The 128,435-nt window shown below is 43.4% G+C and overlaps 2 protein-coding genes across 3 annotated transcripts; one reads left to right on the top strand and one right to left on the bottom strand.

The window, feature by feature from the left end:
• The first annotated feature begins 13,938 nt into the window (after positions 1-13,938).
• Positions 13,939-98,337, top strand: LOC128701551 (sodium- and chloride-dependent creatine transporter 1). The gene is made up of 12 exons (XM_053795293.2): positions 13,939-14,348; positions 62,421-62,552; positions 71,286-71,415; positions 72,367-72,477; positions 72,727-72,875; positions 73,111-73,229; positions 74,864-75,092; positions 75,678-75,799; positions 77,198-77,326; positions 84,210-84,413; positions 90,339-90,509; positions 91,960-98,337. The coding sequence occupies exons 1-12, from the start codon at positions 14,201-14,203 to the stop codon at positions 92,083-92,085; spliced, it is 1,770 nt and encodes a 589-aa protein (XP_053651268.1). The 5' UTR covers positions 13,939-14,200; the 3' UTR covers positions 92,086-98,337.
• mrn (general transcription factor IIH subunit 4 marionette) lies at positions 98,327-117,815 on the bottom strand. Of its 2 annotated transcripts, none has more exons than XM_053795294.2 (10): positions 117,608-117,815; positions 115,695-115,802; positions 114,650-114,802; positions 114,299-114,487; positions 114,000-114,180; positions 112,720-112,866; positions 110,750-110,871; positions 106,044-106,203; positions 102,946-103,157; positions 98,327-99,573 (listed from the first exon to the last, which is right to left on the bottom strand). In XM_053795294.2, the coding sequence occupies exons 1-10, from the start codon at positions 117,727-117,729 to the stop codon at positions 99,366-99,368; spliced, it is 1,602 nt and encodes a 533-aa protein (XP_053651269.2). In that variant the 5' UTR covers positions 117,730-117,815; the 3' UTR covers positions 98,327-99,365. The 2 variants fall into 2 exon arrangements, with proteins under 2 accessions (XP_053651269.2, XP_053651271.2); XM_053795296.2 differs by having other exon boundaries at positions 114,000-114,177.
• Positions 117,816-128,435: the final 10,620 nt, after the last annotated feature.

Raw genomic sequence — 128,435 nt, 5'->3', positions numbered from 1 at the left:
AAATGATGGAATATGTAGCAACAAAATGCAAGGAGGCAGTGGAAAGGTTCATTCCCAAGGGCAACAGTAACAACGGGAAGACCAGAACAAGCCCCTGGTTTACCCGACGGTGTAAGGAGGCAAAAACAAAGTGCAATAGAGAATGGAAAAAGTACAGAAGGCAGAGAACACACGAAAATAAGGAGATCAGTCGCAGAGCCAGGAATGAGTACGCACAGGTAAGGAGGGAGGCCCAGCGACAGTATGAAAATGACATAGCATCGAGAATCAAGACTGACCCGAAACTGTTGTATAGCCACATCAGGAGGAAGACAACAGTCAAAGACCAGGTGATCAGATTAAGGACAGAAGGTGGAGAACTCACAAGAAATGATCAGGAGGTATGTGAGGAGCTAAACAGGAGATTTAAGGAAGTTTTTACAGTAGAGACAGGAAGGGCTGTGGGAAGACAGCACAGAAGGGAACATCAAGAGGGAATATACCAACAAGTGTTGGATGACATACGAACAACTGAGGAGGAGGTGAAGAAGCTCTTAAGTGACCTTGACACCTCAAAGGCGATGGGACCGGACAACATCTCCCCATGGGTCCTTAGAGAAGGAGCAGAGATGCTGTGTGTGCCTCTAACCACAATCTTCAACACATCCCTTGAAACTGGGCAACTACCTGAGAAATGGAAGACAACTAATGTAGTCCCCATATTTAAGAAAGGAAACAGAAACGAGGCACTAAACTACAGACCTGTGTCTCTGACATGTATTGTGTGCAAAGTCATGGAGAAGATTATCAGGAGGAGAGTGGTCGAACACCTGGAAAGGAACAAGATTATAAATGAAAACCAGCATGGGTTCATGGAAGGCAAATCTTGTATCACAAACCTCCTGGAGTTTTATGACAAGGTAACAGAAGTAAGACACGAGAGAGAGGGTTGGGTAGATTGCGTTTTCCTAGACTGCAGGAAGGCCTTTGACACAGTTCCCCACAAGAGATTAGCGCAGAAGCTGGAGGATCAGGCACACGTAAAAGGAAGGGCACTGCAATGGATAAGGGAATACCTGACAGGGAGGCAGCAACGAGTCATGGTACGTGAAGAGGTATCACAGTGGGCGCCTGTTACGAGCAGGGTCCCACAGGGGTCAGTTCTAGGACAAGTGCTATTTTTGATATATGTGAACGACATGATGGAAGGAATAGACTCTGTTGATGAGAAGAATTAAATCGGACGAGGATGAGGCAGGACTGCAAAGAGACCTGGAGAGGCTGGACATGTGGTCCAGTAACTGGCTTCTCGAATTCAATCCAGCCAAATGCAAAGTCATGAAGATTGGGGAGGGGCAAAGAAGACCGCAGACAGAGTATAGGCTAGGTGGACAAAGACTACAGACCTCACTCAGGGAGAAAGACCTTTGGGTGACCATAACACCGAGCACATCACCGGAGGCACACATCAACCAAATAACCGCTGCAGCATACGGGCGCCTGGCAAACCTGAGAATAGCGTTCCGATACCTTAATAAGGAATCGTTCAAGACACTGTACACTGTGTATGTTAGGCCCATACTGGAGTATGCAGCACCAGTCTGGAACCCACACCTGGTCAAGCACGTCAAGAAGTTAGAGAAAGTACAAAGGTTTGCAACAAGGCTATATCGTAAGGGTTCTTAAATGGAGATATCGTAGGTTGAAAGTAGACACACTTGTAGGATGGTAAATATATTGTCAGACTGAGATGAGAGATGGAGCCCGGTGCCAAGCCTGTTCACGTCTTGTAGGTCTGCCGCCGAGTGAGGACGGGACAGGGGGATCACTGCCCATGTGTATCCCTATGACGTCACACAAAGCCAAAGGCCTACGAGGGATCTCGTGTCTAAAGCACAGGGATGATACTAATATGCTATGCTATATAATACTGGGAATACAGGGATCAGCAACTATGCTGACAGCTCGGTCATGTTACGTATGTCGTCCCGACATACACTACTATACTATAGGCTGAACAGGCAGGCGGATCTGGGCTGATTCTATACAATAACAAATGCATATATAACTTAGAACTAATGGATGGTACAACATGATTTTGACGTAATGGGTGTTAACGTAATCATTACAAACTATAAGAACAAATCATTATACAATATGGATGGAATTGATCGATCGATCTGTATTCATGCACTCTACGGATTCTGAGGAAGAATAAATATATACAAAGAAGTGTTTAACAGAAAGGCAGATTCGGTGCACACAAATCTAGACTGTTAATTCTCAGAATACGGAGGGAACGTGAACACGAAAATTTCTGACAAACTGATCAGCTAATAATAAACACACAGTTGACAATTTCATTCATCTCGGACATCTAATTATACAAACTATGTACATTTAAACCCAATTCTGCGAGGGTAAGGTTTACGTATGCAGAATGGTTATCATCTCTGGGAGGATTGAATTCCTCTGCAATGGCTAACACATGCCTTGACTGAGAGAGATCTGAAGGAATATCTACAAAAGATACTTGCGGGTTTCTCATTACTTGTCGGGTACGCAAGGAGTAACGACATTCAGGTTGAGTATCTGACTGAGTATCTGAGGTAGAGAGTACAGGATCAGGAGGATTGTCAGAGTCTGTCTCATTAGTCTGGGTAGCAATATCCTCAACATCGCATACTAATTTCATATGATCTAAATGCGATTCTTTGTATTTGCCAGTACTAACTTCTCTAACCTTATACTTATTTCCAGAGATATGTTCTACAACTCGATAAGGTCCGACAAACTTTTGATCAAGCTTTGGCATTGCAGACGTTTTGTTTAAAGTTAATCAGCATGACTCTCGAAACCTACTTTGATTTTGGATGGCTTAGCACGGCTATTAGTTACTCTAGTAAATTCTGCTGTTGCTTTATGAAGTGTTTCACGGATTCTTCTAAAAACACTTTGAGCTAAGCTGGTACGAGTTGCTACGAAATCATCAGGGTTGTAATTAGGTTTCGGAGTGGAATATAACAACTCATAGGGTAAACGCTTGTCTACACCATACAATGCATAATGTGGAGTATCACCTATGGAAGCATTGTAAGCAGAATTTATGGCACACTGGACATCTGGTATAACTTCATCCCAAGTTTCACTATTGGGGTTGATAGTGGCTCTCAGAACATCAAGTACTTTCTTATTTGTTCTTTCGGCTAACCCATTGCTGGCAGGATGATGAGGAACAATGGTGGATTTAGAGATCTTGTATAAAGTACACAAATTTTCAAGAATCTCATTACAGAATTCACCTCCATTATCTGTTACTAAGGACTTTGGGGTGGTATGCCTGCAGATAATGCGTTCTTTAAACGCTCTAGCTACTGTCTCTGCAGTCTTATCTGCAATAGGAACTAACTCACAATATCTGGTGAAATGGTCTACCATAACACACAGATGTTTGTTGCCTTGGAGGGAACATTTAAAATTAGTTAACAAGTCAAGGGCAACTCTTTCCCACGGTTCGCTAGTGGTTGGGTACACTTGGATTGGATTAGGACCATTGACATTTCCTTTATGCTGCATACAGACACTACATTTCTTAACATACTCGGAAATGTCAGTTGCCATACGTGGCCAAAAGTATTTCATTCTGGCTTGTTTCACAGCTAGTCCCAGAGCTCAAGGGAATGTCGTACGAGGAAAGGTTAAGGGAAATCGGACTGACGACACTGGAGGACAGAAGGGTCAGGGGAGACATGATAACGACATACAAGATACTGCGGGGAACAGACAAGGTGGACAGAGATAGGATGTTCCAGAGAGGGGACACAGGGACAAGGGGTCACAACTGGAAGCTGAAGACTCAGACGAGTCACAGGGACGTTAGGAAGTATTTCTTCAGTCATAGAGTTGTCAGCAAGTGGAATAGCCTAGCAAGTGAAGTAGTGGAGGCAGGAACCATACATAGTTTGAAGAAGAGGTATGACAAAGCTCAGGAAGCAGAGAGAGAGAGGATCCAGTAGCGATCAGTGAAGAGGCGGGGCCAGGAGCTGAGTTTCGACCCCTGCAACCACAATTAGGTGAATTAGGTGAGTACACACACACATGGAACCCACACCTGATCAAGCACGTCGAGAAGTTAGAGAAAGTACAAAGGTTTGCAACAAGGCTAGTCCCAGAGCTCAGGGGAATGTCGTAAGAAGAAAGGTTGAGGGAAATCGGACTGAGGACACTGGAGGACAGAAGGGTCAGGGGAGACATGATAACGACATACAAGATACTGCGGGGAATAGACAAGATGGACAGAGATAGGATGTTCCAGAGAGGGGACACAGGGACAAGGGGTCACAACTGGAAGCTGAAGACTCAGACGAGTCACAGGGACGTTAGGAAGTATTTCTTCAGTCAAAGAGTCGTCAGGAAGTGGAATAGCCTAGCAAGTGAAGTAGTGGAGGCAGGAACCATACATAGTTTTAAGAAGAGGTATGACAAAGCTCAGGAAGCAGAGAGGGAGAGGACCTAGTAGCGATCAGTGAAGAGGCGGGGCCAGGAGCTGAGTCTCGACCCCTGCAACCACAGTTAGGTGAGTACAATTAGGTGAGTACACACACACACACACACACACACATACACACACACATACACACACACACATACACGCACACACACGTACACACAAGAGGTATGTGAGGAGCTCAACACGAGATTTAAGGAAGTATTTACAGTAGAGACAGGAAGGACTCTGGGGGGACAGACCAGATGGGGACACCAGCAAGGAATACACCAACAAGTGTTGGACGACATACATACAGATGAGGAGGAGGTGAAGAAACTGCTAAGGGACATCGATACCTCAAAGGCAATGGGACCGGACAACATCTCCCCGTGGGTCCTTAGAGAGGGAGCAGATATGTTGTGTGTGCCACTTACCACAATCTTCAACACGTCCCTGGAAACTGGGCAACTACCTGAGGTATGGAAGACGGCAAATGTAGTTCCCATTTTTAAAAAAGGAGACAGAAAAGAGGCACTAAACTATAGACCTGTGTCATTGACGTGTATAGTATGCAAAATTATGGAGAAGATTATCAGGAGGAGAGTGGTGGAGCACCTGGAACTGAACAAGAGTATAAATGCCAACCAGCACGGATTCACGGAAGGCAAATCCTGTGTCACAAACCTTCTGGAGTTTTATGATAAAATAACAGAAGTAAGACACGAGAGAGAGGGGTGGGTTGATTGCATCTTCTTGGACTGCAAGAAGGCCTTTGACACAGTTCCTCACAAGAGATTAGTGCAGAAGCTAGAGCATCAGGCGCATATAACAGGAAGGGCACTGCAATGGATCAGAGAATACCTGACAGGGAGGCAACAACGAGTCATGGTACGTAATGATGTATCACAGTGGGCACCTGTGACGAGCGGGGTCCCACAGGGGTCGGTCCTAGGACCAGTGCTATTTTTGGTATATGTGAACGACATGATGGAAGGGTTAGACTCAGAAGTGTCCCTGTTTGCAGATGATGTGAAGTTAATGAGGAGAATTAAATCTGATGAGGACCAGGCAGGACTTCAAAGAGACCTGGACAGACTGGACACCTGGTCCAGCAAATGGCTTCTCGAATTTAATCCTGCCAAATGCAAAGTCATGAAGATAGGGGAAGGGCACAGAAGACCACAGACAGAGTATAGGCTAGGTGGCCAAAGACTGCAAACCTCACTCAAGGAGAAAGATCTTGGGGTGAGTATAACACCGAGCATGTCTCCGGAAGCACACATCAATCAGATAACTGCTGCAGCATATGGGCGCCTGGCAAACCTGAGAACAGCTTTCCGATACCTTAGTAAGGAATCGTTCAAGACACTGTACACCGTGTATGTCAGGCCCATACTGGAGTATGCAGCACCTGTTTGGAACCCGCACTTGATAAAGCACGTCAAGAAACTAGAGAAAGTACAAAGGTTTGCCACAAGGTTAGTTCCAGAGCTAAGGGGAATGTCCTATGAAGAAAGATTAAGGGAAATCGGCCTGACGACACTGCAGGACAGGAGGGTCAGGGGAGACATGATAACGACATATAAAATACTGCGTGGAATAGACAAGGTGGACAAAGACAGGATGTTCCAGGGAGGGGACACAGAAACAAGAGGCCACAATTGGAAGTTGAAGACACAAATGAGTCAGAGAGATATTAGGAAGTATTTCTTCAGTCATAGAGTTGTAAGGCAGTGGAATAGCCTAGAAAATGACGTAGTGGAGGCAGGAACCATACACAGTTGTAAGACGACGTTTGATAAAGCTCATGGAGCGGGGAGAGAGAGGGCCCAGTAGCAACCGGTGAAGAGGCGGGGCCAGGAGCTAAGACTCGACCCCTGCAACCACAAATAGGTGAGTACAAATAGGTGAGTACACACACACACACACACACACACACACACACACACACACACACACACACACACACACACACAAACACACACACACACACACACACACACACACACACACACACACACACACACACACACACACACACACACACACAACACACAACCACAAATAGGTGAGTACACACACACACACACACACATACACATACACACACTACACACACACAAACATACACACACACACACACACAAACACACACACACACACACACACACACACACACACACACACACACACACACACACACACACACACACACACACACACACGTTAGACCCATATTGGAGTATGCGGCACCAGTGTCGAACCCACACCTAGCCAAGCACGTGAAGAAACTAGAGAAAGTGCAAAGGTTTGCAACAAGACTAGTCCCAGAGTTAAGAGGTATGTCCTATGAGGAGAGGTTAAGGGAAATCAACCTGACGACACTGGAGGACACGAGAGATAGGGGGGGACATGATAACGACATACAAAATACTGAGAGGAATTGACAAGGTGGACAAAGACAGGATGTTCCAGAGATTGGACACAGTAACAAGGGGACACAGTTGGAAGCTGAAGACACAGATGAATCAAAGGGATGTTAGGAAGTATTTCTTCAGCCACAGAGTAGTCAGGAAGTGGAATAGTTTGGGAAGCGATGTAGTGGAGGCAGGATCCATACATAGCTTTAAGCAGAGGTACGATAAAGCTCATGGTTCAGGGAGAGTGACCTAGTAGCGACCAGTGAAGAGGCGGGGGCCAGGAGCTTGGACTCGACCCCTGCAACCTCAACTAGGTGAGTACAACTAGGTGAGTGCGCACACACACACACACACACACACACACACACACACACACAGGGAAGGCACTACAATGGATCAGGGAATACTTGTCAGGAAGACAGCAGCGAGTCATGGTACGTGGCGAGGTGTCAGAGTGGGCACCTGTGACCAGCGGGGTCCCACAGGGGTCAGTCCTAGGACCAGTGCTGTTTCTGGTATTTGTGAACGACATGACGGAAGGAATAGACTCTGAGGTGTCCCTGTTTGCAGATGACGTGAAGTTGATGAGAAGAATTCACTCGATCGAAGACCAGGCAGAACTACAAAGGGATCTGGACAGGCTGCAGACCTGGTCCAGCAATTGGCTCCTGGAGTTCAATCCCACCAAGTGCAAAGTCATGAAGATTCGGGAAGGGCAAAGAAGACCGCAGACGGAGTACAGTCTAGGGGGCCAGAGACTACAAACCTCACTCAAGGAAAAAGATCTTGGGGTGAGTATAACACCAGGCACATCTCCTGAAGCGCACATCAACCAAATAATTGCTGCAGCATATGGGCGCCTGGCAAACCTCAGAACAGCATTCCGACATCTTAATAAGGAATCGTTAAGGACCCTGTACACCGTGTACGTTAGGCCCATATTGGAGTATGCGGCACCAGTTTGGAACCCACACCTAGCCAAGCACGTAAAGAAACTAGAGAAAGTGCAAAGGTTTGCAACAAGACTAGTCCCAGAGCTAAGAGGTATGTCCTACGAGGAGAGGTTAAAGGAAATCAACCTGACGACACTGGAGGACAGGAGAGATAGGGGGACATGATAACGACATACAAAATACTGAGAGGAATTGACAAGGTGGACAAAGACAGGATGTTCCAGAGATTGGACACAGTAACAAGGGGACACAGTTGGAAGTTGAAGACACAGATGAATCACAGGGATGTTAGGAAGTATTTCTTCAGCCACAGAGTAGTCAGTAAGTGGAATAGTTTGGGAAGCGATGTAGTGGAGGCAGGATCCATACATAGCTTTAAGCAGAGGTATGATAAAGCTCACGGTTCAGGGAGAGTGACCTAGTAGCGATCAGTGAAGAGGCGGGGCCAGGAGCTTGGACTCGACCCCCGCAACCTCAACTAGGTGAGTACAACTAGGTGAGTACACACACACACACACACACCTACACACACACACACACACACACACACACACACACACACACACCTACACACACACACACACACACACACACACACACACACACACACACACACACACACACACACACACACACACACACACACACACACACACACACACACACACACACATGACCATTCTGTCTACATTGTATATATGACCAGTACATGTGTGTATAAGACCAGCCTTGACATGGACTGGGCCGCGGGGGGCGCTGACCCCCGGAATACCCTCCATGTATACTGTCAGATAGACTCTCTCAGGCCGACAGTTGGAGCACAACCCACTCTCACCGCTGTTTCTTCCTCATAATAAATCTTGAATTGCAGCCCCTCTCTCTCTCTCTCTCTCTCTCTCTCTCTCTCTCTCTCTCTCTCTCTCTCTCTCTCTCTCTCTCTCATTACTTTTTATTCCATTAATGAAAAATTCTTTGAGTATTTAGCACAACCTAATTAATAATTAACAATCTAATTAATAATTAATAATCTAAATAATAATTAATAATCTAAATAATTAATAATCTAACTAATAATTAATAATCTAATCAATAATTAATTACTCTAATAATTAATGCAGTTGGTTGAATAATTCACAGTTAGCAATAGCCTGGTTGATCGGACACTGAGTCGTGACTGGTGGACGAAGGGTCGCCAGACACCCACATGAGTTTAGCGCTTCAAGAAATACTGAGTGTTAAGTCAGCAGTGTTGAGGTGACCCGGGAATGTGAGCTCTATGTCAGGGGGAGTTATGACTCAGAATGACTCCGCTCTGTACCAGTCATGTTGTGCCTGTCATATTGTACCAGTCATGTTGTACCTGTCATATTGTACCAGTCATGTTGTACCTGTCATATTGTACCAGTCATGTTGTACCTGTCATATTGTACCAGTCATGTTGTACCTGTCATATTGTAGCAGTCATGTTGTACCTGTCATATTGTACCAGTCATGTTGTACCTGTCATATTGTACTAATCATGATGTACCTGTCATATTGTACCAACCATGTATACCACTCACATTGTATCAGCCATGTTGTACCTGTCATATTGTACCAGTCATGTTGTACCTGTCACATTGTACCAGCCATGTTATACCTGTCACATTGTACCAGTCATGTTGTACCTGTCATATTGTACCAGCCATGTTATACCTGTCATGTTGTACCAGTCATGTTGCACCTGTCATATTGTACCAGTCATGTTGTACCTGTCATATTGTACCAGTCATGTTGTACCTGTCATATTGTACTAGTCATGTTGTACCTGTCATATTGTACCAGCCATGTTATACCATTCATATTGTACCAGCCATGTTGTACCTGTCATATTGTACCAGTCATGTTGTACCTGTCATATTGTACCAGCCATGTTATACCTGTCATATTGTACCAGTCATGTTGTACCTGTCATATTGTACCAGCCATGTTATACCTGTCATGTTGTACCAGTCATGTTGTACCTGTCATATTGTACCAGTCATGTTGTACCTGTCATATTGTACCAGCCATGTTATACCTGTCATATTGTACCAGTCATGTTGTACCTGTCATATTGTACCAGCCATGTTATACCTGTCATGTTGTACCAGTCATGTTGTACCTGTCATATTGTACCAGCCATGTTATACCTGTCATATTGTACCAGTCATGTTGTACCTGTCATATTGTACCAGCCATGTTATACCTGTCATGTTGTACCAGTCATGTTGTACCTGTCATATTGTACCAGTTATATTGTACCTGTCATATTGTACCAGTCATGTTATACCACTCATATTGTACCAGTCATGTTGTACCTGTCATATTGTACCAGCCATGTTATACCTGTCATGTTGTACCTGTCATATTGTACCAGTCATGTTATACCACTCATATTGTACCAGTCATGTTGTACCTGTCATATTGTACCAGCCATGTTATGCCTGTCATGTTGTACCTGTCATATTGTACCAGTCATGTTGTACCTGTCATATTGTACCAGTCATGTTGTACCTGTCATATTGTACCAGCCATGTTATACCTGTCATGTTGTACCTGTCATATTGTACCAGTCATGTTGTACCTGTCATATTGTACCAGTCATGTTGTACCACTCATATTGTACCAGTCATGTTGTACCTGTCATATTGTACCAGCCATGTTATACCTGTCATGTTGTACCTGTCATATTGTACCAGTCATGTTGTACCACTCATATTGTACCAGTCATATTGTACCAGTCATGTTATACCTGTCATATTGTACCTGTCATATTGTACCAGTCATGTTGTACAACTCATATTGTACCAGTCGTGTTGTACCACTCATATTGTACCAGTCATGTTGTATCACTCATATTGTACCAGTCATGTTGTACCAGTCATATTGTACCAGTCATGTTGTACCACTCATATTGTACCAGTCATGTTGTACCACTCATATTGTACCAGTCATGTTGTACCACTCATATTGTACCAGTCATGTTGTACCACTCATATTGTACCAGTCATGTTATACCTGTCATGTTGTACCTGTCATATTGTACCAGTCATGTTGTACCACTCATATTGTACCAGTCATGTTGTACCACTCATATTGTACCAATTACGTTGTACTACTCATATTGTACCAGTCATGTTGTACCACTCATATTGTACCAGTCATGTTGTATCTCTCATATTGTACCAGTCATGTTGTACCACTCATATTGTACCAACCATGTTGTAGCACTCATATTGTACCAGTCATGTTATACCTGTCATGTTGTACCTGTCATATTGTACCAGTCATGTTGTACCAGTCATATTGTACCAGTCATGTTGTACCACTCATATTGTACCAGTCATGTTGTACCACTCATATTGTACCAGTCATGTTGTGCCACTCATATTGTACCAGTCATGTTATACCTGTCATGTTGTACCTGTCATATTGTACCAGTCATGTTGTACCACTCATATTGTACCAGTCATGTTGTACCACTCATATTGTACCAGTCATGTTATACCTGTCATGTTGTACCTGTCATATTGTACCAGTCATGTTGTACCACTCATATTGTACCAGTCATGTTGTATCTCTCATATTGTACCAGTCATGTTGTACCACTCATATTGTACCAACCATGTTGTAGCACTCATATTGTACCAGTCATGTTATACCTGTCATGTTGTACCTGTCATATTGTACCAGTCATGTTGTACCAGTCATATTGTACCAGTCATGTTGTACCACTCATATTGTACCAGTCATGTTGTACCACTCATATTGTACCAGTCATGTTGTACCACTTACATTGTACCAGTCATGTTATACCTGTCATGTTGTACCTGTCATATTGTACCAGTCATGTTGTACCACTCATATTGTACCAGTCATGTTGTACCACTCATATTGTACCAATTATGTTGTACCACTCATATTGTACCAGTCATGTTGTACCACTCATATTGTACCAGTCATGTTGTATCTCTCATATTGTACCAGTCATGTTGTACCACTCATATTGTACCAGCCATGTGGTACCACTCATATTGTACCAGTCATGTTATACCTGTCATGTTGTACCTGTCATATTGTACCAGTCATGTTGTACCACTCATATTGTACCAGTCATGTTGTACCACTCATATTGTACCAATTATGTTGTACCACTCATATTTTACCAGTCATGTTGTACCACTCATATTGTACCAGTCATGTTGTATCTCGCATATTGTACCAGTCATGTTGTACCACTCATATTGTACCAGCCATGTTGTACCACTCATATTGTACCAGTCATGTTGTACCTGTCATGTTGTACCAGTCATGTTATACCTGTCATGCTGTACCACTTATATTGTACCAGTCATGTTGTACCACTCATATTGTACCAGTTATGTTGTACCTGCCATGTTGTACCAGTCATGTTATACCTGTCATGTTGTACCAGTCATGTTATACCTGTCATGTTGTACCAGTCATGTTATACCTGCCATGTTGTACCAGTCATGTTATACCTGTCATGTTGTACCACTTATATTGTACCAGTCATGTTGTACCACTCATATTGTACCACTCATGTGAGGGAAGAGAGAGCTTACACGAATCACTAGGTTACTTCTGTTAATGTTATGACGGATTGTAAAGGCAGCTGGTATGTGACGGATTGTAAAGGCAGCTGGTATGTGACGGATTGTAAAGGCAGCTGGTATGTGACGGATTGTAAAGGCAGCTGGTATGTGACGGATTGTAAAGGCAGCTGGTATGTGACGGATTGTAAAGGCAGCTGGTATGTGACGGATTGTAAAGGCAGCTGGTATGTGACGGATTGTAAAGGCAGCTGGTATGTGACGGATTGTAAAGGCAGCTGGTATGTGACGGATTGTAAAGGCAGCTGGTATGTGACGGATTGTAAAGGCAGCTGGTATGTGACGGATTGTAAAGGCAGCTGGTATGTGACGGATTGTAAAGGCAGCTGGTATGTGACGGATTGTAAAGGCAGCTGGTATGTGACGGATTGTAAAGGCAGCTGGTATGTGACGGATTGTAAAGGCAGCTGGTATGTGACGGATTGTAAAGGCAGCTGGTATGTGACGGATTGTAAAGGCAGCTGGTATGTGACGGATTGTAAAGGCAGCTGGTATGTGACGGATTGTAAAGGTAGCTGGTATGTGACGGATTGTAAAGGCAGCTGGTATGTGACGGATTGTAAAGGCAGCTGGTATGTGACGGATTGTAAAGGCAGCTGGTATGTGACGGATTGTAAAGGCAGCTGGTATGTGACGGATTGTAAAGGCAGCTGGTATGTGACGGATTGTAAAGGCAGCTGGTATGTGACGGATTGTAAAGGCAGCTGGTATAGAACGGAGTGTAAAGGCAGCTGGTATAGAACGGAGTGTAAAGGCAGCTGGTATAGAACGGAAAATAAAGGCAGCTGGTATAGGACACTCCACCTTGTAACTAACTAACCCACCTGAATGAGGTGGTAGCTGGAAGTTCATGCAGCTACTACCATTCATAACTACAGTTACATAAACTATCATATATAGCAGCATATGTGGTATATGTTACGTAGGATAATCCAGAAATGTCTGACCAAGTTATTTGTTTCCATTAGGGTCCTTGTTAGGTGCGATGAGGGACGGTGTAAACCCTGGGGACTAGACTCTGGTTTACTGGGGCTGTGAGATACAAGGTACCCCAGTGGAAATACGAGGACCCCAGTGGAAATACGAGGACCCCCAGTGGAAATACGAGGACCCCCAGTGGAAATACGAGGACCCCAGTGGAAATACGAGGACCCCAGTGGAAATACAAGGACCTCCAGTGGAAATACAAGGACCTCCAGTGGAAATACAAGGACCCCAGTGGAAATACAAGGACCTTCAGTGGAAATACGAGGACCCCAGTGGAAATAAGTCACTTTGACTTGTTTTTGGGTTATCCTGGGTAATTTACATTATGTATGATAATTGTACCTGTGCTAAATCAACTTGCTAACTCACCAACACATGACGGTGAGGTGCGGCAACCGCAGCTCCCAAGCCGCACCTCTACTATATAAGCAGCGGTGCTGAGCCGGAGGCTCCACTGTCAGCTCGGCCGTCGACACGTGAAGTAGGTATTTGTTCATGAACGTTAACGAAGACGTGTACACACTGTTCCATCACCCTTACAGTACCAGAGATGTGCTGTAGAGTGAACTCAACCATCGTTACCAGCTGTACCTTCATTCCCCTGCGTCAACAGTGAAGATCTCTTGACCAAACGAACGTTTTTGGATTTCGGTGCTGATTTAAAGTCTCCAGACGGGAATTATCTGGTTGTTGGGTGCCAAGAAGACGGGAGAGACGATGAACGACAAGATCAAAATGAAGGGAGAAACGAAAGAGAGAGAACAGTGGAGTAACAAGCTAGACTTCCTTCTCTCAGTCATAGGATTCTGTGTTGGTCTGGGCAACGTGTGGAGGTTCCCATACCTCTGTTATAAGAATGGTGGAGGTTAGTACATAACATTTAATAATAATATATTTCTTTACTACAAGTACGTGTACAAGGTATACAAGTACATGTACAAGGTATACAAGTACAGGTACAAGGTATACAAGTACACGTACATGGTATACAAGTACATGTACAAGGTATACAAGTACATGTACAAGGTATACAAATACATGTACAAGTTATACAAGTACATGTACAAGGTATACAAGTACATGTACAAGGTATACAAGTACATGTACAAGGTATACAAGTACATGTACAAGTTATACAAGTACATGTACAAGGTATACAGACCATAGCTGACATCAGTGACATACTACTATATAGAAAGCCGCTTGTTATGCAGAGCATTCGGCCATATTAGGTCAGTTTTGTCCAGGATGCGACCCACACCAGTCCACTAACACCCAGGTACCCATTTTACTGATGGGAAATATAGACAACCGGTGTAAGGAAACACGCCCAATGTTTCTACCCTCGCCGGGAATCGAACCCGGACTCTCCCCGTGTGAATCGAGAGCTTTAGCCACCAAGCCACGGGGTATCGTAACGTAATACACCCTCTTACAATACGTAGTTACAATATACAGGTTTGTTATTGGAAATAAGTTACTATGAGTTTTGGGGGAATATTCTAGGTAATTTATACATATGTTGCTATGTATGATAATTTATGTAACTATTTATGTGTATCTGTTCGTGGATAAACATAATTATTCTTCGGGATTCGAACTGGACTCAGTAAACCTCAGGTTAGGTTAGGTTAGGTTAGGTTAGGTTAGGTTAGATAACGTTAAGTTAGGTTAGGTAACGTTAAGTTAGGTTAGGTTAGGTTAAGTAAGGTTAGGTTAGGTTAGGTTATGTTAGGTAACGTTAAGTTAGGTTAGGTTAGGTTAGGTTAGGTTAGGTTAGGTTAGGTAAGGTTAAGTTAGGTCAGGTTAGGTTAGGTTAGGTTAGGTAATGTTAAGTTAGGTTAGGTTAGGTTAGGTAAGGTTAAGTTAGGTCAGGTTAGGTTAGGTTAGGTAATGTTAAGTTAGGTTAGGTTAGGTTAGGTAACGTTAAGTTAGGTTAGGTTAGGTTAGATTAGGTTAGGTTAGGTTAGGTTAGGTAACGTTAAGTTAGGTTAGGTTAGGTTAGGTAAGGTTAGGTAAGGTTAGGTTAGGTTAGGTTAGGTCAGGTTAGGTTAGGTTAGGTTAGGTAAGGTTAAGTTAGGTTAGGTTAGGTTAGGTTAGGTAATGTTAAGTTAGGTTAGGTAACGTTAAGTTACGTTAGGTTAGGTTAGGTAAGGTTAGGTTAGGTTAGGTAAGGTTAGGTTAGGTTAGGTTAGGTTAGGTTAGGTTAGGTTAGGTAAGGTTAGGTTAGGTTAGGTTAGGTTAGGTTAGGTTAGGTTAGGTTAGGTAACGTTAAGTTAGGTTAGGTTAGGTTAGGTAACGTTAAGTTAGGTTAGGTTAGGTTAGGTAACGTTAAGTTAGGTTAGGTTAGGTTAGGCAAGGTTAGGTTAGGTTAGGTTAGGTAACGTTACGTTAGGTTAGGTTAGGTTAGGTTAGGTTAGGTTAGGTAACGTTAAGTTAGGTTAGGCTAGGTTAGGTTAGGTTAGGTTAGGTTAGGTTAGGTTAGGTAAGGTTAGGTTAGGTTAGGTAACATTAAGTTAGGTTAGGTTAGGTTAGGTTAGGTAACGTTAAGTTAGGTTAGGTTAGGTTAGGTTAGGTAACGTTAAGTTAGGTTAGGTTAGGTTAGGTTAGGTAACGTTAAGTTAGGTTAGGTTAGGTAACGTTAAGTTAGGTTAGGTTAGGTTAGGTTAGGTTAGGTAACGTTAAGTTAGGTTAGGTTCGGTTAGGTTAGGTAAGATTTGTCAGGAAACAGGACAAGTGTTTCCTGACGCGGGTCTTAGTTATATGATGACCCACAGCCGGAGCTTTTGGTCATCTGACCGAGGCCTTCTACTGGCTTACCGGTCCACCCCTTTAAAAATAACGCTTATGATTATAACCCCTTGTGTGTTTATACAGGTACAGGTACAGGTACACATAATTACAGTTACAAAGATTATCACACATAGTAAAATATACAAAACAACCCAGGGGGAGTTGAATATTAGCTCGAGGCCTCTCATGTTGCAATCAACACATCATCAGGAGCTTGCAATGTTACAGAAACCCAGGAAAGTCCATCAAGACTGATAGACTGAAGTGAGGGACTGATCACCTTAAACTCCTCCTCTTTTTCCACTTCTCTTTGCATTTGACTGATGAAGCCACGAGCTGACGAAACGTTTTCTCAACAAAGGTTCCAAAACGTTTCACAAGTGTCTCATTCCTCAGTAGGAAGTATACAGTTGCATATTTGCCAGTGCTAAAGACAATGATGGGAAGTGTAGCAACAAACGTAACTTGCTTGTCAACTGAATAATAATAATAATAATAATAATAATGATAATAATAATAATAATAATAATAATAATAATAATAATAATAATAATAATAATAATAATAATAATAATCTTTATTGCTACCAGTACATGATACAACTTATACAGACCATAGCTGACATCAATGACATACTATATAGAAAGTCCCTGGTTATGTTGAGCATTTCTCGCAACTTAGATCAATTTTGTCCCCAGGATGCCACCCACACCTGTCTACTAGCACTTGGAAGCCGGTGATCAGCACCTCAGTCCTGATGAAGGACTCAGGTACTATATAATGATAAATGTTACATCATTTATCCCAGGTGTCAGTACCTGTCAAGTTACAAACTCTATTCTTGGCAACATATTACGTTCATTGTAAGAATGATTCCCTGCCCCGTCCCGTAGCTGGGTTGGTAGCGCACTCACCTCACACGCTGAGGTCCGTGGTTCGATGCCCGGTACGGGTGGAAACATTAGGACGTGTGTCCTTAAGATACCTGCTGTCTCTGTTCACTTAGCAGTAAAATAGGTACCTGGGTGGTAGGCGACTTGTGTGGTGCGGGAAATGCTCTACATAACAAGCGGCTTTCTATATAGTAGTATGTCACTGATGTCAACTATGGTCTGTATAAGTTATATCATGTACTTATGGAAATAAAAATTATTATTATTATTATTATTATTATTATTATTATTATTATTAGTAGTAGTAGTAGTAGTAGTAGTAGTAGTAGTAGTATTCTGCGAGTCACTCAGTAGGGGACTGATTATCTTATCTTCCACTGTCTTCGTATATCATCTGTGTATCTATTGATAAAGCCGCTGGATGTCGTAGCGTCTTCAAATAAAGACAACCTAACCTTATCTAACCTAACCTTGCCTATTCTCTCTAGGCTGGAATACTGCTGTACATTAACATCCCCATTCAAGGCAGGTGAAATTGCAGAGCTAGAGAGTGTACAGAGATCCTTTACTGCACGTGTAAGTTCCATTAAACACTTTAACTACTGGGAGAGCCTGGAAGCACTTGACTTGTACTCACTAGAGCGCAGGCGAGAGAGATATATCATAATCTACACCTGGAAGATATTGGGGGGACTGATCCCTAATATGCACACAGCAATCACTCCATATGAAAGCAAAAGACTTGGCAGGCGATGCAACATACTTCCAGTGAAAAATAGGGGTGTCACTGGTACACTAAGAGAAAATGCAATAAGTGTCCGGGGCCCAAGACTGTTCAACAGCCTCCCACCAGCAATAAGGGGCATTACCAGTAGACCCCTGGTTGTCTTCAAGAGGGAGCTGGACAGATACGTCAAGTCAGTGTCGGAGCAGTCGGGCTGCGGTTCGTACGTTGGATTGCGCGCGGCCAGCAGTAACGGCCTCGTTGATCAGGCCCTGATCCACCGGGAGGCCTGGTCGTGGACCGGACCGCGGGGGCGTTGATCCCCGGACTGCCCTCCAGGTAGGTTAGGTTAGGTTAGGTAAGGATTGTCAGGAAACAGGACAAGTGTTTCCTGACCCGGTCATATGATGACCCACAGCTGGAGCTTCTGGTCATCTGACCGAGGCCTTCCGCTGGCTTACCCCTCCACCCCTTTAAAAATTATGATTATAATTATAACAATTAGAGATGGTACCATATCTAATTGTTATAATATCTAACAGTCACCAGTCCTTGATGCTGGTGAAGGGCTCTTGATCCAAGGCAGTGGATCACTGCTCCAGTTCCTTGAATAGAGTCTTGAACGTATTCCGTTCCCTCGGGAGCTCTGTGATCCCTACAGGTTTAACGCTTCCCACGAGAGTATTAATAACCTGCCTAGCATGGGCCAGTAGGCCTGCCGCAGTGCTCCTTCTTTCTCATCCTCTTAATAATAACATGGGACAAGAAAGTCTCCCACCAAGGCAGGGTGACCCGAGTGATTCACCATCACTGTGTCGCCAGAGGTGCGCCCACACTGCGGTTCAGACGTTCCTCCAAACAGCAAATATCCCCAACCATCCTTCAGAGTGCAGGCACTGTACTTCCCACCTCCAGGATTCGAGTCTGCCTAACCGGTTTCCCTGAATCCTAGGAATAACCAACGATAGCCAGGCAAGTGGCTTGTTCCCAGTGTTCTTAAGAACCCTTGCCCAGGATGCCACCCACAACAGTCTATTAACAACCAGAACGAGTGTCCTACACAGTATAACATCACAGCAGGTACTGGAGTAACTTACACAGGTATCTTGATGATGTTAAAGGGCTCTTGATCCAGTGACGTGGAGGTATCTTCTCCCCCCTACACCTGATGTATGTTAGTGCTTCCCCCAGGATAACCTTGACTAACATCCACACCCCGTCCTCAGCTCCTCCCCACCCCTCCCCAACCCCTCCCCGCCCCTCCCCGACCCCTCCCCAACCCCTCCCCGCCCCTCCCCGACCCCTCCCCATCCCCTCCCCAACCCCTCCCCAACCCCTCCCCGCCCCTCCTTAGCCTCAGCTAGTCTACTCATCTCATCTGGTGCCAAGAATTTTCCTGATGCTCATACTAACACTGGTAGGTGGTAGTTGTAGTTGTTGCAGATGGTGGTAGTGCTTGTTGTTGATGTTGTAGATAGTTGTAATTATTAGTAAGTCTATCCAGCTACAGGTACACATAAATACAGCTACATAAATTATCATACATAGCGAAATATGTGTAAATTATCCAGGATAACCCAAAAAGGTCAATCAGTGCGACTTATTATCATTAGGGGACCTTGTAATACCTAATTATTTAAACAATAAATTCATTAGGTGCCTTTCTGTAGCTTCATTCATTAGGTGCCTTTCTGTAGCTTCATTTATTAGGTGCCTTTCTGTAGCTTCATTCATTAGGTGCCTTTCTGTAGCTTCATTTATTAGGTGCCTTTCTGTAGCTTCATTTATTAGGTGCCTTTCTGTAGCTTCATTCATTAGGTGCCTTTCTGTAGCTTCATTCATTAGGTGCCTTTCTGTAGCTTCATTTATTAGGTGCCTTTCTGTAGCTTCATTCATTAGGTGCCTTTCTGTAGCTTCATTTATTAGGTGCCTTTCTGTAGCTTCATTTATTAGGTGCCTTTCTGTAGCTTCATTCATTAGGTGCCTTTCTGTAGCTTCATTCATTAGGTACCTTTCTGTAGCTTCATTCATTAGGTGCCTTTCTGTAGCTTCCTTCATTAGGTACCTTTCTGTAGCTTCATTCATTAGGTACCTTTCTGTAGCTTCATTTATTAGATGCCTTTCTGTAGCTTCATTCATTAGGTGCTTCATTTATTAGGTGCTTTTCATTCATTAGGTGCCTTTCTGTAGCTTCATTTATTAGGTGCCTTTCTGTAGCTTCATTCATTAGGTGCCTTTCTGTAGCTTCATTCATTAGGTGCCTTTCTGTAGCTTCATTCATTAGGTACCTTTCTGTAGCTTCATTCATTAGGTGCCTTTCTGTAGCTTCATTCATTAGGTACCTTTCTGTAGCTTCCTTCATTAGGTACCTTTCTGTAGCTTCATTCATTAGGTACCTTTCTGTAGCTTCATTCATTAGGTGCCTTTCTGTAGCTTCATTCATTAGGTACCTTTCTGTAGCTTCATTCATTAGGTGCCTTTCTGTAGCTTCATTCATTAGGTACCTTTCTGTAGCTTCCTTCATTAGGCACCTTTCTGTAGCTTCATTCATTAGGTACCTTTCTGTAGCTTCATTCATTAGGTACCTTTCTGTAGCTTCATTCATTAGGCACCTTTCTGTAGCTTCATTCATTAGGTACCTTTCTGTAGCTTCATTCATTAGGTACCTTTCTGTAGCTTCATTCATTAGGTACCTTTCTGTAGCTTCATTCATTAGGTACAGGCAGTACATTCCACTCCATTACATAAGAACGTAAGAAAGAACACTGCAGCAGGCCTACTGGCCCATGCGAGGCACGTCCAAGTCTCCCACCGGTTTAAGCCAATACCCCAACCGAGTCAGGTCAGGTCACATTCACTGGACAATAAAATGCATTTGAAACCTGACAAGCAAATACTCCCTTCCCCTAGTACCATAACTGCTCCCTTCCCCTAGTACCATAACTGCTCCCTTCCCCTAGTACCATAACTGCTCCCTTCCCCTAGTACCATAACTGCTCCCTTCCCCTAGTACCATAACTGCTCCCTTCCCCTAGCACCATAACTGCTCCCTTCCCCTAGTACCATAACTGCTCCCTTCCCCTAGCACCATAACTGCTCCCTTTCCCCTAACTGCTCCCTTCCCCTAGTACCATAACTGCTCCCTTCCCCTAGCACCATAACTGCTCCCTTCCCCTAGTACCATAACTGCTCCCTTCCCCTAGCACCATAACTGCTCCCTTCCCCTAGCACCATAACTGCTCCCTTTCCCTAGTACCATAACTGCTCCCTTCCCCTAGCACCATAACTGCTCCCTTCCCCTAGTACCATAACTGCTCCCTTCCCCTAGCACCATAACTGCTCCCTTCCCCTAGTACCATAACTGCTCCCTTCCCCTAGTACCATAACTGCTCCCTTCCCCTAGCACCATAACTGCTCCCTTCCCCTAGTACCATAACTGCTCCCTTCCCCTAGTACCATAACTGCTCCCTTCCCCTAGCACCATAACTGCTCCCTTCCCCTAGCACCATAACTGCTCCCTTCCCCTAGCACCATAACTGCTCCCTTCCCCTAGTACCATAACTACTCCCTTCCCCTAGTACCATAACTGCTCCCTTCCCCTAGTACCATAACTGCTCCCTTCCCCTAGCACCATAACTGCTCCCTTCCCCTAGCACCATAACTGCTCCCTTCCCCTAGTACCATAACTGCTCCCTTCCCCTAGCACCATAACTGCTCCCTTTCCCTAGTACCATAACTGCTCCCTTCCCCTAGCACCATAACTGCTCCCTTCCCCTAGTACCATAACTGCTCCCTTCCCCTAGTACCATAACTGCTCCCTTCCCCTAGCACCATAACTGCTCCCTTCCCCTAGCACCATAACTGCTCCCTTCCCCTAGTACCATAACTGCTCCCTTTCCCTAGTACCATAACTGCTCCCTTCCCGTAGCACCATAACTGCTCCCTTCCCCTAGAACCATAACTGCTCCCTTCCCCTAGCACCATAACTGCTCCCTTCCCCTAGTACCATAACTGCTCCCTTCCCCTAGTACCATAACTGCTCCCTTCCCCTAGCACCATAACTGCTCCCTTCCCCTAGTACCATAACTGCTCCCTTCCCCTAGCACCATAACTGCTCCCTTCCCCTAGCACCATAACTGCTCCCTTCCCCTAGCCATAACTGCTCCCTTCTCCTAGTACCATAACTGCTCCCTTCTCCTAACTGCTCCCTTCCCCTAGCACCATAACTGCTCCCTTCCCCTAGTACCATAACTGCTCCCTTCCCCTAGTACCATAACTGCTCCCTTCTCCTAGTACCATAACTGCTCCCTTCTCCTAGTACCATAACTGCTCCCTTCTCCTAGTACCATAACTGCTCCCTTCACCTAGAACCATAACCATAACTGCTCCCTTCCCCTAGCACCATAACTGCTCCCTTCTCCTAGTACCATAACTGCTCCCTTCTCCTAGTACCATAACTGCTCCCTTCTCCTAGTACCATAACTGCTCCCTTCTCCTAGTACCATAACTGCTCCCTTCCCCTAGCACCATAACTGCTCCCTTCTCCTAGTACCATAACTGCTCCCTTCTCCTAGTACCATAACTGCTCCCTTCTCCTAGTACCATAACTGCTCCCTTCCCCTAGCACCATAACTGCTCCCTTCTCCTAGCACCATAACTGCTCCCTTCTCCTAGTACCATAACTGCTCCCTTCTCCTAGTACCATAACTGCTCCCTTCTCCTAGTACCATAACTGCTCCCTTCTCCTAGTACCATAACTGCTCCCTTCTCCTAGTACCATAACTGCTCCCTTCCCCTAGCACCATAACTGCTCCCTTCCCCTAGCACCATAACTGCTCCCTTCCCCTAGCACCATAACTGCTCCCTTCCCCTAGCACCATAACTGCTCCCTTCTCCTAGTACCATAACTGCTCCCTTCTCCTAGTACCATAACTGCTCCCTTCTCCTAGTACCATAACTGCTCCCTTCCCCTAGCACCATAACTGCTCCCTTCCCCTAGCACCATAACTGCTCCCTTCCCCTAGCACCATAACTGCTCCCTTCCCCTAGCACCATAACTGCTCCCTTCTCCTAGTACCATAACTGCTCCCTTCTCCTAGCACCATAACTGCTCCCTTCTCCTAGTACCATAACTGCTCCCTTCTCCTAGCACCATAACTGCTCCCTTCTCCTAGTACCATAACTGCTCCCTTCTCCTAGTGCCATAACTGCTCCCTTCTCCTAGTACCATAACTGCTCCCTTCTCCTAGTACCATAACTGCTCCCTTCTCCTAGTACCATAACTGCTCCCTTCCCCTAGCACCATAACTGCTCCCTTCTCCTAGTACCATAACTGCTCCCTTCTCCTAGTACCATAACTGCTCCCTTCCCCTAGCACCATAACTGCTCCCTTCTCCTAGTACCATAACTGCTCCCTTCTCCTAGTACCATAACTGCTCCCTTCTCCTAGTACCATAACTGCTCCCTTCTCCTAGTACCATAACTGCTCCCTTCCCCTAGCACCATAACTGCTCCTTTCTCCTAGTACCATAACTGCTCCCTTCTCCTAGTACCATAACTGCTCCCTTCTCCTAGTACCATAACTGCTCCCTTCTCCTAGTACCATAACTGCTCCCTTCTCCTAGTACCATAACTGCTCCCTTCCCTAGCACCATAACTGCTCCCTTCTCCTAGTACCATAACTGCTCCCTTCTCCTAGTACCATAACTGCTCCCTTCCCCTAGCACCATAACTGCTCCCTTCTCCTAGTACCATAACTGCTCCCTTCTCCTAGTACCATAACTGCTCCCTTCTCCTAGTACCATAACTGCTCCCTTCTCCTAGTACCATAACTGCTCCCTTCTCCTAGTACCATAACTGCTCCCTTCCCCTAGCACCATAACTGCTCCCTTCTCCTAGTACCATAACTGCTCCCTTCTCCTAGTACCATAACTGCTCCCTTCTCCTAGTACCATAACTGCTCCCTTCTCCTAGTACCATAACTGCTCCCTTCTCCTAGTACCATAACTGCTCTGGTTCCTGACCTTGACAAATATGATATTTTGGTCGCTGTGAGCAGATTTAACTTTAGTTGTTTTACTCTGTCTTAAGAACATCAAGAAAGAGCACTGCAGCAGGCCTACTGGTCCATGTGAGGCATGTCCAAGTGGCCTACCGGCTTATGCCACTGACCCAAACTAGTCAGGTCCAGGTCACAACCTCAGACCCACTAGCACAAGCTAGTCAGGTCCAACTCACACCTACCCACACCCACTCAGTTCTGGTCACCGTATTACAATACAGAATGGATATAAATGCTCTGGAAAACGTACAAAGGAGGATTACAAAGTTGATCCCATGTATCAGAAATCTTCCCTATGAGGATAGACTGAGAGCCCTGAATCTGCACTCTCGAGAAAGGCGTAGATTGAGGTGTATAAATGGAAGACAGGAATAAATAAAGGGGATGTAAATAACGTGCTGAAAATATCTAGCCTAGACAGGACTCGCAGCAATGGTTTTAAGTTGGAAAAACTCAGATTCAGGAAGGATATAGGGAAGCACTGGTTTGGTAATGAAGTTGTGGATGAGTGGAACAAACTTCCGAGTACCGTTATTGAGGCTAAAACGTTGTGTTGTTTTAAAAATAAGTTGTGATGAATGGTTTGAAAAACCGACAAGTTGATAAATACAGCATGACTGGGTGTGGGTAGGTGTGAGTTGGACCTGACTAGCTTGTGCTGCTGGGTCTGATGGCGTGTTCCTTTCTTAAGTGGATGTAACCTGAACCTGACTAAGTTGAGTCAGTGGCTTAAGCCGGTAGGAGACTTGGACCTGCCTCGCATAGGCCAGTAGGCCTGATCCAGTGTTCCTTCTTTCTTATGTTCTTAGCCAGTAGGATTCAGTACCCGGCTTGGCACATGGGAGGTGATGAGGTTCGATCCAAGGAAGGGAAGAAATGCTCAAATTCATCGCATCAAGAGCCCCTTGGCGGATATCAAGGCGCCACCTTGAAGGGTTTCAAACCTGTGTCAGCAAGTTTATCCGATGCTCTTCGGCTGGCGGAATGTTTCCCGCGCTCTGATTGGCCAGAGCACGTGCCGCCTGGGGAAGTTTCCTGCGCGCTGATTGGCCAGAGCACGTGCATCCCTGGGAAGTTTCCGTGACGTCACAGTCAGACATGGCGCCTCCTCCACCCTCTACACATCACAATTATTTCCCTCCAGAAAGCAGCTGAGAGCCGCGCTGTGAGGGCGAGATACAGCATGTACATAACTACATCTTGTTCTAGTCTTTCTCAAGTGTTTTATAGCCCAGAGTAGCCACATAATGTGCCATATTAGCCTTGTTTTCCTTCCAGGAGAGGGAGTCATCCTGCCTGATGACCGTCTTAGGTCAATACGTCTTAAGAGATAATATTGTCAAAATTATAAACGTGAGGACATAGACGAATATAATTCATATCAGCATTGTCCATGAGTAAAAAAAAAAAAATGCAAACCATTTTACTTATTTTTATTTTGGACGTTGACTGACTTTGTATAAAGAGACAGACACGAAAATAAATAAAATAGCTTATACGGTTATTGTTACACACGGGGCCAGGAGCTGTGACTCGACCCCCTGTAACCACAACTAGGTGTGTTGTGAGGGAAGCGGAAGCAGCAGAGTGATCAATGGTTGAGTGGAGGCACCAGCACCACCGTACTTACACTAATTGTTCACTCTACTTGGCTGGCTGGTTGCTAACACGCACTCACGCACTCTACAGTTGTGCTCACTTGTGGTTGTAGGGGTCGAGTCTGAGCTCCTGGCCCCCCCCTCTGCTGGTTACTGCTAGTCTACACTTGTATAACACGCACTCTTATGTTTGTATAACACGCACTCTTATGTTTGTATAACACACACTCTTATGTTTGTATAACACGCGCTCTTATGTTTGTATAACACACACTCTTATGTTTGTATAACACGCACTCTTATGTTTGTATAACACGCGCTCTTATGTTTGTATAACACACACTCTTATGTTTGTATAACACGCACTCTTACGTTTGTATAACAAGCACTCTTACGTTTGTATAACATGCACTCTTATGTTTGTATAACACGCACTCTTACGTTTGTATAACGCACTCTTATGTTTGTATAACATGCACTCTTATGTTTGTATAACACGCACTCTTACGTTTGTATAGCAAGCACTCTTACGTTTGTATAGCAAGCACTCTTACGTTTGTATAACGCACTCTTATGTTTGTATAACATGCACTCTTATGTTTGTATAACACGCACTCTTACGTTTGTATAGCAAGCACTCTTACGTTTGTATAACATGCACTCTTACGTTTGTATAACACGCACTCTTACGTTTGTATAACATGCACTCTTACGTTTGTATAACATGCACTCTTACGTTTGTATAACATGCACTCTTACGTTTGTATAACACGCACTCTTACGTTTGTATAACATGCACTCTTACGTTTGTATAACACGCACTCTTACGTTTGTATAACATGCACTCTTACGTTTGTATAACATGCACACTTACGTTTGTATAACACGCACTCTTACGTTTGTATAACATGCACTCTTACGTTTGTATAACACGCACTCTTACGTTTGTATAACATGCACTCTTACGTTTGTATAACATGCACACTTACGTTTGTATAACATGCACTCTTACGTTTGTATAACACGCACTCTTACGTTTGTATAACATGCACTCTTACGTTTGTATAACATGCACTCTTACGTTTGTATAACATGCACTCTTACGTTTGTATAACACGCACTCTTACGTTTGTATAACATGCACTCTTACGTTTGTATAACATGCACTCTTACGTTTGTATAACACGCACTCTTACGTTTGTATAACACGCACTCTTACGTTTGTATAACATGCACTCTTACGTTTGTATAACATGCACTCTTACGTTTGTATAACACGCACTCTTACGTTTGTATAACACGCACTCTTACGTTTGTATAACATGCACTCTTACGTTTGTATAACATGCACTCTTACGTTTGTATAACACGCACTCTTACGTTTGTATAACATGCACTCTTACGTTTGTATAACATGCACTCTTACGTTTGTATAACATGCACTCTTACGTTTGTATAACACGCACTCTTACGTTTGTATAACACGCACTCTTACGTTTGTATAGCAAGCACTCTTACGTTTGTATAACATGCACTCTTATGTTTGTATAACACGCACTCTTATGTTTGTATAACACGCACTCTTACGTTTGTATAGCAAGCACTCTTACGTTTGTATAACATGCACTCTTACGTTTGTATAACATGCACTCTTACGTTTGTATAACACGCACTCTTACGTTTGTATAACATGCACTCTTATGTTTGTATAACAAGCACTCTTACGTTTGTATAACACGCACTCTTACGTTTGTATAGCAAGCACTCTTACGTTTGTATAACACGCACTCTTATGTTTGTATAACACGCACTCTTACGTTTGTATAACACGCACTCTTATGTTTGTATAACACGCACTCTTACGTTTGTATAACACGCACTCTTACGTTTGTATAACACGCACTCTTATGTTTGTATAACACGCACTCTTATGTTTGTATAACACGCACTCTTACGTTTGTATAACACGCACTCTTACGTTTGTATAACACGCACTCTTATGTTTGTATAACACGCACTCTTATGTTTGTATAACACGCACTCTTACGTTTGTATAACACGCACTCTTACGTTTGTATAACACGCACTCTTACGTTTGTATAACACGCACTCTTATGTTTGTATAACACGCACTCTTACGTTTGTATAACACGCACTCTTACGTTTGTATAACACGCACTCTTATGTTTGTATAACAAGCACTCTTACGTTTGTATAACACGCACTCTTACGTTTGTATAACACGCACTCTTATGTTTGTATAACAAGCACTCTTACGTTTGTATAACACGCACTCTTATGTTTGTATAACACGCACTCTTATGTTTGTATAACACGCACTCTTACGTTTGTATAACACGCACTCTTATGTTTGTATAACAAGCACTCTTACGTTTGTATAACACGCACTCTTATGTTTGTATAACACGCACTCTGGCGTTTGTATAACACGCACTCTTACGTTTGTATAACAAGCACTCTTACGTTTGTATAACACGCATTCTTACGTTTGTATAACACGCACTCTTACGTTTGTATAACACGCACTCTTACGTTTGTATAACACGCACTCTTACGTTTGTATAACATGCACTCTTACGTTTGTATAACACGCACTCTTACGTTTGTATAGCAAGCACTCTTACGTTTGTATAACACGCACTCTTACGTTTGTATAACACGCACTTTTACGTTTGTATAACACGCACTCTTACGTTTGTATAACACGCACTTACGTTTGTATAACACGCACTCTTATGTTTGTATAACAAGCACTTTTACGTTTGTATAACGCACTCTTACGTTTGTACAACACACACTTACGTTTGTATAACACGCACTCTTATGTTTGTATAACAAGCACTCTTACGTTTGTATAACACGCACTCTTACGTTTGTACAACACACACTTACGTTTGTATAACACGCACTCTTATGTTTGTATAACAAGCACTCTTACGTTTGTATAACACGCAATCTTACGTTTGTATAACAGCCACTCTTATGTTTGTATAACAAGCACTCTTACGTTTGTATAACACACACTCTTACGTTTGTATAACACGCACTCTTACGTTTGTATAAAACGCACTCTTATGTTTGTATAACAAGCACTCTTACGTTTGTATAACACGCACTCTTACGTTTGCATAACACGCACTCTTACGTTTGTATAACACGCACTCTTATGTTTGTATAACACGCACTCTTACGTTTGTATAACACGCACTCTTACGTTTGTATGACTACACATACAACACGCACTCTACACTCATACAACACGCACTCTACACTCATACAACACGCATTCTACACTCATACAACACGCACTCTACACTCACGCAACACGCACTCTACACTCATACAACACGCACTCTACACTCATACAACACGCACTCTACACATACAACACGCACTCTACACATACAACACGCACTCTACACTCATACAACACGCACTCTACACATACAACACGCACTCTACACATACAACACGCACTCTACACTCATACAACACGCACCCTACACTCATACAACACGCACCCTACACTCATACAACACGCACTCTACACTCATACAACACGCACTCTACACTCATACAACACGCACTCTACACTCATACAACACGCACTCTACACTCATACAACACGCACTCTACACTCATACAACAAGCACTCTACACATACAACACGCACTCTACACATACAACACGCACTCTACACTCATACAACACGCACTCTACACTCATACAACACGCACTCTACACTCATACAACAAGCACTCTACACTCATACAACACGCACTCTACACTCATACAACAAGCACTCTACACTCATACAACACGCAGTCTTCACTCATACAACAAGCACTCTACTCTCATACAACATGCACTCTACACATACAACACGCACTCGACACTCATACAACACGCACTCTACACATACAACACGCACTCTACACTCATACAACACGCACTCTACGCATACAACACGCACTCTACACTCATACAACACGCACTCGACACTCATACAACACGCACTCTACACTCATACAACACGCACTCTACACATACAACACGCACTCGACACTCATACAACACGCACTCTACACATACAACACGCACTCTACACTCATACAACACGCACTCTACACATACAACACGCACTCTACACTCATACAACACGCACTCGACACTCATACAACACGCACTCTACACTCATACAACACGCACTCTACACATACAACACGCACTCGACACTCATACAACACGCACTCTACACATACAACACGCACTCTACACTCATACAACACGCACTCTACACATACAACACGCACTCTACACTCATACAACACGCACTCTACACTCATACAACACGCACTCTACACTCATACAACACGCACTCGACACTCATGCAACACGCACTCTACACATACAACACGCACTCTACACTCATACAACATGCACTCTACACATACAACACGCACTCTACACTCATACAACACGCACTCGACACTCATACAACACGCACTCTACACTCATACAACACGCACTCGACACTCATACAACAAGCACTCTACACTCATACAACACGCACTCTACACATACAACACGCACTCGACACTCATACAACACGCACTCTACACATACAACACGCACTCTACACTCATACAACACGCACTCTACACATACAACACGCACTCTACACTCATACAACACGCACTCTACACTCATACAACACGCACTCTACACTCATACAACACGCACTCGACACTCATGCAACACGCACTCTACACATACAACACGCACTCTACACTCATACAACACGCACTCTACACATACAACACGCACTCTACACTCATACAACACGCACTCGACACTCATACAACACGCACTCTACACTCATACAACACGCACTCTACACATACAACACGCACTCGACACTCATACAACACGCACTCTACACATACAACACGCACTCTACACTCATACAACACGCACTCGACACTCATACAACACGCACTCTACACTCATACAACACGCACTCTACACTCATACAACACGCACTCTACACTCATACAACAGGCACTCTACACTCATACAACACGCACTCTACACTCATACAACACGCACTTTACACTCATACAACACGCACCCTACACTCATACAACACGCACTCTACACTCATACAACACGCACTTTACACTCATACAACACGCACTCTACACATACAACACGCACTCTACACTCATACAACACGCACTCTACACATACAACAAGCACTCTACACACATACAACACGCACTCTACACTCAAACAACAAGCACTCTACACTCATACAACAAGCACTCTACACTCATACAACAAGCACTCTACACTCATACAACACGCACTCTACACTCAAACAACAAGCACTCTACACTCAAACAACAAGCACTCTACACTCATACAACAAGCACTCTACACTCATACAACAAGCACTCTACACTCATACAACAAGCACTCTACACTCAAACAACAAGCACTCTACACTCAAACAACAAGCACTCTACACTCATACAACAAGCACTCTACACTCATACAACAAGCACTCTACACTCATACAACAAGCACTCTACACTCAAACAACAAGCACTCTACACTCATACAACAAGCACTCTACACTCATACAACACGCACTCTACACTCAAACAACAAGCACTCTACACTCAAACAACAAGCACTCTACACTTATACAACAAGCACTCTACACTCATACAACAAGCACTCTACACTCATACAACAAGCACTCTACACTCATACAACACGCACTCTACACTCAAACAACAAGCACTCTACACTCATACAACAAGCACTCTATATTCATACAACACGCACTCTATATTCATACAACACGCACTCTATATTCATACAACACGCACTCTACACATATAACACACTACACATATAACACACTACACATACAGCAGGCACTCTACACTCATACAACACGCACTCTACACATATAACACACTACACATACAGCACGCACTCTACACTCATACAACAAGCACTCTACACTCATACAACAAGCACTCTACACTCATACAACAAGCACTCTACACTCATACAACACGCACTCTACACTCAAACAACAAGCACTCTACACTCATACAACAAGCACTCTATATTCATACAACACGCACTCTACACATATAACACACTACACATACAGCAGGCACTCTACACTCATACAACACGCACTCAAGACAGCAGGTGTACGCACGACCGGTCCCTGACATGCACTGTGTGTCCACACACCAGGAACTTCTAGTATCAGCTATCGTCAGGACTCCTCGGTCACACTTTCTTTCATATTACATCCAATCGAATCCAGTAAAAGACTAAGTGAAAATCCCCTCCACCCCTTCCCCGAAGCCTTACACGCACTCTACACTCGTGTGACACGCACTCTACACTCGTGTGACACGCACTCTACACTCGTGTGACACGCACTCTACACTCGTGTGACACGCACTCTACACTCGTGTGACACGCACTCTACACTCGTGTGACACGCACTTTACACTCGTGTGACACGCACTTTACACTCGTGTGACACGCACTCTACACTCGTTTGACACGCACCCTACACTCATGTGACACCCACTTTACACTCGTGTGACACGCACTTTACACTCGTGTGACACGCACTCTACACTCATGTGACATGCACTCTACACTCGTGTGACACGCACTCTACACTCATGTGACGCACTTTACACTCGTGTGACACGCACTTTACACTCGTGTGACACACACTCTACGCTCATGTGACATGCACTCTACACTCGTGTGACACGCACTTTACACTCGTGTGACACGCACTCTACACTCATGTGACATGCACTTTACACTCGTGTGACACGCACTCTACGCTCATGTGACACGCACTCTACACTCATGTGACACGCACTCTACACTCATGTGACACGCACTCTACACTCATGTGACACGCACTCTACACTCGTGTGACACGCACTCTACACTCATGTGACACGCACTTTATACTCCTGTGACACGCACTCTACACTCGTGTGACACGCACTCTACACTCATGTGACACGTACTTTATACTCCTGTGACACGCACTCTACACTCGTGTGACACGCACTCTACACTCGTGTGACACGCACTCTACACTCGTGTGACACGCACTCTACACTCATGTGACACGCACTCTACACTCGTGTGACACGCACTCTACACTCGTGTGACACGCACTCTACACTCGCATAACACGCACTCCACAATCATATAACACGCACTCAACACTTATAACACGCACTCAACACTCGTATAACACGCACCCTACACTTGTACAACACGCACTCTACACTCGTATAACACGCACTCTACACTTGTATAACACGCACTCAACACTCGTACAACACACACTCTACACTCGTATAACACGCACTCTACACTTGTATAACACGCACTCAACACTCGTATAACACGCACTCAACACTCGTACAACACGCACTCAACACTCGTACAACACGCACTCAACACTCGTATAACACGCACTCAACACTCGTACAACACGCACTCTACATTCGTATAACTCGCACTCTACACTCGTATAACACGCACTCTACACTTGTATAACACGCACTCAACACTCGTATAACACGCACTCAACACTCGTACAAGAAGCACTCAACACTCGTATAACACGCACTCAACACTCGTACAAGAAGCACTCAACACTCGTATAACACGCACTCAACACTCGTATAACACGCACTCTACACTTGTATAACACGCACTCAACACTCGTATAACACGCACTCAACACTCGTACAAGAAGCACTCAACACTCGTATAACACGCACTCTACACTTGTATAACACGCACTCTACACTCGTATAACACGCACTCTACACTTGTATAACACGCACTCAACACTCGTATAACAAGCACTCAACACTCGTACAACAAGCACTCAACACTAGTATAACACGCACTCAACACTCGTGTAACACGCACTGTACACTCGTATACTACATACGTATGTATACACATGTATACCACACAAGTTGGCAACATTAACAGAACCTGTTAGACTGTCCTTGTCCGCAGATAACATGCTGAATGCATAAATATTTTGGTAAGCTTGCATGGTGAATGAATAATGAATACTTAAATTGTTTAGTAGCTTCGAGCAGGCAGCATACGCCGTCCTCGTAATGTTGTGTGATAAGTTCTCCCAAATACCTGTCAGAATCCGTATTCTCTTGACCTCCAGATCTCTCATGATGTTCCACACATCTTCACGACTGTATTGCCATCAGTCATTTCAATCGATAAAAAAATAAGGGACTTACAAAGAGGCTGGCACAGCCCTCTGCCTTTGCTCAACCTACAGCTTCCCTTCTTGTAATAGTTCCTAATTATGTGAAACATAGTAACACCGAGCTTCAGTGACACTTAATCCATAGATGTGTTAATTCGGCATTTGACTTTGTTTTCCCGTTCATATTCAGAGCAGGATTAAGATTTTGTAGGCCCCTGGGCTCCAAGTACCGTGAAGTCCCTGGGCTACAGGTACTGTGAGGCCCCTGGGCTACAGGTACTGTGAGGCCCCTCGGCTATAGGTACTGTGAGGCTCCTGGGCTGCAAGTACTGTGAGGCCCCTGGGCTACAGGTACTGTGAGGCCCCTGGGCTACAGGTACTGTGAGGCCCCTGGGCTACAAGTACTGTGAGGTCCCTGGGCTACAGGTACTGAGACCCTTGGGCTACAGGTACTGTGAGACCCCTGGACTACAGGTGCTGTGAGGCCCCTGGACTACAGGTACTGTGAGGCCCCTGGGATACAGCATCTGGAGGCCCTCCAGCCGGCAGAGGCCCCTGGGCTGCAGCACCTTGAGGCCCTACAGCTGGCGAGGCCCCTCGGCTGCAGCACCTGGAGCCCCTCCAGCTGGCGAGGCCCCTGGGCTGCAGCACCTGGAGGCCCTCCAGTTGGCGAGGCCCCTGGGCTGCAGCACCTGGAGGCCCTCCATCTGGCGGAGGTCCCAGTGCTGCAGCACCTGGAGACCGTCCAGCTGGCGGAGGCCCCGGGGCTGCAGCACCTGGAGGCCCTCCAGCTGGCAGAGGCCCCTGGGCTACAGCACCTGGAGGCCACCCAACTGGCAGAGGCCCCTGGGCTACAGCACCTGGAGGCCGCCCAGCTGGCGGAGGACCCTGGGCTGAAGCACCTGGAGGCCCTCCAGCTGGCAGAGGCCAATGGGCTGCAGCACCTGGAGGCCCTCCAGCTGGCGGAGGCCCCTGGGCTGCAGCACCTGGAGGCCGTCCAGCTGGCAGAGGCCCCTGGGCTGCAGCACCTGGAGGCCGTCCAGCTGGCAGAGGCCCCTGGGCTGCAGCACCTGGAGGCCCTCCAGCTGGCAGAGGCCCCTGGGCTGCAGCACCTGGAGGCCCTCCATCTGGCGGAGGTCCCAGTGCTGCAGCACCTGGAGGCCCTCCAGCTGGCGGAGGCCGCTGGGCTGCAGCACCTGGAGGCCGCCCAGCTGGCGGAGGCCCCTGGGCTGCAGCACCTGGAGGCCCTCCAGCTGGCGGAGGCCAATGGGCTGCAGCACCTGGAGGCCCTCCAGCTGGCGGAGGCCCCTGGGCTGCAGCACCTGGAGGCCCTCCAGGCCCTCCAGGCCCTGGGCTGGAGGCCGTCCAGCTGGCGGAAGCCCCTGGGCTGCAGCACCTGGAGGCCCTCCAGCTGGCGGAGGCCCCTGGGCTGCAGCACCTGGAGGCCGTCCAGCTGGCGGAGGCCCCTGGGCTGCAGCACCTGGAGGCCGTCCTGCTGGCAGGGGCCCCTGGGCTGCAGCACCTGGAGTCCCTCCAGGCCCTGGGCTGGAGGCCGTCCAGCTGGCGGAAGCCCCTGGGCTGCAGCACCTGGAGGCCCTCCAGCTGGCAGAGGCCCCTGGGCTGCAGCACCTGGAGGCCGTCCAGCTGGCAGAGGCCCCTGGGCTGCAGCACCTGGAGGCCGTCCAGCTGGCAGAGGCCCCTGGGCTGCAGTACCTGGAGGCCGTCCAGCTGACGGAGGCCCCTGGGCTGCAGCACCTGGAGGCCCTCCAGCTGGCGGAGGCCCCTGGGCTACAGCACCTGGAGGCCGCCCAGCTGGCGGAGGCCCCTGGGCTGCAACACCTGGAGGCCGCCCAGCTGGCGGAGGCCCCTGGGCTACAGCACCTGGAGGCCGCCCAGCTGGCGGAGGCCCCTGGGCTGAAGCACCTGGAGGCCCTCCAGCTGGCAGAGGCCAATGGGCTGCAGCACCTGGAGGCCCTCCAGCTGGCGGAGGCCCCTGGGGTGCATCACCTGGAGGCCGTCCAGCTGGCAGAGGCCCCTGGGCTGCAGCACCTGGAGGCCCTCCAGCTGGCAGAGGCCCCTGGGCTGCAGCACCTGGAGGCCCTCCATCTGGCGGAGGTCCCAGTGCTGCAGCACCTGGAGGCCCTCCAGCTGGCGGAGGCCCCTGGGCTGCAGCACCTGGAGGCCGCCCAGCTGGCAGAGGCCCCTGGGCTGCAGCATTTGGAGGCCCTCCTGCTGGCGGAGGCCAATGGGCTGCAGCACCTGGAGGCCGTCCAGCTGGCAGAGGCCCCTGGGCTGTAGCACCTGGAGGCCCTCCAGCTGACAGAGGCCCCTGGGCTGCAGCACCTGGAGGCCCTCCATCTGGCGGAGGTCCCAGTGCTGCAGCACCTGGAGGCCCTCCAGCTGGCAGAGGCCCCTGGGCTGCAGCACCTGGAGGCCGCCCAGCTGGCGGAGGCCCCTGGGCTGCAGCATTTGGAGGCCCTCCAGCTGGCGGAGGCCAATGGGCTGCAGCACCTGGAGGCCGTCCAGCTGGCGGAGGCCCCTGGCCTGCAGCACCTGGAGGTTCTCCAGCTGGCGGAGGCCCCTGGGCTGCAGCACCTGGAGGCCCTCCAGCTGGCGGAGGCCCCTGGGCTGCAGCACCTGGAGGCCCTCCAGCTGGCGGAGGCCCCTGGGCTGCAGCACCTGGAGGCCGTCCAGCTGGCGGAGGCCCCTGGCCTGCAGCACCTGGGGGCCCTCCAGGCCCTGGGCTGCAGCCACACTCTACTTTCTGTCCTGTCATAAAAGGCACTGTGGCCACAGGACACAACATGCACTCAACAATCACATCAATACAGTCTCTTCCTCCCCCTGTCATATGTGGAGGCTTCCCCTCTCCCCTCTCCTCATTGCCTTTCCCAACTCCCGTTTCTCACTCTCTCCCCCTTTCTGCCTTTTCTCCTCCCTCCTCTCTTCCCCTCCCTGTGTATTTCTGCACAGATGTACAGAAATACATAAAAAGTCATACATAGCATCATATGTATAGATTACCTAGGATCTCTCCTCACTACCCACACACTCACTCTCCTCACTGCCCCTACCCCGCCTCTCCTCACTGCCCCTCCCCCGCCTCTCCTCACTGCCCCTCCTCCATAATCTTCACTTAACCCAGTGTGGCAGCAGATGACACCGCCCAGGATGGGTTCCATCAGAGGGTATCAGTGCCCCTCAGAAGCGACTCTCAACCAGGTCAACCCAGCTCTATTTTTCCCTTCCCTCTTAGGAATCCCTAGCGACCACCTGCGAGTCCCACTTCTGGGTTAACCACCAGCTCATGGGCCACCTCTTACATCGAGGTCACCTGTTCAGTGTTTGTTAGTGCGCGTGTGTGAGCACGTGCATGCATGTGTGTGCATGCACATGCGTGTGTGTGTGTGTGCTCACCTATTTTTGGTTGCAGGGGTCGAGTCATAGCTCCTGGCCTCGCCTCTTCACTGATCGCTACTAGGTCCTCCCTCTCCCTGCTCCACGAGCTTTATCATACTTCCTCTTAATGCTATATATGGAGCCTGTCTCCACTACATCACTCTCCAGATTATTCCACTTCCTGACAACTCTATGATTGTGTGTGTGTGTACTCTCCTAATTGTACTTACCTAATTATGGTTGCAGGGGTCGAGACTCAGCTACGGCCCCACCTATTCACTGACTGCTACTGGGTCCTCCCTCTCCCTGCTCCATGAGCTTTATCATACCTCGTCTGTTAGTTACCATTTTGTCCTAGGCACATGTCGATTAGACACTAGGCCTGTTGTATGTGTGTGTGCATGTGTGTGTGTGTGTGTGTGTGTGTGTGTGTGTGTGTGTGTGTGTGTGTGTGTGTGTGTGTGTGTGCGCGTGTTGGTGTGTGTGTGTGTGTGTGTGTGTGTGTGTGTGTGTGTGTGTGTGTGTGTGTGTTTGTGTGTGTGTGTGTGTGTGTGTGTGTGTGTGTGTGTGTGTGTGTGTGTGTGTGTGTGTTACCATTTTGTCCTAGGCACATGTCGATTAGACACTAGGCCTGTAGTATATGCGTGCGTGTGTCCGTGTGTGTGTGTGTGTGTGTGTGTGTGTGTACTCACCTAGTTGTACTCACCTAGTTGAGGTTGCGGGGGTCGAGTCCGAGCTCCTGGCCCCGCCTCTTCACTGATCGCTACTAGGTCACTCTCCCTGAACCGTGAGCTTTATCATACCTCTGCTTAAATCTATGTATGGATCCTGCCTCCACTACATCGCTTCCCAAACTATTCCACTTACTGACTACTCTGTGGCTGAAGAAATACTTCCTAACATCCCTGTGATTCATCTGTGTCTTCAACTTCCAACTGTGTCCCCTTGTTACTGTGTCCAATCTCTGGAATATCCTGTCTTTGTCCACCTTGTCAATTCCTCTCAGTATTTTGTATGTCGTTATCATGTCCCCCCTATCTCTCCTGTCCTCCAGTGTCATCAGGTTGATTTCTCTTAATCTCTCCTCGTAGGACATACCTCTTAGCTCTGGGACTAGTCTTGTTGCAAACCTTTGCACTTTCTCTAGTTTCTTTACGTGCTTGGCTAGGTGTGGGTTCCAAACTGGTGCCGCATAATCCAATATGGGCCTAACGTACACGGTGTACAGGGTCCTGAACGATTCCTTATTAAGATGTCGGAATGCTGTTCTGAGGTTTGCTAGGCGCCCATATGCTGCAGCAGTTATTTGATTGATGTGCGCTTCAGGAGATGTGCCTGGTGTTATACTCACCCCAAGATCTTTTTCCTTGAGTGAGGTTTGTAGTCTCTGGCCCCCTAGACTGTACTCCGTCTGCGGTCTTCTTTGTCCTTCCCGAATCTTCATGACTTTGCACTTGGTGGGATTGAACTCCAGGAGCCAATTGCTGGACCAGGTCTGCAGCCTGTCCAGATCCCTTTGTAGTTCTGCCTGGTCTTCGATCGAGTGAATTCTTCTAATCAACTTCACGTCATCTGCAAACAGGGACACCTCAGAGTCTATTCCTTCCGTCATGTCGTTCACAAATACCAGAAACAGCACTGGTCCTAGGACTGACCCCTGTGGGACCCCGCTGGTCACAGGTGCCCACTCTGACACCTCGCCACGTACCATGACTCGCTGCTGTCTTCCCGACAAGTATTCCCTGATCCATTGTAGTGCCTTCCCTGTTATCCCTGCTTGGTCCTCCAGTTTTTGCACCAGTCTCTTGTGTGGAACTTTGTCAAACGCCTTCTTGCAGTCCAAGAATATGCAATCCATCCACCCCTCTCTCTCTTGTCTTACTGCTGTCACCATGTCATAGAACTCCAGTAGGTTTGTGACACAGGATTTCCCGTCCCTGAAACCATGTTGGCTGCTGTTGATGAGATCATTCCTTTCTAGGTGTTCCACCACTCTTCTCCTGATAATCTTCTCCATGATTTTGCATGCTATACATGTCAGTGACACTGGTCTGTAGTTTAATGCTTCATGTCTGTCTCCTTTTTTAAAGATTGGGACTACATTTGCTGTCTTCCATGCCTCAGGCAATCTCCCTGTTTCGATAGATGTATTGAATATTGTTGTTAGGGGTACACATAGCGCCTCTGCTCCCTCTCTCAATACCCATGGGGAGATGTTATCTCGCCCCATTGCCTTTGAGGTATCTAGCTCACTCAGAAGCCTCTTCACTTCTTCCTCGGTTGTGTGCACTGTGTCCAGCACATGGTGGTGTACCCCCACCTCTCCATCTTTCTGGAGCCCCTTCTGTCTCCTCTGTGAACACTTCTTTGAATCTCTTGTTGAGTTCCTCACATACTTCACGGTCATTTCTTGTTGTCTCTCCTCCTTCCTTCCTTAGCGTGATTACCTGGTCCTTGACTGTTGTTTTCCTCCTGATGTGGCTGTACAACAGTTTCGGGTCAGATTTGGCTTTCGCTGCTATGTCATTTTCATATTGTCTTTGGGCCTCCCTTCTCATCTGTGCATATTCGTTTCTGGCTCTACGACTGCTCTCCTTATTCTCCTGGGTCCTTTGCCTTCTATATTTCTTCCATTCCCTAGCACACTTGGTTTTCGCCTCCCTGCACCTTTGGGTAAACCATGGGCTCATCCTGGCTTTTTCATTATTCCTGTTACCCTTGGGTACAAACCTCTCCTCAGCCTCCTTGCATTTTGTTGCTACATATTCCATCATCTCATTAACTGGCTTCCCTGCCAGTTCTCTGTCCCACTGAACCCCGTTCAGGAAGTTCCTCATTCCTGTGTAGTCCCCTGTGTGCGTTTGTGTGTGTGTGTGTGTGTGTGTGTGTGTGTGTGTGTGTGTGTGTGTGTGTGTGTGTGTGTGTGTGTGTGTGTGTGTGTGTGTGTGTGTGTGAGGAGTCTCCTCCTTCCTCTACTGGGGAAAGTAGATGGAATCCAGGACGGGGTGGCCCTGGCTTGGATACTGAGGATTACAGTGCAGTCCCAGAACCTGCAGAAATTGACAACACACCTCCCAACAATTCTCAACCAAAGGTGAATTTGTGCAAATATTATGCTTGGGGCATCTGTAAGCATGGAAAAACAGGGGAAAAAAATGGGACATGCAACTTTGACCATCCCAAAAAATGTAGCGACCTCCTGTCTAAAGGAGTGTGTCGTTCTTCTTCCTGTACTTTCTTTCACCCAAAAATGTGCCACTCCTCGGTCCTCCAGAAGCAGTGTTACAACATCGAGTGCCCTGCATACCATCTAAAAGGGACCAGGAGGCACAGACCCCACAAGACAAACAATAGTAGCTACGACAACCCAACTCCAGGTGATATTTTAGTGGCAGGAAACGAAAAAAGAAAATGGAAGGAAATAACAAAAATAGTCCACCACCTTGGAGCCTTGTTGGACTGGAGGCGCAGCCAGTGGCCACCCATGGCCCTCCAGAATTATTACAACTACTGATGCCAATAACAAAATCCCCCCAACAAACACAGAATACAACCTCGTTCATATTTGCTAATATACAGGGCCTTAAGCCATCCACCAACAACAAAATACCTTTTATCAGTGGACTTCTAGTGGAGTCTAATGCAATGTTTGCAGCCTTCACAGAGACTCACACAAAAGATCACTTTGACAGTGAAATATGGATAAGTGGTTACAACCTTTTTAGATGCGACAGAAAAAACAGGCAACAAGGGGGGGTTGGCCTGTATGTCAAAGAGTCCCTTATCTGCACGGAGTTGCTGAACACCACAAATGAGGTAGTTGAAGTTCTATCAATAAAGATCGAGAACCAAAACCTAGTCATTGTGGTTGTATACAAGCCACCAGATGCAACCTCACAACAGTTCAAGGAACAGCTACTGAAAATTGATTACTGTTTGGAAAACCTTCCAGCTCCATCCCCAAACATCTTACTGCTTGGTGATTTCAACCTAAGGCATACAAAATGGAAGAATGTAGCAAATAATGTTATAGCTGAAACAATCCCCGGAGGTAGCGCAGATGAAAGGTCACACACACATGAGCTACTAAGTCTCTGCGAAAAACACACCTTAAGCCAGCAGATAGTGGAGCCAACAAGACTAGAAAACACACTTGACCTTATCTTCACAAATAATGAGGACCTGATAAGAGACATAAGAATATCAAAAACAACTAATTCCGATCACAATCTAATCGAAGTCCAGACGTACATGCATAGGGGTCCTGAACAGCAGAATGCATGTACCTGTGAAGGTGTCTTCACAAAATACAATTTCAACAACAAGAACATCAACTGGGACCAGGTAAACCATGTCCTAAACGAAACATGTTGGGAAGATGTCTTAAATGACATGGACCCAAACCAGTGCCTTGAAAGGATCAACTTCCTGGTAGCCGAAGCATGTTCTAGGCATATTCCCCTAAGAAAGAAGAAGAGCAGGAGTAAACTGGAGAGAAAAAGACTCTCCCTCTACAGAAGACGACGAAGAGTCACTGAGCTCCTCAGGAGTGCTAGAATATCTGATACACGAAGGGAGGCGCTGACCAGGGAAGTGGAAACTATCGAACTTAAGCTAAATGACTCTTACAGGAACCAGGAGAGGCAGGAGGAGCTTAAAGCTATTAGTGAAATTGAAAGAAATTCAAAATATTTCTTTTCATATGCCAAAAACAAGGCAAATACCACATCTAGTATCGGGCCCTTACTCAGACAGGATGGGACTTAAGATAAGATAAGATAAGATTTCGTTCGGATTTTTAACCCCGGGGGGTTAGCCACCCAGGATAACCCAAGAAAGTCAGTGCGTCATCGAGGACTGTCTAACTTATTTCCATTGGGGTCCTTAATCTTGTCCCCCAGGATGCGACCCACACCAGTCGACTAACACCCAGGTACCTATTTGCTGCTAGGTGAACAGGACAACAGGTGTAAGGAAACGTGTCGAAATGTTTCTACCCGCCGGGAATCGAACCCGGGCCCTCCGTGTGTGAAGCGGGAGCTTTAGCCACCAGGCCACCAGGCCACTTACACAGACGACAACAAGGAAATGAGTGAAATATTGAAATCCCAGTATGACTCTGTGTTTAGTGAACCACTAATCGGTCTGAGGATCGACGACCCAAATGATTTCTTCATGAATGAGCCTCAAAACTCCATAAATGTATGCCAGATTTCCGACATTACCCTAACTCCCATAGATTTCGAAAAAGCCATTGACAACATGCCTATGCACTCAGCCCCGGGCCCAGACTCGTGGAACTCTGTTTTCATTAAGAACTGCAAGAAACCCCTCTCGCGTGCCCTAAGTACACTATGGAGGAGGAGCTTGGACATGGGTGAAATTCCACAGTCACTTAAAACAACAGATATAGCCCCACTCCATAAAGGTGGCAGCAAAGCATTAGCTAAGAACTATAGACCAATAGCTCTGACATCCCACATCATAAAAATCTTTGAAAGAGTGCTAAGAAGCAGGATTGCAAATCACCTGGATTCCCAAAATCTGCACAATCCAGGGCAACATGGGTTCAGGGCAGGTCGCTCCTGCCTCTCACAACTACTGGATCACTATGACATGGCCTTGGATGCACTGGAAGAAAATCAGAATGCAGATGTAATATACACAGACTTTGCAAAAGCATTTGACAAATGCGATCATGGCGTAATAGCCCATAAAATACGTGCTAAAGGAATAACTGGGAAAGTGGGGAGATGGATCTTCAACTTCCTAACAAATCGAACACAAAGAGTAGTGGTCAACAGAGTTAAATCGGAGGCTGCCATAGTGAAGAGCTCTGTTCCACAAGGCACAGTACTCGCCCCCATCTTATTCCTTATCCTCATATCAGACATAAACAGAGATATACACCACAGCACCGTATCATCCTTTGCGGATGATACTAGGATCTGCATGAGGCTGTCATCTGCTGAGGACGCGGTTAACCTCCAAGAAGATATAAACAAAGTTTTCCAGTGGGCAACGGTAAACAATATGATGTTCAATGAGGACAAATTCCAGCTACTCCGTTATGGAAAACTGGAGGAGATAATAACTAGAACAGAGTATACTACTGACTCCGGCCATACAATAGAGCGGAAAAATAATGTAAGGGACCTGGGAGTAGTAATGTCTGAGGATCTCACTTTCAAGGATCACAACAGTGCCACGATCGCACGTGCAAAGAAAATGATAGGATGGATAATGAGAACTTTCAAAACGAGAGATGCCAAGCCCATGATGATCCTTTTCAAATCACTTGTTCTCTCTAGGCTGGAATACTGCTGTACATTAACATCTCCATACAAAGCAGGTGAAATCGCAGATCTAGAGAGTGTACAGAGATCCTTTACTGCACGTATAAGTTCTGTCAAGCACCTTAACTACTGGGAACGCTTGGAAGCACTTGACTTGTACTCGTTGGAACGCAGGAGGGAGAGATATATCATAATCTACACTTGGAAAATCTTGGAAGGAATGGTCCCAAATCTGCACACAGAAATCACTCCCTACGAAAGTAAAAGACTGGGCAGGCGATGCAAAATGCCGCCAATAAAAAGTAGGGGCGCCATTGGTACACTAAGAGAAAACACCATAAGTGTCCGGGGCCCAAAACTATTCAACAGCCTCCCATCAAGCATTAGGGGAATTGCCAATAAACCCCTGGCAGCCTTCAAGAGAGAGCTGGACAGATACCTAAAGTCAGTGCCGGATCAGCCGGGCTGTGGCTTGTACGTCGGACTGCGTGCGGCCAGCAGTAACAGCCTAGTTGATCAGGCCCTGATCCATCGGGAGGCCTGGTCATGGACCGGGCCGCGGGGGCGTTGATCCCCGGAATAACCTCCAGGTAACCTCCAGGTGTGTGTACTCACCTAATTGTACTCACCTAATTGTGGTTGCAGGGGTCGAGACTCAGCTCCTGGCCCCACCTCTTCACTGATCGCTACTGGATCCTCTCTCTCTCTGCTTCCTGAGCTTTGTCATACCTCTTCTTAAAACTATGTATGGTTCCTGCCTCCACTACTTCACTTGCTAGGCTATTCCACTTGCTGACAACTCTATGACTGAAGAAATACTTCCTAACGTCCCTGTGACTCGTCTGAGTCTTCAGCTTCCAGTTGTGACCCCTTGTCCCTGTGTCCCCTCTCTGGAACATCCTATCTCTGTCCACCTTGTCTGTTCCCCGCAGTATCTTGTATGTCGTTATCATGTCTCCCCTGGCCCTTCTGTCCTCCAGTGTCGTCAGTCCGATTTCCCTTAACCTTTCCTCGTACGACATTCCCTTGAGCTCTGGGACTAGCCTTGTTGCAAACCTTTGTACTTTCTCTAACTTCTTGACGTGCTTGACCAGGTGTGGGTTCCAGACTGGTGCTGCATACTCCAGTATGGGCCTAACATACACAGTGTACAGTGTCTTGAACGATTCCTTATTAAGGTATCGGAACGCTATTCTCAGGTTTGCCAGGCGCCCGTATGCTGCAGTGGTTATTTGGTTGATGTGTGCCTCCGGTGATGTGCTCGGTGTTATGGTCACCCCAAGGTCTTTCTCCCTGAGTGAGGTCTGTAGTCTTTGTCCACCTAGCCTATACTCTGTCTGCGGTCTTCTTTGCCCCTCCCCAATCTTCAAGACTTTGCATTTGGCTGGATTGAATTCGAGAAGCCAGTTGCTGGACCACATGTCCAGCCTGTCCAGGTCTCTTTGCAGTCCTGCCTCATCCTCGTCCGATTTAATTCTTCTCATCAACTTCACGTCATCTGCGAACAGGAACACTTCAGAGTCTATTCCTTCCATCATGTCGTTTACATATATAAAAAATAGCACTGGTCCTAGAACTGACCCCTGTGGGACCCCGCTCGTAACAGGCGCCCACTGTGATACCTCTTCACGTACCATGACTCGTTACTGCCTCCCTGTCAGGTATTCCCTGATCCATTGCAGTGCCCTCCCTTTTACGCACGCCTGATCCTCCAGCTTCTGCACTAATCTCTTGTGGGGAACTGTGTCAAAGGCCTTCCTGCAGTCTAGGAAAACGCAATCTACCCACCCCTCTCTCTCGTGTCTTACTTCTGTTACCTTGTGTGTGTGTGTGTGTGTGTGTGTGTGTGTGTGTGTGTGTGTGTGTGTGTGTGTGTGTGTGTGTGTGTTCATTCGCCAAGTTGTATTCATTGTATTGTTTGTGAGGGTTGATACTTAACTCATGGCCCTGTCTCTAAATAATTAAGGTTGGCAGCAGTGTATGCTAGGTGGCGTCCAGTGCTGTTAGGTAGACTCCTCACACCGTGTGGAGTCACCCTCCACTACCCGCTCATCCAGTTAATTCCACTTGTTTAGCACGCCGACTTAAGATATATTTCTTAACACCTCCCTGGTTCATTTGTATTCTTTGTTTCCACCTGTGACCATTGGCTGTCATGTCTCTCCTCGCATTTGAAACAGTCTCGTCGTGTCCGCTGTGTCCAGGTCTCTGAGCACAGACAGGCCCCGCTTATACAGCAGGTTAGGTTCCAGGCTAATGATGTTAAGTGACAGTCGCTCTAAAGTGAAACAACGTTTTTTCAAAGTCTAATAACTTGTGTACACTGTCATATATTAAGTGAACAATATAACTAGGGCTAAAAAATGCAAATACAGTAAGCACATTACTCACCTTAAAATGTTTTCGTCCTTAGCTTAATAATGTAAGTGAATATACTTACTAAAGAATGACTGTAATTGAACACTACCACATTACTGTGCTTCGCGTTACAACGTTTCACTAAAGCGGAGCCCACATGTATCTTTCATGCTGTTATTGTGTCTCCCTCTCTTCCATCTCTCTTATAACCGTAGTCTCTTATAACCGTAGTCTCTTATAACCGTAGTCTCTTATAACCATAGTCTCTTATAACCATAGTCTCTTATAACCGTTGTCTCTTATAACCGTAGTCTCTTATAACCGTAGTCTCTTATAACCGTAGTCTCTTATAACCATAGTCTCTTATAACCATAGTCTCTTATAACCGTAGTCTCTTATAACCGTAGTCTCTTATAACCGTAGTCTCTTATAACCGTAGTCTCTTATAACCATAGTCTCTTATAACCATAGTCTCTTATAACCGTTGTCTCTTATAATCGTAGTCTCTTATAACCGTAGTCTCTTATAACCATAGTCTCTCATAACCGTAGTCTCTTATAACCGTAGTCTCTTATAACCATAGTCTCTTATAACCGTAGTTTCTTAAAACCGTAGTCTCTTATAACCATAGTCTCTTATAACTGTAGTCTCTTATAACCGTAGTCTCTTATAACCGTAGTCTCTTATAACCGTAGTCTCTTATAACCATAGTCTCTTATAACCGTAGTCTCTTATAACCGTAGTCTCTTATAATCGTAGTCTCTTATAACCATAGTCTCTTATAACCGTAGTCTCTTATAACTGTAGTCTCTTATAATCGTAGTCTCTTATAACCGTAGTCTCTTATAACCGTAGTCTCTTATAACCGTAGTCTCTTATAACCATAGTCTCTTATAACCGTAGTCTCTTATAACCGTAGTCTCTTATAACCGTAGTCTCTTATAACCGTAGTCTCTTATAACCGTAGTCTCTTATAACCGTAGTCTCTTATAATCAATGGCTCTTATACCCGCAGTCAGCACCTGGGGGAGTGTGTACATGTGGGGGTGACTCAGCACCTGGGGAGTGTGTACATGTGGGGGTGACTCAGCACCTGTGGGAGTGTGTACATGTGGGGGTGACTCAGCACCTGGGGGAGTGTGTACATGTGGGGGTGACTCAGCACCTGGGGGAGTGTGTACATGTGGGGGTGACTCAGCACCTGGGGGAGTGTGTACATGTGGGGGTGATTCAGCACCTGGGGGAGTGTGTACATGTGGGGATGACTCAGCACCTGGGGAGTGTGTACATGTGGGGGTGACTCAGCACCTGAGGGAGTGTGTACATGTGGGGGTGACTCAGCACCTGGGGGAGTGTGTACATGTGGGGGTGATTCAGCACCTGGGGGAGTGTGTACATGCGGGGGTGACTCAGCACCTGGGGGAGTGTGTACATGTGGGGGTGACTCAGCACCTGGGGGAGTGTGTACATGTGGGGGTGACTCAGCACCTGGGGGAGTTTGTACATGTTTACCTGGAGTTTACCTGGAGAGAGTTCCGGGGGTCAACGCCCCAGCGGCCCGGTCTGTGACCAGGCCTCCTGGTGGATCAGAGCCTGATCAACCAGGCTGTTGCTGTTGGCTGCACGCAAACCAACGTACGAGCCACAGCCCGGCTGATCATGAACTGACTTTAGGTGCTTGTCCAGTGCCAGCTTGAAGACAGCTTGAAGACTGTGGGGATCACTCAGCACCTGGGGAGTGTGTACATGTGGGGATCACTCAGCACCTGGGGAAGTGTGTACATGTGGGGATCACTCAGCACCTGGGGGAGTGTGTACATGCGGGGATCACTCAGCACCTGGGGGAGTGTGTACATGTGGGGGTGACTCAGCACCTGGGGGAGTGTGTACATCTGGGGATCACTCAGCACCTGGGGGAGTGTGTACATGTGGGGATCACTCAGCACCTGGGGGAGTGTGTACATGTGGGGATCACTCAGCACCTGGGGCAGTGTGTACATGTGGGGATCACTCAGCACCTGGGGGAGTGTGTACATGTGGGGATCACTCAGCACCTGGGGAAGTGTGTACATGTGGGGGTGACTCAGCACCTGGGGGAGTGTGTACATGTGGGGATCACTCAGCACCTGGGGGAGTGTGTACATGTGGGGATCACTCAGCACCTGGGGGAGTATGTACATGTGGGGTTCACTCAGCACCTGGGGGAGTGTGTACATGTGGGGATCACTCAGCACCTGGGGCAGTGTGTGCATGTGGGGATCACTCAGCACCTGGGGCAGTGTGTACATGTGGGGATCACTCAGCACCTTGGGCAGTGTGTTCATGTGGGGATCACTCAGCACCTGGGGGAGTGTGTACATGTGGGGATCACTCAGCACCTGGGGGAGTGTGTACATGTGGGGATCACTCAGCACCTGGGGCAGTGTGTACATGTGGGGATCACTCAGCACCTGGGGCAGTGTGTACATGTGGGGATCACTCAGCACCTGGGGCAGTTTGTACATGTGGGGATCACTCAGCACCTGGGGGAGTGTGTACATGTGGGGATCACTCAACACCTGGGGGAGTGTGTACATGTGGGGATCACTCAGCACCTGGGGCAGTGTGTACATGTGGGAATCACTCAGCACCTGGGGGAGTGTGTACATGTGGGGATCACTCAGCACCTGGGGAAGTGTGTACATGTGGGGGTGACTCAGCACCTGGGGAAGTGTGTACATGAGGGGGTGACTCAGCACCTGGGGGAGTGTGTACATGTGGGGGTGACTCAGCACCTGGGGGAGTGTGTACATGTGGGGATCACTCAGCACCTGGGGGAGTGTGTACGTGTGGGGATCACTCAGCACCTGGAGAAGTGTGTACATGTGGGGATCACTCAGCACCTGGGGGAGTGTGTACATGTGGGGATCACTCAGCACCTGGGGAAGTGTGTACATGTGGGGATCACTCAGCACCTGGGGAAGTGTGTACATGTGGGGGTGACTCAGCACCTGGGGGAGTGTGTACATGTGTGGGGTGACTCAGCACCTGGGGAAGTGTGTACATGTGGGGATCACTCAGCACCTGGGGGAGTGTGTACATGTGGGGATCACTCAGCACCTGGGGGAGTGTGTACATGTGGGGATCACTCAGCACCTGGGGAGTGTGTACATGTGGGGATCACTCAACACCTGGGGAGTGTGTACATGTGGGGGTGACTCAGCACCTGGGGGAGTGTGTACATGTGTGGGGTGACTCAGCACCTGGGGAAGTGTGTACATGTGGGGATCACTCAGCACCTGGGGAAGTGTGTACATGTGGGGATCACTCAGCACCTGGGGAAGTGTGTACATGTGGGGATCTCTCAGCACCTGGGGCAGTGTGTACATGTGGGGATCACTCAGCACCTGGGGAAGTGTGTACATGTGGGGATCACTCAGCACCTGGGGAAGTGTGTACATGTGGGGATCACTCAGCTCCTGGGGAAGTGTGTACATGTGGGGATCACTCAGCACCTGGGGAAGTGTGTACATGTGGGGATCACTCAGCACCTGGGGAAGTGTGTACATGTGGGGATCACTCAGCACCTGGGGAAGTGTGTACATGTGGGGATCACTCAGCACCTGGGGTGTAGGAGATAACCAGCTGTGTTCCCAGGAATTCTATGGATCAGCAGCTCTACATGAGCATCCAGGATTTCCATTTCTCTTTTCTTACCGCTGGAAGCAGTTTTGCAGCTTACTTTTGGACTCTCTCTCTCTCTCTCTCTCTCTCTCTCTCTCTCTCTCTCTCTCTCTCTCTCTCTCTCTCTCTCTCTCTCTCTCTCTCTCTCTCTCTCTCTCTCTCTCTCTCTCTCTCTGGCTCTTTTTCTTTCTCTCTCTCACCTGCATCATGTTGCAGCTGCTAGCACCACACTACCTTGGTACACACCAGCTGTGGTCCAACACATATTTTGTACTGCTTTGTAAACTGCATGTAAGCGCATCTGGGTGTGTCAGGGTGTAAGTTTATTTAGGTACAGGTACACATAAGTACAGTTACCATATACGTATAGTGTAAATTACCTGGGATAACCCCCAAAAAGCCAGACAATGTGATTTATTTCCACTGGGGCCTTTGCAGGTGTCTCAAAGGGTGTGAAGGGGACGTAGGCAAGGGTCAGAGTAAGATTGGAGGAGAGTGGTGGTATGAGCCTCAAGGAAACTGACAGATACGGGAGAGATAGTATGTACACAGAGACTTAGAACGCTGGTGCCATGGAGAAGGAGGAGGAATGAGTCGAGATGAATCTCCCTGGCAGGTAGGAGTTCCCTCACCTTCCTTCCCCCACGAGTCTTTCCCTTCCCCCTTCCCCAACTGTCTCTACCCCCCTCCTGCATTCAGGAGGGGGAAGCCGGGATCGATATACAAAAGGTGGAAGCACTTGAGTGTGTGTGTGTGTTTTCCCCTGACTCCTCCCTGCCTCACCCTCCCTCCTGGCTTGTTAACGTCTGTCTGTGAGGACTAGACTCACGTGTTTACCTAGAGAGAGTTTCGGGGGTCAGCGCCCCCACGGCCCTGTCTGTGACAAGGCCTCATGGTGAATCAAGGCCTGATCAACCAGGCTGTTACTGCTGGCTGCACGCAATCCAACTTACGAACCACACCCCGGCTGGTCAGGTACCGACTTTAGGTGCTGTCCAGTGCCTGCTTGAAGACAGCCAGGGGTCTATTGGTAATCCCCTTTATGTATGCTGGGAGGCAGTTGAACAGTCTTGGGCCCCTGAAACTTATTGTGTTGTCTCTTAACGTGCTAGTGACACCCCTGCTTTTCATTGGGGGGATGTTGCATCGTCTGCCGAGTCTTTTGCTTTCGTTGGGAGTGATTTTCGTGTGCAAGTTTGGTACTAATCCCTCTAGGATTTTCCAGGTGGATATAATCATGTATCTCTCCCGCCTGCGTTCCAGGGAGTACAGGTTCAGGAACTTCAAGCGCTCCCAGTAATTGAAGTGTTTTATCTCAGTTATGCGTACCGTGAAGGTTCTCTGTACATTTTCTAGGTCAGCAATTTCACCTGCCTTGAAAGGTGCTGTTAGTGTGCAGCAATATTCCAGCCTAGATAGAACAAGCGCCATGAAGAGTGTCATCATGGGCTTGGCATCCCTAGTTTTAAAGGTTTTCATTATCCATTCTGTCATTTTTCTAGCAGATGCTATTGATACAATGTTATGGTCCTTGAAGGTGAGATCTTCCGACATGATCACTCCCAGGTCGTTGACGTTAGTTTTTCGCTCTGTTGTGTGGTTGTAATTTGTTTTATACTCTGATGAAGTTTTAATTTCCTCACGTTTACCATATCGGAGTAATTGAAATTTCTCATCGTTGAACTTCACATTGTTTTCTGCAGCCCACTGAAAGATTTGGTTGATGTCCGCCTGGAGCTTTGCAGTGTCTGCAATGAAAGACACTGTCATGCAGATTCGGGTGTCATCTGCAAAGGAAGAAGGAAGACACGGTGCTGTGGCTTACATCCCTGTCTATGTCAGATATGGGAATGAGGAACAAGATGGGAGCGAGTACTGTGCCTTGCGGAACAGAGCTTTTCACCGTAGCTGCCTCGGACTTTACTCTGTTGTCTACTACTCTTTGTGTTCTATTTGTCAGGAAATTATAGATCCATCTACCAACTTTTCCTGTTATTCCTTTAGCACGCATTTTGTGCACTATTAAGTCATGGTCACACTTGTCGAAGGCTTTTGCAAAATCTGTGTATATTACATCTGCATTCTTTTTGTCTTTTAGTGCATCAAGGACCTTGTCGTAGTGATCCAGTAGTTGGGACAGACAGGAGCGACCTGCTCTAAACCCATGCTGCTCTGGGTAGTGTAACTGATGGGTATCAAGATTAACCCTTTCAAAGATTAGGACCCTTTCAAAGTTTTTTATGATATGGGATGTTGGCGCTATCGGTCTGTAGTTCTTTGCTATTGCTTTACTGCCCCCTCTGTGGAGTGGGGCTATGTCTGTTGTTTTTAGTAACTGTGGGACGACCCCAGTGTACATGCTCCCTCTCCATATGATGTTAAAAGCACGTGATAGGGGCTTGAGTAGCTCACTCATTTCCTTGCTGTCATCTGTGTAGGACCCATCTTGTTTAAGTAGGGGCCCAATACTGGATGTTGTTCTCGACTTTGATTTGGCATAAGAAAATAAATACTTTGGGTTTCTTTCGATTTCATTTATGGCTTTTAGTTCTTCCCGCGATTCCTTACTCCTATAAGATTCCTTTAGCTTTAGTTCGATGTTTGCTATTTCTCTGACCAGTGTCTCCCTACGCATTGCAGATATATTGGCCTCTTTTAGCCGCTCTGTTATTCTTTTTCGTCGCCTGTAAAGGGAGCGCCTGTCTCTTTCTTTTTTACATCTACTCCTCCTTTTTCTTAAAGGAATAAGCCTTGCGCATACATTCAAATTCAAATTCAAAGTTTATTCTCTATAAGGATTACAATGCTGAGTTTACAGAATTTGGTTATTGTGTGGTTTACATGTAGTAAAGTACTAATTACAGAGGGTGCCACTAGAACACCTAGCATGGCTAGGCATTTCGGGCAGACTTAGATTAATTCTTAAATTTAAAAATATTACAAATTATGAGGTAAGTTGGTATTATGGCTAAGTGACTAAATACTAGTTTGTGAGTTTAGCAATGTGAATGCTTTTGTTTTGGCACAATACATAGTTTCAGTATTGGAGTATCACAGGCCAACTTATGACTAGTTAGGATTCATTATTTTAAGATTGAGATTGATATTTCTGTTTATGGTCAAATGGGTGAGTGAGTGTAAGTGTGAACCACCAGGTGGTATTCGTGTAATTAGTTGACGGGGTGTGTCAGGGAGATAAGATGTTTTCTAATGGTAGTTTTGAAGGTGATGAATGTGTCTGCAGTTCTAGAGTTTTCAGGTAGGGTGTTCCAGATTTTAGGGCCTTTGACATGCATTGAATTTTTGTAAAGGTTTAGTCGGACACGGGGAATGTCACAGAGATGTTTGTGTCTGGTGTTATGCCTGTGGGTTCTGTCACAACTATCAAGAAAGCGTTTTAGGTCAAGGTTAATATTGGAATTTAAGGTCCTGTAGATGTAGATTGCACAGTAGTAAGTGTGGATGTACTGAACAGGGAGTAAGTTTAGATCTATGAAGAGTGGGGGGATGTGTTGCCAGGGATGGGATTTAGTGATTATTCTTACTGCGGCTTTTTGTTGGGTTATTATTGGCTTTAGGTGTGTTGCTGCAGTTGATCCCCAAGCACAAATAGCATAGGTGAGGTATGGATAAATAAGTGAGTGGTATAGTGTGAGAAGGGCATTTTGCGGCACGTAGTATCGTATCTTGGAGAGGATCCCAACCGTTTTGGATACTTTTTTGGTTATGTGTTGGATATAACCAAAAAAATATCCAAAACGGTTGGGATCCTCTCCAAGATACATCGAGTGCCACAGAGTTAATCTGTTCTAGGCATAAGTTGGGGTCTGTGTTGCTTAGTCTATCTTCCCAGCTTATATCGTTTAGGACTTGATTTACTTGGTCCTACTTGATGTTCTTGTTATTAAAGTTGAATTTGGTGAATGCTCCCTTGTGACTGATCCTATTTTGTCGGTCTGGGGCTCCGCGCATACATGTCTGAACCTCGATTATGTTGTGATCTGAGTATATTGTTTTTGATATGGTGACATTTCGTATCAGATCATCATTGTTAGTGAAGATGAGGTCCAGTGTATTCTCCAATCAAGTAGGCTCTATTATTTGCTGGTTTAAGGTGAATTTTGTGCAGAGATTTAAAAGCTCGTGTGAGTTCTCATCTGAGCTGCCTCCTGGTGTTATTACTGCAACAACAATATTTGCTACATTCCTCCATTTTACAAACAGGTGTATTCACCTGTTTGTACTCACCTATTTGTGGTTGCAAGGTTGATTCACAGCTCCTGGCCTTGCCTCTTCGCTGATCACTATTAGGTCCACTCCCTGCTCTATGAGCATTATTGCATCTCTTCTTAAAGCTATGCATGAATCTTGCCTCCACTAAGTACTCCCCAGACAACTGTATGACTGAAGAAATACTTCCTAACATCCCTGTGACTCATCTGAGTTTTCAACTTACAATTGTGACCCCTTGTTGCTGTGTCCCATCTCTGGAAATCCTGTCTCTGTCCACCCTGTCAATTCCTCTCAGTATTTTATATGTCGTTATCATGTCTACCCTGTCCCTCCTCTCCTCCAGTGTCGTCAGGTAGATTTCCCTTAACCTCTCCTCGTAGGACATACCCCTTAGCTCCAGGACTAGTCTTCTTGCAAACCTTCGCACTTTCACTAATTTCTTGATGTGCTTGACCAGGTGTGGGTTCCATACTGGTGCTGCATACTCCAGTATGGGCCTGACGTACACGGTGTAGTGTCTTGAATGACTCCTTACTCAGGTGTCGAATCGCTATTCTTAGGTTGTGTGTGTGTGTGTGTGTGTGTGTGTGTGTGTGTGTGTGTGTGTGTGTGTGTGTGTGTACTCACCTAGTTGTACTCACCTAGTTGAGGTTGCAGGGGTCGAGTCCGAGCTCCTGGCCCCGCCTCTTCACTGATCACTACTAGGTCACTCTCCCTGAACCGTGAGCTTTATCATACCTCTGCTTAAAGCTATGTATGGATCCTGCCTCCACTACATCGCTGTGTACTCACCTAATTGTGGTTGCAGGGGTCGATACTCAGCTCCTGGCCCCGCCTCTTCACTGATCGCTACTGGGTCCTCTCTCTCTCTGCTTCCTGAGCTTTGTCATACCTCTTCTTAAAACTATGTATGGTTCCTGCCTCCACTACTTCACTTGCTAGGCTATTCCACTTGCTGACAACTCTATGACTGAAGTGTGTGTGTGTGTGTGTGTGTGTGTGTGTGTGTGTGTGTGTGTGTGTGTGTGTATGTGTGTGTCAAGTCCCTGTGTACTCACCTATTTGTGGTTGCAGGGGTCGAGTCCTAGCTCCTGGCCCCGCCTCTTCACCGGTTGCTACTGGGCCCTCTCTCTCCCCGCTCCATGAGCTTTATCAAACCTCGTCTTACAACTGTGTATGGTTCCTGCCTCCACTACGTCATTTTCTAGGCTATTCCACTGCCTTACAACTCTATGACTGAAGAAATACTTCCTACTATCTCTCTGACTCATTTGTGTCTTCAACTTCCAATTGTGGCCTCTTGTTTCTGTGTCCCCTCCCTGGAACATCCTGTCTTTGTCCACCTTGTCTATTCCACGCAGTATTTTATATGTCGTTATCATGTCTCCCCTGACCCTCCTGTCCTCCAGTGTCGTCAGGCCGATTTCCCTTAATCTTTCTTCATAGGACATTCCCCTTAGCTCTGGAACTAACCTTGTGGCAAACCTTTGTACTTTCTCTAGTTTCTTGACGTGCTTTATCAAGTGCGGGTTCCAAACAGGTGCTGCATACTCCAGTATGGGCCTGACATACACGGTGTACAGTGTCTTGAATGATTCCTTACTAAGGTATCGGAAAGCTGTTCTCAGGTTTGCCAGGCGCCCATATGCTGCAGCAGTTATCTGATTGATGTGTGCTTCCGGAGACATGCTCGGTGTTATACTCACCCCAAGATCTTTCTCCTTGAGTGAGGTTTGCAGTCTTTGGCCACCTAGCCTATACTCTGTCTGGGGTCTTCTGTGCCCTTCCCCTATCTTCATGACTTTGCATTTGGCAGGATTAAATTCGAGAAGCCATTTTCTGGACCAGGTGTCCAGTCTGTCCAGGTCTCTTTGAAGTCCTGCCTGGTCTTCATCAGATTTAATTCTCCTCATTAACTTCACATCATCTGCAAACAGGGACACTTCTGAATCCAACCCTTCCGTCATGTCGTTCACATATACCAAAAATAGCACTGGTCCTAGGACCGACCCCTGTGGGACCCCGCTCGTCACAGGTGCCCACTGTGATACATCATTACGTACCATGACTCGTTGTTGCCTCCCTGTCAGGTATTCTCTGATCCATTGCAGTGCCCTTCCTGTTATATACGCCTGATGCTCTAGCTTCTGCACTAATCTCTTGTGAGGAACTGTGTCAAAGGCCTTCTTGCAGTCCAAGAAGATGCAATCAACCCACCCCTCTCTCTCTTGTCTTACTTCTGTTATTTTATCGTAAAACTCCAGAAGGTTTGTGACACAGGATTTGCCTTCCGTGAATCCGTGCTGGTTGGCATTTATACTCCTGTTCCGTTCCAGGTGCTCCACCACTCTCCTCCTGACAATCTTCTCCATAATTTTGCATACTATACACGTCAATGACACAGGTCTATAGTTTAGTGCCTCTTTTCTGTCTCCTTTTTTAAAAATGGGAACTACATTTGCCGTCTTCCATACCTCAGGTAGTTGCCCAGTTTCCAGGGACGTGTTGAAGATTGTGGTAAGTGGCACACACAACATATCTGCTCCCTCTCTAAGGACCCACGGGGAGATGTTGTCCGGTCCCATTGCCTTTGAGGTATCGATGTCCCTTAGCAGTTTCTTCACCTCCTCCTCATCTGTATGTATGTCGTCCAACACTTGTTGGTGTATTCCTTGCTGGTGTCCCCATCTGGTCTGTCCCCCCAGAGTCCTTCCTGTCTCTACTGTAAATACTTCCTTAAATCTCGTGTTGAGCTCCTCACATACCTCTTGATCATTTCTTGTGAGTTCTCCACCTTCTTTCCTCAGCCTTATCACCTGGTCCTTGACTGTTGTCTTCCTCCTAATGTGGCTATACAACAGTTTCGGGTCAGATTTGACTTTCGATGCTATGTCGTTTTCATACTGTCGCTGGGCCTCCCTCCTTATCTGTGCATACTCGTTTCTGGCTCTTCTACTAATCTCCTTGTTTTCCTGGGTCCTATGCCTCCTGTACCTTTTCCATTCTCTGTTGCACTTAGTTTTTGCCTCCCTACACCTTCGGGTAAACCAAGGACTCGTTTTGGTCTTCCTATTATTTCTGTTTCCCTTGGGAACAAAACTTTCCTCTGCCTCCTTGCACTTTGTTGCCACATATTCCATCATCTCATTTACTGATTTTCCTACCATTTCTCTGTCCCACTGAACCTCCTGCAGGAAGTTTCTCATACCTGTGTAGTCCCCCCTTTTATAGTTTGGCCTGTCCCCTTCAGTTCCTGTTACCTTCTCCACTTGTAACTCTACTATATAGTCAAAACTCAGCACCACATGATCGCTAGCTCCAAGGGGCCTCTCGTAAGTGATGTCCTCAATGTCCGAACTGCTCAGGGTGAACACAAGATCCAATCTTGCTGGCTCATCCTCCCCTCTCTCTCTGGTTGTGTCCCTGACATGTTGATGCATGAGGTTTTCAAGTACCACATCCATCATCTTGGCTCTCCATGTTTCGGGACCCCCATGTGGCTCCAGGTTTTCCCAGTCGATCTCCCTGTGGTTGAAATCGCCCATTACCAGTAACTTTGCTCTGCTCGAGTGAGCTCTTCTTGCCACCTCAGCCAGTGTGTCCACCATCACCCTGTTGTTTTCTTCGTACTCCTCTCTTGGCCTCCTGCTTGGCCTCCTGCAGTTCTGTGGTGGGTTATACATCACTCCAATGACTACTTTATGTTCTCCGGACTGAATTGTACCTACAATGTAGTGTGTGTGTGTGTGTGTGTGTGTGTGTGTGTGTGTGTGTGTGTGTGTGTGTGTGTGTGTGCGTGTGTGCGTGCTTGTGTGTATGCATATATTTGTACGCTCGTGTGCATATGTCTGTGCGTGCACCCTCGTACTCACCTATTTGTACTCACCTATTTGTGGTTGCAGGGGTCGAGTCATAGCTCCTGGCCACGCCTCTTCACTGATTGCTACTAGGTCCTCTCTCTCCCTGCTCCATGAGCTTTATCATACCTCGTCTTAAAACTATGTATGGTTCCTGCCTCCACTACTTCACTTTCTAGACTATTCCACGACTTGACTCCTCTATGACTGAAGAAATACTTCCTAACATCCCTTTGATTCATCTGAGTCTTCAACTTCCAATTGTGACCTCTTGTGTCTGTGTCCCATCTCTGGAACATCCTGTCTTTGTCCACCTTGTCTATTCCGCGCAGTATTTTATATGTCGTTATCATGTCTCCCCTAACCCTCCTGGCCTCCAGTGTCGTCAGGCCGATTTCCCTCAACCTTTCTTCGTAGGACAATCCCCGTAGCTCTGGAACTAGTCTTGTTGCAAACCTTTGCACTTTCTCTAATTTCTTGACGTGCTTGACTAGGTGTGGATTCCAAACTGGTGCTGCATACTCCAGTATGGGCCTGACATAAATGGTATACAGTGTCTTGAACGACTCCTTACTGAGGTATCGGAACGCTATCCGTAGGTTTGCCAGGCGCCCGTATGCTGCAGCAGTTATCTGATTTGTGCGCGCCTCAGGAGATATGCTCGGTATTATACTCACCCCCAGATCTTTTTCCTTGAGTGAGGTTTGCAGTCTTTGGCCATCTAAACTATATTGTGTCTGCGGTCTTCTTTGCCCTTCCCCAATCTTCATGACTTTGCATTTGGCAGGGTTAAATTCAAGGAGCCAGTTGCTGGACCAGGCTTGTAGCCTGTCCAGGTCTCTTTGTAGTCCTGCCTGATCCTCATCCGATTTGATTCTTCTCATTAACTTCACATCATCTGCAAACAAGGACACTTCTGAGTCTATCCCTTCCGTTATGTCGTTCACATATACCAAGAACAGCACAGGTCCTAGGACTGACCCCTGTGGAACCCCGCTTGTCACAAGCGCCCACTCTGACACCTCGTCACGTACCATGACTCGTTGTTGCCTCCCTGTCAGGTATTCTCTGATCCATTGCAGTGCCTTTCCTGTTATGTGTGCCTGATCTTCTAGCTTTTTCAGTAACCTCTTGTGAGGAACTGTGTCGAAGGCCTTTTTGCAGTCCAAAAAAATGCAGTCGATCCACCCCTCTCTCTCTTGTCTTACTTCTGTCACCTTGTCATAAAACTCTAGTAGGTTTGTGACACAGGATTTTCCTTCCCTGAAACCATGCTGTGAAACCTCGTGTGTGTATGTGTGTGTGCGCGCGCGCTAGTGTGAGTGTATGATCCACTTAATATTTGTATTCGTAACTCATTACAATTGTGACCAGGTGTGGACGTATCAGTGGTTCATTACTTTGTAATTTGTTCATGACTGTAACCATGTATAGGAGTGAGGCTGATTCATTACCTCTGTAACTTGCCATGATTGTGACCAGATCTACCTGGAGTTCATTACCTTTGTAACTAGTTCAGCTATCATAACTTTGGGGTCCAGTCCCTGGACCCATTATGTACCTTTGTAATCTTTTGACTACCGCCCACAGGATGGGTATGGGGTGCATAATAAAGATATTAAACTAACTGAATACTTCTGTTTAATTTCCTTGGTTAGCTCAGTCGGTAGAGCATCGGACTATAAATATGAGTACGGCAGTTCGATCCCCGCCTGAACGTTTCTGTGTATTAATGGACAGTTATTAATTTCCTTGGTTAGCTCAGTCGGTAGAGCGTCAGACTGTAAATGTGAGGACGGCGGTTCGATCCCCGCCTGAACCTTTCTGTTTATTAATGGACAATTGTTAATTTAACTTAATTTGAGTAAATATACATAACTAAGTATGAGAGTGAGAGTCAGGATGACTTGGTCATGTGTGTGTGTGTGTACTCACCTATTTGTGGTTGCAGGGGTCGATTCACAGCTCCTGGCCCCGCCTCTTCGCTGTGTGTGTGTGTGTGTGTGTGTGTGTGTGTGGGTTGTGGGTGTGTGTGTATTTTTGTCTTCCTGTGTATTTATGTCTGCCAGTCTGTCTATCCTTGGAAATAAGACACCCAGCCTGCAGTTAATCTCTGCATTACTATTGGTCATAACTTGATGCTACAGCCGACACTGTGATGGGCTGGCAGTGTCTCTCAAAACTTCATGATTGGCCACAAGTGTGTGACTTAAGGCAGTAAACCCCCTGCAATTGGCCACAAGTGAGTGAATTAATGGGGTAAACTCATCGCGATTAGCTGGGAGCTGTGACGTAGCCTTGTTAAAGGCTAACCAGTGTTTAGTTTCAGGTCTTGATTGTACAATAAACATTCTCTGTATATGTATACATTTTTAAGCAATGTGTATCATTTGTGTATAATACACCAAGAGTTGTGTATATCAAATTAATTCCTCGCATAAGTGTTTAATATTGGGATAAAACATCGCTAATTTAGGACGTGGGTAGCACTGTGCTGCTCAGGACGTGGGTAGCAATGTGCTGCTCAGGACGTGGGTAGCACTGTGCTGCTCAGGACGTGGGTAGCAATGTGCTGCTCAGGACGTGGGTAGCACTGTGCTGCTCAGGACGTGGGTAGCAATGTGCTGCTCAGGACGTGGGTAGTACTGTGCTGCTCAGGACGTGGGTAGTACTGTGCTGCTCAGGACGTGGGTAGTACTGTGCTGCTCAGGACGTGGGTAGCACTGTGCTGCTCAGGACGTGGGTAGTACTGTGCTGCTCAGGACGTGGGTAGTACTGTGCTGCTCAGGACGTGGGTAGCAATGTGCTGCTCAGGACGTGGGTAGTACTGTGCTGCTCAGGACGTGGGTAGCAATGTGCTGCTCAGGACGTGGGTAGCACTGTGCTGCTCAGGACGTGGGTAGTACTGTGCTGCTCAGGACGTGGGTAGCACTGTGCTGCTCAGGACGTGGGTAGTACTGTGCTGCTCAGGACGTGGGTAGCAATGTGCTGCTCAGGACGTGGGTAGCACTGTGCTGCTAACCTAACCTGGCCTTACCCAACCTAACGTAATCTAACCTGACCTGACCTAAGATAAGGTTTCATTCGGATTTTTAACCCTGGAGGGTTAGCCACCCAGGATAACCCAAGAAAGTCAGTGCGTCATCGAGGACTGTCTAACTTATTTCCTTTGGGGTCCTTAATCTTGTCCCCCAGGATGCGACCCACACCAGTCGACTAACACCCAGGTACCTATTTGCTGCTAGGTGAACAGGACAACAGGTGTAAGGAAACGTGTCGAAATGTTTCCACCCGCCGGGAATCGAACCCGGGCCCTCCGTGTGTGAAGCGGGAGCTTTAGCTACCAGGCCACCTAACCTTACCTTACCTTACCTAACCTAACCTAAGCTGACCTGACCTAACCTAACCTTACCTTATCTGACCTGACCTGACCTAACTAACCACTGTTGGCCTCTTTTCATATATTATAACATATATTTTTAGTCCACTCCAGTGTTTTAGTTAATATAATTGTTGTACATAACTGTATTTAAAATATTTGTTAATGCCACACTTCTTTCTTGTTTTAAAAATATTTTATATTGTGACCTTCATTGCTTTTGTGTCTGCAATTTATAGGAATATATATATATATATATATATATATATATGTATATATATATATAAATATATATATGTATATATATATATAAATATATATATGTATATATATATATAAATATCTTCTTTCAACACACCGGCCGTATCCCACCGAGGCGGGGTGGCCCAAAAGGAAAAACGAAAGTTTCTCCTTTTACATTTAGTAATATAAACCATACCCCCGGCCGGGATTGAACCCACGGTCATAGAGTCTCAAAACTCCAGCCCGTCGCGTTAGCCACTAGTGGCTAACGCGACGGGCTGGAGTTTTGAGACTCTATGACCGCGGGTTCAATCCCGGCCGGGGGTATGGTTTATTTGCAATCGTGTCATTACGATTTCTTGAGTCATTTAGTAATATATACAGGAGAAGAGGTTACTAGCCCCTTGCTCCCGGCATTTTAGTCGCCTCTTACAACACGCATGGCTTACGGAGGAAGAATTCTGTTCCACTTCCCCATGGAGATAAGAGGAAATAAACAAGAATAAGAACTAGAAAGAAAATAGAAGAAAACCCAGAGGGGTGTGTATATATGTGCTTGTACATGTATGTGTAGTGTGACCTAAGTGTAAGTAGAAGTAGCAAGACGTACCTGAAATCTTGCATGTTCATGAGACAGAATAAAGGACACCAGCAATCCTACCATCATGTAAAACAATTACAGGCTTTCGTTTTACACTCACTTGGCAGGACGGTAGTACCTCCCTGGGTGGTTGCTGTCTACCAACCTATATATATTATATATATATATATATTATATATATATATATATTATATATATATATATATATATATTATATATATATATATATATATTATATATATATATATATATGAATGATAGCTCTAGGCCTTTCGTGTTGCAATCAGCATATCAAGAGCTTGCAATGTTGCAGATAAGAGGAGGTCCAAGGAAATATGTGGTGTGCATTTATGTGTGTGTGTGTGAGATAGAGAGAGAGAGAGAGAGCATGTTTTAAATATATCAATCATTGGGGTCTGTTGCACTTTTATATATGGATGATAGTGACTAATATGCTTCTTGACCAGCTAATATGACTAACATGTCTATATTCTGCTTCTGCAGGTGCCTTCCTGATCCCGTACTGCATATGTGCCCTGCTGGGAGGACTACCCATGTTCTTCCTGGAGGTGGGCATTGGGCAGTTCATGAGTGAGGGAGGTATATCAGTGTGGAAGATGTCCCCTCTCTTCCAAGGTTAGTCCTGAAGTATACCTGGAGAGAGTTTAGGGGGTCAGCGCCCCCGCTGCCCGGTCTGTGACCAGGCCTCATGGTGGATTAGGGCGTAATAAGTCACTTCGACATTTATTTTTGGGTTATCCTAGGTAATCTACACATATGCTGCTATATATCATAATTTATGTAACTGTATTTATGTGTACCTGTGCCCTGACCTACTTTTTGGGGCCTTGAACATCAGCTCTTATGGGGCCACCATGGCAACCAGTGATGGCTAGGCCTACATGAGACTTGAATAACTTTTTATTTGTTATAAGAACATAAGAACATAAGAACGAAGGAACACTGCAGAAGGCCCACTGGCCCATGCGAGGCAGGTCCAAGTCCCTACCGGCTTAAGCCAATGCACCCAACCTAGTCAGGTCAGGTCACACTGACTTAAGGGAGGAACACGGCAACCGACCTGTTAGCACAAGCTATCAGGTCTAACTCACACCCACCCACATCTACTCATGTATTTATCCAACCTATTTTTAAAGCTACACAACGTTCTGGCCTCTATAACGGTACTTGGGAGTTTGTTCCACTCATCCACAACTCTATTACCAAACCAGTACTTTCCTATATCCCTCCTGAATCTGAATTTTTCCAACTTAAAACCATTGCTGCGAGTCCTGTCTAGGCTAGATATTTTCAGCACACTATTTACATCCCCTTTATTTATTCCTGTCTTCCACTTATAAACCTCAATCATATCCCCCCTAATTCTACGTCTTTCTAGAGAGTGCAGTTTCAGGGCCCTTAGTCTATCCTCATAGGGAAGGTTTCTGATACATGGGATCATCTTTGTCATCCTCCTTTGTACATTTTCCAGAGAATTTATATCCATTCTGTAATACGGTGACCAAAACTGTGCAGCATAATCTAAATGAGGCCTAACCAAGGATGTATAGAGTTGAAGAACAACCTGAGGACTCCTATTATTTATGCTTCTTGATATGAAGCCAAGGATTCTATTAGCTTTATTGCGAACACTTATGCACTGTTGTCTTGGTTTCAGATTACTGCTAACCAGAACTCCTAAATCTTTTTCGCAATCCGTAATATTAAGATCTACATTATTTAGTTTATATGTGGCATGGTTATTGTCCTGTCCAACATTTAGAACTTTGCATTTGTCTATATTAAACTGCATCTGCCACTTCTCCGACCACTGCATCAGTCTATTCAAATCTTCCTGGAGTGCTCGAATGTCCTCGTCAGAATGAATTCGACGGCCTATTTTGGTGTCATCGGCAAACTTGCCGATGTCGCTCTTTATGCCCTCATCTATGTCGTTTATGTAGATTGTGAACAGCAGGGGGCCCAACACTGACCCCTGTGGAACACCGCTCGTGACGCTTCCCCACTCTGATTTCTCCCCATTTATGCAAACTCTCTGCTGCCTATTTGTCAACCATGCCTCTATCCAGGAAAAAATTTCTCCTCCTATTCCATGTGCTTTAATTTTCCTCAATAGTCTCTGATGTGGGACCCTGTCAAAAGCCTTACTGAAGTCCATATACACAATATCATATTCGTTACCATGATCTACCTCCTCAAATACCTTAGTGAAAAAAGTTAATAAATTCGTAAGGCAGGAACGTCCCTTTGTAAAACCATGCTGAGATTCGTTGATTAATTTATGCTTTTCAAGGTGGCTACGAACTGCCTCGGCAATTATTGATTCCATAAATTTTCCCACTATGGAGGTTAGGCTTATTGGTCTATAGTTCGAAGCTAAGGACCTGTCACCTGTTTTGAAAATAGGTATCACATTTGCCATTTTCCACTTATCTGGCACCATGCCAGTTTGTAGTGATATGTTGAAAAGATTAGCCAAAGGTGTGCTAAGCACCTCTTTACATTCCTTTAGAACCCTTGCATACAGTTCATCAGGGCCTGGGGATTTGTTAGGTTTTAATTTATCTATTTGCCTAAGGACCATGTCACTTGTGACCCTAATAGTGCACAGTTTATTATCGTCCTGTTCTACATAATTTATCATTACTGGAATATCACTGGTATCCTCCTGTGTAAAAACTGAGAGGAAGTATGTGTTAAAAATTCTACACATTTCCTTATCACTGTCAGTGAGCTGACCCGAGGAACTTTTGAGTGGGCCTATCTTGTCCCTGATCTTACTTCTGTATACCTGAAAGAATCCTTTTGGGTTAGTCTTCGATTCTCTTGCAACTTTAACCTCATAATCTCTTTTTGCTTTTCTAATTCCCTTTTTTATTTCTCTCTTTAACTGAATATATCGATTTCTTAATTGCCCCTCTCCTCTTTTGATTTGCCTATATATGCCTCTCTTTTGACCAATCAGATATTTTAATCTATTGTTCATCCATTTAGGATCATTTTTGTTTGATCTGATTTCCCTATTTGGAACATAATTTGACTGAGCAGCTAGAACTATGCCCTGGAAAGCATCATATCGGCAACCATCACCACCTACCTGACCCCTAGTCAGGTCATTCCAGTTCAGCCCACCTAAGTAATTTTTCAGTCCTATGAAATCAGCCAAGCGAAAGTCAGGGACGGAGACTTGATTGCCATTATTAGGGGAATTCCATGATATGTTAAAACTGAGTGATTTGTGATCACTCTCCCCAAGCTCATCATTAACCTCAAGATTATTAATTAGTGTTTCCCTACTGGCAAGAACCAAGTCAAGGAGGTTATTTCCCCTAGTTGGCTCTGTCACAAACTGTTTTAAAAAACAATCCTGGATCGTATCAAGAAAGTCACCCGACTCTAAATTTCCTGTCAAATTGCTCCAGTCAATCTGTCTATAGTTGAAGTCTCCCATTAGCACAACATTTTCGTATGTAGATGCCTTACGAATTTCGTCCCATAGAAGTTTACTGCACTCCCTATCAAGATTTGGGGCCCTGTAAATCACACCCAAAATTAGTTTTTCTCGGCCCTCGAGAAGCTGTAACCAAACAGATTCAGTGGCTGACGCTTCTAATTTAATATCTTGTCTAACACAACAATTTAAATTGTCTCTGACATACATCGCTACTCCACCACCTTTCCTGTTGACCCTGTCAGTGTGGAATAATTTATAGCCTTGTATGTGACATTCAGATGGCATCTCTCTATCTTTCAGATTGAGCCAGGTCTCTGTTATAGCAATAATATCTATGTTTCCTGCACTTGCAATTAATCTTAGCTCATCTATCTTATTTCTAACACTCCTGCTATTAGTATAGTAAACCTTAAGGGAGCTAGTCCCTTGCTGCCCTCTGCTGTCCCCCTTTGTTTTCTGACCTGTTCTATTGTCTTTATTTATAACTTCATGCTGAATGCCTTTTATACATTTACTGTTTCCAACCCTAGTGTTGCAACCTGCTTGTTTCCCACACACACCCATACCTCTATCTTCCATCAGTTTAAAATCATAGGCATTTCACCAATGGCCTTCTCAATCGAGTCTGCAAGTGCTACCACCCCTGCCCCAGAGAGATGAACCCCATCCCTTGCATACATATCATGTTTGCCATAAAAGTTGTTCCAGTTGTCAATGAATGGGATTGCAAGTTCCTTGCAGTATCTGTCTAGCCAGCAATTTACACCAATTGCTCTAGACAACCATTCATTTCCTACTCCCCTTCTAGGCAAGATGCTACATATTATTTTGTATTTAATTAAGCTATATTATTAATATTTTTTTTATGACCCCTTCTCATACAGTAGGGCCAAAATTCGAAAGCAATATGGAGTAAAGTCACTTTTAGGGCCCCTCTAGGGTTAGGGGCCCTCAAGCTTAAGCTGCATTAGTATATAATAATAGTAGTAGTAATAATAATAATTATCTTTATTTCTACAAGTATATAATACAACATATACAGACCATAGCTGACATCAATGACATACTACTATATAGAAAGCCCCTGGTTATGCAGAGCATTTCAGGCAAATTAGGTTAATTTTATCCCCAGGATGCGACCCACACCAGTACCTATTTTACTGCTAGGTGAACATGGACAGCAGGTGTCTTGAGGAAACACGTCCTAATGTTTCTGCCCGTAGACCCGCTTCTGCACAAATGCCCACACAGTGGGCTTTATCAAGTCCATTGTGTCAATATTTAATACCATGATATGCCTTAAAGCTTTAAACCTGTAGGGGCCTTAGAATACTATCAAACCATAACCCGGATTTTTAACCCCGGAGGGTTAGCCACCCAGGATAGCCCAGGGTAGGGAGGGTTAGCTACCTGGGATAACTCAAAATAGGGAGGGTTAGCCACCCAGGATAACCAAGGGTAGGGAGGGTTAACCACCCAGGATAAACCAGGGTAGGGAGGGTTAACCACCCAGGACAATCCAAGAAAGTCAGTGCATCATTGAGGACTGTCTTATTTCCATTGTGGTCCTTCAATCTTGTCCCCCAGGATGCCACCCACACCAGTCAACTAACTCCCAGTTACCTACTTACTGCTAGGTCAGTGGGGAGAGTAGGTGTAAGGAGACTAACACCAGATACCTAAGGGACAGCTGGTGTCAGGAAACACGTCCAGTGTTTCCATCCGTGTTGGTGATTGAACTACAGACACTAAGTGTGTGAGATGAGTTTTGTCTACCAGTCCATCACCCTCCCAGACGTAGTTTTGAGGTGGTCAGTCCCTCAGCCTGGAGAAGAATTCATAGTCTGGAACAGTTGTTCAGTTCAGGACTGACCACCTTAAAACTAAGTCATCAAGGGTGATGGACTGATTACAACATCTTTATATCTCCACTGCTTCTGCTGTCTCCTCTGTATTTGACAGAAGAATCCTACTGTGTAGGTAAAACGTTTCGGAATATAGATACCCATCTGTTGCACATGTGCTTTGCTGGCCAACTTCTTTCCACTGTGGATGATTTGTCTTTCCTTGACACCAGAAGACAGGGCTCAATATGCCATAAGCTGTCAGTGACCCAGTAAGTTTATTTAGGTACAGGTACACATAAGTACAGTTATTGTACATTGTGTTAATTAGGTAAACTGTGCTTGTGAGGTCAGAGGTTGACCTAACAAGTAAAGTTGACCTATACATTACAGCACAAAGAGACAACACACAGTGTCATAGGCCCAAGAGTGCTCAACTGCCTCCCAGCATACACAAGGGGGCTTAAGTAAGTAAGTTTACTCAGGTATACACAGATAGTTACATAGAATTATCATACATAGCAGCATATGTGTAGAGAACCTAGGATAACCCAATAGACCCCTGGCTGTCTTCAGAGGGCTCTGGACAGGCACCTCACGTGGTTTACGTGTGGCCAGCAATAATAGCCTGGTTGATCAGGCTCTGATACACCATGAGGTCTGGTCATGAACCTGGCTGTCTAAAAAATTCCATGCGGGCTGCAGGGGCGTTGACCCCTGAAACCCCCCTACAGGTATAACCCAAAAAAGTCAGAGTGACTTATATCTGTTATTTATTTCCTTCGTAGAATTTTAAGCTAATTTCTAGGCATACATTGTTTTAGTTAAGTTAGATTATTATCTTTTAATTATTTCTGAACTATTACACCATGCAGTAGTGCCAATAAATGTAACAATACTGAAATGAGGTGAGTCTTGAGACTCAAGGACTCAAAACTGGGACCCATTCAGAAGACCAAAATGATTACAAGACAAAAAATGGTAAAATTCTCATTAACTGCAGTGTGGAAATTTATTGTCTAAAAAAAATTCCACTGGCCGGATTCCTTCGTAAATAAGTGATCCACCGACCAGATTCGTTCGTTACTAAGTAATCCACCAACTGGATTCATTCGTAAATAAGTGATCCAACGACCAGATTCACTCATTAATAAGTGATGCATTGACCGGATTCAGTGATATACTACTAGATAGAAAGCCGCTTGTTATGCTGAGCATTTTGGGCAAATTAGGTCAGTTTTGTCCCCATGACTTAACCTGATTCCTCCTTTTATTTCTTCACTCTTTTCTCCTTTCCTCTCTCCTTTTTCTCCTTTGGGTTGTCTCTCTTCTGCCTTGTGCATTTGTTCCTTCATTATTTATTTATTTATTTATTTTCCTCCCTCTGTGTTCTTGCTCTTACTCTCTGTGGGCACCAAGCTCCCTTGCAGTGCTCCTCTTTCTTAGTATTTGACTGGTTCCTCCTCCTTCTTACTACATTTTCCCCTACTACTACTACTACTACTACTACCTTTTACCTCCACTACTAGTACTACTACCTCCTGCCTATATATACCCCTTCTCTCCTTTGCGTTAGTGTGACTTTGTAAATGGTCCAAGTCAGACCGAAACATCGTTATAAGCTCCTTTCTTTTATGTGCGGATTATTTGTGTATCACACCAGTCAACTAACTCCCAGGTACCCATTTTATACTGATGGGTGAACATAGACAACCAGGTAAAGAAACACATTCAATGTTTCCACCCTTTTGCCAGGAATTGAACCTGGACCCTCGCCACGTGAAGCAAAAACTTTCGCCACCAGGCCTCGGGGCACCATTGTTCTGGCACAAACACCTGTGGCATCAAGAACTACCTAGTAGCTGTTAAGTTCAGAACCTCATGTGGCTTACAAAATAGTTGTTTGGCAACCAACAACGTCCATAAGAGGCCTTCCTGGAGAGGGCTTTGGGGCCAGCACCCCCATGGCTCGGTCTGAGACCAGGCCTTGATTTGATAGGCCTGATTTATATATTCAGTCCTGCCGAGCACTTCCACTCTTGTTTTATTATATCACTGCCCTTGTCAGCAGTCATAATAGTAGGAGCATTTGTATTAGTTTTTTTTTTTTTTTTTCAACAAGTCGGCCGTCTCCCACCGAGGCAGGGTGACCCAAAAAAGAAAGAAAATCCCCCAAAAGAAAATACTTTCATCATCATTCAACACTTTCACCACACTCGCACATTATCACTGTTTTTGCAGAGGTGCTCAGAATACAACAGTCTAGAAGCATACACATATAAAGATACACAACATATCCCTCCAAACTGCCAATATCCCAAACCCCTCCTTTAAAGTGCAGGCATTGTACTTCCCATTTCCAGGACTCAAGTCCGACTATATGAAAATAACCGGTTTCCCTGAATCCCTTCACTAAATATTACCCTGCTCACACTCCAACAGATCGTCAGGTCCCAAGTACCATTCGTCTCCATTCACTCCTATCTAACACGCTCACGCACGCTTGCTGGAAGTCCAAGCCCCTTACCCACAAAACCTCCTTTACCCCCTCTCTCCAACCCTTTCGAGGACGACCCCTACCCCGCCTTCCTTCCCCTATAGATTTATATGCTTTCCATGTCATTCTACTTTGATCCATTCTCTCTAAATGACCAAACCACCTCAACAACCCCTCTTCTGCCCTCTGACTAATACTTTTATTAACTCCACACCTTCTCCTAATTTCCACACTCCGAATTTTCTGCATAATATTTACACCACACATTGCCCTTAAACAGGACATCTCCACTGCCTCCAACCGTCTCCTCGCTGCTGCATTTACCACCCAAACTTCACACCCATATAAGAGTGTTGGTACTACTATACTTTCATACATTCCCTTCTTTGCCTCCATAGATAACGTTTTTTGCCTCCACATATACCTCAACGCACCACTCACCTTTTTTCCCTCATCAATTCTATGATTAACCTCATCCTTCATAAATCCATTAGTATTAGTAATAAATGACATAATAGAGGTATCCACTACACTCAGTCTTCCCACTCCGATGCTATTTTGCAGCCCCCAGTAAGATGGTAGAAAGTTGTAAATGTGTGACGATCATAGCAATGAACCCTGGATACAAGTCTCTGTGCCAGACCCGTTTGTGATATTCATTACTGGTTTTTTGTTCCATGTTATGTGGCCACTAAATACTGGGAGGAAAGCACAGGAATAGTTAGCTTATGGTTCAGAAGTTGGCACATGCCCAACAATCAGGTGATTTGTGGTTAAGATTGTTGAGTAATTGTCCCTTGAATATAGACCAGAAGCTAGTAGCTCCTTACATATGATAGTTAGGGAAACCTCCAAAGATTGAAGGCTCCTCTAAGTTGTAGGAGTTGCTAATACCATCTGAATACTTGCAGGGGTAAGTCCTTCACTGCACATGGTGTCTTGAAGAGAGAGAGAGAGATCAGAGGAATCTCTGGGTAGAATCAGGGGATTTCTAGAAGCATATTCTCCACCCCAAGTCAGTCCTTGTTTGTGCATGCAGATGAGATTTTCCTGCAGGTTACTTCATTTTACCCACTGAAATGTTCCTTAAAAGCTACTTAGAGTCTTGGGGTGCTTGTGTCAACAACAGCTGCCAGAGTGTGCATCTCACAAAGCCAGATAACAAGTTTTCAAATGCAGTATTTAAGCCAGTAAAAAAAAACTTGCACAGGAATGTTGTGTTGTATGACTAACTTTGTGGTTTTTCTAATTCCCTATCATTAAAATATACACAACCTGTTATGCATTTTTTAAATTATTTGCTCTACGTAGATAATTTAACACATCCCATGTAATACAAAACAGTTGTTGTGACTCCAACAACCCAGAATAATAATATATCCCTTATTTAACGAGGTATTCCCAGGTAGCGAGAATGCTTCATTTATTGAGGTGTCCTGTAGGTAGCCAGGACCCCTAGCTAATATTTTATTGTATTCACCCATATGACCCTTGTGGGTTTAGTGCTTAGTTTTGATTGTAGTAATAATAATAATAATTTATTGTATTCGCAGGTATCGGGTTTGCAGCTATCGTGGTGTGTAACTGGCTGAATGTCTACTATATTGTCATCATTGCCTGGGCCCTATACTACTTTATCCTCTCCTTCCAGGGTGAGCTGCCCTGGACCTCATGTGGCAATTGGTAAGTGGTTTTTTACAATATGCTATTTAATCTACTGGCTAAGAGTTATTATCCTAGCTAGGCTCATTTACAGGCTAAGAGCTGTCATCTTATCTCAGCACATTTACAGGCTAAGAGCTGTTATCTTACCTCAGCTCATGAACAGGCTAAGAGCTGTTATCTTGCCTCAGCTCATTTTACAACTTAGCCTTATTTTTTATGTATTATGTATACCATCCTTAATGATGCTATCTACAACAGCTAGCTATCACCTGGTAGATGAACAGGGGCACCAAGTGTAATGAAACATGCCCTACACTTCCACCTGTCCCAGAACCAAACTCGGGTCCTTTACTTGTGAGCTGAAGGCATTACAGCTAAGCCTTAAAGTATTGGTATTTCAGTAGAAGATTATGGCTACTTTCTTTATAGGCATCAGAAGTGAGAGTCCGTCTGGCTTGCTTGGGATACACCTGGTAAAAGAAGATTCAGAAAAGGCATAAGATGCAGAAAAGGCAAAGTGAGGCAGACAGTAAGCTAGATTGGTTGCTGCATCCAACACCTAAATGTCTTGGGTTGTTGTGGACCAGTAGGTGTATGTCTTAGATCATTGCAATCAACAGCTACATCTTGGGTTGTTGTGACCAGCAGCCACACTTTGGGGTCACTGGGAACAACAACAACAACAACTATTTGTCTTGGGTCACTGATGGTAGAACAGTCAGTCAGAGGTGTTGAGGAATAATTATGGGGTCTCACTGAAAATTTGTAAAAGGGCTGATGCAGAATCTAGGCAAGGACTAGTATTGCCAGCAGCAGCAGGGTTTAGGAGAGAAACAATGCTATTGACAGCTGCAGGGTTATGAAAAAGATCAGTTGCATGTCCTCTACAATGGTGTATCATTTGTAGTCTTCTATGAGCCACTACATTTTATTTATAAAATTTCTTGCTATTTAGCTTTCCTTTTTCAGGTGGAACACAGGTTCGTGTGTGTCGTTTGCAGGTGTCACTAACCATTCACTTATCCAAGACCTCAAGTCTAACAACATCACACCTGTTGACTCTGTGGTGGAGTTCTGGGAGTGAGTCTTCTCCCACTTATTTTTATCTAATGAATAATATAATTGGAATCTTATACAGTACAATACTCAGTTATCCAAACTTTTTGTCAGAATATTATATTCCGTACTGATAGAAAACAAATATTTATATATTATTCTTAAATACTACAGGTGTAGTTTAACAGAAGTTTATTTTTTACAAAAGTGACTGCTGATAATTAATAATTTTTTTGTGGGTGACCAAGGACTAAACTTTGTTGTGTTCTTCAGCAACCGTGTGCTACAGATCAGTGATGGGGTAGAGATCCTTGGTGAGATGGTCTGGCCCCTGTTTGGCACTCTCCTCTTCTCGTGGGTGTGCACCTACTTTGCCATATGGAAGGGAGTGAAGGTTACTGGCAAGATCATGTATTTCACAGGTAAGCTTTGACAAATGAGCACCCTTATGTTCTCTCTACACTCGAGAGTCGCACGGACATCATCAACAGCCAATCACTTCCTCCCCGTTTGCTATACTTGGCATATGTGAAATAGTTGCCATTAATCGCAAACAACGCCCCCAAGACAAGAGTGACCGGCACTCTTTATTAATCAGCATTATATTTCAGAAGTGATTTGATTTGATGATGCTGTACTAAAGAGACATACTTACAGCTACTTTCCCGTATGTGATGCTAACGGCTCTGCTGGTCCGTGGGGCGACGCTGCCTGGGGCTGCTGAGGGTATTCGATTCTACCTCGAACCTAAATGGGAGAAAATCCTCGACTATCAGGTAATAATCAGTGTTTTCAGGGCCAATGCTACTGGGTCGCGGATTGCAGGCTGTTGCCGACTTGAGTCTTCGTTCGTCTGATACCAGGTACGTCGTATCTTGCTCAATCACCAGTCTCCTCCCCAACACCTTTGACTATCACATGTTTCATTGCTCGCTACTCATTGCAAATTTGTACTCATGATGTTCGTGCACTGAAGTTACTTTATTGGTTTGAGAAATGTTACGCAGCACGTGCAAGTTACAGGTTCCTGGAGCAGCTGTGTTCTGAGCTGCTCAACTCGGGACGAAATGTGGCTTTGTCTTCGTCCAGATATTAATGCCTCAGTCTGATCGACATAATAACAATTCCCGGTCGACGGGGGGGAGAGTGACACACGAACTTGTGCGGCATGACAGACTGTGTGTCGCAGGAATGTCAGTCGCATGACAGACTCTGTCACAGGAATGTCAGTTGGAGTTATTGTTTTTAATAATTTGTCATGATAACTACCATGGAAACTGTGAGGGGACTCCATGCATCAACTCAGTTGAGTATCGCTCATCAGCTCCCAGCTGTGAGTGGACACCTTACACCAGCTCTTAGTGAATGCTATGAGTCAGCTTCCAGCTCCCATAACTGACACTTCCTGACACAAGTCAACTATACTATAGAGCATTTGGCTGATGTTCATCTTTTCCCTGAAAGATAGCCAGCTCACCACTTTCCCTGGTCCTTATTAGCATCTTCCTCATCTGGCAGCTTTGGTGTACCTGAGTCATTCCTCAGTCACATAATTGGCTGAGGCCACTTCAGCACTGCAAAACTAAGCCCATGCTGGCCAGGCTGGTTTAAATTCAGACGATGTATTTATTTGCAAAAAAATTAGACATATGCAAGCACAACATAGATAGTAACATTTCATAAAACCCACATTGTGCTTAGCATTTAGGGAAAGACCCAGTCTGATAGTAATAATACAGTATGTTCAAAGGTATATTTCATTTTAATAATGAAGTGCTAAACCCATATGGGCCATTTAGTACAAGCAATGGTTGGGTGTTTAATCATGTGAGGAGGTTGACCACTCACCCCAGCCTCCCATCAATAATAGGCACTGGCTAACGATATGTATGTTAATACGCAAGCTACAGAATTATTATTATATTTCTGGGAAGCACTAAATCTGTAAGGATCATATATCACCTGGAAGTGGGAAGTAAGCAAGCTTGATTTGAGGAAGGAGAGGGTGGCTCCAATACCTCAGATCAAGAGACCTAGACCAGCATTATGGCACCCTGTTTGAAGGGAGGAGTCAAAATAACACTGAACGACTGAAGTGAATGATAAAGTTGTCAGATGGGTGACTCAAGGACTGGGGAGGTGGGGGAGCAGCTCAGTTGAGGACTAGCTGCCATGCTAATTCTGTGAGATGACTTCATGATGTCTGCTCTCATGAACAAAACCCCCGGCCAAGTATAAAGCATTACTTTGTTTTGTCATCTTGGTCTTTGACTTTCGAAGAACACAAAAATGGGACATTGAAATATGTCATACTGAACTTGAAAAACTGGTCATATGGCATGTGGATGTGTCGTCCACAGGTCACTTAGCCTTCAGAACAGGTAGTCCAATGAGTGTTTTTATTCGGCAGGTGTGGAACGACGCCGGAACACAGGTCTTCTACTCGTACGCAGTGGCTCTAGGTGGCATGATCGCTCTCGGCTCCTACAACAAGTTCAACAACAACTTTGTGAAGCAGTGTGCCATCTTGTGTGCATGTAATTCTGGCACATCATTCTTTGCTGGGTTTGGCATCTTCAGTATCCTTGGTTTCATGAGCTACCAATTGGAGCTTCCCATGGAACAAGTTGCTGAGGCTGGTATGTGCTCCTTAAGCATACTATTTTTCCACTACCTTCCCCTAGTAATCAATATTATATGTATATTATTATATATGAGACAGTAGTAAACTCTTAGAGATCATACAGTATGATGGGTCTTTTTTTTTTATCAATTTTTGGTTGGAGTAAATAAACCCACAGAGGAGTTTCATAGTTTAATTGTTGCAGAAACTAATGAGTGGGAAGTAGGTCAGGGGTCCTGGAGGCCTGCCTTGTTAGAAATAATGAGAGTGGGCATTTAAATGTCCTATATATGCACAGAGGGGATAAACTCATAAGTAACATTGTTGGTAAGATTCAAAATGCCTGGACTGGGAAGGTCATTAAATAAGGAACCCATTACTGACAGCAGTGCCTAGGGAATGAGAGATGATCATGTTTGATTCAAGGAAGGAAAAGGCGACTCCAGTTCCTTTGATCACGAACTCTTCACCAGCCTGACTTATGTGAAAGAACTACAGTAAAGGCACAAATGCATACAAGAATAAGTGATACAATACTAGAACTTGCATTGAAATATACCAAACAGAACAACAATAGCCACTGACAACTATTTTGTTGCAGGTCCTGGTTTAGCTTTCATTGCATACCCCAAGGCCATGGCAGCCATGCCTCTTGCTCCCCTGTGGTCTGCACTCTTCTTCTGTATGATTCTTATGGTTGGACTCGACTCTCAGTTCGTCCAGGTCAGTACTTTTACGATTACTTTTTAGTCATCCCATAATGTAATATTGTACATTAATTGCACATTTCTGTTTCTCATTCCCAGTTTTTTTTTTTTTAACACATCAGCCATCTCCCACCAAAGCAGGGTGGCCCGAAAAAGAAAAACTTTCATCATCATTCACTCCATCACTGTCTTGCCAGAGATGCATTTACACTACAGTTATAAAACTGCAACGTTAACACCCCTCCTTCAGAGTGCAGACACTGTACTTCCCATCTCCAGGACTCAAGTCTGCCCTGCCAGTTTCCCTGAATCCCTTCATAAATGTTACCTTGCTTACACTCCAACAGTTGTAATTATTATATTTAAGGGGATGTACTAAACCTGTAGGGACTCTGTAGTGCCTGGGAAATAGGAGGTAACCGAGTCTCATACAAGGAAAGGAAGGGTAGTTTCAATCCCTTGGATTAAAAGCACTTTACCCACATTCCTTAAAGGGTTTTATGTATGACAGTTCTGTAGGTACTGGATGTAACCCATGACATACAAAATACTCTAAGGAATTGATAGGGTAGACAGGAACAGGCTGTTTGAGAGGCTGGAAATGGGTACTCAAGGGGCACAGCTTGAGGTTAAAGACACGAGTGAGTCAGGGATGTATTTCTCCAGTCTCAGGGTGATCAGAAAGCGGAATGACCTCCATGAAGAAGTGGTGGAGGCAGACTACACACACAGTTTTAAGAATAGGTATGACAGGGCCCACAAGGCTAAGAGTGAATTTGGCAGGCAGTAAGTCAAGAGATAGGACCAGGAGCAACCACATATAGGCAAGTACAGATATCTATTTTTACTGCTGCCTCCTCTCTGGTTCCTCCATTTACATTTTTCTCATATCCCCATATTAGAATGATAGAGCCCATGGTTGGTGATATGTCTTAAACAGATACCCAGATGTTGCATTTATCTTATCAACATGGATCCCTGGAAGTTTAGGCTTTATAGATACAAATGTCAATTTTCTAACATAGTTAATAATCTTAGAATCTTTGGATTTTGAGCAAACACAGAAGAATGTCTCATCTGATCAGCTTTACACCTTCACCCTCTGTAGGTGAAACATTGTAACAATAAGTGATCTTGGTTTAGAAAGACATGTGAGCAAACAGTAGGTTATATTTATTAGAAAACATTTCAGTCCTGGGACCTTGATCACTTCTGACACACATTTAATCTCTGGTGTGTTAGAAGTGATCAAGGTCCTAGGACCGAAACATTTTCCAGTAAGTGTATCCTAGTGTTTGATAACGTTTCTTTCTAAAACAATTTATCTGTATCTATTACCAAGGTTTATACCATAGGTGATCTTGTGCTATACATATTTTCTTTCAACAATTATGTTCTTGTGGACATCCTGTAGGTGGAGTCTGTCATCACTGCCATCGTTGATTTGTTCCCCGAGTACCTTCGTGTGGGAAGTCGACGTGAGGTCCTAGTGGGAGTTGTTTGTCTCTTGGATTTTGCAATTGGCTGCACTATGGTCACTCAGGTATGTGTTATGATTAAAAATGAATGAACAGAATGATTAATTTTTATTACATTCATTGCAAGGGACAAGCCCCTTTGGGCTTTACAGCATTTCACTAATGTACTGTGCAGTGGTTTTCAGTTATGTCCATTCTTCATTTATTCAGGCTGCCTACAATAAATGTTGTCACCACTCACTATAAGCTAAGGATGAAAATGTTTTAAGGTAAGTAATTTGTACTGTATATACATTTTTTAGGCCTACTTATATTGCTCACTTAATATATAATACAGGTCGGCCATCACTAATCCGGCAGTGAGTTATCCGGTTCCATCAGTAATCCGGCACTAATTTCAGATAGCGTAATTTCAAATTTCATCATTATACCGACTCAAATTTCATCATTATACTGATTCAGAAATTGTGCAGATGGTTGTAAATCCACAGCAGCAAGCCAGTGGAGGAGAAAGCAGTGATGAAAATGAGTCTCTATAGATTGGTCTCTATTGATTGGTTAATTAAGTGTATTCTAACCTAACCACTCTGTAATCCAGCAAACTCTATAATCCGGCACACTACAGGTCCCAATGATGCCGGATTAGTGATGGCCAACCTGTAGTGTAAACATGTTATTAGGGTTTTATATGCATTTGAAAGTGGAAAAAAGGCTGTTTCACTGCACAGCAATTTTTGCTTTACAGCAGTAGTCTAAAACCTAACCTGCTGCATAAACAGGGGCTCTCCTGTACATGGGAAATGAGAAGTAATCAGGTTAGATACAGTGGACCCTCAACCAGCGATGGCATTGATTAACGATAAATCTGACTAGCGATACATTTTAACGCAAAAATTTTGCCTTGACTAGCACTTAAAAACCCGACCAGCGCTATTCGTTCCATACGAGACGCGTCCACTTTGGCCTGAGCGTGCCTTACTTGTCCCGTGGGTGCCATTGTTTACAAGCCAGCTACCACGGTCGCTTCCAAACATACAACTGGAACATTTCATATTATCACAGCCTTTGTAGTGATTGCACCTGCAAAATAAGTCACTATGGGCCCCAAGAAAGCTTCTAGTGCCAACCCTACAGCAAAAAGGGTGAGAATTACTATGGAGATGAAGAAAGAGATCCTTGCTAAGTATGAAAGTGGAGTGCGTGTCTCTGAGCTGGTCAGGTTGTATAATAAACCCCAATCAACCATCGCTACTATTGTGGGCAAGAAAACGGCAGTCAAGGAAGCTGTTCTTGCCAAAGGTGCAACTATGTTTTCGAAACTGAGATCGCAAGCGGTAGAAGATGTTGAGAGACTTATTGGTGTGGATGAACGAGAAACAGATAGCAGGAGATAGCATCTCAAGCGATCATATGTGAAAAGGCTAGGAAATTGCATGACGATTTAATTAAAAAAATGCCAGCAACTAGTGATGTGAGTGAATTTAAGGCCAGCAAAGGTTGGTTTGAGAGATTTAAGAAGCGTAGTGGCATTCATAGTGTGATAAGGCATGGTGAGGCTGCCAGTTCGGACCACAAAGCGGCTGAAAAATATGTGCAGGAATTCAAGGAGTACACAGACAGTGAAGGACTGAAACCTGAACAAGTGTTTAATTGTGACGAAACAGGCCTGTGTTGGAAGAAAATGCCAAGCAGGACCTACATTACTCAGGAGGAAAAGGCACTCCCAGGACATAAGCCTATGAAAGACAGGCTTACTCTGTTGATGTGTGCCAATGCTAGTGGTGATTGCAAAGTGAAGCCTTTATTGGTGTATCACTCTGAAACTCCCAGAGTGTTCAGGAAAAACAATGTCGTCGAGGCTAATTTGTGTGCGCTGTGGAGGGCAAACAGTAAGGCATGGGTCACTAGGGACTTTTTCTATGACTGGTTACACCATGCATTTGCCCCCAATGTGAAAAATTACCTAATTGAAAAGAAATTAGACCTTAAGTGCCTCCTGGTATTAGACAATGCTCCTGGTCATCCTTCAGACTTGGCAGAGCGACTGTCTAGGGACATGAGCTTCATTAAGGTGAAGTTTTTGCCTCCTAATACCACTCCTCTCCTGCAGCCCATGGACCAGCAGGTCATTTCCAACTTCAAGAAACTGTACACAAAAGCTTTGTTTGAAAGGTGCTTTGTAGTGACCTCAGAAACTCAACTGACTCTAAGAGAGTTTTGGAAAGATCATTTTACCATCCTCAATTGTGTAAACATTATAGGTAAGGCTTGGGAGGAAGTGACTAAGAGGACCTTGAACTCTGCTTGGAAAAAACTGCGGCCAGAATGTGTAGACAAAAGGGATTGTTGAGGGTTTGAGGCTAACCCTGAGAATCCTATGCCAGTTGAGGAATCCATTGTGGCATTGGGGAAGTCCTTAGAGTTGGAGGTTAGTGGGGAGGATGTGGAAGAGCTGGTGGAGGAGGACAATGAAGAACTAACCACTGATGAGCTGCTAGATCATCTTGAACAGCAAGAGGGCAGACCTGAGAAAACTGCTTCGGAGGAGGGGATAGAGAAATTGAAGAAGTTGCCTACTTCTAAGATTAAGGAAATGTGTGCAAAGTGGCTTGAAGTGCAAACCTTTTTTGATGAAAATCACCCTGACACAGCTACTGCAAGCCGTGTTGGCAACCTGTACACTGACAATGTTGTGAACCACTTTAGGAAAGTCATAAAGGAACGAGAGGTACAGGTATCTATGGACAGATATGTTGTGCGACAGAAGTCCAGTGACTCTGAAGCTGGTCCTAGTGGCATTAAAAGAACAAGGGAAGTAACCCCAGAAAAAGACTTGCTACCTCAAGTGCTAATGGAAGGGGATTCCCCTTCTAAACACTAAGAAGATCAACGGTCTCCCCTCCTCCCATCCCATCAGTCATCACCAGATCTTCAATAAAGGTAAGTGTCATGTAACTGTGCATGTCTTCTTCAATTTGTGTGTATTAAAATTAATATTTCATGTGGTAAAAATTTTTTTTCAATACTTTGGGGTGTCTTGCACGGATTAATTTGATTTCCATTATTTCTTATGGGGAAAATTAACTTGACTAACGATTATTTCAATTAACGATGAGCTCTCAGGAACGGATTAATATCGCTGGTTGAGGGTCCACTGTACAAAAAAGAGGAAGGTAACTCAAATCCTTTGAATCAAGGAGGCTTTACACATATTGAGGCACCTTTCTGTATGGGATTATTCTTTCTAGAGTGTAATGATTATATATATTTATATATATATATATATATATATATATATATATATATTATATATATATATATATTATATATATATATATATATATATATATATATATATTATATATATATATATATATATATATATATATATATTATATATATATATATATATATATATATATATATATATATATATATATATATATATATATATATATATATATATATATATATATATATATATTTTTTTTTTTTTTTTTTTTTTTTTTTTTTTTTTTTTTTTTTTTTTCAACAAGTTGGTCGTCTCCCACTGAGGTAGGGTGACCCAAAAAAGAAAGAAAATCACCAAAAAGAAAATACTTTCATCATCATTCAACACTTTCACCACACTCACACATTATCACTGCTTTTGCAGAGGTGCCCAGAATACAACAGTTTAGAAGCATATACGTATAAAGATACACAACATATCCCTCCAAACTGCCAATATCCCAAACCACTCCTTTAAAGTGCAGGCATTGTACTTCCCATTTCCAGGACTCAAGTCCGACTATATGAAAATAACCGGTTTCCCTGAATCCCTTCACTAAATATTACCCTGCTCACACTCCAACAGATCGTCAGGTCCCAAGTATCATTCGTCTCCATTCACTCCTATCTAACATGCTCATGCACGCTTGCTGGAAGTCCAAGCCCCTCGCCCACAAAACCTCCTTTACCCCCTCTTTCCAACCCTTTCGAGGACGACCCCTACCCCTCTTTCCTTCCCCTATAGATTTATATGCTTTCCATGTCATTCTACTTTGATCCATTCTCTCTAAATGACCAAACCACCTCAACAACCCCTCTTCTGCCCTCTGACTAATGCTTTTATTAACTCCACACCTTCTCCTAATTTCCACACTCCGAATTTTCTGCATAATATTTACACCACACATTGCCCTTAGACAGGACATATATATATATATATATATATATATATATATATATATATATATATATATATATATATTATTTTTTTTTTTTCAACAGTGGTCCCCCGCTTTTCGTAGTTCCCGGCAATCGTAAAATTCGCCAATCATAGGGGTATTTTCGTATAAACATGGACTCGCTTTTCATAGGTTGACTCACGAGTCGTAGTTCATCCGGGACGCGTACCCACGGCGTGAGCCAGGGCGGCAGCCAGTCTGGCATTGTTTACAAGTGAGCGAAGGTCCCCTCACGTGCTCCAGCGAAATATTTCATAATATTCCATTTATTTTAGTGCTTGCAAGTACTAAATAAGCTACCATGGCTCCAAAGAAAGCTCCTAGTGCCAAGCCTGTGGTAAAGAAGGTGAGAAATACGATTGAATTTAAGAAAACCATCATTGAACAATATGAAAGTGGTACAAGTGTGGCCGAACTGTCCAGGATGTATAAGAAACCCTACACAACCTTATGTTCCATAGTGGCCAAGAAAAATGAAATAAAGGATGCTGTTGTTGCAAAGGGAGTAACTATGCTGTCAAAAATGAGATCACCAGTACTGGAAGAGGTTGAGAAGTTATTATTGGTGTGGATAAATGAGAAACAATTAGCAGGAGATACTCTTATGACTTCGTTTATTTGTGAAAAGGCTAGGCAGTTACATGAAGATTTGGTAAAGAAATTGCCTGCAAATAGTGGTGAAGTGAGTGAATTTAAGGCCAGCAAAGGCTGGTTTGAGAGATTTAAGAACTGTACTGGCATACACAGTGTGGTAAGGCATGGTGAGGCTGCCAGTTCGAACCACAAGGCGGCTGAAAAATATGTGCATGAATTCCAGGAGTACATAGAGGCTGAAGGACTGAAACCTGAACAAGTGTTCAATTGTGACGAAACAGGCCTCTTTTGGAAGAAAATGCCAAAGAGGACCTTCATTACACAAGAGGAAAAGGCAGTGCCAGGACACAAGCCTATGAAAGACAGGCTGACGCTAATGTTCTGTGCTAATGCTAGTGGGGATTTCAAAGTGAAGCCATTGCTAGTGTACCATTCTGAAAATCCCAGAGTGTTCAGGAAAAACAATGTTATGAAAAGTAAATTGTGTGTGTTTTGGAAATCTAATAGTAAAGCATGGGTCAGATTGTGTCGACAAGAGGGATTTTGAAGAATTTGGGAGTGACCCTAATGAGCCTATGTTTGTTGTAAAATCAATTGTGGCACTGGGGAGTTCCATGGGGTTGGATGTGAGTTTGGAGGATGTGGAAGAATTGGTGGAAGACCACAATGAAGAGCTCACCACTGAGGAGCTGCAAGAGCTTCAGCAGGAAGAGCAACACATCGCAGCTCAGAATCTTGCTGCAGAGGAGGAGGAAGAGAGATGGAAGAAGGTGCCTTCAGAAATTAAAGAGATTTTTACTATGTGGGGTAAGATGGAAAGCTTTATGGAGAAACATCACCCAAACAATGTTGTTGCAAGCCAGGTTGGCAACATGTACAGTGGCAAAGTCTTGGGCCATTTTAGGGAAGTGTTAAAGAGACGCCAGAAACAGAGCTCTCTCCACAGTTACTTTGCGAGACAGGACTAGAGTGACTCTCAAGGTGGTCCTAGTGGCATTAAGAAACAGAGAAGAGAAGCAACCCCAGAGAAGCAATTGGTACCTGAGATGTTGCTGGAAGGGGATTCCCCTTCCAAACTATAAACAATCCACTCTCTCTCCTCCTCCAGTCTCCCATACACTAAGAAGAATCTCCAATAAAGGTAAGTGTTATGCTGTTAATGTTTCATTCATCATTTCCCATTGTATTGTTTATGTACTACATGTATATTTCATGTTAAAATTTTGTTTTGTTTTAATACTTCTGGGTGTCAGGAATGGATTAATTGTATTTACATTATTTCTTATGGGGAAAATTGATTCGCAAATTGTAAATTTCGTTTATAGTAGCTCCTCCAGGAACGGATTAATTACGAAAAACGAGGGACCACTGTGTGTGTGTGTGTGTGTGTGTATGTGTGTGTGTGTGTATATATATATATGTATGTATATATATGTATGTATATATATATATATATATATATATATATATATATATATATATATACACACACACAGTGGTCCCTCGTTTTTCATAATTAATCCGTTCCTGGAGGAGCTACTATAAACGAAATTTACGATTTGCGAATCAGTTTTCCCCATAAGAAATAATATAAATACAATTAATCCATCTTGCCATATAGAACAAGCGAAAATTTGTGTATGCAATAATTTCACCAAAATCTTTCTGAACCTAACGAAAAAAATATATTTCACTGTGTTTGTTTAATATTAAATTATTGTAAACAAATCTAAAATATATTTAGTTGGGTTAGGCTAAAATAAATTGTTCTTGTTATAATAAGGTTAGGTAAGTTTTCTAAGATTCTTTTGGTGCAAAATTATAAATTTTTACATCAACATTAATGAAGAAAATTTATCTTTTAACGTATAAGAGAAAATTTCAGAAAGGACTTAATTTTAAATGAGTTCTTGCTAATTGACCAGTTTTACATATTCAGCACGACATATATATACATACATACATACATACATGTCATTATTCTCTTAAATTTTGCACTGAAGAAGGATTCCTAGCAATTTTAAAACATTTCAAAGCTTTTTTTTTTTTTTTTTTTTTTTTTTTTTAATTTGTTTTGAGACTCAATTTTAATGAGATTTGTGACATGTGTCTGTATATACTACAGGGTGGAATGTATGTTTTCCAAATCTTTGATTCCTATTCTGCAAGTGGCATCATTTTGTTGAGCATCTGCTTCTTTGAGTGTATTGTCATCGCCTGGGTGTACGGTGCCAAGCGCTTCTCAGACAATGTTGCCATGATGCTGGGCCATGCCATCAATCCCTTCTTCACTATTTGCTGGCGGTTCATCACTCCGCTTCTCACCCTGGTCAGTATGCCACTAGTGCCATCTATGTAAATTAATTTTTATAATAAAGCAGCAATGAATGCCCCATGTGGATTTAGGATTTTTTTTTTTGGGGGGGGGGGGGCAGAAGAAGTAATTATTTGCAAAGAGCTGTTATTTTCACAAGAAAGTGTTCAATACACTTGGATCATACAGTGGTAAGGAAGTGCTAAATTTGTATGGGTCATAGAATGCCAGAGTAAATACCATACAGCTATAATAACCTACAAGTGAAATTTATTAAGTATTTTTATGCTAGAAACCAAGAAGCAAGAAAATTACCATCATGAATGTCATTGTATGTGATCAAAGGCTACATCTTATTATCATTATAATCAGAACTAAGTGCTATTATTATTATTATTATTATTATTAACTATTATTACTATTATTATAATCAAGGGAAAGTGTTAAGCCTGTAGAGGCCTGCTTTGAGTGTTTCAGTCCAATATATAGGTACATGTACATGTACACGTTTATTTATACACACTCATCTGAGTTTTCTTTGATTTTATCTTAATAGTTCTTGGTCTTATTACTTTTCCTTTTATATCCGTGGGGAAGTGGAATAAGAATCTTTCCTCCGTAAGCCATACGTGTTGTAAAAGTCAACTAAAATGCCGGGAAGAATGGGCTAGTAACCCCTTTTCCTGTAAAGATTACTAAAAAGAATAAGAAGAAGAAAATTGTCAAAGTGGGAAGTCTGAATGTGCGTGGATGTTGTGCAAATGATAAGAAAGAGATGATTGTGGATGTTATGAATGAGAAGAAACTGGATGTCCTGGCTTTAACCCTTTCAGGGTCCAAGGCCAAAATCTGAAGTGGTGCCCCAGTGTCCAAGAATTTAAAAAAAAAAATTTTTTATTTTTTTCTTATGAAATGGTAGAGAATCTTTTTGTGAATGTAATAAAACAAAAAGTACGAAATTTGATGGAAAACTGACGAAATTATGCTCTCGTGAATTTTGATGTGTCAGCGATATTTACGAATCGGCGATTTTGCCGACTTTGACTCCCATTTTAGGCCAATTACATTATTCCAGTCGACCAAATTCTTAGCTATTTCACTAGTATTACTTCTATTCTATCGATTGAGCACAAGAAATCACCAAGTCAACTGTTTCAACTACAAAATAAAGTGACTGGAAATTGGTAATTTGGCCAATTTAACACAAAGTTCAAAATATTCCAATTTCAAAATAGGGTCCGGAATAAACAATGTAGGTATTCCTGGCACTAAACTAACATTAACTCTGTTCATTAGTTATGTTTTGAGGGTTTACAAATAAATTCCGTTTTGATTTTTTATTCACATAATGAATTTTTATTCACACCAAAAAAATAGAAGATTTACTGTTATGCAATATTGTAATAATTGTATAAATATCATCACCACATTTGTGAATGCATATTAGACCCACCAGCTGGCGTGTATTAGACGTGTGAGGTCGTTTGTTTACTCTTGAACATAGGCAAAAATTTAACATTTCCGCCACTTTGAACTCAGTTTCAAGCTATTTCCAGTGCTAACATCAATCAAAATTATCTCTATTTCTGTAATATGTCTTCCATTCTATCAAATGAGACCAAGAAATCACAAATACAACTATAAAAAACATACGAAAAAACACTGCAAAGTCCCTGTTTTAATCGAAAATCATGGTCTCAGTTTTTTTTCTCTCATTATACACAGTGTGCTGCAGGATTTGTTTTATGTGGTGCACATATACCACATAGATGTATTCTCTCATATCTAGGCCCAAATTTACCACTCACAGTTTATCAGAGTGAGCTGAGCTCATGACGTAGAGCTACGGTTTGGACCCTGAACGTAAAGCCGTAGATCTACGGGACGGACCCTGAAAGGGTTAAGTGAAACAAAGCTGAAGGGGGTGGGAGAGTTTCAATGGAGAGGAATAAATGGGATTAGGTCAGGGGTTTCAAATAGAGTTAGAGCTAAAGAAGGAGTAGCAATAATGTTGAAGGATAAGCTATGGCAGGAAAAGAGGGACTACAAATGTATAAATTCAAGGATTATTTGGAGTAAAATAAAGATTGGATGTGAAAAGTGGGTTATAGTAAGCGTGTATGCACCTGGAGAAGAGAGAAGTGTAGAGGAGAGAGAGAGATTCTGGGAAATGTTGAGTGAATGCGTGGGGAGTTTTGAATCAAGTGTGAGAGTAATGTTGGTTGGGGATTTCAATGCTAAAGTGGGTAAAAATGTTAGAGGGAGTAGTAGGTAAATTTGGGATGCCAGGGGTAAATGTAAATGGGGAGCCTTTAATTGAGCTATGTGTAGAAAGAAATTTGGTAATAAGTAATACATATTTTATGAAAAAGAGGATAAATAAATATACAAGGTATGATGTAGCACGTAATGAAAGTAGTTTGTTAGATTATGTATTGGTGGATAAAAGGTTGATGGGTAGGCTCCAGGATGTACATGTTTATAGAGGGGCAACTGATATATCGGATCATTATTTAGTTGTAGCTACAGTTAGAGTAAGAGGTAGACGGGAAAAGAGGAAGGTGGCAACAACAAGTAAGAGGGAGGTGAAAGTGTATAAACTAAGAGAGGAGGAAGTTCGGGCGAGATATAAGCGACTATTGGCAGAAAGGTGGGCTAGTGCAAAGATGAGTAGTGGGGGGGTTGAAGAGGGTTGGAATAGTTTTAAAAATGCAGTATTAGAATGTGGGGCAGAAGTTTGTGGTTATAGGAGGGTGGGGGCAGGAGGAAAGAGGAGTGATTGGTGGAATGATGAAGTAAAGGGTGTGATAAAAGAGAAAAAGGTAGCTTACGAGAGGTTTTTACAAAGCAGGAGTGTTATAAGAAGAGCAGAGTATATGGAGAGTAAAAGAAAGGTGAAGAGAGTGGTGAGAGAGTGCAAAAGGAGAGCAGATGAAAGAGTGGGAGAGGCACTGTCAATAAATTTTAATGAAAATAAGAAAAAATTTTGGAGTGAGTTAAACAAGTTAAGAAAGCCTAGGGAAAGTATGGATTTGTCAGTTAAAAACAGAGTAGGGGAGTTAGTAGATGGGGAGAGGGAGGTATTAGGTAGATGGCGAGAATATTTTGAGGAACTTTTAAATGTTGAGGAAGAAAGGGAGGTGGTAATTTCATGCACTGGCCAGGGAGGTATACCATCTTTTAGGAGTGAAGAAGTGCAGAATGTAAGTGTGGTGGAGATACGTGAGGCATTACATAGAATGAAAGGGGGTAAAGCAGCTGGAACTGATGGGATCATGACAGAAATGTTAAAAGCAGGGGGGGATATAGTGTTGGAGTGGTTGGTACTTTTGTTTAATAAATGTATGAAAGAGGGGAAGGTACCTAGGGATTGACGGAGAGCATGTATAGTCCCTTTATATAAAGGGAAAGGGGACAAAAGAGATTGTAAAAATTATAGAGGAATAAGTTTACTGAGTATACCAGGAAAAGTATACGGTAGGGTTATAACTGAAAGAATTAGAGTTAAGACAGAATGTAGGATTGCGGATGAGCAGGGAGGCTTCAGAGTGGGTAGGGGATGTGTAGATCAAGTGTTTACATTGAAGCATATATGTGAACAGTATTTAGATAAAGGTAGGGAAGTTTTTATTGCATTTATGGATTTAGAAAAGGCATATGATAGAGTGGATAGAGGAGCAATGTGGCAGATGTTGCAAGTACAGTGGACCCCCGCTTAACGAACTTTTTTCATTCCAGTAGTATGTTCAGGTGCCAGTACTGACCGAATTTTTCCCCATAAGGAATATTGTGAAGTAGATTAGTCCATTTCAGACCCCCAAACATACACGTACAAACGCACTTACATAAATACACTTACATAATTGGTCGCATTTGGAGGTGATCGTTAAGCGGGGGTCCACTGTATATGGAATAGGTGGTAAGTTACTAAATGCTGTAAAGAGCTTTTATGAGGATAGTGAGGCTCAGGTTAGGGTGTGTAGAAGAGAGGGAGAATACTTCCCGGTAAAAGTAGGTCTTAGACAGGGATGTGTAATGTCACCATGGTTGTTTAATATATTTATAGATGGGGTTGTAAAAGAAGTAAATGCTAGGGTGTTCGGGAGAGGGGTGGGATTAAATTATGGGGAATCAAATTCAAAATGGGAATTGACACAGTTACTTTTTGCTGATGATACTGTGCTTATGGGAGATTCTAAAGAAAAATTGCAAAGGTTAGTGGATGAGTTTGAGAATGTGTGTAAAGGTAGAAAGTTGAAAGTGAACATAGAAAAGAGTAAGGTGATGAGGGTATCAAATGATTTAGATAAAGAAAAATTGGATATCAAATTGGGGAGGAGGAGTATGGAAGAAGTGAATGTTTTCAGATACAGTGGACCCCCGCTTAATGATCACCTCCAAATGCGACCAATTATGTAAGTGTATTTATGTAAGTGCGTTTGTACGTGTTTGCTTGGGGGTCTGAAATGGACTAATCTACTTCACAATATTCCTTATGGGAACAAATTCGGTCAGTACTGGCACTTGAACATACTTCTGGAATGAAAAAATATCGTTAACCGGGGGTCCACTGTACTTGGGAGTTGACGTGTCGGCGGATGGATTTATGAAGGATGAGGTTAATCATAGAATTGATGAGGGGAAAAAAGGTGAGTGGTGCATTGAGGTATATGTGGAGGCAAAGAAGGGAATGTATGAAAGTATAGTAGTACCAACACTCTTATATGGATGTGAAGCTTGGGTGGTAAATGCAGCAGCGAGGAGACGGTTGGAGGCAGTGGAGATGTCCTGTCTAAGGGCAATGTGTGGTGTAAATATTATGCAGAAAATTCGGAGTGTGGAAATTAGGAGAAGGTGTGGAGTTAATAAAAGCATTAGTCAGAGGGCAGAAGAGGGGTTGTTGAGGTGGTTTGGTCATTTAGAGAGAATGGATCAAAGTAGAATGACATGGAAAGCATATAAATCTATAGGGGAAGGAAGGAGGAGTAGGGGTCGTCCTCGAAAGGGTTGGAAAGAGGGGGTAAAGGAGGTTTTGTGGGCTAGGGGCTTGGACTTCCAGCAAGCGTGCATGAGCGTGTTAGATAGGAGTGAATGGAGGCGAATGATACTTGGGACCTGACGATCTGTTGGAGTGTGAGCAGGGTAATATTTAGTGAAGGGATTCAGGGAAACCGGTTATGTTCATATAGTCGGACTTGAGTCCTGGAAATGGGAAGTACAATGCCTGCACTTTAAAGGAGGGGTTTGGGATACTGGCAGTTTGGAGGGATATGTTGTGTATCTTTATACGTATATGCTTCTAAACTGTTGTATTCTGAGCACCTCTGCAAAAGTAGTGATAATGTTTGAGTGTGGTGAAAGTGTTGAATGATGATGAAAGTATTTTCTTTTTGGGGATTTTCTTTCTTTTTTGGGTCACCCTGCCTCGGTGGGAAACGACCAACTTGTTGAAAAAAAAAAAATATAGGTCTTCATTTTCTCTGGTTATGTAAGATACTGCATTTCAAACTTTCATAAGCACTGTCCTTTTAATAATGTATTTCTTTCTTTCAACACACCGGCCATATCCCACCAAGGATAAATGTATTTATTCTGCATAATTATCACATAAAAGTATGAGCAATATTCATTCTCTCATTTAATTTTAAGATTATAAATACACACACTGTAGAAGTTATGAGAGTTTTATATGTTGGAAGACAATTGATATTGGGAGTCAGTGGAAGTTTATTATTATTATTCATATCATCACAGGAAAGCACTAAACTCATAAGGATTGTAGAGCACCAGGGAAAGGGAAGGTGGGATATAAATAGGTTTGATTCAAGAAGGGAATTCTCATTCCCTGGTTCAAGAACCTTTCACCAGTTCTTGAAGGGCAACAGTGAAGTTTTGGTTGCTCACTGGTAATCATATATATTATTGTTGTTTCTCTTCCAGAGTATGGTTATCTTTGCACTGGTGTTTCACACTCCATTGACCTACAACAAAACATATGTGTATCCTGTGTGGGCGCAAGCTATGGGCTGGCTCCTGGTGTTCGGTTCATTGCTATGGATTCCTGGTTATATGCTATATAAGTTCTTCCAGTACCCGGGTACCTTTAGGGAGGTAGGTCCCAAGAAATACCTGGTTCAGATCCTTCTCTATTATTATTATTGTTATTGACTATTAGGCAGTTTTGCATAAATGAAAAGAAATCAGAATGGGGGACCTGTTATAAGTGGTGTCCCGCTAGGTTCAGGCTTGGGCCTTTAATGTTCACAGTCTACATAAATAATATACAGTAGATGAGATAATAAATAGCACCATAAGCAAGTTTGCCAATAACATTAAAATAAGCCTTTCAATAATTTCTGGGGCAGACATTAGAGAGCTACAGAATGATGGATACATTGATGTTGTGGTCAGAGAAGTGGTGCAGTTAAAACGTGGATAAATGTAAGGGTCTTTTTTTTTTTTTTTTTTTCAACAAGTCGGCCGTCTCCCACTGAGGCAGGGTCTTATTCTGGAAAAATGAAAAAAAAAAAACACTATGGCACTTATAAAGAAATTTAACCCTTACTCACAATGAATGTAAAAAATAATTTAGGAGTTCTGGTTAGCAGAAATCTGAAGCTAAGACAACGCTGCAAAGTTTTCATGACACACCTTCATATAAAGTAGTTTATACAGTATAACAAAGGCCTCAGGTTATACTTCAATTTTATATATCCTTGTTAAGGCTTATTTAAATAATGCTGCTTAGTTCTGTTCTCCATATTACAGAACGGACATAAATATGCTGGAAAATAGAGAAGGATAATGTGGATGATCCCATGTATCAGAAACCTTTCTTATGATGATAGGCTGATGACACTAAATTTGTACTCTCTGGAAAGATGTAATAGTAGGAGGGATATTGAAGTGTACAAATGGGAAACATGAATAAATAGTGGAGGCATAAATAACATACTGAAAATGTGTGACCAAGATGGGGCTCACAGCAGTGATTTAAGTTGGAGAAATTTAGATTTAGAAAGGATGTAGGAAAGCTCTGGTTTACCAATAGAGTGGTAGGCAAGTGGAACAAATTCCTGATTAGTTTCAAGTAAGAACTTTGGGTAGCACTAAAAATAGGTTAGACAAATACACTAGTGGGTGTGAGTTGGACCTGCCTAGCTTGGGCTAGTAGGCCTACTCTAGTGCTCCAGTGAAGGGATATCATTCTCAATACATTTTATGGAACAAAGGCAAAGCTCAAGAAGCCTTGTTTGATGAATATCTTACTGTGTATATTGCTTTTTCCTTGTAATGTAAGACAATTTCACAAATAACTCAAACTTTTGAGAAGAGAGACTAGGTGATTTGGTCTGTCCCAAACTATTATGAGGGACAGTATTATACATAATGGCCCAGGATAGATGAAAATGTTTCTTTAAAATTTCATCTCAAAGTATAGGTTATTTGTGAATTATTCCAGCCATGACATTGTGACTTATTCTTTCTAATGTAGAACCAATTATGTTATCAGTTATATGTGCAGTACTAAACAAATTAACGATTGATGCACATTTTTCAGAAATGGATTGCTTCTACACGTCCCATCTTAAAGGCGCACCATCTGCGACCCCAAGACTGGGAGGTGAATTCTGACCTCCGGATCAAGAAGACCTTGACTATGGATCCACTCACTGAAAATGCATAAGTGCCCCTCCCATATATTCCTTGGAAAAACTACCCACGACAAAGCAGCATCAGAAATCATCCAATTGACCTGCTGTTGATTAAGCTCCTGGTGGAATATTTTTGCTCTTTTTTGTATTGTTGTGTTGGTCTTTAGATGCCCTAATCCAGAGACAAGTAAAGGGGACACAAGTCTACAAAATGCTGACATATTAGTTTATAGAAATGTAACAGATATGCACTGTCACTTATTGCTTTTGGTCCAAATGTTTTGCCAGCACACAGTCACACATTTCTCAGAGATATGCAGTGCTCAAACACTGTTCCAAGAGACTATATATAACGTCGATAATGAAGTATCTGCTAGTGTCTATGAGGTTATTATAATAATCATGATTAAATGCTAAACCTGCAGAAATAGGAGGCAATCGGGTTTGATGCAAGAGGGCAGCTCCAGTTCTGTGAATTAAGAGCCCTTCATCAGCATTGCAGCACTCTTGAAGGAAGTGTCTGCAAAGAGTTTTGCTTCATGTTTAAATAGCCTCTGAGGTTGCTGCATTCTTATTGCAAATTTTATAAACCAATACAGTATTAATACATTAGCAACATTGACATCTTCAAAACTATAACAAAGGCTATTTTAATTCTACCACACAATTGACCAGGATTCCTCATCTTAATACAGTATTATTAATAAGATATCCATGGGGAAGTGCTAAACCGATAGGGGTCATACAGTTCCTGAGGACAGATATTTAGGTCTAATCCAAGGGGAGGGTAGCTTGAGTTCCTTGAATCAAGAACCCTTCACCAGCACCAAGGCACCCCTCTTATTATTATTATTATTATAATCAAAAAGAAGCGCTAAGCCACAAGGGCTATACAGCGGGCACCCCTCTTAGAGGGTTATCTTAGTATTACACTAATTAACTGACAGGCAAATTCTATTCAGTTCACAATATACATGTAGTCAAAAAAATTCTTTGCCTGCTAAACATTATCATGGTCAGGTAACTCACAAGGGGCCAATGCAGTATTAGTGTGAATAGTATAGAGAAAGAGTTCATTGTAAGAGATTAAAAGCATTACTGTAGCTGTTTCCAGTTGACAAAAATCCCTGGCAAGTGGTATACATAATGTAAGAGCTTTTTTTTTTTTTCGGTATTGGGAAAAAGTCAAAGTTGGGATTGTCTGTGGGTAAGCAAATTTCTGGTTGATGCACGGCAATCAAATATTAGGAGTTATGAGTGCTGCACTATTTTTCGCTGTACAATATTAGAATTAAGCCCTAAGAGGGAATGACTAAGTACTATATAGAGGTTCTATGTAGGAAGTGTTCAAAGTGTAAATTTAGGTTGAGTCAGATGCTGAAGCAGCATCAGTCACTGAAGTTAAATTGATCTGTTAACTGACCATCTGACATATGTTTATAATCACTTCTCATCTTTGTCATACCTCATTGTTTTGTACATTTACTGTATTTACTCATTTTTATCATTCATATATTCATGTTTGTGTCACACTGCAAATATAAGTTGCTGTATAATGAAGTTCCGCATATCTTGGTAGCAGCATGCATAAGTATTGTACAGTACTTGCTTAATAGGTGGAATGGACTGGACAAATATAACCATGCACGATTAGGTTAATCTTGTCTGGTAAACCTAAAATTTATCTTGTGTATGCTATATAATTACAGCCTGTCATAAAGTTTAGTTCATTCTGAAATTAGGTATAATACCTTCTGAGACTGATGTATCAGCTTGATCTAGATACAAATCATATTCAAAATATGATCAGGAAACAAAACTGCAGCCACTGCAAGTCAAAGGCTATAGGGTTGGTTAGAGTTAAAAAGTATTTGAGTAAGAAGCACTGTACTGTATTAGCATAGTTGGACATAGGATTTGTTCTTTAATTAGATAGTCTGTATAGACTACTGTCAGGGCAGTCAGTCCTTGGCTATGTGTCTCATTCTAATACTTGACATAAATTTTACTTGTTTTTAATGCCAAATGTAACTGACAAGACAATGGGCTGCACGCAGGATTTTACATCACTAATAGACAACCCAGGATCATTATTTTTGATAAACAATGCATAAGACTAGTATACAACAACACAGGTATCTTGTTTCCTTACATAAGATTGGTATGCAAGAATGCAGGTATCACGTTTCCTATTATAATTATTACTTTGTTTAAAAAATTAAATATGAAACAGGAGACAGTTACCATCAGTATAGGTAGAGTTGTTGGTAGGACCTCCGAATATTGACCACAGGAGTGCATAGTTTTTGGTAAACATCACATGACAGGTTTCCAGTAAGACAGTTTTAAAATCGGAAGAGCAATTTGACCGTGCAAGCCATTCAGCACTCTTAGCAAGATTCCTAGTTAAACTCTGAGGGTAAAAATTTAAAAACAGGGTTTACTCTGTCAGATGTTGAGCAACCCTTGGCAGGGGTAGGCAACTTAGCACCACTGCTTAGAGCCATATTTCATCGTTGTTGAGTAACAGGAGCCTTGCACTATTGTTTACTAAATCAATTTGGTCACCATTATGCAAGTAAGTTTATTTAGGCACAGGTACACATTAGTACAATTATCATAGTGTAAAATACCTAGGGTAAGTCAAAAAAAAAAGTCAGATAGCAAAAAAGTAGATAACATATGTTGATATGATAGTCGCAGACTCATTTAACCTGCATTTCACTTTGAAAAATATTTGAAAATATACACAGTACAGTACTGCGTATATATTTCTGCTAGAACACCTGTCATCCACACACACAGGAACTGCCAGCAGATGCCTTCATGCTCAAGCAATTGATTTCAATCATCTTAGTGTCATTATTATTATTGCAATTATGGGGGACCCTTATGGGTTTAACAATTAAATTAATCCAAGGGAAATGTTAAACTCATTAGGAGCCTACAGTGCCTGGAGAATGGGAGGCAGTTAAGTTTGATTCAAGGAAAGGAAGGGTAGCTCCACCTCCTTGGATAAAGAGCTTTTCATCAGCCTCAAGGCACCCCATTGCATTTATTAGTCTCATTCATTCTTTTTAATATAATACACAATTTGTTCACTAAAAGAATGTGCATGCATTTGTCTTCCATTTTCTTACATGAGGATAATGGAAAATATTTTAGTTTTCCTATTTTAGGAAATTTCTCAGTTCAGGCATGACAGGGCAGTTGTTTCCATTTGCTAACTTCAGCGATGGTGGAGGTTGATGTTAACAGGTAATGGTACCAGTGGTAAGGTTAGCTGTGGTAATTTTAACTGGTAGTTAGTAATATTAATGGTAAGAGAGATATTGTTAACGTGCCCGAGTGATAACTGCAGTTTACCTAAACATTAAGGAACGTCCCCCGCTTGCCTGCATTTAGCATTTAGTTCTATGAACTTTTCCTCTAGGTTTAAGGCTTGGGTTGCTATTGTAGGAATGGGAGGATCACATCAAAGTTACTTTGATCTGTTAGAAATTAGAAATGTTAAGCTTTTGGTTTGTAAAATATATTATTTTACTGTTATTTCTGTAAATGAGTAAATATTCCAGTGGGAATAAGTGAAGGTTAGATTAGCAAAAATTATGTGATTACATCTCGTACTTCTTTTTATTATTATATTATGGTGTCTAGTTAAACCTTGGCTGCTCTGCTCCATAATGTGCACTCTATGATTTAGAACTACAGGTACTCCTCACTTAACGCCCTACCTGTTTAACAACCGCTTGGACTTACAACCAGCTCTCCAGCCAGTGTACTGTATGTATGTTTTACCTTTTTATTGCTTTTAATGCCCAGTTCTATTTTTAATATACTAAAAATGTTATAAATAGTGCAGAGGTGACATTAAAACAATATCAAAAGATGGTTGTCACAAACCCACTACCAGAAAAGTATGCTTTAAACATTGGTAAGGGGCGGATCCTCACTTAACAACCAGTTCGCTTACCAATCTACTCTTAGAAATGGAACTTGGTCATTAAGTGAGGAATACCTGTATTATTATTATAATCAAAAAGAAGCGCTAAGCCACAAGGGCTATACAGCGAGGAATACCTGTATGATCAAACCTTGAATTTTTTTTTATAGTTTATCATTACAGGTTTTTATTATTATTATAATACCTGAGCCCATTTGAAAGTCTAAGGTGTACTACTACCCACAACAGTCAGTCGGCACCCAGGTACCTATTCACAATTAAGTGATCAAGGGCAGGTGTAAGGAGACTTGCCTATACTTTTCACCTTGCCTTAGGACAAGGCTCTAAACACTGAGCTACAAGTCACTCTGCTTACTCCACTGTGATTAAGAACTATGGCCTGGTCTAGCCAACTCGGTTCCATAATGCTCAATTCTCAGTCTTCTATACATAGTGCAGCCTGTTAGAATTTCCTGTCAAGTTCCTGGTACCTCCAGTGTGCTGTGACCTGACCATACTGTACTGTAACCTGGCCACAGTTTCATTGGTCACACTTTCAAATTTGGAACTTAAATTGATGCTGCTAATAGTAATAATAACAATAATTAATTGATCACATAGCAGAAACCTCACTCTCTTCATAGTGATAATGTGGGTAATCAAAATAATGTATTAGCAGTGTTCTGAGGTCATAATACTCTGGGGGTTTTATGCATTGCATTAATAGACTAATTTAATGGTACCTGACCAGGATGGTTTTAAAAATATACAGTGGACCCCCGCATAACGATTACCTTCACATGTGACCAATTATGTAAGTGTATTTATGTAAGTGCATTTGTACGTGTATGTTTGGGGGTCTGAAATGGACTAATCTACTTCACAATATTCCTTATGGGAACAAATTCGGTCAGTACTGGCACCTGAACATACTTCTGGAGTGAAAAAATATCGTTAACCGGGGGTCCACTGTATAATAAAATTATGTATTTTACATGCTTGTAACCATTTTTGCCAGTATTAGTGAAGCAAGTTTTTAATGACCTAGCACTAGCATTATGCCAGAGCTTTTTGTTTGGAAAAGGAGTTAATTGTATATTCATCATTCTTACCTCATGTTCTAGGATCTCCTATATTCATAATTCTGCAGCTAGATGTTTGTTACCCAAAAATGCATTGGTCAAGTATTAACTTCCAGTGAGAATTAAATCTACAGTACTGTACCTTAAACAATTCACAACTACCCCACATTTGGAGATGAAATTTTAGACAATGTTTTGGTCTGTTTTAAATTAATAATTTGATACATAAAACAAACTACACAATTTTTAAAGCACCATAACCTGGCATAAGGGTGTGTATATGGGGGTTGCTAGGCTTCACATCCAGCTTTCATATGTGTGGGGATTCTAGGCTCCACACCCAGCTCTCGGGTGTATGTGTGGGGGTTCCAGGCTCCACACCCAGCTCTTGTGTGGGGGGGGGGGAGTGCTAGGCTCCACACCCAGCTTTCATCTACTGCAGGTATTGTGCTGGACTCTGGTTTAAAAAACTGTTACAAGTTATATTTCTGACACTGGTTATTTAACCCTTAAATGGTCCAAACGTATAAATACGTTTTTTTCAACATCTGAAAGTATGTAAAAAATGTAGACTTTTTTTTTTTGTTTTACATTTGAAAACGTGTAAAAAAACTTTTATCTACATTATTTTTTTTGTTATATTTGAAAATATGTAAAAAAAAAATAATCTACTTTTGTAGCACTACGAATTTGAACATCGATCTGTTTGGACCGTTTAAGGGTTAAGAGTTTAAAATCATAAGATTATTTATATACTGTATTCTTGTGTGTACAACAGCATCAATATTTGTCCTTTGCAAAGTATAATAATGTGTAGTTAAAGTCCTCTCCGTGTTTATGTTATACCTCTAGTTGGGAACAAGAACGAGTAAGAAGTGCGGATTTCAGTATAAAGTGTTGGACAGAGAAATAGAACATTTACAGTAACCAATAGAGTTCTTTCCTGACCTAATTATTTTCAATATATACGTATTTTTAAGTGCTAAATAAACATGGGTTATATAGCACCATGACCTAAAATTGGTTTTGCAAAATTGGTTTTGCAAGTTGTTGGCAGGAAAGTAGTTGATTGGTGAACTGTGAAACTATATTTTCTTACTTTAAAAGTACAGTAATTACAGTACATATATGGTAACAAATGGTAATAAATTTCTTATTTTCTCATGTATCACCATTCTCAGTTTGCTCTGTATAATAGTTTTTTTTTGTTAAATTATGCATAAGATGTCAAAAATATAAAATAAAAAATTTGTTTACAATCTAGTTTTTTATTCCCATTGTTTTTTATATAAAAAATGCCAAGTATATTTTTTCCACCTGTCTACCCATATTAATGTATATTTATGTAAACACATGGTAGTTACATGGTCATTACCAACCAGTATAAAATAGGCAAATTAAGCCAGGCTGGCAAATTCTAGTTATAAACCAAAGAAAAAAAAAATACAAATGCAGGATCTGTGACTCAACCCCTGCAACCACATAAAGGTGCATACACACGCACATGTACTCACCTAGTTGTATGCATGTGTTCAATAATATGGTACTGCATAACATGCTATATTAAATAAAAATATAAAATAAATAATTATATTTACAGTCTTCTTAGGAATTACGACAAACAACCCAGAGGTTCAACTGATCCTTCACCATTCAGGGAAGTGCCATGATGTTGCTGAAAGACAATAAGTTGAACCTTTGATTATATTTAAGGAAAGTGTTAAGCCAATAAAGGTTAGTTGAATGTGGAGTCTTGCAGCTAATGACACAGACAGACAAATCAAGCTCTGATTTACCATGGTATCTGCTTCTAAATAGCAACAACCTGGTGGAACAGGTAATCATCAGAGAAGCCTGGCTCCAAGTCAGGTTGCAAGGGCACAACCCTTGAAATCAACTGGGTATATCATGTTTTTCTCAAGAACCTGAGAGTATTTAACATGATAAATTTAGGAGGGCCTACTGACTGTAGGAGTGTTCCATAAACTCTCCCAGAATTTGGAAATAAGGCTAAAAATATTTGACTGAACTTAAAGGTAAGTAATGCAGACATTGGAAGACAGATGAGAAAGAAGTCATTGACCTATACCTTGAGAGCAAACCATCCAGGTCAACTATACCATAATAACCTTCCTACTTGTTGGGTCATCTTACCCCCAAGGCTACTAAGACATAAAAGAAATGCCATGCCTCCTGGAACTCTCCTGCAGCAGCTTAGGATCCTTAACTATTAAACACTGGATGGATGCGAACTCTTCTGCTCCCATCTGTCTTTTTGATGGTGGCTTCAAGGGAGAGGGACATTTACACTTGTGACATATGCAAAAATAATAAAGGATTCATAATGTGATAAAGTAAAAATAATATCAAACCTGTACTTGTTGATGGTGAAGGGGTCTTGGTCCAGGGAATTTGAGTTGTTCTCTCTTTGAAAAAAACTGACATTGTCCCATTCCCCTAGCACTGTATGACACAGATCTGCATTTTCTTTATGGCTGTAATAATAATGATGATAATAATAATAATAATAAATAGATGGTGCAGGATTACCAAGGGAATGATTCTGAGGGCTGAGATGCTGAAGTGATTTGGGAATTAAAAGAGGAAAGGCATAGGAAGATGAAGAGGGGTGGAAGGAAAGAGGTAGCAATCATTCCAAGAATGGTTAAAAGGAAGGAGTAAAGGAGGGTTTGAGTGTAAATGGCTTGAGCATCTAACAGGCTTGTGTGAGTTAGATGAGACTGAGTGGAGACAAGTGGTTTTAATGCTTCATGTGTTGTTGGAGTATGAGCAAGGTAACATTCATGAAGGGCTTCAAGGGAACTGGTTAGCCAAACTTGAGTCCTGGCAGTGGGAAGTACAGTGCTTGTACTATGGAGGGGGTGGGAGTGTTGCAATCAGAGGGTCATCTGAACTGTGGTACGAGCACACTTCTGGAAGGGGTATGTAGTGAAACTATTCTATTCAGATATTTAAGAGCGAAAGTGTCAGCAGATAGATCTATGAAAGATGAGGGGTGAAAAAAAGGTGTCTGGTGTGTAAAGGCATCAGTAGAGAAAGAAGTTTATCCATGGAGGCAAAATGGGAAATTTACCAGAGTACAATAGCACCAATACTTCTGTAAGGGTGTGAGGCATGGGCTTTAAACACTGCAGCGAGGAGAAAGCTGGAGGCAGTGGAAATGCTGTGTTTGAGAGTAATATGCAGTGTTCATATTATGCAGAGAATCCGATGCACAGAAATTAGAAGATTATGGATTACAAAGGGTATAATTGAGAGAGACAGAGGGCCTATCAGGTAAAAGAAGAAATCAAACCTGTAGGAATCAAATTAATAATTTGGTGAAGCTTTAAATATGGGATGTCAAATGACTTCCACACCAGGCAAGTTCTAAGACAATAAAAAACATGACATTGACTAACCCTAAGAGTCAGACTGTACGCAAAGTATAAATGTCAACGATACCAGTCAACATAAAAGATGTTGAGAAGTAAAGCTAACAGCAAGAAACTACCATGTCTTTCAGTACAATAAAAAGAGAGTGTCATCGGCTAATCCAAAGAGATGAGTCTTAGGCCGAAATATCCTTCAAGGAGCATGTATACTCTTTATACACTACCACCTTCCTAGCTCTGCTAATTATGGTAGTACTCCATAGATAATGCTCAATTTAGGTAGTTGACTTAATGGATTTAAAGCCTAGTGAAGACATAAAGAACAAAAAGGCACAATACTGTGACTGGAACAATACACAAATAACCCATACAGTGGAGAGAGAAACTTATGACAATGTTTCAGTCCGACTTGTACCATTTACAAATGGTCCAAGTTGGACTGAAATATCGTCATAAGCTCATCTCGCCTATGTGCAGGTTATCTGTGTAGTGTCTAGTGAATACATAAGGGTCATTAAGGTTGATACTATATACACTGTCCCACACCTGAACATACACTACAAAATATATTTTGTAGATGAATGGTTCAAAGAACCGACACGTTGTTAAATTAGACACATGTGCAACTCTTGGGTATCTTTATTGAGGAAACGTTTCGCCACACAGTGGCTTCATCAGTCCATACAAAGGATAAACTTGAAGAACAGGAGGAGAATGAGGTAATCAGTCCCTCAGCCTTGAGTCGATGTGGTCAGTCCATCAATCAAGATTGATGGACTGACCACATCGACTCAAGGTTGAGGGACTGATTACCTCAATCTCCTCCTGTTCTTCAAGTTTATCCTTTGTATGGACTGATGAAGCCACTGTGTGGCGAAACGTTTCCTCAATAAAGATACCCAAGAGTTGCACATGTGTCTAATTTAACAAAATATATTTTAATGAAGTTGCTTGCCTTCTCAAACAATACAAACCTTCATTATAATATGCTGTGTTTGAAGGATAGTGCTAGCTTGGTTCATTATAAAATATTTACAAGATTTAACCCCTTCAGGGTCCAAGGCCAAAATCTGAAGTGGTGCCCCAGTGTCCAAGAATTTTCCAAAAAAAATTTGTTATTTTTTCATATGAAATGGCAGAGAATCTTTTTGTGAAGGTAATAAAACAAAAAGTACGAAATTTGATGGAAAATTGACGAAATTATGCTCTCGCAAATTTTGATGTGTCAACGATATTTACGAATCGGCGATTTTGCCGACTTGACTCCCATTTTAGGCCACTTACATAATTCCAGTCGACCAAATTCTTAGCTATTCCACTAGTATTACTTCTATTCTATCGACTGAGCACAAGAAATCGCCAAGTCAACTGTTTCAACTACAAAATAAAATGATCGGAAATTGGTAATTTGGCCAATTTAACACAAAGTTCAAAATATTCAAATTTCAAAATAGCGTCCAGAATAAACAATGTAGGTATTCCTGGCACTAAACTAACATTTCCTCTGTTCATTAGTTACGTTTTGAGGCTTTACAAATAAATCCCATTTTGATTTTTTATTCACATAATGAATTTTTATTCACACCAAAAAATAGAAGATTTACTGTAATGCAATATTGTAATAATTGTATAAATATCATCACCACATTTGTGAATGTATATTAGAACCACCAGCTGGCGTGTATTAGACGTGTGAGGTCGTTTGTTTACTCTTGAACATTGGCAAAAATTTAACATTTCCGCTACTTTGAGCTCAGTTTCAAGCCATTTCCAGTGCTAAAACCAATCAAAATCATCTCTATTTCTGTAATATGTCTTCCATTCTATCAAATGAGACCAAGAAATTGCAAATACAACTATAAAAAACATACGAAAAAACACTGCAAAGTTGCTGTTTTAATCAAAAATTTTGGTTTCAGTTTTTTCTCTCATTATACACAGTGTGCTGCAGGATTTGTTTTATGTGGTGCACACATACCACATAGATATATTCTCTCATATCTAGGCCCAAGTGTACCACTCACAGTTTATCAGAGTGAGCTGAGCTCATGACGTAGATCTACGGTTTGGACCCTGAACGTAAAGCCGTAGATCTACGGGACGGACTCTGAAAGGGTTAATAATACACTTCCTTATTTCTCATAAATGATGAACTAAAACTTTTCTCATTTATCTTTCACAAAAGTTTAAATAAGCATATAAATCAGGTGTGAGGCTATAAATTAAAATAAGTTAGGTGTTGTTGTATAGTGACTGAGACATACATTGTTTCGATGCAAGACTTGCTAGGTGCTGCTACTATAAATAGAGACCACAGTATTAGGCATGTAAATTATACATTAAAGACAGTAATACATCCATATTATTACTGTGTATTAACAAAAATAAAATGTTTTGCAAAATAATAAATATGTCTTGAAATTACATTACAAATCACTTCAGACAAACAAAGAAGAGTTAACAATAAATTACTTTGTTTGTGCTTCTTTCCAGAAAAGCTTAATGGCAGGATGTCCCTTCTTTGTTACTACCATAGTCCTCTGCTTCTCATCAGAGTATATAAGAACACCTTTGCTGGATGCAAAGTTAGATAAGAGGGAGAAGTCATGAACAGACATAAAATCCTTGTAGAGGACACCTTCACTGAACTCCAAACGCTCTCTTTCCAGCTCCCACAGTTTAATCTGGAATAAAATAAATGAGCATATTACAGGACAGTAGTGAGTTTAATTACCTTAATTAAAACAAATAAATAGTGAAGCAATAAACAGATTCTCTCTCTCTCTCTCTCTCTCTCTCTCAGTCCTGACTTGCTTATGGCCCAGGATGGACAGAAATGTTATCAAACAAGTTACCTCAATTTTTTTTTTAACAAACTAGCTGTATCCCACCCAAGCAGGGTGACCTAAAAAGAAAAGTGACACTTTCTCTTTTTAAATTTAGTAATGTATACAAGAGAAATTACTAGCCACTTGCTCCCAGCATTTTAGTCACCTTTTACGACATGCATGGCTTAAGGAGGAAGAATTCTGTTCCACTTTCCCAAGGAAGTGGAACAGAATTCATGTCAATTGTAAACTGGTCCAGCCACATATTTGTCTTTTATGTTTCAGATTTTAAACAGTCATGAAGAGAAAGACACACATAGCAATATTTCACTCTCTTCTCAGACACTGAATGTCCATGGTTCAATCCCCAGCATGGGTGGAAACACTGGGCATGTGTCCTTACACTTGTTATCACTGTTCACCTAGCAGTAAGTAGGTACCTGGGTGTTAGTCACCTGGTGTGGGTTGCATGTGGAGGACAAGACTGAAGGACCACAACAGAAATTGAAGAGACAGTTCTCAATGACACACTGACTTTTTTGGGTTATCCTGCGTGCCTAACCTTCCGGGTTAAAAATCTGAACAAATCTTATCTTATTTTAAAGGCGTGTTCTGCTACACGAGTCTTTACCTTCTTGTTGTCAGTACCGCACTTAAACCAACTTGTTTTTAATGGTTCTTTGGACTATTATTATCCTCTTCATTCTTGTTGCTATGTTTGCAGCTGTTAGTACATTGGCACTTCATTTATCTGGAAACACTCTCTCCTTATAGTTAAACGAAGAACTATTACCGTAATGACACGACTGTAAACAACTCACTGAATGGAGTGAGGTTTAAATTCATGGCAAGGTAGTCCCAAAAACTAGCAGGCCAGTGTGTTATCAGGTACAACCAACCATGCCAAATCAACCAGGATGTAATGCATATGTTTGCCAGTGTGTTACCAGCAGCAATAGCCTGGTTGACCAGGCAAGCACCACACAAGCCTGACCCATGGCTGGGCTGTGAAGTAGAAAAACTCTTGGAACCCACAAAAGGTATCTTGCAAAGATATTTTGGAATGAATGACTATCCTTTAAAAGTGTATTAAACCAAAGTCCAAACTGTGCTGATTGACACTGAGTCTAGCATTTCTAAATAAGCAAAATAGCCTAGTTTTTTTCTTTTACACAGGGTTTGACAAGGTTACGTTAAGGATTCCTAACTTTACTGACAGCCTATTGACAAGTTAAGGATTCCTAACTTATTGACAAGCAAAGAGCTGTTACCTTCATCAGCTCATTTTAAAGCCATTTTTTATTGTTATGAGAGTACAGTACTGCTATTTTACCTGTTCTAATAGAACCGCTTAGGACTAGGATTCCATTTTTATTGACCATTTTAGGATTCACTTGCCATGGGTTCAAACCCCACCTATTCCCTGGTGTTTTTGCAGTCATGTTGTTATGATTTTGCAAGTTATTTAATAGTGAAATGATATTTCTATGCCTTTTTCTTTTTCTATTTCCTCTGGGGATTCAATCACTGGACCTCAGTGATAAGAGGTGCAACTTTCATCACTGGGCTATGGCTGTTATTAACAGGAATGCGACTGACTGGAGAAAAATCAGAGAAGCAATTAAAGCTCAAATCAAGAAAGGAAAGATGAAATTAACCCTTAAACGGTCCAAACGTATATATACGTTTTTTCAACATCTGAAAGTATGTAAGAAAATGTAGATCTTCTTTTTTGTTTTGCATTTGAAAACGTGTAAAAAAACTTTAATCTACATTTTTTTTTTGTTATATTTGAAAATATGTAAAAAAAAGTAGATCTGCTTTTGTAGCACTACGAATTTGAACGTCGATTTGTTTGGACCGTTTAAGGGTTAAAAGAACACTAACACAGTAGGGTGTCCTATGCCTACTCACATCTCTTAAACAGTTACATTATATTTTAGGAATAGCAAAATTCTCTTGCAAATCTTCATTTCATGAAATTCTATTTAAACTTTTTTTTAACGCACCAGCCATCTCCCACCGAGGGAGGGTATATCTGGAGAGGGTATACATGTACCTATACCCGGAGAGGGTTTCGGGGATCAATGCTGCCACTGTCCAGTCTGTGACCAAAACAGGGTGACCCAAACAGAAAAATGAAAGTTTTTCTTTTATTTGTTTACATATAGTAATTTATACAGGAGAAGAGGTTACCAGCCCCTTGCCCCCAGCATTTTAGTCAGTTTTGTGTGAGAGGGGCTTGAGCTTCCAGCAAGCATGCATGAGCATGTTAGATAGAAGAGAATGGAGACATATGATTTTTTAGGATTTGACGTGCTGTTGGAGTGAGCAAGGTAACATTTATGAAGGGATTCAGGGAAACTGGCAGGCTGGACTTCAGTACAGTGTCTGCACTCTGAAGGAGGGGCGTTAATGTTGCAATTTTATAACTGTAGTGAGGCATGCCTCTGGTAAGACAGTGATGGAGTGAATGATTATAAAAGATTTTCTTATTTGGGCCACCTGCCTTGGTGGGAAACAGCCGATGTGTTAATAAAATAAAAACAAAAAGAAAATTTTTTTTACATGAATTGTGCCAAATATCCTTAAAATTCAGGTCAAAAGTTTTGACAGACCTGAAGCCTGGCTGGAAGAGTTGGGAGTGTACCTTGCACTTAAAGTTCAAGCCCCTCCACCACTCTGCACTGAATGAGCCATACTGATTTAGCACTTTACATGAATATAATATAATTAACACACCTGGTCAGCCACAGTGCGTGGAACCACTGGACTGTTCTTGAACATCTGGGGGTGACAATGCTGCCGCAGGAAACTTGTAATCTGTTCAGCACCAATACCCTTCAAGAGTGCCCGACGCACACTGCTACGAGAGATACTTGCAACCACCATGTTGGGAAATCTGCAAGTTTAAGTTTAGTATATACACCAATTAACTTTTTGTATTAAAATAAAAAAATAATCCCATGAATATGTAATCAGTGAGTCTGGTAATGGTCCCAAGGATTACATTTACTCCATTAACTACTAAGCTTTAAAGTGATGCAATTACTATCATGGCTCATTACATTTTTGTTAAATACTGAATATAATGAAGATACAGAATTAGTCTGAGCCAGACAATTTCTAAAGTGCATGCTTATATTATTGATCTTTTATGAAGTTCAACACTTTTTATGCCACAATGAATTTCATGACTCATACAAAATTACAAGTTTCCTCTCACTGTGACAAATACATCCTTATGATGGTACAAGTCTTGTATTTCATGCTGCAATCAGTATTTACTCATTCCACAGAGCTAGCTATCAGTGTTAAAGATAAGAAATCCTACTAGGCCAACCCCAGATACTGTCAAATAACCCAGCAAGCTATGAAACTGTTAAGCTACCAGTCATCTGATGCACAGAGAATCATGTTCAAAGGCAACTGGAATAGATCAGACCCATTGTGGCAAAGAAAAAAAAATTCTTCCTTCTTCAACTTTAAGTATTTTCTGCCAGCTGGGATTCAGAATCCCACAGAATCATATGTAACAGAACCTAAACTAGGAAAAATCAGAACACTCAGAAGCAGATTAAACCCCACATAGAAGATTTGTTTGTTGGTTTATTAGGTTCAAAGCCTCTCAGCTATACAAGAGTCATGTAACCTGTACAATCAAGGATACTTTAATTCCTAAAATAAACCATTAAATTAATCTCTGTATATACGTATACATCTCTCAGTGTATACAACCTTCCCACAAGGGAAGAGGGGAACACAAAATGTATTTAGAAACTCTAAGCTTCAAAAGCCTTAATGTGCAATAGGCAATATATTTGGCATTAACATATAAAAAACCCAGGTGCTGAATCCCATGGCAGTCAAGCCGTGCAGTGTGACATCTGGAGTAGAGTGACAATGACCTCATACTTGACATGTAAGCCCTGGCTCACTTCGCCCACCTTCACAGAATTGATTAAAACATGTAGGTTTTGACATCCTGTAAACCTTCAGAAATCAATGACAGTAACATGAAGAACACTGTATAAGACTAGGCTTTAAAAATACAGTATATGGCTATCACATTCATGCCTTGCAAGCTCCCTCATTTAGTACAAGCAACAAAGAAGTTGGATGTCCTGGCCCCAAGTGAAACAAAGCTGAAGGGGGTAGGGGAGTTTCGGTGGGGAGAAATAAATGGGATTAAATCTGGAGTATCTGAGAGAGTTAGAGCAAAGGAAGGGGTAGCAGTAATGTTGAAGGATCAGTAATGGAAGGAGAAAAGAGAATATGAATGTGTAAATTCAAGAATTATGTGGATTAAAGTAAAGGTTGGATGCAAAAAGTGGGTCATAATAAGCATGTATGCACCTGGAGAAGAGAGGAATGTAGAGGAGAGAGAGAGATTTTGGGAGATGTTAAGTGAATGTATAGGAGCCTTTGAACCAAGTGAGAGAGTAATTGCAGTAGGGGACCTGAATGCTAAAGTAGGAGAAACTTTTAGAGAGGGTGTAGTAGGTAAGTTTGGGGTGCCAGGTGTAAATGAAAATGGGAGCCCTTTGATTGAACTTTGTATAGAAAGGGGTTTAGTTATAGGTAATACATATTTTAAGAAAAAGAGGATAAATAAGTATACAAGATATGATGTAGGGCGAAATGACAGTAGTTTGTTGGATTATGCATTGGTAGATAAAAGACTGTTGAGTAGACTTCAGGATGTACATGTTTATAGAGGGGCCACAGATATATCAGATCACTTTCTAGTTGTAGCTACATTGAGAATAAAAGGTAGATGGGATACAAGGAGAATAGAAGCATCAGGGAAGAGAGAGGTGAAGGTTTATAAACTAAAAGAGGAGGCAGTTAGGGTAAGATATAAACAGCTATTGGAGGATAGATGGGCTAATGAGAGCATAGGCAACGGGGTTGAAGAGGTATGGGGTAGGTTTAAAAATGTAGTGTTGGAGTGTTCAGCAGAAGTTTGTGGTTACAGGAAGGTGGGTGCGGGAGGGAAGAGGAGCGATTGGTGGAATGATGATGTAAAGAGAGTAGTAAGGGAGAAAAAGTTAGCATATGAGAAGTTTTTACAAAGTAGAAGTGATGCAAGGAGGGAAGAGTATATGGAGAAAAAGAGAGAGGTTAAGAGAGTGGTGAAGCAATGTAAAACGAGAGCAAATGAGAGAGTGGGTGAGATGTTATCAACAAATTTTGTTGAAAATAAGAAAAAGTTTTGGAGTGAGATTAACAAGTTAAGGAAGCCTAGAGAACAAATGGATTTGTCAGTTAAAAATAGGAGAGGAGAGTTATTAAATGGAGAGTTAGAGGTATTGGGAAGATAGAGGGAATATTTCGAGGAATTGTTAAATGTTGAAGAAGATAGGGAAGCTGTGATTTCGTGTATAGGGCAAGGAGGAATAACATCTTGTAGGAGTGAGGAAGAGCCAGTTGTGAGTGTGGGGGAAGTTCATGAGGCAGTAGGTAAAATGAAAGGGGGTAAGGCAGCCAGGATTGATGGGATAAAGATAGAAATGCTAAAAGCAGGTGGGGATATAGTTTTGGAGTGGTTGGTGCAATTATTTAATAAATGTATGGAAGAAGGTAAGGTACCTAGGGATTGGCAGAGAGCATGTATAGTTCCTTTGTATAAAGGCAAAGGGGACAAAAGAGAGTGCAAAAATTATAGGGGGATAAGTTTGTTGAGTATACCTGGTAAAGCGTATGGTAGAGTTATTATTGAAAGAATTAAGAGTAAGACGGAGAATAGGATAGCAGATGAACAAGGCGGCTTTAGGAAAGGTAGGGGGTGTGTGGACCAGGTGTTTACAGTGAAACACATAAGTGAACAGTATTTAGATAAGGCTAAAGAGGTCTTTGTGGCATTTATGGATTTGGAAAAGGCTTATGACAGGGTGGATAGGGGGCAATGTGGCAGATGTTGCAGGTGTATGGTGTAGGAGGTAGCTTACTGAAAGCAGTGAAGAGTTTTTACGAGGATAGTGAGGCTCAAGTAAGAGTATGTAGGAAAGAGGGAAATTATTTCCCAGTAAAAGTAGGCTTTAGACAAGGATGTGTGATGTCACCGTGGTTGTTTAATATATTTATAGATGGGGTTGTAAGAGAAGTAAATGCGAGGGTCTTGGCAAGAGGCGTGGAGTTAAAAGATAAAGAATCACACATAAAGTGGGAGTTCTCACAGTTGCTCTTTGCTGATGACACTGTGCTCTTGGGAGATTCTGAAGAGAAGTTGCAGAGATTGGTGGATGAATTTGGTAGGGTATGCAAAAGAAGAAAATTAAAAGTGAATACAGGAAAGAGTAAGGTTATGAGGATAACAAAAAGATTAGGTGATGAAAGATTGGATATCAGACTGGAGGGAGAGAGTATGGAGGAGGTGAATGTATTCAGATATTTGGGAGTGGACGTGTCAGCGGATGAGTCTATGAAAGATGAGGTGAATCATAGAATTGATGAGGGGAAAAGGGTGAGTGGTGCACTTAGGAGTCTGTGGAGACAAAGAACTTTGTCCTTGGAGGCAAAGAGGGGAATGTATGAGAGTATAGTTTTACCAACGCTCTTATATGGGTGTGAAGCATAGGTGATGAATATTGCAGCGAGGAGAAGGCTGGAGGCAGTGGAGATGTCATGTCTGAGGGTAATGTGTGGTGTGAATATAATGCAGAGAATTCGTAGTTTGGAAGTTAGGAGGAGGTGTGGGATTACCAAAACTGTTGTCCAGAGGGCTGAGGAAGGGTTGTTGAGGTGGTTTGGACATGTAGAGAGAATGGAGCGAAACAGAATGACTTCAAGAGTGTATCAGTCAGTAGTGGAAGGAAGGCGGGATAGGGGTCGGCCTAGGAAAGGTTGGAGGGAGGGGGTAAAGGAGGTTTTGTGTGCGAGGGGCTTGGGCTTCCAGCAGGCATGCGTGAGCGTGTTTGATAGGAGTGAATGGAGACAAATGGTTTTTAATACTTGACGTGCTGTTGGAGTGTGAGCAAAGTAACATTTATGAAGGGGTTCAGGGAAACCGGCAGGCCGGACTTGAGTCCTGGAGATGGGAAGTACAGTGCCTGCACTCTGAAGGAGGGGTGTTAATGTTGCAGTTTAAAAACTGTAATGCAAAGCACCCTTCTAGCAAGACAGTGATGGAGTGAATGATGGTGAAAGTTTTTCTTTTTCGGGCCACCCTGCCTTGGTGGGAATCGGCCAGTGTGATAATAAAAAAAAAATAAAATAAAAAGTTCCTTCAGTGTCCTATAGTCGTCTTTCCAATGATAATTAGCTAGTTCCATGGGCAAGAGTAAACACCGGAATATAAGACATTACAATTGTGAGGCTGTATTTCTGCAGTAATAGGCAACGAGCAATTTAATGGAGGTCATGATAAAGCATTTGACATGGAAACAGATATTAATTTCAGCATTTTATTAAATAAAAGGCTGAAAAATTGTAATTTTTTTAGTTACCTGCCCTCTATATCTGAGAAAATAGAAAGAAGTGCAATCTGGAGCTCAGAAACAGTGTAGGCATATATCCGATAATTTGTTTCAATCACCAGATAACCATGTTTGTGGGCATCGATGGTGCCCTGGAAGAGAATGAGTAATTAGCTGTTAGCACATCAGAAACAACTTTCTTTACATAGTTACCACATTTGCATATATTTTTTTTAACTCTTATGCTGCTAGTGTTAATCCTCACAGGCTATTGAAAACTAACACATTCTGAATGATATGTTAAAGGTATAAAATTTACTTGTAAAACTACCAGAAAGTTGAGAAAATACTATAACTCAATCACTCTCATATTTGAGAATTTCATTAACATGTGTGAGAAAGATGCTTTAACTTAGCTGACTTTACTTAAATATTTGAAAGCATTAATAAATGATGGAATTATTTATTTGGCCTCAGTCTCTTTGCCTGTTTGATAAGTGTCTATAAATAATGCCTTAAAGTAAATATTTATATACTGTAGTTACACTTCCTAAACCATTAAACTGGCAGCGTTGATAAGATAAGATAATTACCCAGCCTTCATGCTGGGTAATTATCTTATCTTTCATCTCCAAAGTAACTGCTTTTGTACCATCGTAGAGTCAAAATATCGTAAGTCAAACCACCTTAAGTCAAGGAGCATCCTTTTTTTTTTTTCTCAACAAGTCAGCCGTCTCCCACCGAGTCAAGGTGACCCAAAAAGAAAGAAAATCCCCAAAAAGAAAATATTTTCATCATCAATCAACACTTTCACCTCACTCATACATAATCACTGTCTTTGCAGAAGTGCTCAGATACAACAGTTTAGAAGTATATACACCTACCATCCGACTTACGACCTGCTCGACTTACGACCACTCGACTTACGACCGTGTTTTTTATGCCAAATTTCTGGGAAATAAACAACTATTTGTGTTGTACACAGTGTTTATCCTAAACCTTACAGTATAAAATATAGTACTAACAGCATAAAAAATAAAGTAAAACATGAAATACCAAAATAAAACAATAAAATAAAGTCATTACAAAAATGTTTTGTTGATATTCAGTAGTAAAGTTTGACTAACAGCCATTTCGACTTACGACCGGTTTCTCGGAACCGAACTCGGTCGTAAGTCGGATGGTAGGTGTATATAAAGATGTAAAACATATCCCTCCAAACTGCCAATATCCCGAATCCCTCCTTTAGAGTGCAGGCATTGTACTTCCCATTTCCAGTACTTAAGTCCAGCTATATAAAAATAAACGGTTTCCCTGAATCCCTTCACTAAATATTACCCTGCATGCTGAAATTTTAAAGTTGGATTTGGGTTAGCTAGAAAAAAATACTGGCCCACAAAGTAGAGCATGGCAGATAAAAGTCCTGCACTCTGTTTGGTGCTATAGTGGTGACAGTGTTGAAGTATGAGTTGAATCAAGTGAATTCTCAGGTATTGTGGCATCAGGAGCAGTGATGCAAGATTGGAGGTGAAGTAAAGAAGATTCTGAGGAATGTCATGAAATTAAGGAATCTTCAGGGAGCAGCAATGAAAAGCCCAGCCATCCACTTCAAGACATAACCAGCCCCTCAACCTCTTGCACTTCTAAACTCCTTTCTCCCCCAAAAATGGTATCTGCTTCATAACATGACAGTGACTGTAGTGTTGGTGATGATGACGTGAAGACAAATATGAATATAAGATAGAAAGTGCCAATTCTAGAATTACTGATGCAAGATATTCTCCTAGAAAATGTAAGAATGCACACTGTAGGAAGCAGATTACACTTTCTAGCTTATTGTCATATCCATCATCACCTCCACATTATCAAAACTGCAATTACTATCATGTAATGAAGAAAAATACCTTTTCCTTTAAGTTACCGTGTTTAAAAAACAGTGAAGTCTTGATGTGATGTGAATGGTAAGGCGATTTATAATTATGTTAAACATTCAGACTCACCTTATTTTGGCCAGCAGTGATGTTCAGTGCTAATCTAGTGGGATAAAACCTGCCAGAAATTCGTTTGCGCAGGTACACAAGACCAAATTCCCGAAGATGTTGGAGGAAAGTAAGAAGCTCATTATCCATTCCCTCCATGCTGTAATCCTGAAAAAAAATATATGTTAATAAACTGAGTTTATGATGGGACTCTTGAAACCTGCAGAGCCAACCTAGGATATCTGGAGGGGGTAAGGATGTGTGGGGATGCTGTGCTTGATAGGGTCATTCAAACTGTAAGTCCATGCATTTTTGGAAAGACAGCTAGAAAATGCTGTACTATATTGCAGCTTATTAGAGGCATTATTTTTCCATAAAACGTCTCCAATAACCACCCTGCGTCCTATAAACTGAAGGTCAGTGACGGGATCTGTAAGTTTGGAGTGTGGGGTGGGTTGTAGCTCTCCCAGTTATGTCCGATGCTGAGCCATTGAGACTAAAACAAGTCTTATAAGCCGTGAAATACGGTAACTTCATGGGGACGCGGAAAAGAATCTTTCCTCCGTAAGCCATGCGTGTCATAAGAGGCGACTAAAATGCCGGGAGCAAGAGGTTAGTAACCCCTTCTCCTGTATACATTACCCTGTATACATTACTCCTGTATACATTACCCTGTATACAGGGTGACTTTTTTTAGGTCACCCTGCCTCGGTGGGATATGGCCAGTTTGATGAATAAAAAACTTTCATTTTTCTTTTTAGGTCACCCTGCCTCAGTGGAAGATGCCCAATGTGTTGAAAAAAAAAATAAAAGCTAAAAAATAAGTAATGTTGAGTGGTTACCTTCCTCTGGTCACTCTACTTTGGGATAAATGGCTGATGTGTTAGAAAATCATGTTGCTTTACTTACGCATAGAAGGTTCCTAAACAACTTGACACAAGAGATTGTTTTGAAATTTTCAAATAGATACTCACAAAATAAGATTAAAAAGTACTGTACATGGATTAAATATTAATTGATAAAGAATTTATACAAATCATTTTATTATACTGAGTTTCATATTATTCTACTTAGCCAAATGATTATTATTCATTATATCAGTACTGTACTCGAAAGCAAAGTGATAAACCCACACGAGTAAAACAGCATTAAACAAACTTACAAAATGTAAATATAGAGAACAACTTGTGTATAATTCAAACAGCAATGACTCGTGTGAAAGATTAACGAGAATAATTTTTTCATAATATGAAATACATATTGCCCATATAAAGCACATGTTTAAATATTGTACCACTCACCTTACCTAGAGTTGAGAATGACAGCTTAAAAAGGAATGTGAGACATGACACAAGGCTGAGGCCACGTTCTGTCACGGTCTCTAAATATTTCAGGATGAAGAACCAAACTTGTGAAGCCGTGTCAAGGAGGAGAAACTGAAAACCTGAGCTGGTTATCTGCATGTTGTCCGACTCATCACTGCTGTTAGCAATGTAACACAAATCGGTATTAATAAACTAGGATATCAAAAAGCATATTATGAAGTATGTAATACGTACAAAGATTTTACAATAGTCATCTAGTTGGGCTGAGAAAATACCTTTCAATAAGGCCTGCATGAAGGAGTGTGAGCATGGCATCTCGGGAGATGGCTGTCTGGCCCTGCCCAGGCTGCACCAGGAACTGCAAAACACTTTCCCATCTATCCATTGCATATTTGTCTAGAAACTCGATGTCTCGTTGATGTGGATCTGGGTCTAAAGCAGCAGACATAGTCCATGGTTTTCCACTAAAGAAAAGAATATAGATGGATCAAACAATTTTGCTAGATAATAGAATTTATTATTGCAATCAAAGCCAAGCATTAAACCCACAAGGGTACCAGGTAACAGAAGCTACTCCTTTTAACCTATTATTTTGTATTACAAAGAAATAATACACTAAACCTTACCCTCCAAGCACAGCCACTTTAAGATTCTCTCTAAAAGTGTTGTTGAGTTTGATGGCCATATTACCCTGGTGGTCCTTCACTTCCTGCCATATATACATGTCAAGCAGGACCTGTGTGCCCTGCCGGTGCTCTGAAGCAATGTCTCCGAGGTCTCTGTGAATATAAATTTCTTTACAAATACAAATCTGTATTTCTTTATGTGGTACAAAAGATTAGTAAGCACAAAAGAAAGCCACTAGACATCAGTCAGTTTTGACTTTCGTCTCAAGATCATTCCCAATTCTTCAGTTATCAAAAATTCCTGAAATGTTTTTTTAGTCTATTTTCTCATATTCTGATGACTGACTGTAAACTAAATAACACTCTGGTTTGTCCCTGACCCTTATCAAGTCATGACTGAAATGTCTTCTAAGATTTTTCCCTGCAGACTGCAGGTTAATAGTGAACTATTCCAGCTGCTGTATTGTAGGTTTTATTCTTTTAATTATCAGAATAAGCTTTGTCTATGGTAATGTTCTAAGGAGAAACTTTTCCTTATATCAAAAGGAAAGCCAGTTCTGAGGAAAAAACTTTCATTACAGCTTCTTACACCTCACAATTAACCTTTTCTAAATTATTTCCATTGCTCGTGCTCCCAGAAACTTCAAAATTCAGTGTGTCCTTTTCAAGTCTAGCAACAAAAAACATATTTCTTTATATTTAGTATGTACTTTACAACTTTTACTTGGAACAAAGTATTGTGCAAGCCTTTCATGACCCCCTTGATTGCTATTCCTTTCAAGCTTTTTTTTATTTCAACAGCTGTCTCCTGCTATGTAAAGGGTGACCCAAAAAAAGAAAACATTCACCATCATTCATTCAACTGCCATCCTTCCGGAAGTGTACTAACGTCACAATCAAATTACAAATTATCTATGAAAATATATTTTGGAAAACAGTTGATATTTTAAATTAATTTTCATAAAGCTTTACATTACTGAATATAACATTTTCCATTTAATATGAGCTACTACTATAAAAAAATAAGATCCGAAATGCTTCTCACCTGCCTGGCTCGTGCTGGGGGATCCATGTGGCTAACAAAACTTGTGAGATGGGTTTGGTCACGAACAAGAGCCTCAGAATGAACTGTCGGCTCAATTCTGGAAGTTCCCTGCAAAGAAAACTTTATCTTATTTTTAATTTTTTTCACTGTGATGATAGTAGTGGCTGTTAGTACTATACGCAGAGTAAATATAAATCCAAGTGTATACCTGTATACCCTTTTGGGGCCCTAGTTCCTAGGCCTTTTGTGTATCCATATGATCTTGTGCTACTGTCCACAGGATGGATATGGGGTGCACAATAAACTAGCCACTTCTGTGGCAAAATCTAAAAATCTAAATCCAGAATGGTGCTATTGATTTACTGATTGACAGAGAATAAAAAGACACAATACCATGACTGGAACAATACACAAATAACCCGTACATAAGACCAAAACATCATAAGTTTCTGTCTTCTACGTGTGGGTTATTTGTGTATTTATGATTGATGTTTATTCAAGTTCTTTATACCAATGTTTATACATTAAGGCCATACAACAGTGACACATGAAGACTTAAGCCAGGATAACCCAACAAACGTAAAGAGTGTGATTGCCATTAAGATCTGCTTATTGCTTATCCCTGACACTTGAATTCTCTACACAATATGGATATTTAAACTCTAAAATCTTGTAAATATTTACTGACAAAGTAAGAAAATTTACTAAAAAATGCAAAGTATATATTTATACAACATTACATATGCAAAGCAACGTTGGAGCCTGTATAAGTATGTATTTATAGAATACAACCCCTACGACATTCTTAATACAGTATCATAGAGACCAAAGTCAACTGTTAGTCTTATATACCTGAAGTATACCTGGAGAGAGTTTTGGGGGTTAGCGCCCCCACGGCCCAGTCTGTGACCAAGCCTCATGGTAGATCAGGGCCTGATCAACCAGGCTGTTATTGGTGGCTGCACATAGTCCAACGTACAAACCACAGCCCGGCTGGTCAGGTACTGACTTGAGGTGGCTGTCCAGTGCCTGCTTAAAGACAGCCAGGGGTCAATTGGCAATCTCCTTTATGTATGCTGGGAGGCAGTTGAACAGTCTTGGGCCCCTGACACTTATTGTGTTGTCTCTTATCATGCTAGTGACACCCCTGCTTTTCATTGTGGGGATATTGCATTGTGTGCTGAGTCTTGCTTTTATAGGGAGTGATTTTCGTATGCAAGTTCGGTTCTAGTCCCTCTAGAATTTTCCAGGTGTATATAATCATGTATCTCTCCCGCCTGCGTTCCAGGGAATACAGGTTCAGGAACCTCAAGCGCTCCCAGTAATTAAGGTGTTTTATCTCCGTTATGCGCGCCGTGAAGGTTCTCTGTACATTTTCTAGGTCAGCAATTTCACCTGCCTTGAAAGGTGGTGTTAGTGTGCAGCAATATTCCAGCCTAGATAAAACAAGTGACCTGAAGAGTGTCATCATGGGCTTGAATTTAAATACTTCTTTTTCTTCCCGACATGTGTAAGTATGTAAGTATATTTAGGCACAGGTACACATAAGTACAATTATCATACATAGTGTAAATTACCTAAGGTAACCCAAAAAAGTCAGACGAAGTAATTTCCATTTGGGTCCTTGTAATGAATATTGGAGTAGAGGATGGGAAGTAATCAGCTTTGATCCAAGGAAGGGGAGGGGCAGCTCTAATTCCCTGGATCAGGAGCCTTTCACCGACATCAAGGAACCTTCCCTTCAAGGGAATTAATACGTACTTCAATTGAAAAAAAAAATCATCTCATGGAGAAGCACTAAACCTGTAGGGGTTATAATGTGCTTGGGGAACTGGAGGCACTTAGGTTCGATTCAGTTCGTTCCTTGGATCAAGAGCTTCTCACCTCCATCAAGGACCCCCTAATAAACCCACCTGAAGACAGCGAGGCAGGTGGCGGGGTGTCTGTAGAGCCTGTCTAGCGTGTCCTTAGGTAAGGACCTCAAGTACTCCTGTAGGTTCTTACAAGTTAATGTCTGAGTACTGAAGGCGAGCATTATCTTCCTTTAATAACGTCGCTTGTAGAGAAGTAGTGAGTGTAAAGCACCAGTGATGTTCCCTCTCACTCTTCTTGTTGGGTTTATAAGAGTCACTGACGGCTTATGCACTATCGAACCCGGCTTCATTATGTTCTGTATTTTCCGGCATATAAGGCGCACGATGGACTTGTAACGGTAAATCGGTAATCATTTTCAAGGGTTTAATTACTCTCTTACTTTATGCTAAAGTGTAACCTATAGCCTACCCTTGACCTTGAGAATATAAGGCATAGAATAAGTTTTCCATGACTTTGTGGGGGGGGGGGGGGGAAGGCGCGTCTTATAATATCTTTATTTACTACAAGTACATGTACATGGTATACAGTCCTAGCTGACATCAGTGACATACTACTATGTAGAAAGCCACTTGTTATGTTCCGCATGTCGGGCAAATTAGGTCAGTGTCCCAGGATGCGACCCACACCAGTCGACTGACACCCAGGTACCCATTTTACTGATGGGGAACATAGACAACAGGTGGAAAGAAACACGCCCAATGTTTCTACTCTGGCTGGGAATCGAACCCAGGCCCTCGCCGTGTGAAACGCGAGCGTTAGCCACCAGGCCACCAGAGCCGGAAGATATGGTAAGTTTATTTAGGCACAGGTATATATAAGTACAATTATTATATACGTATAGTGTTTAATACCTAGGGAAAACCCTCCCAAAAAGTCAAAGTGATTTATTTCCATTGAAATCCTTGTATAATTATCATACGTAATGTTAATTACCTAGGACAATCCAAGAAAGAGGAGTCCTTTGCAATTAGAAAGAGAAAATAGAAGTTCCCAATTAGATCATGTGGACCTTATGTCTAGCTTTTATACAGCGCCATATAGATAATTCTTGCTCTTCAGGGTACTCTGCCTTAACAAAAAACTAAAAGACTACAAATCACCCAGAACAAAATAGTGATATTCATGGTGGACCTGGATCCAAGAGTACATCTAGACCAGAAGGAACTGCAAGAACTGGATATGCTGAATGTTGAAGACAGAGTAAAGCAATTGAAGTTAAATCACGTTTATAAAACTGTTTACAAGTAGTGTCCAGAATATCTTGCTGCCATGTCTGTTAAGGCTGGGAGCTTAAACAAGTATGGTACTAGGGGAAGGGAGCACAACTTTGTAATACCCACAGTACAATAATAAAGGAGTGGAACGGACCACCTGCGTACAAAGCCTGTCCTGGCATGAACCCGTTCAAGAAGAGAGCTAAATGGTACCTAATCAATGAAGCTACAGAAAGGTACCTAATGAATAAAGCTACAGGAAGATATCTTATGAATGAAACTACAGAAAGGTACTAATGACGAAGGTACAGAAAGGTACCTAATGAATGAATGAAGCTACAGAAAGGTACCTAATGAATGAAGCTGCAGAAAGGAAGGAGAGTGATTTCTTGTATAGTTAACATTCATGTACCTATTATTGTAAGCTAATCCTCTCTTTAATTGTAATGTAAATACCTCAGCTTACCTTATTCCCAGTATATCTCCTTTTATTTTAATTGATTTTCACACAGTTGAGTTACTTAGCTGTTTTAACTTTAGGTTTAAATAATAAGATATCACAAAGACCCCAATGGAAATAAGTCACTTTTCTGACTTATGGGGGTTATTCTACGTAAATCATGCATATATTACTATGTATGTATGTACGTATGATAATTATAATTTGCCAAACCCCAGCAGAGCATGGAAATAAGTCACTCTGTCTGACTTTTTTGGGTTATCCTAGGTTCTCTACACATATGCTGCTATGTATGATAATTCTATGTAACTGTATTTGTGTATACCTGAGTAAACTTACTTACTTACTTGCTCTCACTTCACCTGAGTCCAGTAACCGGCTGCCCACTAAAACCGCTAGCGAACGCTGCCTCCTCTCTCTCACTCTTATTGTGGCTCAATCCGGATTCCGGATCCTCGAGTTACGAGTCTCAACCCGCATTCCATCACAGAACCCAGAAATCAACTCTGCCTCAAACACAAAGAAGATTTATTCGTGGTTTATCGTCATTTGATGTAATATAAGCTTACTATAAATGCAACACGAATGCAAATATAACCTATAAGTAAGTTAGCGATAATGTAATGTCAAAACATAGCTCGATTTATTATATTTTAGCTTATTGTTAGTAGACTTGATCCATAAGTGACACTGACATATTTTTGTATGTAAAATTGATTAGTGAATAAACAAAGGAATGGACAGGGACTCGAACCGTAGTCAGACAGTTTAGATAAATGGTTCAGAGAACAGACAAGTGAATAAATTAAACACATGTGCAACACTTGGACGTCTTTACTGAGGAAACGTTTCACCACACAGTGGCTTCATCAGTCCTATGCCAAGAAGAATGGTGGAGATCAGAAGGAGTTTGAGGTAATCAGTCCCTTAGCCTGGAGCCGATGTAATCAGATTGATGGTCTGATTTCCATTTCCACTGGGGTCCTTGACAGCTGTTGCTGCTGATACAACCATGTCACAGAAGCAATAATCTTACTGTAACCCTCGTGGCTGGGTGGTACAGTGAGGGGCTTGTCACTCAAACACACCATGGTTCGAGTCTCCGTCCATTCTATTGCTTATTTACTGGCAATAGTTCATTACAACTTATCTTGAGTTTATAAAATTAGTTAAGTGCTTATTCTGGTGTCGTATTTAAGGTTAAATATTTGCAATGTTCTTATACCCTAACTTACGTAGAAATTCTTAATATTTTATTTGTGATTATGTTGAATTAGCCACAATAACTTGACTACAACAATTCACAACTAACCCACAATACCATGACTACAACAATTAAAACTAACCCACAATACCATGACTACAACAATTAAAACTAACCCACAATACCATGACTACAATAATTCACAACTAACCCACAATACCATGACTACAACAATTCACAACTAACCCACAATACCATGACTGCAACAATTCACAACTAACCCACAATACCATGACTGCAACAATTCACAACTAACCCACAATACCGTGACTACAACAATTCCAATTCCATTTTCATTTTTCTTGGTGCCAGAAACAGGTCAGTCTTGATGTAACAGAGAATTATTTTTCAAAAAAATAGCTTCCCCTTGTGTGGGCATCATACAGAGGGGTGAGGGGTGAGGGGTGAGGGGTGAGGGGTGAAGGGAGATGGGGGGAGGAGGGGAAACAGGTGGTGAACGAGGGAGGGGATCTCAGCGCCTTGTTATCTAAGCAGGTGAGTTAGGAGGCGCTGTGACCCCTCCAGTACGTCTGACACCTGACGCTCCATACCTGGGTGTTCACACACACACACACACACACACACACACACACACACACACACACACACACACACACACAAAGCCAGGGGAGGCATCGGGATATATCGGTAACACTTAAGTTGTCGAACTTGAAGTAGATCGGATGAGTCGTTCTCTAGGCGATCACCTGAAGGTATCCATCCCCCTTCAGGAATGCCTCTTCGGGGATACCTCTTCAGGAATACCCCTTCAGGGATACCCCTTCACGGATACTTCTTCAGGGATACCCATTCAGGTATTCCTCTTCGAGAATACCTCGTCAGGGATGCCTCTTCGAAGATGCCCTTTCAGTGATACTTCTTCAAGGGATCCCTTCATGGATACCCCTTCATGGATACCTCTTCATGGATACCTCTTCATGGATACCACTTCAAAGATATCTCTTCAGGAGTACTTCTTCAGGAATATCTCTTCATAGATTCCTCTTCAGGGATACCTTTCCGGGTATACCTCTTCATATATACCTCTTCAGGTATCCCTCTTCATAAATACCTTTTCAGGTATCCCTCTTCATGGATACCTTTTCAGGTATACCTCTCCAGGGATATTTTTCCAGTTATACCTCTCCAGGGATACTTTTCCAGGTATCCCTCTGCAGGGATACCTTTTTCGGGTATACCTTTTCAGGTATCCCTCTTCAGGTATAAATTTTTAAGGTATCCCTCTTCAAGGGATACCAAACAAGACAGATGTGACCACTTATCCCTCCCCGCCCAGCGGTTGATAAGATAAACAACGAGCGTCCATGACGTATTAATGTTGAGTGAGTCCTTCAGGGGGACCTTGATGCCAGCGAAGGGCTCTTGGTCCAAGGGATGGCTGCTACCTTGCCTTTTCTCGGCTCACCATTGATTATTTCCCGCTTGCCCCGGGGGACGTGTGGGCCATGCGGATTTAGAGCTCCCCCTGGAGTATAACGATGATGGTGATTCATAAGCGTGTCTCGTAGCTCTGTTGGTGGCTTGGTGGCTAAAGCTCCCGCTTCACACACGGAGGGCCCGGGTTCGATTCCCGGCGGGTGGAAACATTTCGACACGTTTTCTTACACCTATTGTCCTGTTCACCTAGCAGCAAATAGGTACCTGGGTGTTAGTCGACTGGTGTGGGTCGCATCCTGGGGGACAAGATTAAGGACCCCAATGGAAATAAGTTAGACAGTCCTCGATGACGCACTGACTTTCTTGGGTTATCCTGGGTGGCTAACCCTCCGGGGTTAAAAATCCGAACGAAATCTTATCTTATCTTATCTCACTTGGGTAGCACACTGATGTCCGTGGTACGGGTGAAAACGTTGGGGTGTGTTTCCTTAAGACACCTGCTGTCCTTATTCACCTAGCAGTAAGTAGGTACCTGGGTGTTAGTCACCTTACACCTGATGTCCCTTTTCATCTAATATTAAGTAGGTGCCTGGGTATGAGTCACCTTACATCTGCTGTCCCTGTTCACCTAGCAATAAGTATGTACCAGGGTGTTAGTTTCCTTACACCTGCTGTTCCTGTTCATCTAGCAGTAAATAGGTACCTGGGTATTAGTAGACTGGTGTGGGTGGCATCCTGGGGGACAAAATTAACCTAAGTTGCGGGAAATGCTCTACATAACCCGGGACTTTCTATATAGTATGTCATTGGTGTCAGCTATGGTCTGTATAAGTTGTATCATGTACTGGTAGCAATAAAGATTATTATTATTATTATTATTATTATTATTATTATTATTATTATTATTATTATTATTATTATACTGGACTGAGACTCTGGTGGAACAAACTCAGCACAAGCCACCACCATAAATAATAATAATAATAATAATAATAATAATAATAATAATAATAATAATCTTTATTGCTACCAGTACATGATACAACTTATACAGACCATAGCTGACACCAATGACATACTACTATATAGAAAGTCCCGGGTTATGTAGAGCATTTCCCGCAACTTAGGTTAATTTTGTCCCCAGGATGCCACCCACACCAGTCCACTAATACCCAGGTACCTACTTACTACTAGGTGACCAATGACAGCAGGTGTCTGAAGGAAACACGCCCAATGCTTCCACCCGTACCGGGGATCGAACACTGACCTCAGTGTGTAAGCTAAGTGCGCTACCAACCCAGTCACGGGACGCTAGGTATCGAAGTTCCTTCGTTGGACAATACCGCATAAAATACGGGGAGGTGGAGGGAGGTAGGGAAATGCGGTAGATTGCGGTAGTATACGGGTAGTAATCGCGGTTGCGGGGCGAGCAAGCAGGTGTACCGCAGCAGGTGTAATCACAGGACCTAGCATTGTGTGGTATCAGGGGCAACGCCTCTATATAAACACGCTAATCAGGCACGCCAACCAGTTAGGTTCGGGGAGACAGTACTCGTTCAGAGCTGGTACATCTCTAGGAAGGTACGGTACATGGAATGGTATGGTCCACAGGCACGGTCTCCTGGCAGCCACGGTCTCCTGGCAGGCACGGTCTCCTGGCAGGCACGGTCTCCTGGCAGCCACGGTCTCCTGGCAAGCACGGTCTCCTGGCAAGCACGGTCTCCTGGCAGCCAAGGTCTCCTGGTAGGCACGGTCTCCCGGCAGGCACGGTCTCCTGGCAGGCACGGTCTCCCGGCAGGCACGGTCTCCCGGCAGGCACGGTCTCCCGGCAGGCACGGTCTCCTGGCAGGCACGGTCTCCCGGCAGGCACGGTCTCCCGGCAGGCACGGTCTCCTGGTAGGCACGGTCTCCCGGCAGGCACGGTCTCCCGGCAGGCACGGTCTCCCGGCAGGCACGGTCTCCTGGTAGGCACGGTCTCCCGGCAGGCACGGTCTCCCGGCAGGCACGGCCTCCCGGCAGGCATGGTCTCCTGGTAGGCACGGTCTCCCGGCAGGCATGGTCTCCTGGTAGGCACGGTCTCCCGGCAGGCACGGTCTCCTGGCAGGCACGGTCTCCCGGCAGGCACGGTCTCCTGGCAGGCACGGTCTCCTGGCAGCCACGGTCTCCTGGCAAGCACGGTCTCCCGGCAGGCACGGTCTCCTGGCAGGCACGGTCTCCTGGCAGGTACGATCTCCTAGTAAGTACGATCTCCTAACATACCTTTATTTACCCATGTCTTGCATAAGTACACTACAGTCATGTCTCCCCTAATTCTACGTTTCTCCAGAGGTGCAGACTCAGTGTCCTCAGTCTGTCCTCATAGGAAAAACTGCTGATACACGGGATCAACTTCGTCATCCTCCTCTTTGTTTTCCAGCGAATTGATGCCCATTTTGGTAATATGGTGACCAGACTTTCGCAGCATAACTAAATGAGGCCTTACCGAAGATATATAAACTTGAAGTATAACCTGAGGACTTCTGTTATTTATACATCTTGATATGAAGCCAAGAATTCTATCAGTTTTATTGCTAACACTTATGTACTGTTGTCTTGGCTTTAGATTACTGCTGACCATAACATCTTCCCATCCTGGACTTGTAGCACTCTAGTATCCTCATTATGTCTGGCCATAACATCTTCCCATCCTGGACTTGTAGCACTCTAGTATCCTCATTATGTCTGGCCATAACATCTTCCCATCCTGGACTTGTAGCACTCTAGTATCCTCATTATGTCTGGTCATAACATCTTCCCATCCTGGACTTGTAGCACTCTAATATCCTCATTATGTCTGGCCATAACATCTTCCCATCCTGGACTTGTAGCTCTCTAATATCCTCATTATGTCCGGCCATAACATCTTCCCATCCTGGACTTGTAGCACTCTAATATCCTCATTATGTCTGGCCATAACATCTTCCCATCCTGGTCTCCTAACCTCTCTAGCACACTCATTCTGATCTTGTAGCACTCGTAGCATCCTCATCCTGGTCTTCTAGTCTGTCTGTCTGCCTGCCTGCCTGCCTACCTGATTGCCTGTCTGCCTGTTTGCCTGCCTGATTGCCTATCTGTCTGTCTGTCTGCCTGCCTGCCTGCCTCCTTGATTACCTGCCTGCCTGCCTGGTTGCCTCTCTGCCTGATTGCCTCTCTGCCTGGTTGCCTGCCTGCCTCCTTGATTACCTGCCTGCCTGATTGCCTCTCTGCCTGATTGCCTGCCTGCCTGCCTGCCTGCCTGGTTGCCTGCCTCCTTGATTACCTGCCTGCCTGATTGCCTCTCTGCCTGATTGCCTGCCTGCCTGCCTGCCTGCCTGCCTGCCTGCCTGCCTGGTTGCCTGCCTCCTTGATTACCTGCCTGCCTGATTGCCTCTCTGCCTGATTGCCTCTCTGCCTGATTGCCTGCCTGCCTGCCTGCCTGCCTGCCTGCCTGCCTGCCTGCCTGCCTGCCTGCCTCCTTGATTATCTGCCTGCCTGGTTGCCTGCCTGCCTGCCTGCCTGCCTGCCTGCCTGCCTGCCTGCCTGGTTGCCTGTCTCCTTGATTACCTGCCTGCCTGATTGCCTCTCTGCCTGATTGCCTCTCTGCCTGATTGCCTGCCTGCCTGCCTGCCTGCCTGGTTGCCTGCCTCCTTGATTACCTGCCTGCCTGGTTGCCTCTCTGCCTGATTGCCTCTCTGCCTGGTTGCCTGCCTGCCTCCTTGATTACCTGCCTGCCTGCCTGGTTGCCTGCCTCCTTGATTACCTGTCTGCCTGATTGCCTCTCTGCCTGATTGCTTGCCTGCCTCCTTGATTACCTGCCTGCCTGATTGCCTCTCTGCTTGATTGCCTGCCTGCCTGCCTGCCTGCCTGCCTGCCTGCCTGCCTGCCTGCCTCCTTGATTACCTGCCTGCCTGATTGCCTCTCTGCCTGATTGCCTCTCTGCCTGATTGCCTGCCTGCCTGCCTGCCTGATTGCCTCTCTGCCTGATTGCCTGCCTGCCTCCTTGATTACCTGCCTGCCTGATTACCTCTCTGCCTGATTGCCTGCCTGCCTGCCTGCCTGCCTGCCTGCCTGCCTGCCTGCCTGCCTGCCTGCCTGCCTGCCTGGTTGCCTGCCTCCTTGATTACCTGCCTGCCTAGTTGCCTGCCTGCCTGCCTGCCTGCCTGCCTGCCTGCCTGCCTGCCTGCCTACCTGGTTGCCTGCCTCCTTGATTACCTGCCTGCCTGATTGCCTCTCTGCCTGATTGCCTCTCTGCCTGATTGCCTGCCTGCCTGCCTGCCTGCCTGCCTGCCTGCCTGGTTGCCTGCCTCCTTGATTACCTGCCTGCCTGATTGCCTGCCTGCCTGCCTGCCTGCCTGGTTGCCTGCCTCCTTGATTACCTGCCTGCCTGATTACCTCTCTGCCTGATTGTCTGCCTGCCTGCCTGCCTGCCTGCCTGCCTGCCTGCCTGCCTGCCTGCCTGGTTGCCTGCCTCCTTGATTACCTGCCTGCCTGGTTGCCTGCCTGGTTGCCTGCCTCCTTGATTACCTGCCTGCCTGGTTGCCTGCCTGGTTGCCTGCCCCCTTGATTACCTGCCTGCCTGATTGCCTCTCTGCTTGATTGCCTGCCTGCCTACTTGATTACCTGCCTGCCTACTTGATTGCCTGCCTGCCTACTTGATTGCCTGCCTGCCTACTTGATTACCTGCCTGCCTGATTGCCTCTCTGCCTGATTGCCTGCCTGCCTACTTGATTGCCTGCCTGCCTACTTGATTGCCTGCCTGCCTACTTGATTGTCTGCCTGCCTACCTATCCGCCTGTTTGCCTGCCTATCTACGTACCTACGTACCTTGAGATTAAGAACATAAGAAAGAAGGAACATTGCAACAGGTCTACTGGCCCATGAGAGGCAGGTCCAAGTTTCTTACCGGCTTAAGCCAATGCCCTAACTTAGTCAGGTCAGGTCACATTCACTTAAGGAAAAAGCACGGAATCTGATCTAGTAGCACAAGCTAGTCAGGTCCAACTCACACGCACCCGCACCCACTCATGTATTTATTCATAGAGAGAGAGAGAGAGAGAGAGAGAGAGAGAGAGAGAGAGAGAGAGAGAGAGAGAGAGAGAGAGAGAGAGAGAGAGAGAGAGAGAGAGAGAGAGAGAGCCAACAGCAACACTAGAAGCTCCAGTTCCTGGGATCTAGAGCTCATCACCAGCATGAAGAGACTGGCTCACCGGCTTGACTGAACCATTCGGCCGAATTACGCCTTTGACTGATTTGTTCGCCTGGCTCAGTCAAGTGCGTGACGCACACTCCTGACGCACCTTCATGATGCACCAGCGCATCCAAAACATCATGCGCAGACGCAGGGAAGCGCAACCTGCGCAGCATAACGTCAATTTTGTCTCAGAGTCTCTCAAGTATTCCGTATAAATTTATTTTAAGAGTTTGTTCGTTCTACTTGGGATGCTAGAAGACAGTGACTGCATCCGGGAGACAGTGACAGCATCCGGGAGACAGTGACAGCATCCGGGAGACAGTGACAGCATCCGGGAGACAGTGACAGCATCCGGGAGACAGTGGTAGCATCCGGGAGACAGTGACAGCATCCGGAAGACAGTGACAGCATCCGGGAGACAGTAACAGCATCCGGGAGACAGTGACAGCATCCGGGAGACCGTGACGGCATCCGGGAGACAGTGACAGCATCCGGGAGACAGTGACAGCATCCGGGAGACAGTGACAGCATCCGGGAGACAGTGACAGCATCCGGGAGACAGTGACAGCATCCGGGAGACAGTGACAGCATCCGGGAGACAGTGACAGCATCCGGGAGACAGTGACAGCGTCCGGGAGACAGTGACAGCATCCGGGAGACAGTGACAGCATCCGGGAGACAGTGACAGCATCCGGGAGACAGTGACAGCATCAGGGAGACAGTGAGAGCATCCGGGAGACAGTGACAGCATCCGGGAGACAGTGACAGCATCCGGGAGACCGTGACGGCATCCGGGAGACAGTGACAGCATCCGGGAGACAGTGACAGCATCCGGGAGACCGTGACGGCATCCGAGAGACCGTGACGGCATCCGGGAGACAGTGACGGCATCCGGGAGACAGTGACAGCATCCGGGAGACAGTGACAGCATCCGGGAGACAGTGACAGCATCCGGGAGACCGTGACGGCATCCGGGAGACAGTGACAGCATCCGGGAGACAGTGACAGCATCCGGGAGACCTTGACGGCATCCGAGAGACCGTGACGGCATCCGGGAGACAGTGACAGCATCCGGGAGATAGTGACAGCATCCGGGAGACAGTGACAGCATCCGGGAGACAGTGACAGCATCCGGGAGACAGTGACTGCATCCGGGAGACAGTGACAGCATCCGGAAGACAGTGACAGCATCCGGGAGACAGTGACAGCATCCGGGAGACAGTGACAGCATCCGGGAGACAGTGACAGCATCCGGGAGACAGTGACAGCATCCGGGAGACAGTGACAGCATCCGGGAGACAGTGACAGCATCCGGGAGACA

Source organism: Cherax quadricarinatus, chromosome 78 (assembly GCF_038502225.1).
Source record: "Cherax quadricarinatus isolate ZL_2023a chromosome 78, ASM3850222v1, whole genome shotgun sequence".
In the NCBI taxonomy this organism is placed as follows: Eukaryota; Metazoa; Arthropoda; class Malacostraca; order Decapoda; family Parastacidae; genus Cherax; species Cherax quadricarinatus.
Note: the sequence above shows the minus strand (reverse complement) of the source record. Positions and strands in the feature narration are given on the sequence as shown.

Coding starts and splice junctions, on each gene's coding strand:
- LOC128701551 (XM_053795293.2), top strand. CDS start 14,201: ATGAACGACAAGATCAAAATGAAGGGAGAAACGAAAGAGAGAGAACAG. Junction 14,349..62,420: donor CTGTTATAAGAATGGTGGAG/GTTAGTACATAA, acceptor CTGCTTCTGCAG/GTGCCTTCCTGATCCCGTAC. Junction 75,800..77,197: donor TCGACTCTCAGTTCGTCCAG/GTCAGTACTTTT, acceptor GACATCCTGTAG/GTGGAGTCTGTCATCACTGC.
- mrn (XM_053795294.2), bottom strand. CDS start 117,729: ATGCTCGCCTTCAGTACTCAGACATTAACTTGTAAGAACCTACAGGAG. Junction 110,872..112,719: donor TCACTGCTGGCCAAAATAAG/GTGAGTCTGAAT, acceptor ATTCTCTTCCAG/GGCACCATCGATGCCCACAA. Junction 106,204..110,749: donor TTCTCAGATATAGAGGGCAG/GTAACTAAAAAA, acceptor TTAAACTTGCAG/ATTTCCCAACATGGTGGTTG.